The following is a 140,337-nucleotide window of genomic DNA, read 5'->3' as shown; positions in this document are numbered from 1 at the left end:
ATAAACACACAACCACTTGCAGGAACCAGTACGGTACCCTGGCACTCACTAAGTAACTTGCTTACATTGTGTCCTGCCTCCTTCGGCCACACCTGCCTCAGTCTGAGGTCTGCAGGTCCCCTCCCCCAACATACAGGTGCAAACCTTGCCAACACTGCATCTCCCAACCTCCTTAGGAGGACACCTGCACCTTGTTAAAACTGCCCCACCCACCCACCCACCCACATCCGCTTCGAGGTGCAGCCTCGGCCACCCTGGTCACTGCGGTAGCTGTGTGTCCCCTGTGGAAGAGGACTTGTTAAAAATGGATGCCCCGCCCACCACTACCACTACTATGATAGCAAGAGATGTAGCTGACTTTCCTAAGAACAGAAACAGGCACAGAGAGTTAGGTAAAATGAGAAAACACAGGTGTCTGTCCCAAATGAAAGAAGAGGACAAAAACCACAGCAAGAGGCCTAAGCAAAACAGATAAGTAATATGCCTGAAAGGGAATTTAAAGTAACGATCATAAAAATACTCCCTGCATTTGGGAAGAGAGTGAAGGACGTCAGCGAGAACCTTAACAAAGAGATTAAAAAAAAAAAAAAAGAACCAATCAGAGATGAAGAACACAATAGTTGAAATTAAAAATGCCCTTGATGGTATAAGCAGCAGGCTACAGAAAACAGAGAGACAAATCAATGACCTGGAAGACAGAGGAACGGAAAGTAATCAAGCTGAGCAAGTGAGAGGAAAAAGAATTATGCAAAACAAGGATAGACTTAGGGAATTCAGTGATCTATCAAGTGTAAGAACATTTGCATTATAGGGATCCAAGACGAAGAGAAAGAAAAGGGGGCAGAAAATTTATTTGAAGAAACAATAGCTGAAAATTTCCTTAATCTGAAGAAAGAAACAGATACCCAGGTCCAGGAGGCATAGAGAACCCCCAAGAAAATCAACCCAAGGAGGTCCACACTAAGACACATAGTAATTCAAATGACAAAAGGTAGTGCTGAAGAAAAAAATTTAGAAGCAGCAAGAGAAAAGAAAATAGTTACATACGAGGAAAATCCCATAAAGCCATCAGCAGATTTTTCAGCAGAAACTTTGCAGGCCAGAAGGAGTGGCATGCTATATTCAAAGTGCTGAAAGGGAAAAATCTGCAGCCAAGAAAATTCTAACCAGCAAGTCTATCATTCAGAGTAGAAGGAGAGATAAGGAGTTTTTCACAGAAACGAAAACTAAAGAAGTTCATGACCACTAAACCAGCCCTACAGGAAATATCAAAGGGGGGCTCTCTGAATGGAAAGAAAAACCATAAATGAGAGTACAAATGTTGGACGCACAAAAGCAGTAAAAATAAGTGTATCTGTAAAAATAAGTTAAGAGACTCACAAAATAAAAGGATGTGAAGGATACCACATACCTAAAACATAGGAGAGGAGGGGAGGGGAGGGATAAAGAATGGGTTCAAACTAAGTGATCATCAACTTAATATAGACCGTTACATGTAGAAGAGGTTATCTACAAACCTAATGGTAACCACAAATCAAAAACCAGTAACAGATATGCAAAGAATAAAGAGAAAGGTATCCAAGTTTATCACTGAAGAAAGCCAACAAACCATGAAAGACAGAAAGAGAAGAAAGGATCAGAGAAAATCCACAAAAACAACCAAAAAACAAGTAATAAAATCAATAAATACAGATCTATCAATAATTACTTTAAATGTAAACGGACTAAATGCTCCAATAAAAAGACACAGGGTGAGAGAGTGCACACAAAAAAAGACGCATCTGTGTGCTGCCTACAAGAGGCTCAATTTAGACCGAAAGACACCTGCAGATTGAAAGTGAAGCGATGGAGAAACATTTATCATGCAAAATGGATGTCAAAAGAAAGGTGGGTGAGCAATACTTATATAGAACAAAATAGACTTTAAAACAAAGACTGTAACAAGAGACAAAGAAGGACACTATATAATAATAAAGGGGACAAGTCAATAAGAGGATATAACAATTGTAAATATTTATGCACTCGACATGGAAGTACCCAAACACGTAAAGCAGTTAATAACAAACACAGAGGAACTAATCAATAGTAATACAATATGGGTAGGGGACTTTAACGTCTCACATCAATGGACAGATCATCTAAACAGAAAATCAACAAGGAGACAGTGGCTTTGAATGACACACTGGACCAGGTGTACTTAACAGATACATTCAGAAAATTCCACCCTACAACAGAAGAACACGCATCCTTTTCAAATGCACATGGAAAATTCTCCAGAATACATCTCATATTAGGCCACGAAACCAGTCTCAACAAATTCAAAATGACTGAAGTCATACCATGTATCTTTTCTGACCCACAATGCCATAAAACTAGAAACCAACCACAAAAAAAAAAAAAAATCTGTAAAGACCACAACTACATGGAGGTTAAATAACATGCTACTAAACAAGGTATCAAAGAGAAATCAGATTTACGTAGAAACAAATGAAAATGAAAATACAATCGTCCAAAATTTTGGGGATGCAGCAAAAAGGGTTCTAAGAGGCAAGTTTATAGCAACACAGGCCTACATCAAGAAACAAGAAAAATCTCAAATAGACAACCTAAACATACACCTAAGCAAGCTATAAAGAGAAGAACAAACAAAATGTAATACCAGCAAATGGAAGGAAATAATAAAGATTAGAGCAGAGGCAGAGAAATAAAAACTAGTATGATTACATCCAAGTAAAGTTTCTGCACAGTGAAGGAAACAATCAACAAAACTAAAAGACAATCTACTGAATGGGAGAAGATATTTGCAAATGACATATCTGATAAGGGGTTAGTATAAAAATATATGAAGAACTCCTACAACTCAACACCAATAGTAATAATAATAATAATCCAATTTAAAATGAGCAGAAGATATGAATAGACATTTCTGCAAAGAAGACCTATGGATGGATAACAGACACATGAAAAGATGCTCAACATGACCAATCATGAGGAAAATGCAAATCAAAACCACAGTGAGCTATCACCTCACACTTATCAGAATGGCTAAAATAAAAAATACAAGAAACAGCAAGTGTTTGTGAGGATACGGGGAAAAAGAAACCCTCATGTACTGTTGGTAGGAATGCAAACTGGTGCAGGCACTGTGGAAAACAGTATGGAAGTGCCACAAAAAATTAAAAATAAAATTACCATATAATCCAGTAATTCCACTATTGGGTATTTCCCAAAGAATATGAAAACGCTAATTCAAAAGGAGATATGCAGCCCTATGTTTGCTGAAGCATTATTTACAACAGCCAAATTATGGAAGCAGCCCAAGTGCCAATCAACAGATGAATGGATAAAGAGGTGATACACACACACACACACACACACACACACACACACACTGGAATATTATTCAGCCATAAAAATGAATGGAATCTTGCCACTTAAAAGACATGGATGGATCTAGGGGGTACAACAGTAAGTGAAATAAGTCAATCAGAGAAAGGCAAATACCGTATGTTTTAGTCATATATGGAATTTAAGAAACAAAGAACAAAGACAGACAAAAAACCAGGCCGTTAAATACAGAGAACAAACTGGTGGTTACCAGAGTGGAGGTTGGGAGGGAGGATGGGACGAAATAGATGAAGGGGATTAAGAATACAGTCATTGTGATGAACACTAGGTTGATGTACAGAATTGTTGAATCATTATATTGTACACTTGAAACTAATATAACACTGTATGTTAATTAAACTGAAATTCTGGAAAAATACATAATAAAATAAAAAGGCTGGATCATCATAAAAAACAAAATCTGGGGGGCCTGGGTCACTTAGTTGGTTGAGCTCTTGGTTTCTGCTCAGGTCATGATCTCACAGTTTATGCGTTCGAGCCCTGCGGGCTCTGTGCTGACAATGCAGAGCATGCTTGGAATTCCCTCTCTCTCCCTCTCTCGCTGCCCCTCCCACGCTCATGCACACACTCTCTCTCATTCTCTCTCTCTCTCTAAATAAATAAATAAAAACTGCTAAAAAAAGATCTGAGGGACATCTGGTTGGCTCAGTTGGTAGAGCATGCTACTCTTGATCTCGGGATTGTGAGTTCGAGCCCCACATTGGGCATACAGATTACTTAAAAATAAAATCTTTAAAAAATAATAAACAAACAAACAAATAAATAAATAATAAAAAAGAAAATCTGAGGAATGCAATGTACAGCACGATGAGTATAGTGTATTGCGTATTTGAAAGTTGCTAAAAGAGTAGATCTTGGGGTGCCTAGGTGGCTCAGTTGGTCAAGCATCCAACTCTTGATTTTGGCTCGGGTCATGGTCTCATGGTTCCTGAGATTGAGCCCCGAGTCATGGAGCCTGGTTGGGATTCTCTCTCTCTTCTGTCTCTGCCACTCCCCGCTAATATGCGTGCTCTCCCTCTCTCTCAAAATAAATAAACATTAAAAAAATCATCTTTGCAAGAAAAAAGTGTATAACCATGTATGGCGATGGATGTTACCTAGATTTATTGTGATCATTTTGCAATTATGCAAATTCTGAATCATTACGTTGTACACCTGAAACTAATATAATGTTCTATGTCAGTTACACTTCAATAAAATAAAAGAAAATCTTAACAGACCTATAAGCAGCAAAGAGCTTGAAGTAGTAATCAAAAACCTTCCAATAATGAAAAGTCCAGGACTAAATGACTTCATGGTGAACGCTACCAAATATTTAGAGAACTATTTACACAAATCCTCTTCAAATTTCTCCAACACAGTTGAAGAGGAGGGAACACTCCTCAACTTGTTTTATGAGGCCAGAGTTAAGCATATACCAAAGCCAGACAAAGACATGGGGCGCCTGGGTGGCTCAGTCAGTTAGGCGACTGACTCTTGATTTCGGCTCAGGTCACGATCTCACGGTTAGTGGGATGGGGCCCCATGTTGGGCTGTGTGCTGACAGCACGGAGCCTCCTTGGAATTCTTTCTCTCTGGCCCTCCCCACTCTCACACGAGCCCTCTCTCTCTCTCTCTCAAAATAAACAAACAAACATTTAAAAGAAAAAAAACAAAGACACTACAAGGAAAGAAAACCATGACCAACATCCTTGATAAATATTGATGCCAAAATCCTCAACAAAACATTGGCAGACCAAATTCAACTGCGCGTTAAAAAAGATTATACACCATGACCAAGTGGAATTTATTCCCAGCATGCAAAGATGGTCCAACATGCAAAGATCACACAAGTAAGTGGAGATGTCCTGTGATCATGAATCAGAAAACTGCAGATTGTTGGGGCACGTGGGTGGCTCAGTTGGTTGAGCAGCCGACTTTGGCTCGGGTCATGATCTCACGGTCTGGGAGTTGGAGCCTCGCCCCGGGCTCTGTGCTGACAGCTCAGAGCCTGGAGCCTGTTTCCGATTCTGTGCCTCCCTCTCTCTCTGCCCCTCCCCCACTCACACTCTGTTTCTCTCTCTCTCTCTCTCTCTCAAAAGTAAATAAACATTAAAAACATTCAAAAATTAATTCAAAATGGATGAAAGACCTAAACGTGAGACCCCCAAACTACAAATCCCCTTGAAGAAAACATCAGGCAAAAGCTTCGCGACGCTCAATTTTGCGATGACTTTTTGGGACACGGCACCAAAACTACAAAAACAAAAGCAAAAGCAGACAGATGAGACTGTCACCACACACCCATTTAAAACACAGAAAATCAGGGGCGCCTGGGTGGCGCAGTCGGTTAGGCGTCCGACTTCAGCCAGGTCACGATCTCGCGGTCCGTGAGTTCGAGCCCCGCGTCGGGCTCTGGGCTGATGGCTCAGAGCCTGGAGCCTGCTTCCGAATCTGTGTCTCCCTCTCTCTCTGCCCCTCCCCCGTTCATGCTCTGTCTCTCTCTGTCCCAAAAATAAATAAACGTTGAAAAAAAAAAAATTTAAAACACAGAAAATCACAAGTGCTGACGAGGACGTGGAGAAATCGGAACCCTGTGCCCTGTTGGTAGGATTGCAAAATGGCACAACAGCCAAGGAGGCAGCTCCTCAAAGAATGAAAGAGAAGCACCATTTAGATCCAACAGTCCCACCTCAGGGTAAAGACTCAAAAGAATTGAAAGCAAGGACTCACACGGATATTCGTACACTCCTGTCAACGACAGCATTATTCACAAGAGCCAGAGGATGGAAGCAACCCAAATGTCCATCAGTGGATGAATGAATCGACCAAATGCGGTTTACAAATATGTGTGTGCGTGTACGTATATACGCTATATGTTAGAACGTTGTGCAGCCTTAAAGAGAAAGGCCACCCTGTGACACGCTAACCACGGACGAACCTTGAGGACATCAGGCTAAGGGATGTCAGCCAGTCACAGAAAGACAAATATTGTACGACTCCTCTTATGCGAGGGATCTAACGTAGACAAATTCACAGAGACAAAAGTTAAAGGGTGAGCGCCAGGGGCTGGGGCAAGCGGGAAGTGGGGAGTGTTTGTTTAATGTATACGGTGCCACTGTTGCAAGTAAAAAAGCTCAAAAGATCTGTTGCACAGTAACGTAAATACTCTTAAGACTATTGCACTGCGCCGTTAGAGATGGTGGAAGTGGTAAATTTCATATTATGCGTTTCTGCCACCAAAAGAAAAAAATTTAAGCCATGCCAAAGAAAAAAAGACTTTCTCAGGTGAGTCCCAATGCCCCAGATTTGCAAACCACTGGCCCAAAGGGACTCTGCGTGGCTTCTGGAAAGAAGGGTGGCTGTAGGCCGGGCTGCAAAGGGCAGAGACGTTTGGGTTGGGCAGAGAGGAGGGGGGGGCGGATGTTAAAAATGGAAAGAATTAGTTTAGCAGCAGTATCATTATCATCAGCACGGTCGTTTATTATAAATGTCCCTTGTGTGCCAGGCATGTGGTTCACTCGTGTTCGCTAATGTAACCCATACAACAGCGACTCTGTGGCGGGGGGCGGGGGGCGGGGGCGGGGGCGGGGGGGGGGGGTGCCTGCCGGTGCCATTTTACGGACGAGAAGGCAGGTGGCAGTTTGGGAAGAATGAGTGAGGGCCCCAGTCGGCCTGAGGGAAACGGTGCACGTACATTGGAAGGGAGAAGGCAGGCCATCAAAGGCCTTGACACAAGGCAGAGACATCACATGATACCCATGGACATGGGGAGTCATTACAGGTCCTGGAGCGGAAGCGTGTGATTCGAGTGGCGTCTTTAGCAGCCGAACCTGGAAGCTGTGTGCGGAAAAGACCCGACCGTGCCCTGCACTAAGTGGAAACCCAGTCAGTGCGAAATGAGGGACAAATGAGTGACAAACGGATGTGCAAAGTTGGGGTCAACCCCCGAAGCAGGTGCCCCATTCTCTATCTCCCCCACCCCCAACACGCCCAGGCCTCTCCTTTGAATGACTCGCATCCCTGGGCAGCGGGTCTCCTGGGATCTGCCCTGCTCTGGCTGAGCCCGATCAGAAGGGACAGGGCTTGGGGGCACCTCCCATCCCTGAGCGCGCCCTCTGCTGGAGGCGCCTGGTCTGGCAAGTGTCTGCCGGCCAGTCTGGGCACTGAGCCTCCTTGGCTTTCATTTTTTATTAGAACGATGGGATGTCCTTCGGAGCCTCAGTGATATTAATTACGGCGTAAGGTTTCAGGACAGTGTTCTTTGTTCCATTGGCCTCTGGCGCCCAGACAGTCCAGCCAAAAGGATTGACTTCTCAAGGATTCTGGAATCTCTCCTTCTGCTGTTCAGCATGAGCCTTCAGCCCCGCCAGCTCATCCCCAGGAGGGCCTATCAGGCAGAATCCTGGAGCTCCTGGTAGGTTATGCTGGAGCCTGCTCCTTAGGAATGGAGAATTCGAGAAATCTATCTAAAATTGGACACAGGGTGTAGAGACCAGTTGGTGCCTGGCCTTGCAGATTTGATCTTTTCTCCTTCTGGACCTGAGGCCCCTGCCACAACCATGTTATGCCAGATCCTCAATCAGGCCAAGAAGCATCCGAATTTGACCTCCCTCCTCACATTTATTGGGGGTGGAGGTACCGGGGCAGTACCGTATGTCTTGTGCCTGGCCTCCAGACGTCAGTTAGGATCAGAAAAATAACCCAGAACTCTGAACAAATTGGGTTCCAATGATCGATACAAGTTTTATTCAGGGCATGTAGATTACACCAAACTGAAGAAGGAAGGCCCAGATTTCTAAATAACGTGTTTCACTGTAAAGCTGCTTAGAATGAAGCTCTTCCAGAAACCATCCACACGGTTTTCCACATATACAAGGAAATCCGTCCCTTCCAAATGCACAACACGGTGCTCGTATGTGTTGGGTTGTACACGGATTAATACAGAGCTGAAACTTGGGCCGCCTCGGTGGCTCAGGCGGTTAAGCATCTGGCTCGATTTCGGCTGTGGTCATGATCTCCCGGTTCCTGGGATCGAGCTCCGAGTCGGGCTCTGCGCTGACGGCATCCAGCCCGCTTGGGATTCTCTCTTTCCCTCTGTCTCTGCCCCTCCCCCGATTGTGGGTACGCACTCTCTCTTGCTGTCTGAAAATAAATAAATCAACTTTTAAATACATAAATATCTGAAACGTGAAAAAAATAAAATAAAATTAGACACGGCTGCCCATGACGGGACACTAGACTCTTGCTCCGGTAAAGCAAGGTACTGAATGAAGTCTACTCCTGCAGGATTCTTCGGAGAAGGGCCTCAGCCTCACCGGAGGAGCCCCATAATGGACTCTCGCACGGAGCCCTGGGGTTTGTAAACCTCCTTCAACAGCATAGCCTGGATCCCTGCCGACTGGGCCTTCTTGGCACTGATGCAACTCTGCAGAGCCCAGGATCCCTGAGGCCAAGGCTGCAGGCCCTGCTAACATCCCTTCCAACCGTGAGAGTCCGCACGCTGCCATTCTAAGCCAGTCAAGTAGTATTCGATGAAGGAAGACCAGCACATTTGAAAATCAGACTCGCCCTTGGAGGGTTAAGTATTCATTTCCGAATTAACCCAGGCTGGACTCGGGGGTTCCTGAGTTTCTGATTCGTTTTTCCTCCTTTGGTAACAAAGCAAAACTCAGGGAGGCTGAAAAGGCGCCAGGAACCGTGCTAAGTGTTTTACACGTTTCTCTTTCTGTCTGCACAGTAACGTTCTCATGACCACGAATGGAGGCTGGAACGCTCAGAGGTGATCTGTCCCAAATCTCCCAGAGGGAGGCCAGGATTCAGATTCAGGTCTGTCTGACCCCTAAGTGGCTAGCCTGCCTCCTTTCTCCCACTTGAGGCCCTGCCCCGTTTAACAGCCCCCACCCCCAACCACCTCCTCCAGCAGGGAGCCCAGCCCAAGCCCAATTCTGTGCTGCGGCTCTCCCCACCCTGTCCCCACCATACCCATCCTCCAGGGCACGAAACAGATGTAGAAAAAGTATGTTAAAAACGTTTGTTTAGGGGCGCCTGGGTGGCGCAGTCGGTTAAGCGTCCGACTTCAGCCAGGTCACGATCTCGCGGTCCGTGAGTTCGAGCCCCGCGTCGGGCTCTGGGCTGATGGCTCGGAGCCTGGAGCCTGTTTCCGATTCTGTGTCTCCCTCTCTCTCTGCCCCTCCCCCGTTCATGCTCTGTCTCTCTCTGTCCCAAAAATAAATTAAAAAAACGTTGAAAAAAAAATTAAAAAAAAAAAAAAGTTTGTTTAATGTGCATTGGAAAACGGCAGGACCCAAACCATAGAATATTTAGGCCATCTGGGACCATATTAGGATTCTAGGGAATTTGACAAGTGTTTCCACATTCCACATTCCAGTCCCCACATCCATCCTGTTGAAAGAGACAAGCGTCTTACCCTCATTTTCCAGATATAACACAAGGCTCAGAGAAGCTGTGACCCACGCAAGGTCACGCAGTTGAGGAAAGCATCTCAGCCAGAACTCAAGGGATGTGAGTTTCTGGAGGGGTTGCCGCAGGCTGGGACCCAGCTCCCCGACACCTGGGCCAGCGCTCCTGGCATCGGCTGGCAGAGGGTCGGCATAAAGATCTCCAGACAGCGGCGTTTCGCGTGGCTCTTCCTCCCTAGCACGTGCTGTTTTCTCATTATTCTTCCTCTTGCTTCCCTTCCTTGTCTCTCACCGTAAATTACATCCCTTGTCTAAGGAATAATTAATTCCGCTGAAATAAAGATAACAGCAGCCTCGTTCCTGCGCTCACATAATTACGGACCATCACTTGCAGAGCCAGCTATGGACACGCTCGAGGGGTACCCTACCGCGTGCCGGGCTTTGAACGAGGTGCCAGAGAGGCGCACGCATTAGCTGCCTCACACGTCTCGGAGATGGGTTTCCACTTGCCCATTTTACAGATGAGATAACTGAGTCTCAGTAACATGCGCCTGGCACACAGCTTGCGAGCAGTGAGATGAGGATCCGGACCCAGATCTGGCTGATGCCTTCCCCACCTCTCTCCCCTCCTAAAAGCCCGGTTCGCTATTCTTCCAAACACGGGCGCGCGAATTCTTCCTGCCTCCAGAGAAGGGGCGGGAGAGGCAGGTCTGGCCAGTTTGGCCAGCGGGAGGCTCAGAACACCCTGGGTTCATGTCTCCTTGCTTCTGCCCCAGGCTGGCTGCCTGTCCCTGCAGGAGAACTACTCCAGGCTTCAGGACAGGTGCCAGAGGACAGCTAGTGTCTGCTGGAGCCCTGGGAACGTATGTGACTGGCCTATTTGCAGGGGCAGAGGAGACAGGAGCTCAGACTGTTTAAAAACAGTTTCTTTTCTTTCGGCAAGTCATGTACACACTGCTCACCCTACAAGGAGAGAGAGAAGGGTAGTGCATTTCACTCAACAGCGGGGCATCGGCGAATCTGCCAGGAGGCCCGCTAATGCAGAAGAGACCAGTGGACGAGAGAGAGAGAGAGAACTAGTGAGGGCTCTTTTGGTTGCCAGGTGGCAGAAAACCCAACCCAAACTGGCTTAAGCCAAATGGGTTCATGGCTAATAGAGCAAAACCTCTAGCCCAGCCTGGATCAAAGGCTGAGTCCCATCCCAGCTCCTCGCCTCTGGTCTCCTCCATGATGGCTTCACTTTCCTATCATGGAAAGATGGCGGCCACAGCCCCAAACCTCTTACCCTCTCCGGAGGAGGGAAAAGGTAGTCCAACAAGTCAGACGACTGGTTGAGTCTCACTGGCTCTAGCTGGCCTGACTTGGCTCAACACTGACACAGGGAAACATGTGTTGGTTGGCTGGGCACATGCCACCCTTGGGGTGGGGTCAATACCCACCCAGGCATGGCCTTAGAACGGTGGAGGGGGAGCCCTCCAAGCAATATTGGGATTGCATCAAGAGAAGCAAGATGGGGGGGGGGGTCTTGGATATCAGAAAGAATGAGAAAAACACAGAGAGAGAGAGAGAGATAAAGGAAGGAAGGAAAGGAGAAGAAAGGAAAAGAATGCAAAAGTCTACTGACATCAACAACTCAGGCAACAACAGATGTTGGCGAGGATGCGGAGAAAGGATCTCTTTTGCATTGCTGGTGGGAATGCAAGCTGGTGCAGCCACTCTGGAAAACAGTATGGAGGTCCCTCAAAAAATTAAAAATAGAACTACCCTACGACCCAGCAATTGCACTACTAGGCATTTACCCAAGGGATACGGGTGTGCTGTTTCAAAGGGGTACAGACACCCCCATGTTTATAGCAGCACTATCAACAATGGCCAAAGTGTGGAAAGAGCCCAAATGTCCATCGATGGATGAATGGCTAAAGAAGATGTGGTATATTTATACAATGGAGTACTACTCAGCAATCAAAAAGAATGAAATCTTGCCATTTGCAACTACATGGATGGAACTGGAGGGTATTATGCTGAGTGAACTTAGTCAGAGAAAGACAAAAATCATAGGACTTCACTCCTATGAGGACTTTAAGAGACAAAACAGGCGAACGTAGGGAAGGGAAACAAAAATAATATAAAAACAGGGAGTGGGACAAAGCATAAGAGACTCATAAATATGGAGAACAAACTGAGGGTTACTGGAGGGGTCCTGGGAGGGGGGGATGGGCTAAATGGGGAAAGGGCATTGAGGAATCTACTCCTGAAATCACTGTTGCACTACATGCCAATTTGGATGTAAATTGTAAAAAACAAAAAATAGAAAAAATAAAAAAGAATGCAAAAGTCTCCTTGGGGTGAACAAACTCATGAACAGATCCACAATTTTGTGGCCACACAGCTATGCCAAATAGCTTCCAGACAAATTATCCTCCAGAAATTCATTTTTAAATCAGTTTTGGGGCGCCTGGGTGGCGCAGTCGGTTAAGCGTCCGACTTCAGCCAGGTCACGATCTCGCAGTCCGTGAGTTCGAGCCCCGCGTCGGGCTCTGGGCTGATGGCTCAGAGCCTGGAGCCTGTTTCCGATTCTGTGTCTCCCTCTCTCTCTGCCCCTCCCCCGTTCATGCTCTCTCTCTGTCCCAAAAAAAAAAAAAAAAAAAAAAAAAAAAAAAATCAGTTTTGAGCTCAGCACATCTCTGCCCATGTGGGGAGAAGGGAGGGGGAGTTTTTTTATTGTAAACTTCCCAAACTAGCCTAACATTTTTAAATGTAACCCATAATAGAGTGGAAATGCTTGGATATTTGTAACGAAAAAGGGAGAGCAAAACTTCCAACAGTGGATGATAAATAAAAAGGATTTTGGATCTGAAACCTTGCCTTTATTTGCTTTGAGTGCTGCTGCCTGGGAAAAAGCACACCAATGAATGAGAATGAGCTTCCAGATGGAGACCCCAGTGAGGGTCTGAAGGGGCTCCCAGCGCTCTCTGCCATGTTGAATTTCCCTCCACATGTTATGGTTTTCCTTTCTCTTGACATAGGTACATCAAGGAGAACACTTGTCTTACATCTTCTTTTTACAGATGTGCGCGGAAGTGGGTCTTGTAACTCTACTACGATTTGGGTCATTTGGGGCCCACGGGTGGAATCCAAGGGAGGAGACGGGGCCGTAATCCAGGAGGTGGTTCCATAGCACCGGGGTGGTGCATCGGGCCGGGTTGGAGGACACCTGTTCACAGTGGAGGCGAGAAGGTGGGCCTAGGGAGGAATTATCTGAGCCTGTGGGAGGGAACAGGTGGGAGAGGGGGCCAGTCTCAGCCCCAGGTGCATTCAAACCCCCGTGTCTCCAGCACTCAGCCTTTCCCTTCTCTGACCGTCTAGAAGTGTGGCGACAGCACCCCAGCTGAGCCTAGGCCAAAGCCGCCCCCCCAACATTGACCAGGGAAGGTGATTCTCTGTGCCGGTTCTGTTTCCCAAGAGCTACCGACTACACACTTCCCTCCCTCTCCTTTTCCCTGTGCTCTCCCCCCAGTGCAACCACGCCACAGAATTTCTCTGCCTAAAACACAAATCTGATTCCGTCATTTGCAACCCCCGCCCCGCCCAAGACCTTTCAGGTTTGCCTAGGGCCCACGGCAGCATCTCTTATAACCTTCCTTATGTTCCTTAGAACCCCCATTCTTGGGTCAGGCAAGTTTAAGAAACCCTTTATACCACATGCCCTCTTACAGAATCCCAACACAAAAGGACAAGTTAAGCGCTCCAAGCAGTCTTCCGGTAAAGGACCCGTTCTGACTATTTTTTACTCCGTCAATCCCTCGCCTCATTTGAAACCAAAGCCATTCTTCTGCATTGTCATTTTTTTTTTTAACGTTTTGTTTATTTTTGAGACAGAGAGAGACAGAGCATGAACGGGGGAGGGGCGGAGAGAGAGGGAGACACAGAGTCGGAAGCAGGCTCCGGGCTCCGAGCCATCAGCCCAGAGCCCGACGCGGGGCTCGAACTCACGGACCGCGAGATCGTGACCTGAGCCGAAGTCAGACGCTTAACCGACTGAGCCACCCAGGTGCCCCTTATGCATTGTCATTTAACAAACACACTTTGGGAATCGCTGGCTTAAAAGATAAAGCCCAGATAGCCTAACACAGCATCCAAGACCTTTCCGTTCTGGCCACAACCCCTTCTCCCAGCTTCGCCACCCAGAGTGCTTCCACAGATGCACCCTGGTCACCCCCATACAGACCACACACACACAAACGCTTCGTGCTTCCAATTTCTCTATATTTTTGTACGTGTTCTTCCTCCTTCCTTCCCTTTTCCCAAGTAAAACAGCCTTTCCCAGAAACTCCATTCAGATGATTATTCCATTAATATGAACGACCAGCATTTACTGAGCATTTACTATGTGCCAGGCCCTCTCTATGCAGTTTTCTGCACTCAGGCCCTCAAGCGTCAGAGCTCGAGCAAGATTCTGACCATGGATACGTTGCCTTCTGTGTTTCGATAAGCCCTTCAGCTGGCCCCCACAGTCCCTCGTACCAATGAACCCCTCTCTCCTCATGGTCATCCTAGATGGCCTCTGCCCGGCTTGGATCTCCAACCGAGTCCCCCCTCATCACCTCCTTCCCTCCGAGAAGAGCTTTGCAGCATCTAGTTGACAAGGATGATTGACCCCAGGTTCATTCAGACATTTATTCATTCATTCTAAACATTGACTGAGCACTGGGGGCTTTAAGAAAGACATGGACCCCCCCCCCAAAAAAAAAGACACGGTCCCCACCCTTACAGAGCCACAGGCTAGAAGAGACAGACAGCAAACACAGTGTTACGAACAATTCAATAATTGCTAGGGCACAAAGTATTGCCAAGAAGTGGGGGGAGGGTTCGGACCTACGGGAGGAACTTACCAGGGCCCTAATCTGGCCTGGAGGTCCGGGGAGGGCTTCCTGGAGGAGACAAAGGCCCACAGGAGACGAGACAGGACCGTGAAGGGCAGAGGTGGGAGGGTTGAGGTGTATTTAGGGGCTGCAACAGGCAAAGGTTACCAAGATGGCTTTGGAGGGGGCTGGCGAGTAACAGGCAGGGCCCCTGGGACTCTCCTTGAAAACCCAGCACAGTGATGGAGTCAGCAGGCTTGGGTGTGAATCCCGACTGGGTCAGTTAGCAACCGGGGGGTGGGTAGGTTGGGTAAGTCTCTTAACCTCTCTGTTTCTGCTTCCCTGGCTGCAAAAGGGGGCATCTTCTCGAACACCTAGCTAAATTTAACAAGCCCTTGCGACCTGCTGGGCACGCTCTAGGCACTTGACGTGATGTAACTAATTTGATCCTCACGATAACCCAGTGAGATAAAGTATTATCCCCACTTAGCAGGTGATAAAACTGAGTCACTAAATGAATTCGTTGACGGTGGCCCAGCCAGCTGGAAGTAATGGTATCTGCCTAACAGGGTTGCAAGAGCTGAAGGAGATAAAGCACAGTGCCTGGCACACAGTTGTTGCTTAATAAATGTCGCTTTTTACCTTGAGTTATCCTGAGAGCAATAGATATCCATTAAAAGGATTTAAGACAGTAAGACTTTAAAGACTGGTCAGAGGGCTCCAGGGTGGACACAGAGAGAGGGTCAGAAGGCTATTACAGGGCAGCTGGCCCAGGCCCGTGGGAGCCCGGGGGGCCCAGTCGGTTAAGCACCCAACTTTGGCTCAGGTCATGATCTCACCGTTCCTGACTTCGAGCCCCACGTTGGTGCTCTGAGCTGAAAGGGTGGAGTCTGCTTGGGATTCTCTCTCTTCCTCTCTCGCTCTCTGCCCCTCCCCCCCACACGCAAGCGCACTGTATCTCAAGAACCAAAACAAAACACTCAAAATCCCTTTGTCTTTTCAGCCTGCCCGCGTTGTCCCCTGGTTTCCTCCTAGCTCTGGGAAGCCCCAAAGCCAAGCTTTCCCCTTTCTCAGGTGGTCAGCCCTCGGCAAAGAATTCTATTTTGTCTGAGCCTGGCCATCCCACCAGATCTGCTCCCCACACGGGGCCCTGTCGCAGAAAAGGCAGGGAGGCCGTGCAGAGGCAGGACAGGGCCGCCCGCTGCACAGGAGGCCAACTCTGGCAAAATCTCCAGCTAGGAGGATTTGGGCAGGGGGCCCCCTTCTGGCACTGCCCCCTTTCCTCCCTCTGCTGCAGGCTCCCCCAACGTGCCCACGTCCCAAGATGGAGCTGGCCCTGGGGCCCAGAAGGCAAGCTGGAATCGGAACCCGCCGTGCTAGCCTTTAGTTGAAACAGCTGTGAGTATGAACGTTTTCTTCTAGTTTTGTTTTCTGGTGTTTTCTCTTGAGCGACCTGGCTCATGGTATCTTTTCATCATTTATCTATTGGGATTTTACAGTTAAAAAAAATTGGGGCGCCTGGGGGGCTCCGTCGTGGAGCCGCCGACTTTGGCTCAGGTCATGATCCCACGCTTGTGAGTTCGAGCCCCACGTCGGGCTCTGTGCGGACAGCTCAGAGCCCGGAGCCTGCTTCGGATTCTGTGTCTCCCTCTCTCTCTTGGCCTCTCCCCCGCTCCTTCTGTCTCTCTCTCTCTCTCAAAAATAAATATTTAGGGGCGCCTGGGTGGCGCAGTCGGTTAGGCTTCCGACTTCAGCCAGGTCACGATCTCGCGGTCTGTGAGTTCGAGCCCCGCGTCGGGCTCTGAGCTGATGGCTCAGAGCCTGGAGCCTGTTTCCGATTCTGTGTCTCCCTCTCTCTCTGCCCCTCCCCCGTTCATGCTCTGTCTCTCTCTGTCCCAAAAATAAATAAACGTTGAAAAAAAAAATTTAAAAAAAATAAAAAATAAATATTTAAAAAAGACTTTTTTAATTAAAAAATCATTTATACAAGCTCTTTATATAATTTTTAGAGATGGCTTTTAAAATATTTAAAAATATTTCACAGTCTACCTTTTTGTTTTTGTCCTCACTTTATCTTTTAAAATTACACAAACAGGGGTGCCTGGGTGGCTCAGTCGATTAGGCATCAATCTGACTCCTGATTTCGGCTCAGGTCATGATCTCACGGTTGGTGAGTTCAAACCCTGAGTCAGGCTCTGCGCTGTCAGAGCTCGGGATTCTCTCTCTCTCTCCTCTTTCTCTCTCTCTCTGACTCTCTGCTGCTCACGCTCTCGCTCATCTCTCAAAATAAATAAATAAACTTAAATAAATAAATAGGTAGGGGCGCCTGGGTGGCGCAGTCGGTTAAGCGTCCGACTTCAGCCAGGTCACGATCTCGCGGTCCGAGAGTTCAAGCCCCGCGTCAGGCTCTGGGCTGATGGCTCAGAGCCTGGAGCCTGTTTCCGATTCTGTGTTTCCCTCTCTCTCTGCCCCTCCCCCGTTCATGCTCTGTCTCTCTCTGTCCCAAAAATAAATAAACGTTGAAAAAAAATTTTTTTTAAATAATTGTACACCCTTTCAAGAAGAACTTGAAACAAAAAAATAATAAAATAACTACATCTTTGCCCTAATAGCACCCGATTTTAAATATTGTAATTTTCCAATACGTTTTATATAGAGATCTGTTCCCTCCATTCTTACTCGCGTTGTACAAAATTGTCTTTGAAATTCTACCTGTTTGTGTTGCTCAATGAATTTTATAATCTTTTGGTAAAAGTCTGAAAGAGAATCACGTTCAGATTTGCGCTAAGCTTGTAAATTCACTTGACCTTTCTACATGCACATTATTCAACCTTTACCTCAGGTGCAGGGTCTGTCTCTCCCTGTTCAAGTCTTCTCTTGGAAAAAAAAAAAAAAAAGGCAGTTTTCTTCACATAGAAAATGCTATATTCTGGTTTGACTTATAGAACACGGGGTTCCTCACGCCTCAAAGCTATAAAAGACACCCTCCCCCGCCCCAGTAAAACCCTCTGGACTGAGAACTCTGGGGGAGAGTGTTCTTGATATCTTTCCTAAATCCTTCCTCAATGCATTTATTCATTAAAGTAGTATTTATTTCAAATGCCTGCTGCGTGCCAGGCCCAGGTTCTGTGCAGTAGGTATACAGCAGGAAGCCACACGGTTTCTTACAATTATCTCAAAATAAAACATTTAATTAAAAAAAACACAATTATGTCAAAATAAAAAGTTTAATTAAAAAAAAAAAAATTCTCTCTTCGCAGGAAGCTCATATTCCAGTGGGGAGAGAGGAAGGGAAACAAGTAAGCAATTAGGCATATGTCATATCAGATGGTGTGAAACGCTGTGGGAAAAATGGAAACACAGGGGGGTGGGGGGCGCGGGGCTTTGGAAAGTGGGCCCGGGGACCGCTGTCTGTCCAGGGTGTTTCCGAGCAGAAACTGAAGGAGGTACTTTAGAGTTTCTACTTTTGATTCTGTCAAACCGAGGAACGTCTCCATTTTTTCTTTTCCCCATAAAATTACCTATTCCGGGTGCCTGAGTGGCTAGGTGGGTTAAGCGCCTGGTTTGGTCCGACTCTTGATCGCGGCTCAGGGCACGATCTCGTGGTTCGTGAGTTCGAGCCCCGCATCAGGCTCCGTGCTGACAGTGTGGAGCCTGCTTGGGATTCTCTCTCTCTCTCTCTGCCTGTCCCCTGTTCGTGCTCTCTCTCTTTCTTTCAAAACAAAACAAAACAAAACACCAAAAAAAAAACTTTAAAAAAAGAAAGAAAATTACCTATTTCGTTGGAGTTTTCAGATTTGTCAGCAACTTCATGTAAGATCCTTTCATATTTTTCTTTTTAAGATCTGTTTGTTATTCCCACCATTTTTCACCTTGTGTTCTTGTGTTTGTTTCTTTTTCTTCTTTGTGATGTTTATCCATTGTATTTTTCAGACCTCACTTTTACAAAAAGAACCAACTCAAGGACACATGCATCAATGGGACTGTTTTCCATTTTCCTGTTCTTTTTGGCTTTTTTCCTGATCGCTTCCTTATTTTTGTTTGGGGTTTTGTTTTTTAATGTTTCTAAATTGTGTGATGAGTGTCTTGTTTAACTTTTTCTGAGTTTAATAGTAAAATCATCTTAAAAGCTAAATAACTTTTTTTTTTTTTAATTTTTTTTCAACGTTTATTTATTTTTGGGACAGAGAAAGACAGAGCATGAATGGGGGAAGGGCAGAGAGAGAGAGGGAGACACAGAATCGGAAACAGGCTCCAGGCTCCGAGCCGTCAGCCCAGAGCCCGACGCGGGGCTCAAACTCACGGACCGCGAGATCGTGACCTGGCTGAAGTCGGCCACTTAACCGACTGCGCCACCCAGGCGCCCCGCTAAATAACTTTTTGAGTAACGCTTTGCACATACACTGTTGGTTTTGGTAGATTTGGTTCTTCCTGTTATTTTCCAAACGAACATTTTATTCTTCATTTTCTCCTTTATCTAAGAGCTATTGTGGAGAATTTTAAATTGTCAATTAACATTTATGTCTACTTTTAGCATATCGTAAACAAAGGATGTGGCCCATATGATGTCTCTATTTCAAATTTATTGAAGGGGGCACCTGGGTGGCTCGGTCAGTTGAGCGTCTGACTCTTAATTTCGGCTTAGGTCATGATCCCAGGGTCATGGGATCAAGACCCATATCAAGGCCCCACACTGAGCATGGAGCCTGCTTATGATTTCTCTCTCTCTCTCTCTCTCTCTCTCTCTCTCTCTCTCTCTCTCCCTCTGCCCCTCTCCCCCGCTGTGCTCTCTCTCTCTCTCAATTAAAAAAAGCAAATTTATTGGAATTTTCTTTAAGGTTGAAAATTCCAGTTTGTTGTGGGGGGGAGGGGTGGCCCTGGGTGGCTCAGTTAGTTGAACCTCCAACTCAAATTTGGCTCAGTCATGATCTCACTGTTCGTGAGTTCCAGCTCCATGATCAGCTATGTGCTGACATTGTGGAACCTGCTTGGGATTCTCTCTCTCTCTCTCTCTCTCTCTCTCTCTCTCTCTGCCCCTCCCCCACTTGTGCGTGCTCTCTCTCTCTCTCTGTCTCGCTTTCTCTCTCTCTCTCAGTATAAATAAACAGTTTTTAAATTTTTATTTATTTTTGAGAGAGAAAGCGAGAGAGAGAGAGAGAGAGAGAGAGAGAGAGTAAGCAGGAGAGGGGTAGAGAAAGGAGACACAGAATCCGAGGCAGGCTCCAGGCTCTGAGATGTCAGCACAGAGCCCGATGTGGACCTTGAACTCACAAACTGAGAGATCATGCCCTGAGCCAAAGTCAGGCAATGAACCTACTGAGCCACCCAGGCGCCCCTAAATAAACATTTTTGTAAAAAGCGAAAAGAATTCCTTTTTTTTTTTTAAGTTTATTTATTTATTTTGAGAGAGAGAGAGAGAGTTCGTAAGCTGGGAGAAGGGCAGAGAGGCGGAGACAGGATCCCAAGCAGGCTCTGTGCTGATAGGGCAGACCTGGGGCTCGATCCCACCAAGCGAGAGATCGTGACCTGAGCTGAAATCAAGAGTCAGACACTCAACCAACCGAGCCACCCAGGTGCCCCGAAAATTCCACTTTTAGAAGTATTTTGTGGATCCTGGAAAATAGGCTGAGTAGCTTGCAGCCCAAGCCAAGAGTCAGTACCTCCAGGAACTGGGGGGAAAGAGCAGTCTGTGAACAAGAAGTAAGCTTAAGGGGAAGTGACTTTGATGCCAAGAGGACAAAGAACGGGCTTTTTTTCAGTAGCAACGAGAGGCCAGGCTCTGGGAAAGGCCCTTTGCATGGATTGTCTCCTTCAGCAGTGAGGTAGGATGCCTCAGAGCAGGAAACTGGGGGGTAAGGAACTTCCTAAAGTCTATTCCCTGCTCAAACTCTTCCCTTGTTTTGCTGAGCGGATTCCCGCCTTTCTTTCAAGACTCCTTTTAAACGTCACCACTTCTAAGAAGTCTTCCCAAAGCCAAGAGCTGGGCTCTCCTGTTCCTGGATAAGTCATCACTAGTCTTACACGTGTCACCCTTGGTTGCCTGGGAGACTCTTGAGGGTGGCCGGCACAGGGCAGATTCTCAGTAAATGTTTGTTGATGAGGCGAAGATTAAAGGCAAAAGATGGAGACCAAGAAGAGAATTCGTGTCTGAAGATTCGACACAGCCAAGCCATCACCCTGAGGTACCCCTCCCCTGTCCCTGCCAAGCAGGTGATGCCTGGGGGTGTTACAGGTAATCATGCTAACATTAAAAGCTCCTTCCGTTTGCAGAGTGCTTTGCTGTCTACACAGCATTACCTTGCAGGCATCATCTCATCTGACCTTCTTGAGCCTAGGTTGCCCTCAGCCCATTTTCCAGGCAGTGAAGCTTTCAGAGGCAGAGTCTGGCCAAGGTCACACAGCTGGCAAGTTGCCACAGCCAAGAGCTCCTGAGACTCAAGTCGTGGCTGCATTCAAACTTGAACTCAGGTCCCTCCTGATGTGAAAGCAGACACACACACACACACACACACACACACACACACACCCCTTGCCGCCTTGGTGAAGACTATAAATTCGCCTCCTGTCTTGCTTGGCATCATGGCTTCACAATGGAGTCTTTCTTTTCCAGACAACATGTTTAATTAATGCCTTAAAGGAAATTCACGAGCGTGATCCCTGATGCCATAGGCTTATTCGTTCATCTTTTCTTAGGAGGGACAGTAGACATTTGCTGAGCTCCTGTCGATGAACACAGCGCCAAGGACTCGGCGAGTCCTGGACACCGTGACCCGCACGTAGGCCGGGAGGACGCCTCGGAAGGGCCTTCAGGGCAGCCCTGCCCACGGCCCACCCACCACCCCCAGGCCTGCCTCCTCCTCCCCGCGCCTAGCAGTTAACCACCCTGCCACCGGGCACCCTCTTGATTTCCCTTCATAAAAAGCCCCATTCTCCTTGTGCACAATACACTTTCACAATAGATAGTCTATTCAGCCCGGAGCCCAAACCAGCAGCAACCAAAACGCTGGTTCCTCTTTACCGTTAGGTCTTCGAACGTTCCCAAGGGAGGAGACCTAATTGCGTCCTGCAGAATTAACTTCCTGTTTGCTTGCCTGTCGCTTCTAGGGACTGGAAGCCCCTTGAGGGTCTGGCCTGGGTCTTTTCACTGTCACCTAAGGAGAGGAGATCTTCATTGCTTAAAATAATATAATCAGGGGTGCCTGGGTGGCTCAGTCGGTTAAACGTCGACTTCGGCTCGGGTCACGATTCCACGATCTCACAGTTTGTGAGTTCGAGCCCCCTATCAGGCTCTGCCCTGACGGCGCAGAGCCTGCTTCTGATCTTCTGTCCCCCTCTCTCTCTGCCCTCCCCCACAAAAAACATTAAAAAAAATAAGATTATTATCAGCATAGAAATTCGGCAAACAGACTGAGAAAAAGAAGAAAATAAAAATCACCTATAATTCCCACAGACAGAAATAACTCTCGAAAGTTGTTTGTGTTTCCTTCCCAGCATTTTATATGTGTTTTGGGGATAAATCTATATGTATATGCAAAATTGTACAAAAATATAATTCTGATGCCTATGCAATTTTGTATCTCGCGCAGATTACAAACATTTCCCATGTCATTAAATATTCTTCAAAAACATGGTTTTGGTTTTTTTTTAATTTTTTTTTCAACGTTTATTTCTTTTTGGGACAGAGAGAGACAGAGCATGAATGGGGGAGGGGCAGAGAGAGAGGGAGACACAGAATCGGAAACAGGCTCCAGGCTCTGAGCCATCAGCCCAGAGCCCGACGCGGGGCTCGAACTCACGGACCGCGAAATCGTGACCTGGCTGAAGCCGGACGCTTAACCGACTGCGCCACCCAGGCGCCCCAAAAACATGGTTTTTAATAGCCAAAAAGTACTACATCAAATGTGCATGCCATAGGCTCTTCAAACATTTCCTCATTGTTGAATACTTAGGTTACTTCCTTCCTTCTCCTTATTTTTTTGTCTGCAATCTTTGCCAACATAAATAATACTTTGATAAACACCCTTAACATACATTTTTGTCCACCTCGCTGATTCTTTTTTTTTTTTTTTAAGTTTACTTATTTATTTTTAAGTAATCTCTACATCCAACATGGGGCTCAAACTCAAGTCACATGACTTGAGTTTGGCTCTTCTGACTGAGCCAGTCAGGCATCCCCCACCCTGCTGATTCTCTCAGATTTCTAAACACCAGTGTGCTGTTTTGTTTTGTTTTGTTTTGTTTTGTTTTGTTTTGTTTTGTTTTGTTTTGTTTTAAGTAGGCTCCACACCCATGTGAGGGCTTGAACTCACAGCCCTGAGATTGAGACCTGAGCAGAGATCAAGAGCCGGATGCTTAACATGACTAAGACACCCATGTACCCATTTCTCTCAGATTTCTAGAATGAAAGTTACTGAATTAAAGTGGCTTTGAAACTTGTCTATTTTCCAGGCTGTGTACTGATTAGCCCTCCCATAGCCATACGTGTCGTCATTGTGGCTTTTACGTATTTGTTTTTAACTGTTTGGTGAAGCTGGCAGTTTCCTGTTTATGGTCGATGGCCTTTGTTTCTTTGGGCATATTTTTATTCTTGTATTTTTGCAAATAAGGCCAGTGAAGTTATGGATCCAAGCGATGATGGGAATTAACTCACGCAGATGTGCACCATCGGTCACAAGGAAGGGGTCAGAGGAGCTGGATTATTCGATGGCACCCTGTCATTCCTCCTGGGAAAATAATTTGCAAAGGTCAGATGTTTGCCCCCACCTGTCCACACAGGCTTTTGCTTTTCTTTGGGTTTGCCCTGCAAACCCTGGTGATTCCTAAATTATTACTATACTTCTGAGGACCGTGAGTGGGTGCCCATTTTCTGTGGGACGTCAGCCCCTAGCCTCGTTCTCAGTGACCCTCCACCCGTTCTGGGTCTCCCGGCATCCAGCCCGTCCGTCCACCTCCGCTCTCCGCAGTCCCTTTTAATTCAACCCTGGGGTCCTACGCCTTCCATTGGCGGGATTCCACTCGGGAGGTTTGATACTAAAAATCCAGATGTTGAACACTGCAAAGGCACTGATATATTTTTTAAATGTCTGTTCTGTCAACGAAAGAAACATTTTAATATTCACCTGCTAATCTCCAAGCGGTTACTCTGGCGAACACATCAATCGAGACACTGAAGAGCTGTGTTTCATCCCTTTTCTCAGCTTACAAGATTCCTCAGATTTTCAGAGATGGGCACGAACATTCTGGAAGGCCTGTGGCATGAATGCATCCTCCCTCGGGGAAATCATGAGGATTAGTAAACCTTATAATAACAAACCTTCCTTCCCATTTCAGCTCTAGGCAGGCAACCATGGCATGCCCAGGAGAGGCCTCCGTTTACTGAGTCTGCCTCACAACTGCTGATTTCTTCCTCTCTCATGGGAATCCTGCGTTCCTTCCTCGGTTGGGGAAGTAGAGGGGACTTGGCTGAACAGTCTTGGCAGCTGTCTGACTGTGTATCTAGGCCCTTGCTGGTAGCTCCTGACATTCACATAAGCTTTACAACTTATGAACTACAGCGCCACGGGTCCCGTCTCACATATTACCTGCTTTCGTGCCTCCCAACTACCCCCAGACGTGGACCCTAATGAAATTAAAAAGGTGCCAGAGAAGGAAGTGGGTCACCTGCCCAGACCGGTTCTCACCGGCAATCTGTGAGAGAAAAAGGTATCAGGGAGGTAGGTGGAGAGCACAGTTACTCTAAAGAAAGGGAGAAAACAAGGGCGCCCGGGGGGCTCAGTCGGTTAAAAGTGTCTCAGTGATTTCGGCACAGGTCATGATGTTACAGTTCGTGGGTTCGGGCCCCACGTTGGGCTCTGCTCTGGCGGTGCGTCGCCTGCTTGAGATTCTCTCTCTCTCCCTCTCTCTCTGCCCCCCCTCCCGGCCCCCGCCGTTTCAAAATAAACTTTACAAAAAGAAGAAGAAGAAAAGGAGAAAACAGACTTGCTGGAAAGAAATCCCAACTAGAAACACTGATTCAGTCGCTCCATAGCTGTGACCTTGGGAAGTTTTGTGGGTTTTTTGTAACATTTCTGTGCGTCAGTCTCCTCGTATGCAAAAGGGTGACCAGAATACGACATCTACCTGGCGTAAAGGTGACTGTAGAAATCTGTTTATCATAGTAGGTTCATAAAAGTGGAAACATCCTACAGTGCAACAATTAATTTGTTTAAACAAATTAAGATACATGCATATATGTATATATGGAATGGCATCATTCATTAGCAGTGACCCTGTGTTTCTAAACAGGGAGAGATATTTGTGGCCTATCGCTGGGTAGATATCGTTGTAGGGGCGCCCGGGGGGCTCAGTCAGTTGGGCGTCCGACTTCGGCTCAGGTCATGATCTCAAGGCTCGTGGGTTCAAGCCCCGCATTGGGCTCTGTGCTGACAGCTCAGAGCCTAGAGCCTGCTTCTGATGATTCTGTGTCCCTTGCTCGCTCTGCCCCCTCCCCCACTCGTGTTCTGTCTCTCTCTCAAGAATAAAGCATTAAAGAACACTTTTTTAAAAAGTGGTTGTGATTCAGCTGGAATAGGGCTATGCCATTTTTGTTAATTTTGTGAAAATAACATATTTACATGTGTAATCATTCATCTGTTTAACAAGATTGACTTTGGAGTTTTAGTATGATGTGCATTTACATGTGGATATGTGGGTATAAAACACCCAAGAATATACGCCAAAATATAATGTCTCTCCAGGGGGTTCTTTCTCAGTTTGGCTTAGCTGATTTTCAAATTCTTTCACAATGAACTTGTGTCACAGAGAAATAATAGAAGTATAAAATGTTTACAATGCAGGAACTGGAACGTCGGTGTCTGCCTCCAACCGGGGGGTGTTTTCCTGGTGCCAAGTTCATCTGCAGGTTGCTGGGGGAATGAGGAACCCAAGCAAAGGCCTGAGAGGTTTTAAGAGATTTAATTCGGGCTGCGGAGGAGTCGATAATCTCTTTCTCTCCCTCTCCCCCCCCTCAGTGTGAACTTCTGTGTCTACTTCTCTTCGCTGAGCAAACACAGCCAGGTGTCTGCCTGCTCAGCGGGGCCCTCCTGGATTTTATGAGGCCTCCCTCTTCTAATTCTTGTTTGTTCTTCAGGCCACAACTCCACGGACAGCCCATCGCGTTTCTGACACGGTGAGTCATTTTGGTTTCGGCCCAGAACGTAAAGTCATTCCCAGGTTGTAAGGGCACCTCCCTGGCAGTCACTCCCCGATTTATAATAATAATGAATAAAAGTCACCAGGTATCGGCACTTATGCACCACACGCTAGGCATGGGCTCAGTTAAGCCTCACAACAACCCTGGGGGTCAGGTGTTTTCATCCCCATGTTACAGATGGGAAACTTACGTCAACTTGCCCAGGATATGCAGCCAGCGAGCCCCCCGCCCTTAAGACACAAGACCCCGTCTCTGCACCGCGCAAGACTTCTTGACCCCATTGTATAAGTGAGGAAACCGAGTCTAAGTTATTCACTGAGACTGTTGTTCACCCAAGTTCTTGAAGTTAGCAAGTGGGAGAAGCTAAAATTTGAACATCTCGCTGATAGGGCCCATCTCGCTGATTGTGCCCTGACACAGTCCCCACTCGGCCCTCCCTGACTTGTGTGCCCTGACCTTCCTCACTCCCCACTCCCCCACTGCAGCAAATACTTGTGGCTATTTCCAAGAATCTGTGAGAATGTGCTCTCTTGCCCTGGGGCCTTTGGACAGGCTGTACCTTCCCATGCGTTTGCCTGGCACAGGCCTACTTTTAGATGTCACCTCCCGCAGGAAGCCATCCCTGATCACCCCGGTTCCAAGAACGCTCTGTGGTGCCTCCTTGGTTCATTCATGGCATTGCGGTTGCCGGCCTCCTGGCTTCTTCCCCTCCCCTGCGGGTCTACAAAGCCTAAGCGAGGGCCACGTGTGCTGGCGGCCAGGTCCTCAGCATCCAGCACAGGAGCGGGCACAGAGTAGGGACTCAGTAAGCATTTGTTAAATGAATGTTTGATTATCGGAGCTGCGTTTTGCTTTGTTTGGAGGACACAGCTGAGGTGCGCTGAGGGGGGAGTATATAAATAATGACAGCAATGTGGCTTCCCTTCTATCCTATTTAGATGGCTTAGTGGGCCAGTGCGCTGGGGTCATCCCGGGCTCAGTGCCCTGATGTGAAAACCATGGTGTCCCCCTGGCTGAAGCAGTCTCCGGCTACTGTCTTCTCACTCCCAGTCAGAAACAAACCACGTTCTGAGCGACTGGAGTCATTGCTCACAACACCGGGAGCCGGTTTAGGGTGGGGCGAGGGGCAGTGGCCTTGGGGCTCCAGTCTCTAAAGGCCCGGGCCTCTGGGCTGGGGGGGAGGGGTGAAGAGTGGCAGGTCCCGTCCCCGGGAGGCTGCAGTCACTGGGGGAGAGACAATGGGGCTCAGCATCTGCTCCCCGCTGGGAGAAGGGACCCTCCAGTGAAAAGCCAGGGAGAGCAGGGAAGTGTGGGAGGAATTGATGAGGAGAAGGGGTGGAGCCAAGGAGAAGCAGCCGGGAGGAAGGAAGAGAAGGGGAAGGAAGAGAAGAGGGAGGGGTGAGGATTCAGGCTTTCCTTCCTCTCGATGACCCGGTCCCGGGCTGCAGCCCGCTCCGGCATTGTTTCCTGCGGAAACCCTGGGGGCCCACGGAGACCTCACGTTTCTCCCCAGCCCCTTGGCGGCAGCCCCCGTCCGTGGGTCAGGCATCCAGCAGGTGCTCAACGCTTACTTGGGAAAATGAGAAATGTGGCCAACTTTGCTCAGGGAACTTTTCCCTTGCCTTCTCCCCACTTCTCCGGAGAAGCTGAGGGCAGAGCAGGTCTTGGGAGCACGCCCAGGCGCCCCATGAATAATTGACCCTTCCGGGCGGCTCTGCCCGGCTCAGTCCGAGGACTCCAGACCGGCCCAGCGTCGGAGTCGAGAAGCGGCTCCGAGTGGCGGGCGTTCGGGAGGTTGGAAGCCGAAGGTCCGGCCCCTGCCCGGGGAGCGGGGTCTGGGGGGGGGGGGGGGACGGGGGGAGGCCAGGCGGTGGCAAAGCCCGCGGCCCCGCGGGGAGGCGCCTGGGGCCCGACCCCCCGCGCCGCGAACGGCCACGCCTCGGCGCCCCCCAGCCTCGCTCCCGGGGTGGGGGTGGGGGGCGCGGCCCAGGCCCCGGGATCGGAGAGCCCTCGGGGGCGGAGGCGCGGCGGGGGGGGGGGGGGGGCGATCCCAGCGCCTCCTCCGAGCCCCTTCCCACCCCGGCCCCGGCGCTCGCAGCCCGCGCCGCTCCCTCGAGTCTGGCCGTCCAGGGCTCTGCAAACAGCTGTTTAAAGGCTCTTTTACAGTTCAGTGCTCTGCGGGGATGTTTGTTCCAAGCCCATCTGCCTACTTTAAAAATATATAAGTAAAGAACACACCCAGCCTTCCACCCCTGGCTGGGGAGGGGCGGACTCGGCGGCCCCCGCCCGCACTTCGGAAGGAGCCGGCACCCAGCCGCCGCCGCCGCCGCGGCCCCCGCCCCCGCCGACCCTCCTCTCGGGAGGACGCCCCGGGCTTCCCAGGGGGGAGGGGGCGCGCAGCCCCCGGGCCCCCTTTGTGCGGGGCAGGGCCGGGCCCCCCATTTCCATGCGAGGTTCAGACGCTCCCCCTCTCCCCCGCTTCAGTTAATCTTTGTTCCCCTTTTCTGCTGAGAGGAGAAAAAAAAAAGAGAGAGAGAGAGAGAGAGAGAAAAGGAGGAAAAAAGGCGTGACTTGATTTTCAAACGAAACTCCCACAGCAAACAAAACCCTTTTAGAGAAATAAGAAAGGAGGAAGAAGGAAGAAAAGAGGGAAGAAAAAAAAAGGAGAAAGAAAACCCTCCAGGGCTTTCAATTTGAGTGGGAGAGTTGAACCGAAAGAAAGAGAAAGAAAGGAAGAAAAATCCTCTCTGCGGTAGAAAGAGAAAAGAAAACTTGGGCTGACAGGAGGGGGGTGCTGGAGGGGGGGGTGGAAGGAAGTGAGAAAACAAAAGAGAGATAAAAGGGCTGCTTTTCTGTCTCTCTTCCTCTGCGAGCTGGGTTAGGAGGAGCTGTTTTGCATCCCTTCACGTCAGCCCTGCCTCATTCCCTTCTTCCAGGGAGGGAGAGCGAGCGAGCGAGCGAGAGAGCGAGCAGGAGGGAGAGAGAGCGAGAGAGGAGAGGGAGAGAGGAGGGGGGGAGAGAGAGGGAGAGAGAGAGAGAGAGAGAGAGGGAGAGAAAGAGAGGAGCCGGAGGGAGGGCGGCAGGAGCAGGCGGCGGGCGCGCGTGGAGGCGGGCGGCGGGCGCGCAGCAGCAGCCCGGGCGGTGGGCAGCCAGGAGCCCCCGGCCCGGCCCCGGCCCCGGCCCCGGCCCCGGCCCGCCGAGGGCCCCCAGCGCAGGAGCCGCGCCCGGACCAGGGTGAGTGTCCCGCGCGGCCCCCCGGCCCCCGGCCCCGCAGCCCCGGGCGGCGCGCCGGCGGGGGCGCGGGGGGCGCGGGGGTGGGTCGAGGCGGCGGCGGCCGACCCGCCCCCCGCCTCTCCCCGGGGACGGCCGCGCGCAGGCCCGCGCCGCGCTGCAAACATGTCGTCTTTTCCTTTCACTTCCACATTCCCTCATGCCGGGGAGCTGGAGGGAGAGAGGGAGAGCCGGGGAAAGAGGGAGAGATGGCGTCTGGGGGGGGGGGGAGGGGGAAGGGAGGGAGGGAGCGAGCGAAAGAGGGCGAGAGCGAGGAGAGCGCGCGAATGAGAGAGAGAGAGGGAGAGAGGGAGAGAGGGAGAGAGAGAAGCAGAAATGAAAGGAAAGCGCCGCGGTGGCGGCGGCGGCGGCGGCGGAGCGGGAGGCCGGGGAGGCGGCGGCGGCGGCGGCGGCTCCCGGGCCCGCACGTGGGTGTCCCGGCGCCCCGCGCGCTCCCCCCGCACCCGGCCCGGGACTCAAAGTTTCACCCCCTCGCCGCGCCGCCCCGCCCCTGCGGCTGCCCACAAACTTTATTCTCCGGTGCGGGGGGGGGGGGTGGGGGGACGGTTACGGCGCGTCCCCGCCGTCCCGGGAGGGGGGTGGTGGTGGCGGGGGAGGGCCGAGCGGACTGAGGGGGGGGGGGCTGGGGGTGCCCCCCGAGGGCAGCCGGCGGCCGCACGTCGTGCGTTGCGGGACCCCCGCCTGGCCGGCGTCGGGGCGCCCCGGGCCTGGGACCTGTTGAAGGTGCTCGCCGGCTGGCGGGGTCCCCACGGCCTGTCCCTAGCCTCCCTAGTCTCAGTTCCCCTTCCTCGTTGCCCACTCGCCGTCTCCTCGCGGTCATTTTCCTAATTGGACGGAGCTGTGGGGTGTGATCGCCGGCGTCAGACGGGGTGGGGGGAGGGGGGCCGAGGCTGCCGGGTGGGCGCGGGGACCCGGGTACCGACGGGGCAGCCCCTGCAGGCGCGCAGATCCCACAGACCCGGCCCTAGTGCCACCGCCCCCCTAACTGCGGACTTGCTAACTAGTGCGTATCGGGGTTTTTTTTCCAACTTGCCTTTTAAGATGACTTTTATGGTCGCAGCAACTGCTTCCCTCCAGTCTGAGCTGTACTTTGGGAAGATTTAAGAGGCCAGGGCGGTGCTTGCGTGGGTTTTAACTAACCCGAAACGGTCCTTAATGTATCTGTCTCTCAGCTCTGCGTTGGTTGGGGCGAAGGCAGAGCCGTAGCCTGGGTGCGTTTTCACTGGGACACTGCGAGGTGCCCGTCCTTCCCCGTCGGAGCGGTCCAGTGAATGGCCATCCTGGTGGCCCACCTTCGGGCTGCCGGGCGGAGCGCCTAGCTGCTAAGGGCACTCTGAACGCCTTTATTTCTGGGCAAAATGGAAACTCCTAGCCGGTGTCGACCTGGAGGGGACGGTAGCCGGGTCCCGTGGGTGCCTGGGAGAGTCACAAAAATTCCCCCACAGGTGTGCAAAGCAGGACTTTGCACCGTTGGGGGGTCACCCAGCCAACTTTGAAGCTACTCTTTGAGTCCTGCCTTTGTACACGTGTAAGCAAAACCAGTCAAAGTTCATTTCTGCCAAGTAGAGGGCCCCTGGGCCTGCATCTCTGTTGTGCTCTTATCAGGGGCCTTTAAAAGACCTGCCGGGTCTTGTGGGAGAAGGGAAGAAAACCACCCCTAATTGCCATTAGACATCAGCACATGTATTTTTAGTGTTTGCGATCAAGCCATGGGCCTGTCTGGTTTTGATTTTTGAGACCTAGCATGACGGTATGTTTCTTGTTTGTTTTAAGTGAATATTGTTTTCTAGAGCTTTCTTGGTGGTTTTGTCAACCGGCCCATGGGCCACATGTCACCCTGTGCCAAGCACCTGTTTGAGCCCTAGCTGGTCACCTATAGTTCCAGCTGCATTAGTGCTCCAGAAACCTGCAGGACCTGGCTTCCTCACATGAGGGCAGTGGGAGAGAGCAGCTCTCTTTTGAGTTGGGGGGTGTTGGACATTTGGGTCACATTTTCTTTCCTCCAGGCTCGCCTGGAGGGAGACGCAGTGAGTTGAAGTGAGAACAGATGCTCACTCTTCTCTGGGCAGATTCCTAGGTGAGTCCTTGTCCTGTGGTGTGCGGCCAGCAGGCCGTTTGTTCTGTACTTGGGTCACCTCCATCCCGACCAGGCATTTCCTACCGGGGAGACTTCTTTTAGGCTCGCTGTCTAGAGACCAGGAGACAGACAAGGTCTGGGATGGTTTCCGAGTGGACAGAGGGGAGACTAATGGGACCACCAGAGGTTTTGCACGACTTCTATTTTAGGTTTGCCTTGCGGCCCGGAGATATTTCCATCTGAGTTTGCTCAAGTTCGAAGGTAGAAGGGAGGAAGTAAACAAAGGAGGAGTCAAGTGTATCCCGGAGGATGCTCCCCACAGGCTCCTCACTGGGCTTGCTCCCCCACCAGGTCCCAGGTCCCAGGGCAGGGGCTCATGTTGCTCACCGAAGGAATCTCTGCATCTGCTGAGTCTCGTGTTAATGATGGTTGGTCTCAACCCTGAGACTTCAAAGCCGGAAGACACTGTAGAGATGGCCTAAAAGAAACTGAGGCATGAGAAAAGCTCCATGCCTGGGGCTGTGCTCTAAGTGGCAATGCCAGTACTTGAACTAGAACTTTCAGAGTCCATTTCCGGTGCTTTTAAACACAGGGCCTTGGCCTCTGTTCTCGCTGGGGATCCCGAATCAGGCTCTGTCCAGAGAGTGTGGCTCCGAGACCATGAAACCGTGGGCGTATGCTCCCTGCATGAGACGGGTAAACAGGGCACTTTATTGTCCAGCTCTGTTACACACATACTATTCCAGAGGCTTTGACGGGCCAGGGTGACTACTAGGGGGACCAGGAACAAAGTCTGCCAGTTCAGTGAGGCAAGCGGTTTAGTTCTCGGGATGTTCCCAAGTCACACTCGGCACTTTTTGATCCGGAATGCTTCCTTCGTGCCCTGTTCTTGTGTGTGATTTATTTAGGATTGGTCTGCGGCGAAGGACGGAGGTGTAAGGAAGAGCCAGAGACCTGAACCGATGTCTCTTCGTGGGTTAGCTCTCCTACTGGAATGTCAGCTCGTGAGGGTAGGAGGTCTGTGTTCGTGGCTAAGCCCCTGTGCTCAGAACAGGGCCTGGCACATGGTGGGCCCTCGATAATCCTTGGTGAATAAGTGGACGGGGCATTAGGAAAAAGACCTCCCTCCCAGTAGGAACCCACGAGTGACACACAGAGGTGGGGACAGGGAGGTGATTGATGGGACCTGCAGAGTTTTGCAGTGAGTCATGGCTTCAAACAAGCTCCAGACAGGTAAGGCAGGAGCAGCTGGGAAGAGTCGATCCTGCATGGGTGGAGCCACTGGGTGGAGATTGTGCAGAACAATAGAGACATCTTGAACTGGACTGGATCGCGGGAGAATAATAATAATCAGGGTATCTTGGGCCGGGCTTGTCTACGTGCTTTGTGTATATCGTGTCCCTTACTTAGTCCTTGCAGGTGCTGGTACTGCATCGTTATTCCCGTTTGGCAGATGGGGAAACTAGAGCCTAGAGGAGTTGAATAACTTGCCCAGGGGCACAGAGCTGATACCTGAACCCAGGCTGACTGACTTCAGATTTTGCCTCCCTACAGTGACAATTGAGGTCAGGGATCCCTGCCCACACCAAGGAGCTGAGCATTCAGAGCTTTGGGGTTCCTCGAAAGGATGGCAGAGAAACACTGAAAAAGAAATTGTTGGTCTGCAGTGGAGCGAGGCTGGTCAGGGAGCCTGCCCTCTGCTTCCCTTTGCCGGGACCCGCACCGCGCTCGAAGACCATTCACCCAACGCAGACTCGAAGGGATGCTTCTTTGGGAGGCCTCCCTGTCCCCCGAGCAGAGTGGCTAGCACCAGGTCGGGACTATTTTGCACTTGATAAAGATTTAGGAGACTTTTTCTTTTCTTAAGCATGCTTTTCGACTTCCATATTGGCTGGCATGTATTTGAAACCGGCGGGGATTTTAAAGCTAGAAGTGTCGCTGTTGGCCTTGAGGGCTCCAGAAAGTGTTTCCCACACGTGTAAACCCTCCCTTCCTGATCCAGGATGCTGGTCCAGGCTCTTCCAGACCACAACAGCTACCCTTTCATTGACGGTGTGATTTACCAGCCTCTGTGCTGGGCCCGACCTCATGGAGCTTGTAGTCTCCCTGGGAGACAGACACTGAACTAATAATTACACAAATACTCTTTAATTACAGTTGTTATAAACGCTTCAAAGGGAAAAGTACAGAGGCCATGGGAGCTGATAATCAGGGAGGATGAGGGAAGGGAGGCTTTCCCGAAGAAAGGGCATTTAAACAGCCACAGGAAAAAGGTGGGTGAAGAGGCCTTAGCCAGGGTGGGATCGTCCGTTAACCTTGATGTAAACCCCGGGCCCTGCACCCACAGCACCAGCATCGTCTGCCCGGCCCGCACAGGAGCTTGTTAGCAATGCATAATCTCCAGCCCTCAGCAGACCTGCTGAATCTGCATTCTAACACGACTCACCTGCGTGGTAAAGTCTGAGAAATGCCAAAGGAATCAAAGTTCTGAACGGGGTGGGGGGGCGGGGGGATTCTCGGCTTGGCTGTGAATGAGTTGGATGACCACGGGAGAGTCACTTCTCCGGTTAATGAGGGAATTAGATCATCTCGCAAAGTTCCTTCTGGCTTCTGTCATCTCTGGCTTTTGCTGGTGTGTGCTGTTTCCAAGCTTATTAAGAGTGAGGGCCTGGGCGTCCACAGCATCCACCTCTGCGGTGCCTCTGGTGGGCCCACCCCCCCCCACCCCCCCAGCAGGCACTAGTCCGTGTGGTGGTCTGACTTCCCATAAATGCTGCAGAGCGGCCAGACCGGCAGAGCTTTGGGGAAGGATCAGAATAATTCGCAAAGAGCGTGTGGGGCTTTGTTGCACGCAGAGAGATTGTCTTAAGGTGACCCAGGGAGGATTTGCCCTGAATCGAGAGAAAAACTGTTCAAGGGTCAGAAGGGCTTTGGGGAAGAAAGGTACACCATTTCTGCCAAAAGCGGAACCTAAAACGAGGGAGTTGCTCAACAGTTCCTTGCCTGTGAACATAATACTTTAAGAATGGCCACGGAGTGTTGTGCCTGAGATCCTCACATCAGTGTGGAGAGGACCAGAGGGCCAAGGCCCGTGGTGCTTGAGCCTTGCAGTCTGGGGAGGGTTGGGGGAGGGAGGGCTTCCCCTGTGCACGTGCAGCCGTGCAGAGTGTTGTGTGGACGTGTGCGTGCTTTGCTGGGGAGAACATCCAGAGCTTTTGCCGGCCTCAGAGGGACCTGCGACTCGCCCGAACTAGGGGCAAATGCCTTTCTTAGCTCATTGCACCCAACTCTCTTCCTACACAGCACTTACTGTGGACCAGGCACCATCCTAAACACTTTCCATATATCCGCTCATTTAGGATGAATAGCTTTCTGGAGGTCACGTGTCAGAACCAGGCCTGGCACTGGACGGTTGGGCCCCAGAGTCCCGGCTCACAAAGCCTAACTTCCTAGCAGGGCAGGTGGGACTAGGGGAGAGCACTTTTAGGAGAATGGAAATTGAGATGACAAAGGTCCCTAGGTTACAAGCAAGTGTCTCCCAGGGGCGCCGGGGTGGCTCAGTCAGTGGAGCGCCCGTGACTCTTGGTTTCAACTCAGGTCATGATCTCGCGGTTCGTGAGTTCAAGCCCCGCGTCGGGCTCTGCGCTGACAGCGCGGAGCCCGCTTGGGATTCTCTCTCTCTCCCTCGCTCTCTGCCCCTCCCCCACTTTCTCTCTGTCTCCCTCAAAATAAATTAAAAACAAAAAACCAGGTGTCTCCCAACTGCGCGTGCATAAGACAGAAAAGTTTTTCCCCAGGTTGCCAGGCTAGCCCACGAGAGTCTGTGTCACTCTTGGGCCTAAGTCATTTTGTTTGCTTAGAAAAAAGAATTAGGAAACAAGACAGCCGCAGCACTGCAAGCTAAATGACAGATTCTAGATTCGGCCAGAAGATGCTTGAAGAAGTGCACTGTCGAATAAGGGGTGGGGTGGTAGCAGGAGATTGGGACAGATTTTGAAAGGGGGATTAAAGGATATTAGAAGCCAAAGCAGGGCCAAAAATGTATGTCGAATCGGCAGCTTCCAAAGGTAAAATGGACTGGTTCTCATTACTTACTAATGAATGCGTGTAGCTCACAGACCTGACCCTTCCCCCATCCCTAATGCCTTACCCCCAAGTACAGAGGCCTTGTGTTTTCTCTTTAATTCATTTCTGTGCTATTTGAATTTTTACCAGTGTGTATGATCTTTATAATTTATATACTTATAAATGGAGGGAAGGACTGTTAGAAGTGGGTTGGCCTCTAGGGGGGTTTTAATTCTGTCTTCTATAACCGTCATCCTAAAGGCGTCTGTGATATTAAATATATATGCTCTATTGTGTGTATATTTTGGGAATACTGAGAGAGGTGTCGGAAGCGGGAGGATTTTCAGTGAAGTCAGAAGCTGAGACCAGGGAATCCCAATGTAGCCCGACCACCTTCCCTTTCTTCGTTCCATACCCTCAGTGTGTAATAAATAAGGAATCAAGGTCAGGTAGGAAGGATCGCCACAGAAAGCGGGAATGTCCACCCCCCAGATTGACAGGGGAAACTATCGCTTCTGTAATGACTCTTGGTTCAGTGTGGTTTGTCTTCTGGTCATGCCCGAATGCCATCTATGACCCCCTCCCATCCCCAGTGGGGCAGCCGTGGAAGAACGGGGTTCCAGATGGGGAGGCTATCCTGCAGGTGTTCGGTAAGAAACAATAGCCGAACTTCAGTGGTGGTTTTATGCACCACATCAGAATGTCCTCAAAAGGACCGCATCCAAGCCGGCCTCTTGAAAAGCATCAGGTTCCCTTTGGAAGCTGGTGGTGCTGGTAGGTCAGCCCCACCCTGCGATGTTTGATCGTGGGGCCCCCGAGTTTACATGCCTCCTCTCCCATCAGGGCTCCGTTCACTAGCCACAGACCACAAGTGCGCTGTGGACTTGCTATTACCGGGAAGCAGGTCACCTCTGAAATTCTGAACTCTTCCCATCTCCCCACTGCACTTCCCTCCTTGAACATCCCTGCGCCAAGCTGGGAAACCTATGCCTACCCACCGGGGCAACATGTCTACCATCAACCCCATCCCTAGATCCCCTGTGTCCTGCCCTGGCTGCCCCCGTAGGCCTGAGCACCCCACATCCTCCTGTGCCCTAATTCCCTGCCTACAGATACAGACACACCTGTCTCCCTCCTCTTTGGCGCTGCTTCTCCCCAACCCACTTCCCGTGTCACTGCACCCAAAACTTCACAGGGAAGAGTTCACCCTTTCTGTCCCTGCTTCCTCTCCCTCTCTCCTCTCCAGCTCCAAAACAGCAGAGTAGTTCAACCCCCACTCCATCCTGCTCTTGCAGAGGCCCCTGACCCACCCCCTGAGCATGCCTGGCAGTCCCTTTTGTGGCCTCTGCTTACTTGACTTCTCCATGGCAAATACTGGCTCGTCGCTCTGGGCCCTCCTCTTACGACTCACTGTTTTCTGCCATTCCCTCCTCTCCTGCCAACACTTTGGTGCCTCGGCCATGGTTCTCTGCTACTTTTTCCCCTTCTGTGCTTATGGTTTCAGTCTGCAAGGCCAGGACTCTCGTCCTGTATCTATCTCTGTCTTCATGTCTCCTATACACAGTTCAGAGCTGGATTTACATTGGTTATAGTTTTGGGTACATGTGGATTTCTTTGTACCATCGTATTTTGTGTTTTCTGTTTCTTCTTTTTCGGATTCTTTGTTCATTCTTTAATTTAAAAAAAAAAAAAAGATTTTATTTTTAAGCAATCTCTACACCCAACAGGGGGCTCAAACCCGCAGCCCCAGGATCAAGAGTCGCACGTTCCACCGACTGACTCAGCCAGCCGGGCTGTTCATTCTTTTAAGTTGATTAAAAGATTTTTTTTTTTCCCTTTCTTTCCTTCACTGTTTTTTTTTCTTTACTGCTTTGCAGCTTACACACTCTGTTTCTATTCTTTTGATGCTTGCAGACTGCAGAAGATTTAAAGTTAGTTGGTGTCTATCTCTTCTCAAATAATGCAAGGACCTTGGGAATGCTTTCTGTAAAGTCACTGTTGGGACACATGCAGTCGTCACCCAGTGGTTTAGCTGCATCGTGTTTCTCTCTTCAGTTCCACAAACCGGGCATTTATTTTGAATGTTCTATACAGTTAGCCTATGCTTTCATTTTCCGCATATTTTCCATTTTGCTTACTTAACGTTTCTCCTTGCATCTCAGACCTACTTTCTGATATCACAACATATGGTGAAGATCTTCTCATCGTAAACTTCTCGTTCCTGTTTGGCTAACGTTTTATGTCATCCTTACTGTTACTGTTCTAGTGGGTATAAAACATTAGCTTGCCAGTTATCTTCCCTAAGTGTTTAAAGATAGTTTTCCATTGTCTTCTGGCCATTGTTGATGTTGAGAAGTTGGTGGCACAATCATTGTTCCTCGTAGGTAATCTCTTCTCCCTGGTTGGTGGTGGTGGTGGTGGTGGTTTACATGTGTGTGGGTATGGGCTCATTTGTATGTTTTGCAGTTCAATATTATTTACTTAGGAGTGGATTAGATTTTATTTGGCTAAGGATTCCTTGGGTTTTCTGAAACCAAAGATTGGTGACTTTTATCAGTGCTAGAGGCTTTTCAGCCATTAGCTCTTGGAATATTGTCTCTCCATCATTATCTCTCTCTGGCCTCTCTTTTGGGAACTCCAGTTAGATGTGTTTTGATCTTATTTCTATATGTCTCTTAACTTTTTCATTTGCAATCTTTTGGGTTTTTGGTAGTGTTTTCTGGGGAATATCTTACTTGTCTTCCAGCTTCTTAATTCTCTCTTTAGTTATCTCTAATCTTCTGTTTGGTCCACCCACAGAGGTATTTTTAGTATCAGTATTAACTCACAAATTGTAATATATTTGATGTGTTTCCATTGCAGTTACTATTTTTGATGCTCATGATTTGAGTTGTTTTTTTTTTTAAGTTTATTTCTTTATTTTGAGAGAGAGAGAGAGAGAGAGAGAGAGAACAAACGCACATGTAGAAGGGACAGGGAGAGAGAGAGAATCCCAAGCAGGCTCCGCACCATCAGCATGGAGCCCGACGTGGGGCTCAGACTCATGAACCATGAGACCATGGCCTGAGCCAAAGTCAGACGTATAACCGACTGAGCCACCCAGGTGCCCCTTGGCTTTGGGTTTTTAACCTGGATGATTATATTTTTTTATTGCTGTGTTTCTATTCTATCCTTTCCTAATATGCCTGGTGATTTGTGTTTTTTAAATAATCTCTTACTCCTTAGTTGTGTTTTTAATTCTCCATTTTATTGATCACATTAAACATACTTATTTTGTACTCTGTATCCAGTAATTCCAATACCTGAAGTGTTTGCAGGTATAGTTAGTTCTGTTGTGTGCTGCTTCTGCTGGTTCCCACTCTTGAGGGCTTGCTTCTGTATGTGTCTTGTGATTTTTGATTGCAAGTTTATGTTTGTTAGAATTCTATCTGTGAGAATTCTTCAAGGTATGGGATGAAAGTGCATTCTTCCACAGAGGATATGCTGCCTTCTACAACAGACACCTTAAGGCCCTCCAGATGGATCCATTTATTTATAATCCTTAGCGTGTAGTTTTGAGGGCCTGCCAATGACCACAGATCCTCAGAGGAACTTTTTTTGAAAGTCCACCCACAGCTAACGCTAAGCCTGATTACTTCCCTCCTGACTGTATACCACCAGACACCCCACTTTGTCTCATTGTTCCCCTATTGCCAAATACTTTCACTTCACATTTGGACAAGTCCTGGTCACGCCAGGCCCAGTTAAAAACGGTGAATCTTCTGAGCCTTCCCCATGCCGTCCCTTGCAAAACTGACCTGTTCTTCCACATCCATTGGCCACTGTTCCCTTACCGCTTAGTCTGTAGGTGTGTGTGTTTAGTCCCCATGCTGGACTCTGACCCTCTTGAAAACTCAGAGCTGTTATTTATTTCTGGAGCCCCAATGCCTAGTTCCCTGTTGGTCGTGGTAGTGGCTTAGTAGATCCCTATTGATTGAGCAGAATTTACGGCAAAATCAATTCTTCTCCTCTTCTTGGGTAGTAATTAAAGAAAAAAAATCCAAGCGCTCACCCACCCTGTAATCTTGGACAAGTCTAGTTCACCCTTTTGGATCTCAGCGTCCATACCTATGAAATGAAAGGATGCTTCTAAGGTCTCTGCTTGTTCTAAGATGCCGAAATTCACCACCGCTTGTATGGTTATCAGTCACGATAATGTGGACCAGCCCTTGGCTCACAAACGGAACGAAGGCATGTGAGGACCATGGAGAGAGAGAGCATGATGTGAGGCAATTGGGCAGGATTTGGAAGAGAAAAAAGACAAGGGACTTAGAGGTCAATTAAAGGTAAATTAATATGACATAAAGATGGCATTTTAAAATTTGTGACTTGGGACAACAACTTGATGGCCTTCTAAAAAAACGAGCACATTATAACACAGTATATTTCAGATGGCTTAGAGATGGTAAATATAAAAAATGAATTCAGGAAAATACTAACTGTGACTTAAAACCCAGAAGTCATAAAGGAAAAGATTAATATACTTGTATGCAAGGAAAAAATTTCTGTGTGGCTAACATCATCATAAATGGAGTCAAAAGAGTCTGCTAGTTCCCAAAACTAGGGGACCGTTTTTGCAACGTAGGTCGTAGACATGAACTGGTTTCCTTAATATCTCAAGAACTCCTACAAATCATTAAGAAAAAGACCATCAACTCAATTTGTTAATGTTTTGCTTATTTATTTATTATATTTTCTATCTTTTTTTTAAGTAGCTCTACACCCAATGTCGGGCTCAAAATCACGACCCCAAGATCAAGCATTGCATGCTCCACCAGGTGAGCCAGCCAGGAGCCCCGCAACTCAATTTTTTAAATAAGCTAAGAACATGGGCAGTTCACAGAAAAGGAAATACAAATGGCACTTAACCATCCCACTACTAATTAGAGAAATGGAAGTCTACTATGGAGAAGTGACACTGGGAAGAGATATTCTGATAATTGTTGATAGAGCACACAGTATACAGAGAGGATTTTTATTCAAAAGTCTCTGTTGTATAGAGACGATATTTATTAAAATCAAAAGTGCATGGGGTGCACCTGGGTGGCTCGGTCGGTTATGTGTCTGACATCGGCTCAGGTCACGATCTCCTAGTTTGCGAGTTCTTTGCTGTCGGCGCATAGCCTACTTCGGATCCTCAGTCTCCCTCTCTCTCTCTCTGCCCCTCCCCTCTCACACACGCACACTCTCTCAAAAACAAACTTAAAAAAATGTATTTGGAAAGAAAGAAAGAAGTTTGGGAGGAAAGAAAGAAGGGAGGGGAGAAGAATCTCACCTTTGCTCTGCATTTTCACTTAGGCTGTTTTAGTTATTACTCCCCTCAGCAACCCCCAGTGAGGTTACCATTTTTATAGACCAAGAAACTGAAGGCTGGAAGTCCGAAATGACTTGCCCAAGTTCATGGACAGAGCCTTGGAAACTGGCCTTGAATCCAGTTCTCACTCCAGAACCATTGGGCTCCTGTCTGTAGATCAGCTTCTTGTTTGGGGTTTTTTTTTTTTCTGGTTTTCGTCCTTTACTTCGAGGTGCCATCTCATTGGTCAAAGCCCAGTGACCCGCACACCGTGGCCTGAGGCCCACCCCTCCCGAGGGAGTGGATGTGCACTTCTGTCCCACCTCCCCCAGCTGGCTCGCTGGCTGACAAATGCCTATGGGGCAAAGCTCAGGCAGTAGGTGGTGGAGCCAGCCCAGAACCCAGCCAGCCACATCAGACACAACGAGGAGGATTAGGGATGGGCTTTGCAGTCCTACCTTTGAAGTTCCCAGCTTTTATCAGAGTGTCTGAACCTTCACATTATTTCAAGGGAGCTTTTATTACTGTCTGTGGACTGGCCTCAGGTAGGTACCAGCTGCTGCCAGGTGCCGAGGGAACACTTCCTGGTGCCTTAAGCTGGTGCCTTCGCTTTGTTATATGGCAGAGAAGTTTTTCGGGCTAAAGGCACTGGGTACTTAGAAGATTCTGGAAGAAAAAAAAATTTCTGTTGCAACTTTTCTATCGAGAGGTGCGATGGGACGGCATCCCTTTAATTAAAGGGAAGGAAAAGTGCTTGCTCGCTTTATTCTCTTTTTTTTTTTTTTTTGTCTCACAGAAACACCTCCTCTGCTGTTTTCAAAGTAGAGTATTGACTGCTTCCTTTTTGTCAAGGAGAAATGCTGTAGGAGAACAAAGCTAAAGGTGTTGGCCGTATATAATACGAGGCTGTAATTTATAGGTACGGCTTCACCCGGGGGAAGAATTTGATGTCTTTAAGAGATACAAAAATCATCCAGCACCACCTGTCCTGGGGTGTGGTGTCATATTTATTTGCGGAGTTGGAGTCGTCATTTCTTAAGGAAGAAGCAGGGCTCGTGGGGGTAAGAAGTCTTCGGGATCCCGGGGTCTGAGCCGACCTTCCAACTCCCTGTCACTGTGCTACTTGGCGTCTTTACGAGGGATGCATCCTAATGACCCACCCTGTCCGTTTTTGTTTGGCTGGCTGGCGGACGTGGAAGTGCCCCGAACGTCACAGAGCTGTCCCCACGTGAAGTTCGCACCCAGCTGTTTGCTGAACGCGTGAACAGATAGGAGGCGCCCGGTTAAACGTGCCTCAAATGGACACATTTTGATATTGGAGGTAGACTTTAAAGCTTTCGATCATAAAGAGGACTCGAGAAACGGAGACGTCTGCCATTATGCTTCCGTGGATTTTCCTGACTCCTGAATAATTAAGCGTGTCCCATGGAATTTTTCCTTCCTGGCGCTGTAGGTCATCTCTCTTTAGACAAAGGCCAACTTCTGTAAATGGTACACTCTGTGCTCTTACTGACTCTCCCCAGCAATCCCGTCCATTATCTGCCTGTGTTCTAGCTCATTCTCCAGAAAAACTTCCATGTAACGTCAGCCAAGTTCTTTTGCTTTGGTTACAAAGGCTTGTGAGAATTTGTCTTCCAAACCCCTGTTTTAGAGCTTTTGTACCTGGGTGGTCAAAATTCATTCCCTAGCACCAGGTAGATTAACAAATCTGGGCTCAGGAACTGGCCTCTCTCTCTCTCTCTCTCTCTCTCTCTCTCCTTTTTGAATATACTGTCTCAAGAGATGGCCGCTGCCCTGTCCTCCATGAAGGACAAAAGTAACGTTTGTTTTGCCTTTTCGCACCTTGGCCCCTCGGCTTGCTGTCCTCTTCCTCCCCTGGTGACAGTTTTTCGAAGGAGCTAGACAGGAAAGTGGACTTCTGGCTATTCTGGGGGAGTTGGCTCTTTGCTTATGACTCACACCCTCCCTGTACTCATTCAGGCCTCCTGGAGATTTTCATTCCCCTTCACTGGAAACTACCCCTTGTTGAAAATATTCTTAGGTGGTTTTAAGATGTCTCCATTCATGGGGTGCCTGGGTGGCGCAGTCGGTTGGGCGTCCGACTTCGGCCAGGTCACGATCTCGCGGTCCGGGAGTTCGAGCCCCGCGTCGGGCTCTGGGCTGATGGCTCGGAGCCTGGAGCCTGTTTCCGATTCTGTGTCTCCCTCTCTCTCTGCCCCTCGCCCGTTCATGCTCTGTCTCTCTCTGTCCCAAAAATGAATAAACGTTGTAAAAAAAAAAATTAAAAAAAAAAAAAGATGTCTCCATTCAGGGTTTGGGGTTTTTTTATTATTATTTGTTTGTTTGTTTTTTCAATCCCACTCTGGGTTTGAATGTCCAAGGAATGAGAGGTCTCTTGACGCCTGGATCTCTTCCTTTTGTTTTTTTAAGAAAATAGATTTTATTGATTTTTTGTCTCTTGTTTACAAAGAGATTTATGATTTTTTGCAGAAAATTTAGGAAATATAAACAAGCAAAAAGGAGAGAGCAAAAACCATCTATAATTATTAATATTTTAGTATATTATATACCCTTCCAGCATATATTTTTTAATTCAAATGAGATCATACCGTATGTACCTTCATGTTGCCTTTTTTTCTTTCTTTCCTTTTTTTTTTTTTTTTTTTTTGCTTTCCCTTTTTTTTGGGGGGGGGTCCTGTTTTCTTTATTCACTCTGCCAATTTCTTTCTTTTTTTTTAATTATTAAAGCATATACATCTTTTTTTTTTTTTTTTTAATTTACATCCCAATCAGTTAGCATCTAGTGCAACAATGATTTCAGGAGTAGATTCCTTAGTGCCCCTTAACCATTTAGCCCATCCCTCCTCCCACACCCCCTCCAGTAACCCTCTGTTTGTTCTCCATATTTATGAGCCTCTTCTGTTTTGTTCCCCTCCCTGTTTTTATATTATTTTTGTTTCTCCTCCCTTATGTCCATCTGTTTTGTCCCTTAAAGTCCTCATATGAGTGAAGTCATATGATTTTTGTCTTTCTCTGACTAATTTCACTCAGCATTATTCCCTCCAGTTCCGTCCATGTAGTTGCCAATGGCAAGATTTCATTCTTTTTGATCGCCAACTAATACTCCATTGTATATATATATACCACATCTTCTTTAGCCATTCGTCCCTCGATGGACATTTGGGCTCTTTCCGTACTTTGGCTATTGTCGATAGTGCTGCTAGAAACATGGGGGGGTGCGTGTGTCCCTGCATCCCGTGGATAAACGCCTAGTAGTGCCATTGCTGGGTCGTAGGGTCGTTCCATTTGTAGTTTTTGGAGGAACCTCCATACTGTTTTCCAGAGTGGCTGCACCAGCTGGCATTCCCATTTTTTGCTTTTCCTTAACAATATGTGATTAAAATTTTCATTGAGTTAAACCTCTTCCTTCAAGTCACATTATTTTTTTATTTTAATTTTCAGTTCCGGTACAGTTAACATATGGTGTTGTGTTAGCTTCAGGTATGCAATATAGTGATTCCACGTTTGGATACGTTGCAGAGCGCCCCTCCCCTCCAGCTCACTTTAAAGGGCTATCTTCTGAGCAGACGGACCATAATACATATAAGCAGACTCCTCCATTTACATTCTCTCCCCTTTTTCTCTCTTCTAAGGAACGCTGCAGCAAACATCCTTGGGCAGTTTTGCCCACGGCCTTGATTATTCCTTGGGACTTGTTTCTAGAAGGGAATCCCTAGGCCGAGGACCCATTCTAAAGGCTCTTGATTTAGAAGGTAAAATTGCCCTCCAGAAAGACCGTATGCAGATTTTACTCCTTTGGGGTGAAGACTTAAGTCATTCTCTTTTAAAACCTGGCTGTGTGTTTTTCCGACATCCCTTTCCAAATGTTGAGCCCCTGTTTGTTAAGAGTAAGTGGCCCTCCCATCCTCGAGGGCTGAGGCCTTTCTTAAGAGTCTCTGACTGCAGGCATCTGGGCAGGTGGGAAGCCCCAAGATGCCCATCCTTAGAATGCCCGGGACAGTGCTGGCTTTGAGGGTTCCGGAGTCTCTTGGGGAAATTTCTCGAAGCCTTTCTTCTAAGAGGATGCTCATAAAACAAACATCCTACCCTAACGCCAGAGACCAAGGCTGCTCGTCCTGACCTGGGTTGGGGTTTGGGGTTGCGGGTGGGGGGGGGATTTCCTATCCAGGCCCCAGAGTCTGTCCCGGAGGGAGTGCATCTGCCCAGACCTTCAGCCCTGGCAGCCTGACTCCTCCACCGTGTAAGGGGGTGGGGGGGGGAGACACCGCAGGGAGGTTTGATGGAATTACTGAGGAAGTAGCATTTGCTTAGGCTAAATCGGGCTTTCCTGTTCCAGCTCCACACTCTTCCCCCTTTTCGGCTCTCTTCCTCCTCCGTGTCAGCATGTTCTTTATGGTAGTTTTAGTTGGTGTGGCCGCTGAGGACCTTCCCGACTTCTTAGCTTTCCTCTTCGCCGCTGGCGACACCCAGGCTGGTGCCCACCTCCTGGATCTGGCACATGCAGGCTGACCACTACTCTTTCCCTGTACCTGCTCTGCTGTGGCTCCCAGCCGCCCTCCACCCTCCAGTCCCATCCGAGGCCCGATCCCAGCCTGCCCTCCTTTCCCAGGCCTGGCAGGAAGGCCACCGGGGCTCCTGGAGGCCCAGGCTGCGCCCCCCGCCCCACCCAGAGACACAGCATGCCAGCTGCTGCCCGTCGGGTTACAAAAAAACAAAAACACGAAACTCACCCCCTTGAGAGGAGGGACGGACGTTTCCGTCTCTCTGAACCTGTTCTGGAAATGAGAGGCGTGGGTTGGGAGAGGGAGGCTGGAGGTTTCCCTGGGGTGGGCTTTGTTTAAAATTTAATATGCTCTTCCTTTCTCTCTCGACCCATCAGCGATGGCTTCTAGGTCCTTTGTCATTTTAGCCCCGTTATCTGTCTGGTGGATGAGATCTCTTATCTGCCCGGTCCTGCCTCTCTTTCCTGAATGGCCCATTGCCATCCCCCACTCTCCGACTTGTGACACGTGGTTAGATCCCATCCTGCTACCTCACATACGATGAAACTTGTCACTTTGCTTCTTAGCCGATTAAGATCCGGGGAAGACGGGGGTCTGCTTTTGATGATGTTGGATTCACCCAAGGCGCAAGGAGTGGGCAACTTTGGTGTCCTGTTGGAGGGGATGTGGAAGCCCACCCTTAGCAGGTGGAGAGTGCTGGGTCCCAGGGTGGGGGTCTCGGTTCCGGGTGGCCTCAGAGAGTCCTAGGTTTGCTCCCGTGCGTGGTCCAGCTTCTGCCCTGACACCTTCTCGGCCTAAGGGAACACAGAAACACAGAGCTGCTCTTTTCCCCACAGGCTCCCCACCAAAGTGGGCTCAGAGGCAAAGGGGAGGACGTTACTTCAACCCACAGGACTCAGGATCACAGGAAGCATGACTCACCATCTCCTAGCCCCAGTGAGGCACAGCCTCCATGACCAAGCCTTGGTTTCATGGCCTGTGAAATGGGTTTATGAGCCTACTTTTTTTTTTTTATAGCTGTGCCCTGTGCTGTGTAACACATGGTTATCATTACTATCTGGGTACCAAAGGGCTGTGAAGTCCAGGGAGAGGCCTGTGCCACCCTGGATTCTCTTTTCTCTTACAAATCTCATTCGTTTCTTTATTCCTTCATCAGATCCGCAAACATTTACCAAGCACCTACCATGTGCTAAACTCTGTGATCTAAAGGGGAACGACAGGGTTTTTGTCCCCAGCAAGCCCTCAGCCAGAAGGAATATTAGAGAAGTAGACATGAGAACAGGAAGTGAGGAACGTGGTGGGGGCGGGGGTGTGTGCAAAGACTGCCTGGTGGAGGTGGTATTTAGCAGGGTCCCAGCAGACCGGGAGCAGGAGGAAGATCATTCCACTGGGTAACTAGAACATGCAAAGGCAGAAAGAACAGGCACGTTTGAAGACTCGGGCGGGGTGGGGGGGTGGGGGGGCGGTGTTGGTGTGGCTGGAAGGTAGGATGTGCAGGTGCGATGTTGGAAGATGGGGCTGGGGGTGTAGGTCGGGGCCGATCTGGGAATGTGTCCAAAGGCTTGGACTTAATCCAGAGGCCAGGCAGAGCCCCCGGTGGGTTCTGAGCAAAAAAAGCAACATGACCGATCACTGGCATAAAACCAGGGGGACTTGGGGCTTGTGTTGTTGTTAAAACTCCATGTGGGGAAATCCCCTTGGAAATGTTGATCTGAGAGTTGAGAAACCCCTCAGAGGAATAAGTATGGCACTTTTGCCTGAATTCCTTCTCATTTCACCTAAAATTTCAGCTTTGTGCCAATTGTTTACAGATCATTTACAAAAGTACATTCTCTATGCTTCGTTGTTTCTCTTAAAACTCACCAAGAAAACAAAGAATAAAAAATTAAAAAGAAACAAACAAAAAAAAAAACCCTCATCAAGAAATAACCCCAAGTAAAATTTTTCCACCAGGGTGTGTTCCTAATACATATTTATAGTTACCAAGTTGATTTGAGAATGTAGGAAGATCTTTTGAAATGTTGCCTGAGTGCATGAGATCTTCAGGCTCGGGTTCCCAGAATCTGGCAAAAGAAAGAAAAAGAAAACCAATGTTTGTTGAGCACCTGCTCTGGGCCAGGCATGGGGCTAGACTCTTTGAATTCAATAACCCTGCAAGAAACAGCATTCCAGACCCATTTCAGAGGCAAGGAAACAGGTTCACAAAGGTGGCCACTTTCCCAAGGGCTCGCACCTGTAAGGGATTTGAACCCACGGTGTGACTGAGTCCAGAGTCCACACTCCATCCATTTGAACCACCCTGCCACCCAGCCCCTAGGGCATAACAGACCGGTAAGGCAGGAGATGTAGAGGCTGGGCCAGATCAGCCACTGGAGAGCCTTTTGACTTCTAGATAAAAATTAGACCAAGGGGCGCCTGGGTGGGTTAGTCAGTTGAGCATCCAACTCTTAAGTTTAGCTCAGGTCACAATCTCACGGTTCATGGGATCGAGCCCCGCATCGGGCTCTGTGCTGACAGTGCAGAGCCTGCTTGGGATTCTCTCTCTCTCTCTCTCTCTCTCTCTCTCTCTCTCTCTGCCCCTCCTCCACTCGTGCCCTTTCTCTGAAGATAATAAATAAAAAGCAAGCAAACAAACAGGAAACCACGAGCTCACTCCCTTTCTCTCTCTGTAAGTCCTTCTGCTGGCTGATGTGGCAAGAACACAGCTTTCCTGGAGAGCACTCTTCCAGAAGGCCGTGGCTGCACGTCCTTGGCTGCACTCTGATTTGGGTGTTTCAGCCTGCCGTGTAGATGCTGCACGGAGCAGAGGGCAGGAAGTTGGTGCCTGGAAGTGGAGTCAGTTTTGAACGTAGACCTGTTTGAAGGTCACTGCCCAGAACCTCCAGGGTGGCGGGCAGAACTGCCTGGACAGAGGAAGAAACAGAGGCGGTGACAGTGGGACGGGGTTTTGGAGAAAGGATGTTCTTGGCTCTTTTTCCCGGTGGCATCATGGGACCCTCGCCCACACCCCTTACCTGAGCCAAAGCCAGGCAGCGAGCGTTCCCCAGAGACGACGCTGCTGGGAGCAGGGCACACCCGCGTCTCTCTGCCCACGTCCGTCTTTGCTTGGCCACCTTAATCCGTTCCCGGTGGGGAAGGGCACCTCCCTCAGGATTCTCTTCCCCGGCTTTCTAAGTGTCTCCTCCCTGTGACACAGGTGACCCCAGACTACCCACCAGACTGGGCAGCAGCTCGTCGGAAGCCAGGCGAGACATCTGAAGGTCCTCCCGGTCCCCCTTCCTCCCCAGCACGCTTTTCTCCCTCCTCCCTGCCACTGTCTTCCAGGGCAGAGGGTTCAGGCCAGCGGGATTGGAGGGCAGGGAAACAGGAGAAAGACCCCAGTGTGAGGCGACTCCAGGTAATGAACGAGAGAGGGGAGTCAGCCCGGGTGGCTGGCTGGGCTGGGGTGCTTGTGCAGTGCGCTCACTGGCCCACGGCTATCGAAGGGTGGTTCTCCCAGGAACTCCTGAACTCCCTCTCCCCTCCCTGCTTCCTTGTCAGGGTGGGCAGTCACGGAGCAGGCTTCTGGATCTCTCCGGATCTTTCAGTCTCCAGAGCCGCTGGTATTGCGGTGACCCGCGGAGCTGGTGGGATAGTCGAGGGGGAGGCCGGCCACCTTTTCCAGTTCCAAGGACTCAAATAGGAGTGGGGGTGGGGGAGGGGTTTGGCCAGAGTTGCTCCGAATTCAGCTCTGAGAGTTGACGTGGGGCTGAAAACGCATTTTGGGGGGTGGGGGGGCGGGGTGGGAGTGGGCCTTTGAGATCATGTTGAGGTACTTGGATTTTGCTGTTTTTTCCTTCGAGGGATGGCTCCACCATCATAGTAATGAGGGGCGCCCATATGCGAGTGGGGACCACAAAGGATGAGGGTGGCCCTCCTGGGCGCCCCCTGGGAATGAATGTCCTCTTCCAGAGGGGACCTCCAGCACCAGAGTGACTGGGTCCCTCACAAGGGCCACCGTTTTCAGGTGTTATTGCTGTTCGGGGTCCAAATTCAGTCATTCTTCTGGTTCTTCATGGTGACCTCCTTCACTCTGGCCGGGGGGAGCTTTGCAAAATCAGTTTCAGCCACAGAGCATTTCTGTCCCCAAACCTTAGGCAAATAAGCGTTCAAAGAAATCTTATTAAAATAGTAATTCTGACACTTACATAGAAACTTTTAAAAATAGAGACAAGTGGAGGCGTCTGGATGGTTCAGTTGGTTAAGCATCTGGCTCCTGATTGCAGCTCAGGTCATGATCTCACGGTTGTGGGATCAAGCCCCGTGTCTCTTGGTTTCGGCTCAGGTCACGATCTCCCGGTTCGTGGATCGAGCCCCACGTCAGGCTCTGCGCTGACAGTGTGGAGCCTGCTTGGGATTCTCTCTCCTCTCTTTCTGCCCCTCCCTCATGCGCTCTCTCTCTCTCTCTCTCTCTCTCACTCTCTCTTCCTCTCTCTCAAAATAAATAAATAAGCTTTTAAAAGAAATACAGGAAAGTGTAAAGAGAGTAAAAATTGCCCCTAATCTCCTCAAGTAGACTTTTACCAACACTGTTGAGTACCTTTATGTATTTCCTCACAGCCTTTTTCAGTGCACATATGTAAATATACTGTATTTTAAACATGGTTACAAACACATTGAACTTCATATCCTCTTTCTTTTTCATTTGACATAACATTATGGCAAGCAAGAACTTTTAAAACGCACTTGGGCTTTGCAAGCGAGCATATGCTTTGCAGACATTTCTGTCAGCCACCAGGAACCAACTGTAAGAACTCACGTTCCACCCAAAACAGAAATTGTGCCAGTCGGGGAGTCCTTTGATCACCAGGCAGTAAACGTAGCCAAAATAATTGTGCATTTAAACGGACTAAAACTAAAAACCCAACCGCTTGAAAACAATTTAAAACCCTCTCCTCAACTGCTATTTGGTCGAGGAAGAAATAAAGAATATAGTGACAAATATTTAGAAAGCACCGAAAACCAGAATGCCACATAACCAAACCTCTGGGAGGCAGCTGCAGCTAGTCTCATAGACCTAAATGCTTTTATTATTAAGAAGGGAAACAGAAAAAGGGAATAAGCCAAGCATTAGCCTGAGATCTTAGAGGAAAAAAAAAAAAATGAATAAAAAACAGCCCCTAAGGAAAACGGGGAGAAACGGAGAATAAAGCCAGAAATAAATGAATTAGAAAACAGAAACACAGTGAAATTAGCAAATATATCCAAGAGCTGATTCTGTTTTTAAACAAACAATAAAGTAGACTAACCTCTGGCAAATCGACTTGAGAAATGAAAGAAAGAAAAGAAAAAAATAGGAGGAATAAGAAAGGGAACGTTGCAATAGAGAGTTAAAAATACGGATATGTATATATAAGCACAATTGCCTTAAGTTTGAAAATCTCAATGAAATGGAGGCTTCTCTGAAAATATATATGTTGCTAAATGAGAAAAAAATTTGTGATTGTTATCAAAGCACTGCCCCCTTTACCCAAAGAAGACACCGGTCCCAAGTGTTTTTTGCTAGGTAATTATTTTAAATTTGATGGTACTGATAACATTAAGCAGTTTCCATGGCTTAGCAAAAGATTGATGGAACGATCCAATTCATCCTACAAAGGAAAATAAGCCTGATATTAAGCATGGCAAAGAAACCATATTAAAGGATGGAAATGTTATGTCGGAAATAAAATTCAATAATGTATTAAGTCATCCACCATAACCCAGTGGGGCAAGTGTCAATATCAGGAAAGCTTAATATAGTAACCGCGTCATGCTAATGGGTTAAAGAAGCACAACCGAATTGATTCCAATATATGTGGGGGGGAAATTGATTAAAGTCGAACCACCATTTCTACCTAATCAATACACCAAAAAAGGAATAGAAGGGTGTATTCATAGCGTGATTAAGAATATCTATTTCAGGGGCACCTGGGGGGCTCAGTCGGTTGAGCGTCTGACTTTGGCTCAGGTCACGATCTCGAGGGTCCCGACTTTGAGCCCCGCATTGGGCTCACTGCTGTCAGCACAGAGCCCACTTTGGATCCTCTGTTCCCCCTTTCTCTCTGCCCCTCCCCCTCTCACACTCTCTCTGTCTCAAAAATAAATAAACAGTGGAGCGCCTGGGTGGTTCAGTACGTTAAGCATGTAACTTTGGCTCACAATGATCTCACAATTCATGAGTTCGAGCCCCAAGTCGGTCTCTGTGCTGACAGCTCAGAGCCTGGAGCCTGTTTTAGATTCTGTGTCTCCCTCTCTCTCTGCCCTCCCCTGCTCACCCTCTGTCTGTCTGTCTCTCTCTCTCTCTCTCTCTCTCTCTCTCAAAAATAAACATTAAAAAACAAATAGATAAGCATTAAAAAAAAAAAGATGTAATTCAAACTGATGGCCAATGTCGTTACTAACCGTGAAACACTAGAGGCATCCCTGTTGAAACTAGTAACAAGCTAAGGAGGCCCGCCATCATATTCACTGTTGAACCTCGCTTTTAAAATCCTAGTCAATACAATAATACTGAAACAGAAATACGTAATAAAGAAGTAAACGTTTCGTATGTACAGTTTACCCTGCACCAAGTCTTGGGCTAGAGGTTGATTTCCAAAGTTTAGAAATAAAAAAGTCATCAAAAAACCGACAGATTTGACTACATTAAACAAATGGGGGGAGGGGCCTGGGTGGCTCAGGTGGTTGAGCATGGGACTCTTGATTTCAGCTCAGGTCATGATCTCATGGTTTGTGGGATTGAGCCCCAAGTTGGGCTCTGTGCTGCCAGAGCAGAGCCTACTTGGGATTCTCTCTCTCTCTCTCTCTCTCTCTCTCTCTCTCTCTCCCCCTCTTTTGCTCTCTTTCAAAATAAATAAATAAACTTAAAAGTAATTGTAAGTACTATGTGAATTCTACAAAACAATCGACATCCCAGGGGAAAAGATTTTATCATGAGATACCTAAAGGGTTAAAATTTCTATTCTACTAAGATCATGCATATGTTTGTTTAAAAAAAAGAAAAATCGAGATTTAAGCTTGAAGAGAAAACTGAACAGCCCATAAAATTAGCAAGAAAAAACTGAACAGCCCATAAAATTAGCAAGAAAATACGCTGCCCGAAGAAATGCTGTGTGGTAAGTAAGCTCTGTGAGGTCAGGGACCAGGTCAGTTCTCTAGATAAATTAATGCAGTGCAAGGTTTCTTAAAGTATTATACGGTTTTTTACCGTTTAAATTTAAAGCAGGAGTTTTCATCAAGGTTTTATCATGAAATACTGCAAATCTATAGAAAAGTTGAAAGAATAGTACAGGAAATACACACCCAGGACTAGAGAGAACAGATACTAACATTTGCCTTATTTGCCTCATACGTACATGTGTATGTGTGTTTGGTTTTTTCTGAGCCGTTTTGAAGTGAGTTGCAGAACACAACTTGTTCTTGAAGTAACAAATTACTTCAGTTGTGAGTCCCAAATTTCCCAGAATTTAGCTAGCTGTGCAGAGGATCTGGGAGCACCATCCTCCCAGGGTGTCTCTGCAGATTGTCCTAGAAGGCATTCAGGAGCCACAGCTGTGACCTTCTGTTACTTAAGAGAAAAGAAAGTGCGTAATTAATTGTCAGGCCCCGCGCTGGGTGTTTTACTGACGGCCTCCAGTTTTCACAGTCTTCACAACTGTACGAAGGGGGCGTTACGCCCATTTTCGGGGAAACTGAAGCTCAGAGAGGTTAAGTGACTTGTCTGAGTTCACACGTGGCATTATTCAACCCAGGCCCATCTGACACCATCGAATTACATGTCTGCCTCTTCCCTTTATCTTCCCTCTGCATGAATGTAGGAAGGCATCTCGTGGGCAGTGTGGACAAACCGGAAGCAATCTGAGTGCCCTTTGGTGTGGGTGTGGACAGGCGAAGGGGGGATCTGTGTGTTCATGTGGACGTGCTGTGTCGATGAACGTCAATTTTTGTAATGAACGCGCGACATGGAAAGTTGCTCAGTGGTCCAGGTGAGGGGCCACGAGCAATACACTAGGTTGTATACACCATGATCAACGCCTTGCGAAAACCAGGTGCTTGGGGAGGACCTAGAAGAAATACACAAGAAGAAATACACAAGAAGAAATACACAAGAAGTGGTTAGGACCAGAAGGAGTATTAATTTTTTTTTTTAATTTTTTTTAATGTTTATTTCTGAGACTGAGAGAGACAGAGCATGAGTGGGGGAGGGGCAGAGAGAGAGGGAGACACAGAATCCGAAACGGGTTCCAAGCTCTGAGCTGTCAGCACAGAGCCGGACATGGAGCTCAAACTCACAAACCACGAGATCATGTCCCGAGCCAAAGTCAGAAGCTTAACCAACTGAGCCACCCAGGCGCCCCATCTTTTTTTTTTTTAATGTTTCTTTACTTTTTTTTTTTTTTTAAGTTTTATTTATTTTTGAGATAGGGAGAGACAGAGCATGAACAGGGGAGGGTCAGAGAGAGGGCGACACAGAATCTGAAACAGGCTCCAGGCTCTGAGCTGTCAGCACAGAGCCCGACGTGGGGCTCGAACTCACAGATCATCGCAAGATCATGACCCGAAGTCGGCCGCTTAACCGACTGAGCCACCCAGGCGCCCCTGTTTCTTTACTTTTGAGAGAGAGAGAGAGAGAGAGAGAGAACACAAGCAGGGGACTGGCAGAGAGCGAGGGAGACAGAGGATCCGAAGCAGGCTCTGTGCTGACAGCAGAGAGCCCAACACAAGGCTCAGACTCACAGACTGATCATGACCTTAGCCGAAGTCAGAGCTTAACTGACTGAGCCATCCACGTGACCCTTAATTTTTTTTTTTTCTCTTCCATCTTTTTCAGACTCTTTGCAACGGGCAGGTTGTTTCGTTTTTTTTTTTTTTCAATTTTATAATAGAAATTTTTCATCATCAGAAGAAATTTGTACCCACTTTCCAGTTTTGTAAGTTCATGGCAGGGGAAGGCTCTGCTCTGTGTATTGCTGTTCTTTTATTTCCCAGGGCCCAGGCCCACACCTGGCATATTACGGACATAATAAGTGTGCAGGAAGAGTGCCCACTGGGAAACCTCTCAGGGCCCGGAACACGTTTGCAATTTCCGCCAGCTGGCCTCCCCAAGAGCAGCCACAGACCAGGCATGTGTCACGGGGTGGTGTATTTGCAGGGTGGGGAGATCTCCCGGCACAACCAGAAAGGGCCCCCGTCAAGGTATAGGGGCCATTTGGGCCGTTCAGCATCACCATGGCATTCAGTGCTAATATCCATGCAGAGTAAACAAACTCCGGTCAGACAGAAACAGATTTTATGTCCTTCTCAGACTTTCAACATGGATAGTAAGGATTATATGGGCAGTTATTGTTTATTGAGTGCTAGCCACGTAAGGATTATGAACTATATTACGTCCATTCTATGGATGAAGAAACTGAGGCACGGGAACGAGGCATGAGTTCCAGGGCGAGTGTTGGTTTTGCCAGGAACTGAACTTTCAGCAAATCACAAGCCTTCTGGGCTTCAGTTCCCTTGTTTACGAACAGCACCAGCTGACATTAGTTGAGCGTTTACTCTGTTCCAGGCCCATTGAGCCGAGATTGTGAGACCGCCTTCAACCAACAAACTGGATTTATTCCACTGGTCTCTCAATGCCAGGGACGTACGCTGCCCCCGTGCAGTCAACCCAGTTGGTCCTGTTCGTTTGAGCTTGTCTTACGTTCACAAGGCCAAAACTTTTTAGCCCCTGGTGACACCCTGTAACCCCCGGTTCTTACACAACAGGGGCGTGTTCAGTGGCCACACCATTTGTTATATACTGCTCGGGAACTTGTTACGTTACAGTTCCCTGCATCCAGCCCCCAATCCACCGGATCCCGGCAGGGCCCAAGAGGCCGCATCTTTTCTTCTGTGTTTAATTAAAAAAAATTTTTTTGACGTATCTATTTTTCACACACACACACACACACACACACACACACACACGGAGTGCGAGTGGGGGAGGGGCGGAGAGAGAGGGAGACATAGAATCCGAAGCAGGTTCCAGGCTCCCAGCTCTCAGCACAGAACCGGACATGGGGCTCGAACCCACACACCATGAGATCATGACCTGAGCCGAAGCCGGACGCTCAACTGACTGAGCCCAGGCAGCCCCCCCAAGAGACCACATCTTGAAATAACGTCAGGTGGTTCCTACCTGCCAGTCTTGTTACGGCCAACGTGGGCCAACCTTGAACTGTTCAGTGGCCTTTTCCTTCTGTGAGTAAACCTGCGGATGCTTGGGCTAGTCCACACCGGAGCCCGTTTCCTTCTGGAGGAACCCAGCGGAGCGATGAACGCAGCTAAGGATTGCAAATTTCATACTCGGACTGAACGCTTGTGGATTTCCCATTGACAGACCATTCTCTTCAAACCTCGGCTCCATGGAGCTCAGCAGGCCATGTGCAGTTGAATGTAAATTCCGAGAACACTTAAGAAACTTAAACGTTTGTTATTTTTCTGTTTTGAGGAGACAGGAGGGGCCGCCCAGACGGCCTTCGAGAGGGCAGATTGGAGGCTCTCTCACCAAGCACCGTTCGCACGAGAGCCAAGATACACATCTACCTTTAATCTCTCAAGTGTATGAGCACGGTCACACATTCTCAGGCCGGGGCCACACAGAAGGACGGGCCATGGGCTGAGGGTGTGCTGTTCTGTAGGGTGTCACCTGGCCGAGAGGAATTGAGAATGGGGTTCAGCAGGGAGGAGGCCGCCCGGTAGCTTTGTTTATTTATTTTAATGTTTTATTATTATTTTTTTTTTTTTTTGAGAGAGACAGAACAGGGAGGGGGTAGGAACAGAGGGAGGGAGGCACAGAACCCGAAGCAGGCTCCAGGCTCTGAGCTGTCAGCACGGAGCCCAGCGCGGGGCTTGCACCCACAAACGATGAGATCGTGACCTGAGCCAAAGTCGGACGCTTAACCGGCCGAGCCCCCCGCCCCCCCCCCGGGCGCCCCCAGCTTTAGTTCTTCCAGGGATCTCAGCAAGCCAGTTCATGCAGAAGGCGATTGGCTGCCACACCAGCTGTCCACTCCATTGTGAGCCCTTCTACTTGCCCCAGAGGACTTGTGTACAGCCTGGTCGGGGAGCCTGCGGGAGAGACGTGTCGTCCAGGGGTAGAGCGGGGTGGTTTCGGAGATGGCCCTGGGAGTCCCTGCAGGCCTGGCTTTGCGAATAGGCACTGGCGGCTGGGACTCTGGCCCCACTGGCTTTCTCTCTCCGTGTCTCAGGGGTTCAGAAACTGGGGAGTGGCGGTCCCTCCTGGAAGGGCTTTCGTGCGAGATAAAAATGAGATAATACAAGGGACTCCGCGCTTGAGAACGGGGGATGGGCTCTTTGCGTTGTTTTGTCTGTGTTATTTGAAAAAGTAGATTGCATTGTGGGTCTCCAGGAAGTTGCCAGCTGCCCTCCCTGTTTCTGAATTCCTGTGTGTGTGTGTGTGTGTGTGTGTGTGTGTGTGTGTTGTGCCCTTGGTCCGGGGAAACAGTCATCAGTTTCCTGCTGATTAATTCAGTTCCTGGAGGGCCCTCCCTAGCAGTGAAGGGGCCCCGGCCTCCTGCCTCCACTCTCCTGGCCCCTTTTAAGAGGCCCACCTGCCCTCCTGCCACCCTGGGGCCCAGGACAACCTTTGCAGGTCTTTGGAGCCTGGCTTTGTCCCGGCCGTGGGTGGGGCTCCCAGGCCCCAGCTGCCTGGAGTTCTGTCCCAGGGTGTGTTTCCTTTGCACACCTGTCACCTGTGGGGACATAGGCTGCTTCCATGTCACCCCCACGTTGGGCCCGAGAGGGTTTGATCATCTGAACTGCAAGCCCTTGGAAATGATGCTGTCGGGGTCCTCTGCCCTTTGGGAGCAGGAGGCTGATGGCCAGGGCTCCAGAGAAGCACCAAAGTGGGAGGCGGTGAGACCCTAGGATTTCCCTCCTGGTAGAAGGGGAGTTTGGAGTGTATGCCTTTGGTCTTCAGAAGGAAAGTTCTGGCAGCAGGGAGAGGCCAGTGTGTTAGGATTTGGGGTCCCTGGTCTGCACCTTGGCCCTTGAGTGAAGGACTAGCAGAAAAGGGGAGCTTGGATGCGGGCTGGGCTCGGGTCAGGCCTGTGGTCACCATGTTGGCTGGATCTGCTTTTCTGCTTCATTTATTTTATTTTTTTAAAGTTTATTTTGAGAGAGAGAGAGCACAAGCAGGAGAGAGGCAGAGAGAGAGAGAGAGAAAATTCCAAGCAGGCTCTGTACTGTCAATGAGGAGCCCGATGCAGGGCTCGAACTCCTGAACCGCGAGATGGTGACCTGAGCCGAAGTCGGTCGGTTAACCAACTGAACCACCCAAGCGCCCCCTTGCCACTTCACTTAGAGACTCCGTGACCACACAGTGGTCCCCTGAATGGTGTGGGGGCCACACGCGTGAAGCCGTGGCCTTGTCCCCAAACACCGCAGCTCTCCGGCTCCCTGCATGGAGCCCTCAGCAACCACAGACGTGGCGTCTTCCACTGTGCGCAGAGGAGCCCAGCTGTTCCCGGATGTGGACCCTCGGCCGCTGGCCGACTGCGGACGGCAGTTCTCCAGGACCGGGCGGGCGTTCAGCCTGGCTTTTGCGCCTGAGTGCCACCCGCGCCTCTTACACCGAGGGATGGGGTCAGGACCGTATTGTGCCCAGGGTGTGGCGGACCCTGAGCGCCCCCAGCCTCTCACGCTCCCTAGGAGTCAGGCCAGGGATGGGAAGCCCTGTACTTGCTGATAGCTGCTGGCTGAGTCAACAAGGCCAGGTTGTGTATTTGGTTAGCAAACAGGGAGCTGCAGCCGGAGCCGGCCCACTGCCTTCCTGCTCCCTGCCTTTCCAGCAAAAGTGTCCTCTGGAAAGGTCAGCCAGGACCGGCCACATAATTTGCTGTTCCAAAATGAAAACGAGGGCCCCGTGTGTGAAAATCAGTAAGAGTCTCAAGATGGCTACAGCAGAGCTCAGTGGACCCAGCACCGGCCCTCCCAGGAGCCTGGTGCCCCAGGGGGGACCACACCCTGAGGTCAGCATTTCCCAGCCTCATGGAGTTCTGATGCTTCTGGGGTGACCAAACTGGGCTTCTCTTTGGAAGAAGAGGTGAGCTGTGAGCTCTGAGACACGCTCTCCCCACCCCGTCCCACGCGCGGGCCAGCTTTTCTCAAGGGTTGGAGAGACTTCCACTTCTCTTTTTCTTCTCTACCCTGTTTCCCCCTCTCTTGGTAAACTCAGAAACGTTGGACCCTCCCTCCCATTCCTCCACCTTTCCTTCTCACCCTCCCTCGGCCTCTGTTGCCCTCGTCCTCTCCCCATTGCTTTCGTCTGGGGCAAAACCCTTCCCGTGTTTGCTGTCTAGCATCTCCCAGCCATTCCTTTGGTGCTGTTTGATTTTCACCTCCCTTTGAATGAGCGTGAATGCTCCTTGGATTTCCAAAGCCCCTCCCCGACGTGGCTCAAGCAACCACCTTCCCCCACTGAGGGATGTCCCTTCGGTGGCCTCTGGCTCTGTCCAGATGGTCCCTGCCCATTGGGAGCCTGGGATGAGTTCTCATTGTTAGCATTTGTCACTCACCACGGCCTCCCCACATTCAGCTGTCAGCCCTACTGGCCATGGTGGCGAGAAAGCCTGCTCCATTCTTCCCTGTGACACCCCATGAGCCCTGGTGACAAATCTGGCCACGGCTCCAAAAGTTGGAGGCCTCCAGGCTTCCTCCAGGGGGGCCGAGAGAGAGGCGAGAGCTGTAGGGGTGGGGACTGTGAAAGATTTAAACAGATAAGCCCAGCGGGGACACGTCGTCGTGGCCTTCCGTCACACTGTAACCAGAAGGACTTTGCACACAGCCATTGGATCACAATCCTTCCTTGCCCGAAACCCTCCCCTGGCTTCCTGATGCCTGAGAATGGCATCCAGACCCTTGTGCTGCCTTCAGGGCCCTGTCCTCCTGAAGAAGCGGGCAGCCCGGAGTTGCTGAAGTGAGACTGGAGCCCCACCTTGAAGGATGCTAGAGGTTTGGGGAGGTGGGGATGGGAGGGGACGTTACAAGGAAGGGACGGCTCCTGTAGAGGACAGGCGGAAGGTGGAATCCTAGGATGGCTGGGGAGGAGGGCAGCAGGACTGGGAGAAGGTCTGTCTTCGCTCTGATCGGCTTCCTTGGGGGGCTGTACTCCACCCTCGTGCACATTCGAATCACCCAAGGGCTTTCGAAAATCACCAGAGCCTCTGGGGATGGGCTCATCCTGGGCGTTTTCATTTACTCCTCCAGGGCGGTGAGCCCGGGAACCCCCTGGGAGCACTTTAGGAAGGTGGCAGGAGCCAGCCGCCAGTCCTGGCCGCAGCAAGAATGCACTAGGACCTTTCTCCGGCGATGGGAAGGCTGCCTTGCCCCACCAGCCCCGAGCCTCCGGCCAGAATGAACTAAGAGAGCGCTAAGCAGAGCTGGGGTCCCTAGAGAGTCAGCTGGAAGGACCCATGTTCAGAAAGGGAAACGGAGGCCCGATCACCAGTGAGCATCACCCCTGGGTAGCAGAGCCTGGGGGCTTCCGGCCTTCACCACGGCCTGGCTACGGTGCAGTGAGGGCTGAGCTAGTACGTCACAGTCGAAATGATCTCCGGCAAGTACTTTGTGGTTCTGACCGTTAGAGCATCTTCAGCAGCAGGATCTGGGCCTGAAAGAATTTGTAAGAACTCAGGATCCAGGGGGGCGATGGGCCCCGGGCATAAAATATTGAAATCTGGACACACAGGAGATGGGCCTGAGGGAGAAGAGATGAGCTCCTTGGGGGCGGACCCGAGAGGAAGCTGTGCCCAGGCACTGAATTTCCTTCAGCCCTCAAGCAGCGGGGCTGGGCAGGGCCGGGGTAGCTGGGGCCAAGGCGGGTTGTGATCCGTCTTGCCTGCGGACTCCAGTGCACGGTCCGTGTGTCTTCTGTGTGTGCGTGCGGATCGGGGAGCAAGGCATGGCCCCGTCCTCGCCACGAGCACCTCACTTTCTGCATCGGGCAGATTGGGTAACCGACCAAAGATTGGCCCAGCGCCTGCAAAGAAAAAGTCACACTCCGCCTGCGGGGCGAAGTTCTGTTTCCTCATAACTTTTTATTTTGAAAATGTCGAGCCTCACAGAAAAGCTAAGAACCTTCATCTAGGTTCACCAGTTGTTAACAGTTGTTAACATTTTGCTACGTTTGCTTTATCTCGCTCTCTTTGAGATGGTTTTGCTGAATCATTTGAAAGTGAGGTACAGGCGGCCTGACGCTTCACCCCTCAGTACCTCGGCAGGTGGCTTTTAGGAGCAAGGACTTTCCCCTGTATACCCGCCACGCCATTATCATGCCTCAAAAATTACCATTAATCAATAATATAGTGTGACATATATCATAATATAATATTCCCCCGTTGACCTCCAAAAATGTCTTTTAGGTTCTTTTCCTGATCCCAAAAGGCTCGCGCATCATGTGCGGTGGTTATTTTTCTTTAAACTTCTTTTAATCTCGGACAGTCCCCCTGTGCCTTGCGTGGGCCAGTGGCTTTGAAGCGTCCAGGCAGGCCAGCCGTCTTGTAGAACGGATTCCGGCTTTGTCTTCGAACGAGCGTGTACAAGTTCAGTTTGCGTGGTTTTGAAACTGGCCTGATCATTGCTTCATTGTGTCTAAGAAAGTTCTAAGGCAGAGGGTGTACGGTCGAGGGTATCTCCTTTGTCCCCTAACCTTGTGTGAGTCATGGGATGCCACGTCCAGCCACCAATAAAAGAGGTGGCTTTAGCAACGTTACATTATATTTATAAAATGTTTCCGCTGGCTGTCGAGATTATTTCAGTTGATCCCCGCCAAGCCCGGCCGGAGCGGGCAAGCGTTCTCTATCCACAGTTGGTGGATGGGATTCTGAGAGACTGAGCTTGTGCACAGGTCCACGCGGTAAGCAGACCTGGACCAGAACCCAGCCCTTGTGACCCGCCTTGGGGCTTCCTGTGCCTCTGCACAGAGGTGGCAGCTGGGAGACTGGGCAGAGGCAGTGCTTTGCTTGCTCCAGACTGGCTAAGTGACAAGGTGGTATCCCCAAACCCCAGCCCTGGGACCCAACACGTGCATCCCTGAGTGCCAAACAGAATGTTGGATATACTCTAATAGGATCTAACCTGTCTTTTGTTTTGTTTTTTAAGTTTATTCATTTATTTTGAGAGGGAGAGAATCCCAAGCAGGCTCCACGCTGTCAGCGCGGAGCCCAACTCGGGGCTCGAACTCATGAACTGTTGAGATCACCACCTGAGCCGAAATCGAGAGTCGGGCGTTTGACCGACTGAGCCACCCAGGTGCCCCAGATCTACCCTGTCTTGACGGTCGTGAGCTTAGTGAGTGATGTGGGTGCGGAGACGCCGAACTTGCCTGTCCCACCCTGGCTGGCCCCACACTGCCTGCTGGTAGTTTTCGTCCTGCGCCCTCGCCGTCACAGCCTCCAGCAGTGGTACCCCATCCACCTCCCGCTCCTCCTTCTCATTTGCAGCTCGCATCTGCCGGCCTGGGAGGCCAGATACACAAGCTTGTTAGAACTGGGTCCAGAGGCTGCAAGCGAGGGGCGTGGTCCAGGAGGGAAGAGCACAGACTCTTCTCGGAGGCACGCTCGTCCGATCAACGTCTGCGCGTTCTGAGCTGTCTGGTCTGCTCTGCTGTTCTCTGTTTTGGGGGACAGGTGGGGTTGCCGGAGAAGGGACCTCTGGACAAGTGGGGTTTTGCTGTTACGTGTTTCGAGTTTAAAAGGCCTACCAAAGACGGTAAGGCACAGCATAGTGGCTGGTGGGAACAGCATGCACGTGTGAGGGCCAGAACAGGAGGGCACTTTGGGCACGGTGGCCTCGATGCTGAGGGACGGGGGGCGTGGTGAGGGGGTCCCAGGGCTCAGGCCAGTGTGTCCCGACTGCCACCCTCCCTGCGCATAGATCATGCTGCCCTTGCCCTAGTGGGCTGTATTAACACGCACCCCAGTTTTCCCGAGGATCTAGGCCCCTGCAGGAGAGCCATGTCTGGGTCTCTGGATCTCCTCGCCGCCCCCCCCCCCCCCCCCCCCCCCCCCCCCCCCCCCCCCCCCCCCCCCCCCCCCCCCCCCCCCCCCCCCCCCCCCCCCCCCCCCCCCCCAGGGAAGGATCCCTGGTGCTTTGGATCTTGTTTTCAAAACCACATGCCAATATTCTGCAGATTTTTCTCCCAAGGCACTTTCCCTGCATTCTGTTCTGTCTAATTATGTTACCTTGGGCAGGAGCCCGCTGAATTCTGTTCTTTCTCGGAGAAATTTCTGTTCTCATAAATGTATACGCATGGTGCCCTTTCTGGGTCTCTCTTGGCTGAGTCCTCCAGAAAGATCCCAATTTGACTTAACAACGAGTCCTCTGCCAAGCCTTTTTTGCTTGTTTGCTTGCTTTTGGTTTTGTTTTTTCTCAAACGAATGCATATGCATCTTTTTTAAAGTCAATACTGGAGGTCTGGTAAGGGTACAGCCACGGGCCCCACCCACCTCCTCGCGCACCCCAGCCCTCCAGACCCATAAACAGTCTCTCAGCTCTTTTATATGTCTCCTGTTGTTCACCTCCATATTTCGAAAGACTGTGTTTATCCTACCACTTCTCCATTTAGCAATTTGGGACATTTATCTGTTGCTTCCATGTTCTTGCCTTTCCTGCCAATATCGTTCTATCACGATTTGGGGTTAAACTCACAATGTTCATACTGTTCACGGCTAAGCCGAGCGCTGAGCTCTATTTCTTCTTTTAAAAAAGTTAATTATTGTTCTCGGCAGCTTGGTTTTCTGGGTCTATTACTCATTCTTCCCAGTACACCAAAGGATTGAGAAAACATCTATCAGGTGTTTTTATCTATAGCTCATTGATCAATTCTGGTTTTTTCCTAGGCACTGGGGTATCTCGCCGGTGAAATTCTTTAAAGCTTTCTCAAGACAACTGAAAATCTAGTTCATGGGAATGTATTACAATAACCCGATGCCCCCTCCTCTGAACAGGCTTCTCTGAACCCCCAGCTCCCCGAGGCTGTCCCTCCTCAGGGCGCCCACAGCCCCCCTCACCCTAAATTGTAATCACCTGTTTCATTGCCTGACGCGCCCCCTGTATACCATGAGCGTGAGTTCTCCAGGGCAAGCCTTGGTCGGGTTCACTGCCTCCTCCCTAGAAATGCACAAGAGCTGGCTGGCACATAGCAGGCGCTCAATAAATATTTGTTGGAATTTGCATCTGTTGGATTGAAATGCAAGAGTAATTATATGCTCCTGGCGGTTCAGTGAAATTTCCGACCCTGCGCTCCTTTGCATTTTCCCGGTGCCTGTTCTCTCGGCTTCCTGGTTGGGTTTGGAGGCCTTTCTGGGCCCGTTCCAACTGAACAGCCCTTCCCAGATGAAGCTAGCAAAGGCAGGGTTTCCTTTCCCAGCTCTGCGGTGCACCCCACCCCCACCCCCTACTAGATTGGCCTCAAGCATCTCAGGGCCTCTGATTGGTCCTTGTCACTCTCTAATCCCAGCCCACGCCACTGAGCTCGGCACAGACTGATGGCTCAGTGGAGAAGTGAGATGGAGGCTCGCTCAATCAATCAGTCAATAAACCAATCAGTCTTCCCGCGCCCAGCCTCTCTGTTCCCAGGCGTTTCTCATTATCCAGCGTCTGGATGATCAGAAGGGAAAAAAGGAACCTCTGCGTAAAGGTGACCCCATTTCGGGTTTCGTCATGACTCCATGAGTATTGAAAGACAGGAAGAGAGCGAGACGAGGAAAGACAAAGGGGGACCCGGGGCCTTCACCTGTGATCTCAGAGGGACATCTTGGGAGCCATTTGGTCACTAGACTGAGGACTGTACAAGTAGGGACAGTCCTATGCGCTGTGTTACCTGGAGCTGAGCACACAGTAGGCGCGAGTCATTACTGATGTCTGACCGCAGGGAGGAGGGAAGGACAGAAGCCCAGATCTCGGACTGTTCCCGAAAGAGGGACCCGGAGTTTTTTCTTTTTTTTAATTGATCTTTATTTTGAGAGAGAGAGAGAGAGAGAGAGTGTGTGTGTGTGTGCAAGCAGGAGAGGGGAGGAGAGAGAGGGAGACAGAGAATCCCAAGCGGGTTCCAGGCTGTCAGCGCAGAGCCCGACGTGGGGCTCTATCTCACCAACCGTGAGCCGAAACCTAGAGTCGCACGCTTAACCGACTAAGCCACCCAGGCGCCCCAGGACCTGGGCTCCTTGGGGCACCCGTATATGTTGCAGTGTTTGGGTCTTGGCTAACTCAGGAAAGTGCTGATCTGTGATGTGTCCATGGAGGCCCCTCCCTTGTAGACACAGTGATCCCACCGCCGGCAGCTAATGAAAACGAGTCACCCGCCTCTCACCCTCCCAGAACGAGGCCTGACCCGAGCAGGCCTGAGCGGCGCTTCCTTGGCGCCGTCCCTGGAGAGGGTGCCCCATGCCCGAGCCGCCAGTGTCATTCATTCCACAAGTAGCATGTGCCTCCCGCACGGCTGTGCGGCCCAGGCCGGCATCCAGCCAGAACAGCTGCCCGGCGCAGACCCTCCTCTGTCGCCCTGGGCCTGGGCCCTCAGCTCTCAGCCAGCTCTCCACCACGAGGGCCAGGCCGCCCGCGGAGACCGGGCCTCCCCGACAGTGTCACAGCCCGGGGCCCCTCTCCACCTCGGCTCACCCAGGACCCAATGGGAGGAGGCCGACCCTGGAATAAAGCCGATGGCCACCGGCCTGTGCCCCCGCTCCCCGAGAGGGAGCACTTCCCTCGCGGGTGTAGTGAGTTTCGGGGAAAGCCTTTCAAGCCACTCTTTGATGCTTCTCCAGTGGAACTGCATTTATTTTTTGTATTTTTAGGAATTAACTTGCAGTTCTCAGCCTCTCCCTGCCTCCCTTTCTCCCCAGAAAGGAGAGAAGGAGAAAAGAAGAAAGGGTCTGCATTGTCGCCGTGATTGGCACCGAGTGTGAATGAGGGGTCACTGCCTCGGCTGCTCCTTTTCAAGTGCTCCCTCTCCCCTGCACGCCGTATTCACGAGGAACACTCTTCCTTTCAAAGCTCCTGTCTTTCTCTCCTGCTTTGTCTGTGCGCTCTCCTTCCCTTCACGCTCTGCCTTTCATTCTGAGCCCTGCCGGCTCCCTCGGGGACCCTCTTCTCCCGCCCTCCTTCCCCTTCTTCCTCTTCTATTCACTTCTTTTCTTGTTGCCTCTTTCTTTCTTCTTTTTTCTTTCTCTTTTTGAATAGTGCTTCTGTTTTCAAGGGAGAGAACGAACAGAGAAGTCGGTTTATTTGAGCAGAGAGAATGTGAATGTGTTCATTTTCCTCCGTGGCTCCAAATGTGTTAAAAAAAAAAAAAAAAATCCCCATGCGGGACATGGCTTCCTCCAGGCTCCCACTCCGAGAGGGAAGGGTGTTTGGGAAAGAGGCTCCGCCAGACCAGAGGGAGCCACTCACGGGCAGATGGTTCTCACTGGGAAGTCCTGAGAGTCTGTCACCAGGGGCTGGCCTGGTCCTGCCTTGTGCAGGATTCAGACATAACCCTGGGGACCTGCTCCCTCTCTGCCTGGCCCTAGGGGCGGCCTTGACGTGAGGGTCAGGGTCCGAGGTGGATGCGGACCCCCCTCCCCACCAAACCACCCTGCTCTGTGGGAGCCTCGCTCTCCTGCAAGGGAGGGCCCGGTGGAGGCCGTGGGAACGCCGTGCGTAGGCTGAGCATCGGGAAGAGGGCCGGGTTCCACACGGAGCCACGGTTGTCCGGTGTGGCCTCGGCCCCGGGGGGCGGGGGACCCTGCCTCGGCTGGACCTGGAGTCCTGGAGAGGAGGCTGGGAAACCGGAACTGGAGAGGAGGATCCTTGGAGTTTAGAGGGATGGTTGACAGAAGGTTCGACACCCAGGAAACGCGGGGGGTGGGGGTGGGGGGCAGGGAGGAGAGGTGTAGGCCGAGTGATGTCAGCACGGAGGGGAGAGTCGGAGGAAGCCCTGGGAAGATGGGAAAGCGGAGGCCACTGAGCTGAGGGAACAGAGGTAGAAGGAAGCCGTGAGCGGCCTGGAGCCCAGGGAAGATGCAGGGCTGCTACCTGGTCAGGGAAGAGCCCCGGATCCTCTGTGTTTGGAAGTGGTCACCTATGGCGTCCAGTGGGGGGAACAGAGAGCAGGGGTCCAAGAGGGGGTGGAGGACCTGACCCCCTGTTCGGGGGTAGAGAGAAGGCAAGAAGTTGGGCACCGCCAGGGGCTGCAGCCGGCTAGGACAGCTCGGGGGACACGGGCGTCTCTGGGAAGGAGCCCTGGGGTGTGGGTGGCCTGGACGATGCAGAGCAAGGGTGCTGGCATAGCCGAGAGGCCAAAGTGGAGGCCTGGGCGAGGGGGTGACTCCCAAGGGCGAGCTCTGTGTGTGTCCTCTGCCGCGCCCCGCACAGCTGGCCCACGGACGATGCCGCATAAATGTTTGTTGAAGTGTGAACTGAATTTGTCCTCAGCGGATGTTTTAATGGTTACCGCACAGCACACAGCCGAGGGCTGTATAGAACGGAAAGTTGCATTCCCAGCGGGACCCCGTCCCCCACCCGCTGAGGGCACAGGGTATTGAGGGAAGGGGGTGGTCTCCTCCCCAAGGAAGATGGAGACAGGGTTCCAGCCACGTCTGTGGAGCAAGGGAGAGGGGACAAGTCAGCAGCGGACGGGGAGGGTGGCGTAAGCAGGAGCGGCCGGGGTCCAGGTGGAGGGGGGGGGCTCGGGGAGGTCCATCCGAACCCCTTGAAGGGTGGTTTATTCAGGAAATGTGCCTGGAGCATGGACTGTGTCCTCCCCGTGGGCCTGGAGGACGACGGGGAAAGGTAGCAGGCAATGTGGTTATCTGGGGAAGTTTGGGATTTGTACTCCGGGGAAGGACGGAGAGGCCTGGGGGGCAGGTGCTGTCCCCGCTGCAGAGAGACATGTGAGACTGGGGCCAGGCGGGGAGGCCACCACCACTGCTCTCCCTGACCCCACCTGCTTCTCAAGACACCTGCTGGCAAACCTGGAGATTGCAAGAGTTAGGTGTGCTGGCTGCCCGTCAGGTATTTCCGGTTTGGGCAAGAACATCTCCTCACACCCTGTTAAGGCCCCCACAGCCACCCTGGCCTAGAGATGAAAGGGGAGCAGATCCTGGGGGTGGGGGGCAGGGGGCAGGGGTGAGGGTCTGCCTCTGGGGAAAGGCTTTCGGAGGCAGGCGCGTTTCATGGGCCCCCAGCTACCAGGACAGCAGAGGAGCTGGTGGTCAAGAGCTACATCAAGGACCACAGCACCTCCAGTGACCCACAGTATGGCCCCCAGCAGGTTGCCAGGCGCTAATTATAGTAGCAAATAGGTGTGGCAGGTTCTTCTGTGAGCACCTTGAGTTTGTTAACTTGTAAGCAGGTGCTGTCAGAACCACCCCAGTTTAGTAAAGAGAAACAGAATATGGGGCACCTGGGTGGCCCAGTCGGTTAAGCGTCCGACTTCGGCTCAGGTCATGATCTCACCGTTCGTGAGTTCAAGCCCCACACCGGGCCCTGTGCTGACAGCTCAGAGCCTGGAGCCTGCTTCGGATTTTCTCTCTCTCTCTCTCTCTCTTTCTCTCTCTCTGCCCCTCCCCCATCCATATTCTGTCTCTCTCTGCCCCTCCCCCATTCACATTCTGTCTCTCTCACAAATAAACATTGAACATTTTTAAAAAGAGAGAGAAAAGGAATAATCACACCTCTGGGAAGGAGCAGAGGCCAGACTGAACTCAGGCCTTCGGAAACCAGTCTGGGCTCTACGTGAGTGCTTCTACTTTTAAAACTGCTAGTATTTGTGATCCTCACAGACCGACACCTTTTCAACCCTGCCTGGATGTCCTAGCAATTTCTTTCCTTTTTTTTTTTTTTTTTTTCCTTTAAGCGTTTATTTATTTTTGAGAGACAGAGACAGAGTGTGAGCAGGGGAGGGGCAGAGAGAGCGAGGGAGACGCAGAATCCGAAGCGGGCTCCAGGCTCTGAGCTGTCAGCACAGAGCCCGAGGCGGGGCTTGAACCCATGAACCGTGAGATCATGACCTGAGCCAAAGTCAGACGCTTAACCGACTGAGCCACTCAGGCGCCCCATCCTGGCAACTTCAAGTTGCTGTAAAAGCTTCTAAATGCTTCCTGCAGGCATCAATATGGAGGCAGTCACGGGGAGCACTGCTCTAAAGATGTTCTTAATCTTTCCGTGCCTCAGTTTCCTTATCCGTAGAGTGGGGGTGATGGTGCACACAGACAGTGGTCAGTACTGACTTAGGTAATGCGCGTAGAGTTGGCCCCGGCGGGCACCGACACCCGCCAGCCGGTCTGCTAACATCAGGGTCGTCATCCCCCATCTGTCCAGTGGAGGAGATGCCCATACAGATGCCAGCCAGATCGGCACCCAGCAGGGAGGATCCAATGGCATTGTGCCTGGGAGGGCTTTGTAAACTGCAGAGGGCCGTGCCTGCGTGAGCGGGCGAGTTCACTCCCCGGCCTGAGTCCCCGACGAGCTTGTGTTCCATCATGTGCTTGGCGCCCAGATCTGGGGGCGTATGGGGGAGGGACTGCGCCAGGCCTCCCGGAGGCAGTGCTTGCTCTGAGCTGGGACGCTGCCCAGCCAGGCCTTGCTGCAGCGCAGGGAGCAGGGTGACCCTTGCCCCCTGGCCTGTGCACGTGTGAGTTCGTGTGGTTCTCACACGAGAAACTTCTCGGGCATTTTCGTTTCAGGGAATCGGGCGAAGCCCAGGGGATCTCATTCTCGAATTCTCCCTTCCCCTTGTGACCCCCCCGGGGCTGTGTTTGTGGACGGTGGGTCATCCCAGCTGTTAGAGACTGAGAAGGTGCCCGGGGGCCCCAGAAGCGGGCTACACTTGTGAGGAGAGTGGAGTTTTGTGATTTGTTTCAGAATTTGGTCTTTTTTTTAAGTTTATTAATTTATTTTCAGAGAGAGAGAGAGGGAGAGAGAATCCCAGGTCGGCTCCGTGCTGCCAGCACAGAGCCCGATGTGGGGCTCGAACCCACGAACCTTGAGATCATGACCTGAGCCAAAATCAAGAGTCGGTCACTTAACTGACTGAGCCACCCTAGTGCCTCGGGAATTTGGCCTTTTGAGCCGCCTTGATGGGTTCCATAGAAGAGATGATGTGTGGCATCTATGAGGACGGCTTCCACATCCTGCCAGGAAAGACACTCTTGCCTCTCCAGGGCTCCACGCTACGTCCTGGGCCCCGAGGGACCCTCATGGCCCTACAGGCATGGGGTTGGGAACGTCCAGCCCCAAGCAAGCGGGGGCTCTTTTGTGGGCTGACAACTAAGCTAGAATCTTCCATAAGGTCGGGTTCATTTCCAGCCTCTCTCCCTGTGCACCTGATTTGGCTACTTTTTCTTCCTCAGAATCGCAGCTGCTTTTTCCAAGTGGTCATGCTCATTCATGGGAGTGGTAAGAGCATATTTTTAGTAGTAAAAAGTATATGGCAAATATTTTAGGGTCCTAGGTGATTCACCTTGTGTGTGTACATATCTTGTACATATATATTGGTGAAACCAAGAAATCACCATTTACCAAATTCCAGCCCCGTATGTCAGGTACTTTCACTCAGTTATATATATACATATATATATATATATTTTTTTTTTTTTAATGTTTGTTCATTTTTGAGAGAGAGAACGTGAGCAGAGAGGGGCAGAGAGAGCAGGGGGACAGAGGATCAGAAGCGGGCTTTGAACTCAGGATCCGTGAGATCGTGACCTGAGCCGAAGTTGGATGCACAACCGACCGAGCCTCCCAGGCGCCCCGACTCAGTGCTTTTTTAATCTTCTCCATCCATTTTACAGTTGGGCAAACTGAGGCTGTGAGAGATGAAGGAGGCGGTGGCCAGGCTGACTGCCGCCCCCGTAGGCTGACTCCCAACGGCAGGGACAGTGGTCATCCTCAACCTGGACCACAAGCACCTCTGGGGAAGGCAGATATTTCCTCGTTTTATAATTGTCGCCTCCACTAAGATCACTCTGGCCCTTGGGTCACGGCCCCACATGCATTTGAATTGCAGCACCTGGGGCCCCCCCTACGCAGATGAGGTCTCTGAAGTGATCTGGATTGAAGAGGAACCCGGGTCCCGCTTGGGCTGTGCTGGCTGCTTGGGACACCTCCTCTGAGTCTGTGGAACCGCCCCCCTCTGGGGACCTGGCCTCCAGGCCCCTCTCCTGGCTCTCCCTGTCCTCCAGGACTCCCCCCCACCTCTCCTCCAGCCCGTAGATGAGGCCCCCCGGGGCGCACCCCGTTAGCTCCCGGTACCGTACGGACCCAGCAGCACCCGGCTGGGATGCTTTCCTGCCTTCCCTGCCAGTCTCTCGCCTGACTTATCTCACAGCTGCACTGTGGGTTCCCTCCACCCGCCCTGTGCGTGTCCCCCCCGCCCGGGCCAGTCCGCGGGGTCCTCAAGTATGCACATGGGCTCCCACTCCTCACGTGGGTCCTGTCCCCCAACTCGCTGCGTGAAGGTGACTAAGGAGAGAACAGAGTTGCAAGTTGCTCCGGCTTGCCGCTGATTCCAGCCTGTGTGGACGGCGTGTGTGCCTGATGTCTGCACGCACACTGTCAGCCTAAGTGTTGCACCAGCTGTCCCTCCCCCCAGGAGATACAGGGAGGCATTACGTGAATGAGAGAGGCATTTTTTTTTTTCCCTCCTCTCCTGGCATAAATCTGTTCTCGAGTCGGGCGTGTGGGTGACTGCAAAATAAATGTTGATTACGGCATGGGCATCAGCAGCCAGGCGTGCCAGGGGCTCTGCCGGGATGGAGTCCCTGGGGCGACTCACACGGGTTGCTGTGAGAAAGAAGAGGAGGGCTCTGGGCCCAGGCCCCGCTCCTCCCCCATCCTCACCCCTCCGCACCTTCTCTGCCCGCTGCTCTTCTCCCCTCCTCCATCCTGGGCCTCCAGCTGGCCGGGCCCTCTTCGGCTCTCCTGCATTTCAGCCTTCCCCGGCTCTGGGCCTCCCCAGCCCTCCCCCGGCCACCGCCGACCTTTGTGTACTGAGCACCAGGGATCAAGCTCACTGCGCTGGTGGGCTCAGTTAAACCTGCCGGGGAGATGGTTGTCGCAGATGAGGGGATGGGCACGCACGCAAACCAACGTGTTGGGATGCGGCCGGCTCTGTGGTCCACTCCCTGCGCGTCTGTGGCCGCCTTCTGAAGGGCCAGCTTACAAGGAAAAATGTTCCTGACCCCTTAGGTGGAAATGGAGAAAAAAAGCAAAGTAGCTCCGTCCCTTTTGTGGTGCCCCGCACATTACTGCTTATTTCCTGTCTGCTGCTTTGCTCTACTGTTTCGTAGTTCTTCGTCTTGTCTTTCTCACCAAACCGGGAGGTCCCTGAGAGTGGGGATCTTTGGGTCCCCCCAGCACCCGGCACTGGCCTGGCCCCAACAGAGTGGATGGGGATAGAAAGAATAAGAATGAGAGCTCCTAGAAACTGAGTCCTTCCTGTGCCCCGGCCGTGTTGTCAAATTCGATCTCCCTGGTCTCCTTGACCTTAAAAGCACCAGCATTCGAGTGAGACCCAAGAGCGGAAACCCGAACTCCAGCTTTCTTGGGCGTATCTGGGGACTTTGCACAGGTGGCTCAACTTCTCTGTGCCCGGGTTTCCTCCTCTGTAAAGCGGGTTCTGTTATCAGGATTCCATGCTTTCTATACACGATCTCATCCGGGACAAGCCTGACCTGAAGGAAGAACCTCGGTACGTGCTAGATCCTGTCCATACGCCTACTCCGGCTCACAAGGAAATTGCCCCAGGCCATGCAGCTCATAAGTGGCAGAGACAGGGGTGCAAGCCAGACCTGCCGGACTGAGAGCCAGGTTCCTCACCTCTGGTCCTCTGCAGAGCCGAAACCTGTCCTTCCCTTCCTATGTCTTCCTCCTTAAGGCCTTGCTCGTGGGGTTCCTGAGGTGCTAAGCCAGCCTCTGGGCGGAGAAGCTGAGTTGTGTCACTGACACCTCTGTGACCAGGCCCTGCCAGCTGCAGCCGATAGGGTAGGCCGCCGCCGGGACCTGCTCCCGCAGCTTGGTCCCAGGGCTTAGGGGACCGATACCAGGACTAATGCCCTGGCCCAGGGACTGGTCACAGCTCCCATAGATGCTCACAAGCCTGCGGGGCTCCCAAAGACCCAGGACCCCTTTTTCTCCATGTGACTCTTGTCTCACAGGGGAGTAATACCATTTTCCACCAGCCCGTCTATTCTGTCTGTCGCTTTGAGACGCTGGGGCCACAGTGATAATCGGCTTGCTTGTAATTTCTGTGGTAAATCTCTTTGTTTCTCCTGTCATTTCTGATCACTCCAGATTAAACACAGAAATGTAGAAAGAAGGTCAGGGGGGCTGGGCCAGGGGGCGGCCTGACCTGCCCCTCCTGGGAACATGGGAAGAAGGGACGTTCAAAGGGGGAAAACATGATTATAATCCATTCAAAGCCCCCCTTTACCTCTTCCTGGCTGTGTGATGTGGACAAGTAACAGCCCTCCCGAGCGTCGGTTTGCCCATCTGTAAAGTGCAAATTAAAATGCCCATCTCCCTGGGCAGGCCTGGTTACAAGAGTGGACACTTCCTTATCTCAGAGGCAATTTAAGATTATGGTGAAGAGTGAATCTTGACGAATGAATGAATCCAGCATCCTGTTTGGAGGGGGAGGGCCTGGTACGTTGGGCATCCCCCCTGCCGTGTGCCGAGGGGGGCGGGGTGGTCCCTGGGCTGCTGGGATTCTGGACCTGGCTTATCCCGCACTCTAGGTCCTGCCCTTGCTTCATCCTGGGGGGGGGGGGGGGGCGGGGGGGAGGCCTCTGGCGTCTCCCCCAGCCCCCTGGAGTGCCTGCCCCCAGTGAGCCCTCACCTGGGCCCCTCACAGCTGTCCCCCCTGACTTGTGCCTTTGCCTCCTCCCTTCCACGGGTGAGGCCAGAAAGGAGCCTGCGTGGTGGCAGGCAGGGGGCCCATTCTAGGATGTGTCCGCAGACGTCGGTGTCTGCGTCTGGGGGCTACCTAAGAAAGAGAATGGTGGCTGGGACTGAATGGAGAGGCCAGGGCTGCTGGCGAAACGGGGTTTCTTTTCCCTCCTTTCTTCCTTCCTTTTTCTTTTTTCCTTTTTCGTAAGCAAGAGGTAAATAAACGTTGCCCTGAGATGACAAGAGAGCATTGAAGGAGGTAAAACCACAGCAAAAAGGGGGTGAGAGACCAGAGGCAAAGGACAGAGGGGCATTTGGACCTTACCCCGCGCTCAGGGGAGAGATGAAAGGAAAGAACGAGATGGGAGCGCGGGACCAAGTGGCAGAGCGGAGGATGAGGTTGCCAGGGAAACAGGAGGAGGGGAGGGATGGAGGGAGAGGAAGACGGGATGGAGAAAGCTGAGGTCTCAGTGAGGGCGGGGCCTGGTGAGGAGGAAGGAAAGCCACGAGGGGCTCCCAGGGCTGAATTAGGCCCTGGAGGAGAAACTGAGGCTGGCAGGGGAAAAACACATGCCCCAGAAAGCTCATCCCTGCCCAGGGCTGGCCTGGGCCCTGGGGAGACCCAGCTGGAGTCGGCTGCACCCACCCTGCAGGGGCCTGCCTCTCTCCAAGTCTCAGTTTCCACAACTGTAAAACAGAAACGGTCCTCCCAACCCCAGAGGGCCACCTGGAAGCCTAGAAATTGTGCGTGACGAAGTTCAGGCCCAGTAAATGCCCGTTCCTTCAGCTGTGATTCTTCTCTTTGTTCGTTTGTTTTCCCCTGTTACGTGAAGCTGGTGATCTTTGGGTCCAGCGTAGTATAGTTGTTTGGAGGGCAACATGTGCTTTTTGCTTCAGGGCTCGGAGGAAAGACATGGAGTCTTCCGGAAACAGGAGGCCAGCTGTCCCTTCCCCTGGGAACAGACGGTGGTCCTGAAGCTCAAGGAAGGAAGTCAAGGCTCAGGGGAGGAGGGTGGTTCCACCTGGGGCTCAGCAAGGGACCTCTATTTTTCTTTGCATTTGAATATGGGTGTTCTCAAAAGGACAACCTTTATTCTATATGTACACATACAGCAGATAATGGGAGTGCAGAGCGGGGGAGGGGGTTGGGGGGGGGTTACAGAGACAAGCTCCCTGCCCCACCTTTGTAGTCTGTCATCTAACTGGAGTTCCAGAGAGTAAGCCAACTGCTGTATAAATCAGTATATCATTAAAAATTGTAATAAGGTCCAGGAAGAGAAAGGGAGAGTATTCAACATGTAACTTCTTAGAAGTTGGGGCTGCAGACCTGATTGGGGACACGGAGGGAGTCAGGGAAGGCTTCCCGAGGAAGGTCTGCGAGCTGAAAGGTGAAAAATCGGGAAGGGCATTCCAGGCACGGGGAACCGCATGCGAAAAGGCGTGTTCAGGCAAGTCTGTTAAAGAAGATGGAAAAAAGGCCGCGTGTCTGGAGGGTGATAAGTAAGGGGACTTGCCGCTCGCTGTAAAGTTGCCACAGGGGCAGAGACCAATCATGCAAGTTCTTCTAAGCCCTTGGGCGAGGTGTTTGCTCTTGATGGTGGGAGCAGTGGAAATGCCTGGGGTTCTCGGCAAGGTGAGAAGCCAGGATTGTTTTAGCTGTTGAAGGTCAAGAGGCAGCTGTGAGGCCAAACTCTTGAGAGCTCAGGACGCTTCCTGCAGGCTGGTTGAATGGTGGGAATCCCTTGCTGCCCAGTCCCACCGTGCCCACCCTCACCGCCACCAGACAATGGAAGGCAGACGCCCTGGCGGGGGAGCCTGAGCACGAGTGGCCACCATGTTTGATGTGGTGGGACAGAAATGTATCAGGAATCAGGGTCCGTCGTGGGGTGGGGGCTTGGGGCCCCAGTTCCCACATCTCTAAACGATGGCATTGGACAAGAGGGTCCACAAAGTTCCTTCCAGCCTTGCCAATGATGATTCCAAAGCCAGCATTGAGGGTACACAGCCCAAGTGGCCGAGGCCAAGGGCCATCAGCAGAACCACTGTTCTGCTGTGGGAGAACCCATCTTTCCTGCTTTGTGGTAAAGAAACAGACGCATCTGGCCAGGGAGCCGGTGGGGTGTCAGCCAGGAGGACGCAAGGCCCACGGCTTCTGGGGGCCTGGTGACTTCAGATCAAAGACACCATATCAATCCCATACTGGCATCAAGGGGAAGCTTCCCTGTGTCCTGTGGACAGCTCTGCAGGCGGCCTGGCATTTGCCCCCATAATTTGTGCATCGGATGCCCGGTTAGTATTTAGGCTCATTTCTATAAGGATCAGAGACCCACCTGCCTTCCCTCAAGACAAAGGGGGTTGACTGTCGGCAGGGATTCCCCAGGCTAGAAGCAGGGGCTGGCCCCATCCAGCGACCAGGGCTCCCCGGGCCCTCCCGAAGGTGCCTCAGTCCATCTCTGACCAGGGCCTCGCTCCTCTGGAGGGGAGCCTCCTTTTCCTCCCCAGCCCCCACTCACCGTACCCCAGTCTTGCTCAGGATCTCTGCCCGCTCGTGTCCTGGTCTGACTCCATCTAATGGCATGTCTTCGTGAGTTCCTTGTACGTCTGCTCCTGTGGGTGAGGCTGTGAGGCTTGGTGCCTAGCCCTGTTTCCAGAAGAGGAACCCGTTTCGCCTAAGTCCATCTGGGGCACGGGAGGAGCGGGCCAAGGTGTGGGTCCAGCTCCTGTGTGAACTGCCTGTGTGGGGTGGCCCAGGCTGGGAGTGAGGCAGCTGCCCACAGGGGAGGGGGAGGAAGGAGCCCACGTGGGATGGTTTGCCACAGCTTCAGGAAGGTAGAGTGCTCTTTGTTTTAATTGCAGTACAGTTAACATACAGTGTTACGTTAGTTTCAGGTGCACGATACAGTGAGTCAACGCCTCCATACATCACCCGTGCCCATCACAAGTGCCCCCCTTAGTCCCCATCCCCTGTTTCCCCATCCCTCCCATCCCCCTCCCCTCTGGTGGCCCACAGTGTGTTCTCTAGCGTGAAGTCTGTTTCTTGGTTTCTGTCTCTCTCTCTTTTTGTTTCTCCTTTGCCCCCTTTGTTGTGTTTCTTAAATTCTACATATAAGTAAGGTAGGGTGGGCGCTTGGCTGGCTCAGTCAGAAGAGCCCGTGACATCTCTGGGTCATGAGTTCGAGCCCCACGTTGGGTGTAGCAATTATTAAAAATAAATAAATAGGGGCGCCTGGATGGCTCAGTCGGTTAAGCATCCGACTTCGGCCCAGGTCGTGATCTCGTGGTTTGTGGGTTCGAGCCCCGCGTCGGGCTCTGTGCTGACAGCTTGGAACCTGGAGCCTGCTTCTGATTCTGTGTCTCCCTCTCTCTCTGCCCCTCCCCAGCTCACACTGTATCTCTCTCTCTCTAAAAAAAAAAGTAACAATAATAAATACATAAATAAATAAACAAACAAACTTAAAAAAAAAAAATAGCTCCCCGGGCCCCATTCCCAGATACCCAAGGCCCGGGCACCGGCACTCTTAATCAAACGATGCCTTTGGACCCTGTGAAAGCAGGATGTTTGCCCTTGGGAGAGTGTGAGGCAGAGAGGTCACACAGATACAGTGGGCCCAAGGTTGTCCCTCTTGCCACAGGGGCTCCATCCCTTGTTTTCTTGAATTTAGGGGTCCCCGTGGCCTCCCTGGAGGAGGGGGCCTCACACAGTGGCCACTCTAGGGCAGCCAGGCCCTCCTCAGCCCTCAGCTTGTAAAGCAGAGGTGTGGCTCCCAAGGTGGGTGCGTCTGGGTGCCCCCAGGCGTGGGAGGCCAAACAGGGAAGGGCTTTCAGACCAGGCCTTGCTGCCACAGGTCTGCGGGAGGAACTGTCCTGCCTGCGAGGGTGTCCCAGGTAAGAATAACTCAGAGCTCCTGGGCCTGAACCCCTGGGGACTCCGAGCAAGGCCTCGTCTGTGCAGCCTGGAGGCCCCCCCTGTGGAAGAGGCAGGATCGTCCTGAGGTTGAGAAAGGTAAAGGAGCAGAGAAGAGCAAAGCATCTGTGGAACTCTGGCAAGGATTTCCCCCAGGTCCCACTCATTCCTTCATTCGTTCATTCCAGAGCCCTCAGTGACCGTGGGCTCTTTCCTCCCGGCCTGCCTACCCCGGTGTCTTTCTGTCAGCACTCTCCCCCACTGGGCCCACCGTGTTCCCCCACCGTCACTGTCCTCTGGGTGGGCTGTCTGGTAGGGGAGATGATCATAAACATACAGTTATGAATCAGCGTGATCGTATAGACTTTTCCAGAGAAACAGAACCAGTAGGATGGAGATATATATATATATATACACACGCACAAAGAGAGAGAGGCATTTATTTTAAGGAATTGGCTCACCCAATTGTGGGGGCTGGCAAGTCCGAAATCTGCAGGGCAGACTGGCAAGCTGGAAACTTGGGCAGGATTTCCAGGATTCCGTCTTGAGGCAGAATTCCTTCTTCTCTGGGAAACCTCCGATGTTCTCGTAAGGCTTCAGCTGACCGGATGAGACCTGCCCCCATTAGGGAGGGCAGTCCGCTTGGCTTAAAGTAAACTGGTCGTAAGATGTTAATCATACCCACAGGATAGTTCCCTGCAACATCTAGATGGGTGTTTGACCAAACAGCGGGGCACCGCGGCCTGGCCAAATGTACAGTAAAATTAACCTGAGGGTCTCAGGCTGTGGAAGAGGCCCTCACCCTGCCCCACAGGCTGAGGAATGCTTCCCCGGAGGCGGTGCCTGCGATGAACCTTAAAGGATGAGGGGGTTTTCACTCAGTGCAGGGGAAGGGCAGGCCTGGCAGAGGGGTCAGCCTGTGCAAAAGCCCTGAGGTAGGAAACAGGTGTTTGTGCATACGCACACTGCAGAGGTACAGGAAGATTTAGTGGAGGGTCAGGCAGAGCCTAGCTGGGGACAGCACCGAGCACTCAGCTAAGGCACGAGGACTTTATCCCATAGGCCACATGGCTGAGGGTGGGCTTGGGGCCACAACCTGTCTTTGCCTTGCCCTCTCACTGTGTGACCTTGGACCCGTCCCTTCCCCGGGCCTCCCTTTCCTCATCTGTAAAAAGAAGTGGTCGGGCACGGTGTACGTGTGGTTTGTGGGTCGGTGGCACTGTGTTGGTGGCCCAGCCACTCTGACTCCTGGAGGCGGGCTCAGCAAATCTGTCCACGGAGAAAAGGGGAAGCTGAGACAAAGGGAGACTCACACACTTCCCCCTTGGCCGCCGCCCCCCCCCCCCCCCCCCCCCCCCGCACCCCCGTCTGCTCCCTCGTTGCGGGCCTCACGCTGCTGAGTCCAGTGAGGCCCGGGGCTGGCAGAAGTGAGACTGTGGCAAGGAGCCCCGAGGTTTGCACAAGACTCCAGCTCTGGCTTCTGCTTCCTCTTCCTTTCTGGGGACGTGAGCGGATTTACCTTTAAGTCTTCAGTGAGGGAGAGGGCCGGGGAAATGGAGGGCGGTTTTGCCACAAGTTGAAGTCCATGAGTGCTTACACCTGGGACCGCCCTCTCTCCTCCCTGGAGAAGCCACCTGTCGCGCACACGCCAGGCTCAGCCTCTCTGGACCCAGGGGCCCAGGCGCACATAGAGCCCCAGCTCTAGAGCCCTCCCCTTTCCCCCCACTTCCTCGTCCCTCCCCCCTCCCCCTCTCTCCCTTCCCCTCCTTCCCTCTCTCCATCTCTCCCTCCCCCTCTTCCCCTCTCCCCCTCTAAGTCTCCCTCTCTCACTCTTCCCTCCCCCTTTCTCTCCCCTCTCACCTCCTCGGCCTCCCCACTTCTGCTGTGGCCTCGCTTCCCCCCACTCCCAGCTCCAGGGTTTAAGCTATTCCCTCCCCTTGGTTTCCCTGCCGGAGCCATGTCCTTTCTCTGCACCCTGGGGAACCAAGGGTACCCTGGCAGGAGGCTGAACTCCATCCTGCCCGGATGGATGCCCCTCTCCTCCTAGCAGGCTGTGGAGAGCCCGCGAAGGTCCCAGTTCCCCTCTCTCTTGGACACTGGTGAGCCCCGGCACGAGTGGTGGGGCAAAGGCCTTGCCCTGAGAGCGGAGCGCCACCAGGGGGCTCCAGGCCGATGACACAAGGGGCCTGGGTTGGGGGAGGTGCCTGGCTCCCCGGTGGTGCGCACCTGGCCGGGCTCTGCTCCCGCCCTGGGTAGCCTCAAGCTGGGGCCTAAACACCAGGGCCGGAGCCAGTGTGTGCGGAGGGGAGACCTAAAAGGTGGCCCAGGAGGAGGAGAAGTAGTGACACTGGGTTGCAGAGCCCCCGCCTGCCCAACGACCCGTTTCTCTGGGTGGCGGACGGAACACGCACGTGAAATGCAGGGGGATCAGATTCCGTCTGTCTCCTTTCTCGGGGCCTCTGTCTCCGCACACGGGGCCCCTGCGCAACCCGCACGCGCATGCGCAGGGTGGTGTGTGTTCTGCTCAGGCAAGTGTCTGTCCCGTGTACGTGGAAGGCAGGGTTTGGCCTGGCCAGGCGGGCACGGGGCTCGTGCGGACTCCAGGAGGAAGTGCGGTCGGGGTGCAGACCCGTAGGGGCCCCTGGCCGCCCTAGAGGGGACCCCGGAGCAGCCAGACAGGAATAGCCCCGAGGCTTCCCAGTCGCATTTTGCCCAGGGCCCAGGAGCACCTGCTGTCTCCCCGGGACCTGAGGACCCCCGGGCAGCACCTGGGAGCTGCGGCCGGGCCCACGCCCCTGACGCCACCTGCCAGGGTGCACAGGCAAAGGAACCGAGCTGGGCGCGCCGGGCCCGGATGGGGCCGGGCTGGAGGGCCCACAGGCCTGCCCGCAGACCCAGCTGTGCCCCGACAGGACGCTAAGCATGTGACTTAGGCGCAGGGTTCCTGGGCGGTGAAACGGAGTGCACGCGACCCCCACCCCCACTCCCCGTAGGGTGGCTTTTCGCATTAAATGACTCACCTGGGACCTTCTGAGCGCTCAGCAAAGCCAGACCTGTAGCCCTTTTGCCCACATTTGTGGCTCGTTGGCCCCTCTGCGTCCCGCCCCGCGTGGGCACAGACCCCTGAGCAGGTCCCTTTTTACACCCAGGCATGGGCTCCTGTCACAGAAACCTGGAGTGCAGCCCCAAAGTCAAAACCGCCTGCCTGCTCCCCCGGGAAGGGGACGCCTGCCTGGTCAGGGGCTGGGGTGATCCTTAGGAGTGGCCCCTTTCAGTCTTAAAGGTCACTCCTAACAGGATGGTCACCTGTACGGTGACCCGCCCCTCGGGGGGGACCACACCAGACCTGAGCTCCGGCTCCCCACTGGCTCCTCTGCCGCCAGAGTGAGGATTTCTTTGCTCCCGCTCCCCAGGTCCCTTGAGGTTGCCAGGAAGGGAGGGTGCCAGCTTTGGGGTTGAGGAGAGGAAGACAAAGAGAAAACTAACATTTTTTTTAAATTATGTTTTAAGTTTATTTATTCTGAGAGAGAGCATGTGAGCAAGTGCAGGCAGGGGAGGGGCAGAGAGAGCAGGAGAGAGAATCCCAAGCAGGCTCTATGCCATCAGCACGGAGCCCAACACAGGGCTCGAGCCCATGACTCTGGGTTCGCGACCTGAGCCGAAATCAAGAGTCAGACCCTCAAGCGACTGAGCCGCCCGGGGCGCCCCGAGGGAACGAACATTTGCACTGACGTCCTTACCTGTCCTTACCACCCCACGGCCAGGCACTGCGTCCCCTCCACAGAAATGAATCTGAGGCTCGGGACACTGTGGGATCTGCCCCAGCGAGAAAAGGGCAAAATGCGAATTTGAACTCCAAACCTAGCACAGGCTCCGTTGCTGGGGATGGGTTCCTCCCTCTGCTGGCCCTGACTTCAGGGCAGTCTAGAAAAAGTGCTGCGTTTGTGGTTCGCTCAAACCCACAACGGGGCGTGAAGGCTGTCACTTGAGCTGTGTCACACTGGCCACTGAGAGCAAAGGCAAGGATACTGCCCCACCGGGTGGCCCTAGGGGGCACAGTGGTCGCCTCTGAGGACTCCTTGAGGGCAGGACCCTGCCTCACCTCCCTCGAATGTCTGAGCACCAGGCCCAACCCATAGCAGGGATTTAGCAAAGTTTTTGTCGCGCTAGAAAATGAATGAGTTCTTAGTTCCTAGAATGAATGAGTTCTTGTCCCAGAAACACCCCAACCTTGGCAGAATTTGGGGCCCTGGAATGGAGAAATCTCTAGGCTCTGTGGCCTTACCAGCAGGACAATCTTCTTCCAGAGGTCTGGGCAAATAACGAAGTTAATTGTTTACATTTGGTGAGGGCTTTATAATTAACTAATCCCCCTTCACCGAGTTATGACCTGGGCCCTTGCAATGCTTCCTCGCAGGGGGTAGGTGTTTCCATTCCCATTTTTTAGATGGGGAAACTGAGGTGCAGAGGTGACTCTGAAGTGACTCTCCTCAGAGTGACTCTTGTCACTTGTAAGTGACAGAGCTAGGACTTGGGGCCCGAGCTGCCTGACCTCCATTTCCGTGTTCTTTCCAGCAGGGGAAGTGGGGGTGGGCTGAATCAGGTGTAGCCCCTCCAGCCTGTTCCAGGTGGACCCTGAACCCCGTGTCAGGTTCTGTTCCTCTGACCCCTTCCACGAGAGCCTTCCTTGAAGATTAATAGTTTAATCTGTAGTGTCTGTTTCAAGGAAGCTAAATTCCTGTCTGGGGTATTTTATTTTTAGCCCGCTTCAGGAAGGGGAAGCTGCACCGGCCTGTGGGGGGAGGGAGACACCAGGCTCGGAGCCGGCTTCCTGAGGAAAGGCCGCAGCCCGCGCCATGCGCCTGACCGTGACCCTGAGACCAGACCAGGCAAGGCAGGCGGGAGCCACCCCAGGAATGTCTTTCCCCTTCGCCTGGAGCAGGCGCTGAGCGGGGTGGGCGTTCTAACCGTGCCCTCCCACATCCGGGGCACACATCCTGGTCCCGGGGAGGCCCGGAGAGGGCGCCAGGGTGGGCGGGGAGGGCCGGGAAGTCCCAGGAACAGGTGGAATTTGAGGAAAGCCTGGGAGGCCGGCGGCAGGGGCTGGGTGCTCAGCACGGGTGCGGGTGCGAGAACCCTGTGCAAGGCCGGCTACTCCGCCCCTAGGAAGGCCAGTGCACCCGGGGTCTGGACCGGGCAGGTGGGTGCCTTGGCTTCTGTGAAAGAACCTGGTAGGTCAGAGAGCGTGCCTGGGAACCTGGGAGCTGGCTCCTCAGACATGTTAGCCATCACGAGGCCCTTCCTTCAAATCAGATCTCACATGAGGTTCCAGTTGTACAAATCAGATAAAAGCTGTATTTAAAAAAAAAATTTTTTTTTAAATGTCTATTTATTTTTGAGACAGAGGGCGAGTGGGGGGAGGAGCAGAGAGGGAGGGAGACACAGCATCTGAAACTGGCTCCAGGCTCTGGGCTGTCAGCACAGAACCCCATTTGGGGCTCAAACCCCTGAACCGCGAGATCATGGCCTGACCCCAAGTCCAACGCTTAAGCGACGGAGCCACCCAGGCACCCCAAGAGCTGTATTTTTAATTGGCATACATTTGGATATCTGAATGTATTATACTTAGCTAATCCAGAACAGTAACCTGTTGTGACAGACACAGTCTTAGAGCATCAGGCTTGAAAGACAGATCGACCTCGGCTCCTTATTTATTTTTTCTTTCTTTATTTTTAACCAAAGCACCTCACTCGTATGGTCAAGCCATTACAAATGGTGACAGCTGTTTAACACCTCACCGTACAGTCTGAGGGTCTGTGCGAAATTAATTGCCTTGGCAACAAAGCCAGCGGAGCTACAGAATGTGTTGGAATGAGGTGTATATTACATGTAGGGAGATGGGTTTTCCAAAATTGATTTGTAAAATAGAGGGGGGCCCCTGGGTGGCTCGGTGAAGCGTCAGAATCTTGATAACCCTCAGGTCATGATCTCACCGTAGGTGGGATCCAGGCCCTCGCCGGCTTGGGATTCTCTCTCTCTTCTCTCTGCCCCTCCCCTTCTCCTGCTCTCTCCCAAGATAAATAAACTTTAAAGTAGAACTTTACTTTCTGCGATTTTGAATCCGATTTTTGAGCGGCTCTTGGAAAGACATTATGGGGAACCTACTTTAAGAACCGCCGAGGCAATTCGACCCTCCTGTGGCAGGTGGGAAGACCGAGGCCAACAAGGGGGCGGGGCTTACCCAGGATCCCACAGGGAGATGGAGAAGATGGTCAGATATGCGGAGGGTGTCATTGCTCCCGGTAATTCCAAGTGTGTCCTGTTCCCAGGGCAGGAGGAGAAAGACGTCAGGGACGGACACACCCCGGATCGGCCAAGCGCTCGCCGAATGCGTGTCTGCGTGTTGTTGTGTGTGCGGCATTAACGTTCCCTTCTCTTCCCGCAGCGATGCCCTCCTAGCCAGCCGCCACGGGATGGAGGGCTTCATGGACTCAGGGACACAGACGGATGCCGTGGTGGTGCTGTCCTTGGCTCAGGCCGCCGTGCTGGGCCTGGTCTCGGAAAATGAGCTCTTTGGAGCCACCATAAGCGCCGAAGCCTTCTACCCGGACCTGGGGCCTGAGCTGTCCGGGACGGCCATCGGGGAGCCCGGGCCCCCGGGCCCCGACATCTACCAGCTGGCCTGCAACGGGCGGGCCCTGGAGGAGCCGGCGGAAGAGGAGGTGCTGGAGGTGGAGGCGGCCTTCGAGAAGCACACCCGGCGGAAGACGCGGCCGCCCGTGCGGCTGGTGCCCAAGGTCAAGTTCGAGAAGGTGGAGGAGGAGGAGGAGCAGGAGGTCTACGAGGTGTCTGTGCCTGGTGACGACAAGGACGCAGGCCCAGGGGAGGCCCCCGCCGAGGCGGCCAGTGGCGGCTGCGAGCCCCTGGTGCAGAGCAGCGCCGTCAAGATGATCGACCTCAGCGCCTTCAGCCGCAAGCCCCGGACGCTGCGGCACCTGCCCCGAGCCCCGAGGCCGGAGCTGGACGCGGCCCCCTTCGACCCCCACTTCCCAGACCCGGCCCGGGACGGCTTCTCCGAAGCCGGCATGGCGCTGCCGGGGCCGGAGGCCCTGCCCGCGGAGTGTGGCTTCGAGCCGCCCCACCTGGCCCCCCTGAGCGACCCCGAGGCCCCCACCATGGAATCCCCGGAGCCCGTGAAGCCGGAGCAGGGCTTCGTGTGGCAGGAGGCGGGCGAGTTCGAGGCCGACTCGGCGGGCGCGACGGCGGAGCGCCACAAGAAGGCCCAGCTGGACCGGCTGGACATCAACGTGCAGATCGACGACTCCTACCTGGTGGAGGCGGGTGACCGCCAGAAGCGCTGGCAGTGCCGCATGTGCGAGAAGTCCTACACGTCCAAGTACAACCTGGTGACGCACATCCTGGGTCACAACGGCATCAAGCCGCACTCGTGCCCGCACTGCAGCAAGCTCTTCAAGCAGCCCAGCCACCTGCAGACGCACCTGCTGACGCACCAGGGCACCCGGCCCCACAAGTGCCAGGTGTGCCAGAAGGCCTTCACGCAGACCAGCCACCTCAAGCGCCACATGCTGCTGCACTCCGAGGTCAAGCCGTACAGCTGCCACTTCTGCGGCCGCGGCTTCGCCTACCCCAGCGAGCTCAAGGCCCACGAAGTGAAGCACGAGAGCGGCCGCTGCCACGTCTGCGTCGAGTGCGGCCTGGACTTCTCCACCCTGACCCAGCTCAAGCGCCACCTGGCCTCCCACCAGGGCCCCACCCTCTACCAGTGCCTCGAGTGCGACAAGTCCTTCCACTACCGCAGCCAGCTGCAGAACCACATGCTCAAGCACCAGAACGTGCGGCCCTTCGTGTGCACGGAGTGCGGCATGGAGTTCAGCCAGATCCACCACCTCAAGCAGCACTCCCTCACCCACAAGGTAGGGCCGGCCCGGCTGGCGCCTCCCCCCCCCCCGGGGCCCCGCCCCTTCGCCGCCCGGGGCCCCGCCCCTCTCCCCCACCCTCCAGGGCCCCGCCCCTCTCCCCCGCGGGGCGCCGCCCCCCTTACCCTCCACGACCCCTCCCCCACCCTCCAGGGCCCCGCCCCTCTCCCCTGCGGGGCGCCTCCCCCCTTACCCTCCACGACCCCTCCCCCACCCTCCAGGGCCCCGCCCCTCTCCCCTGCGGGGCGCCTCCCCCCTTACCCTCCAGGACGCATCCCTCACCCTCCCAGGGCCCCGCCCCTCTCCCCCAGGGCACCTCCCCCCTTTCCCCCTAGGGTCCCTCCTCCACCCTCCCAGGGCCCCGCCCCTCTCATCCCCAGGGCGCCTCCCCCCTTACCCTCCAGGACCCCTCCCCCACCCTCCCAGGGCCCCGCCCCTCTCACCCCCAGGGCGCCTCCCCCCTTACCCTCCAGGACCCCTCCCCCACCCTCCCAGGGCCCCGCCCCTCTCCCCCAGGGCGCCTCCCCCCTTTCCCCCTAGGGTCCCTCCTCCACCCTCCCAGGGCCCCGCCCCTCTCACCCCCAGGGCGCCTACCCCCTTACTCTCCAGGACCCATCCCCTCCCTCGGAGAGCCCCTCCCCTCTCCTTCCCAGGACCCCTCACCCCCCCCAGGGCCCCTCCCAAGGGCCCTGCCCCAGATCTGAGGTCCCTCCTGTAGGTCTTCCACCCGGTGCTTACAAAATAGTGCTTGAGATCATCTAGGCGCTAATATAGATGGTACGCAGATGAACTTTTCTTATGTTTCTAGTTACGTGTTTATTGGGATGAGTATTAGAAAAAATACAATTGAAATTAGGGGGTTTTTTAATAGCAAAACTTACTTTGTAAAGTTTTGAGTGAGGGGCACCTGGGTGGCTCAGTCCGCTGAGCAGCCAGCTTTGGCTCGGGCCATGGTCTCATGGTTCACGGGTTGGAGCCCAGAATTGGGCTCTCTGCTGTCAGCGTGGAGCCCGCTTCAGATCCTCTGTCCCTCTCTCTCTGCCCCTCCCCTGCTAATGCTCGCTTGCTCTCTCTCTCTCTCTCTCTCTCTCAAAAATAAACATTTTGGGGAGCGCCTGAGTGACTCAGTCGGTTAAGCATCCAGCTCTTGATTTTAGCTCAGGTCATGATCCCTGGGTTTGTGGGAAACCCCCCCGGGGGTACTCTGTGCCCACAGCCTGGAGCCTGCTTCAGAGCCTCTGCCTCCCTCTCTCCGCCCCTCCCCCACTCTCACCTGCTCCCTCTCTCAAAAATAAATAAACGTTAAAAAAATTAAGATAAATAAACGTTTTTAAAAAATAAATAAAATAAAAAATTTTGAATGCAATATTTGAGGAACCCCTGCAGGCCCCGGGGAACACAGTTGGAGAATCACTGAAGCAGCCTGCCCTTCCTTCCTATTTTAGACTGGAGGGTCGAGGCCAGGAGGCCCCAAGGCAACAGACATGACAGAAATACAGAGGGTTTCCTTTCTTCTTGTAACTGCAAAAGTGTATCAAAACCTGTGCCTTCCCTTTAGGAAAAGTTTAATTATCTTTTCTTTCTTTCTTTCTTTCTTTCTTTCTTTCTTAGTTTATTTATTTTGAGAGCAACAGAGACAGCATGAGTGGGGGAGGGGCAGAGAGCAAGTGACACAGAATCCCAAGCAGGCTCCACTCTCAGCCAGAGCTGAGACCACCCCCACCCCTTCCCAGACCTGGCCCCAGAACCTAGCATCATGCTTCCTGAGCCGGAGGCTTGGCCCCCAGAGTGTGGCTTTGAGCCACCCTACGTGGCCCCCCTGAGCGGGACTCAAACCCGTGAAACCGTGAGATCATAACCTGAGCTGAAACCAAGAGTCAGACGCTTAACCGACGGAGCCACCCAGGTGCCCCAAAATACATTTCGTTTGAAAAGAGAGCAGATGCAAGGGGAAATACTTGTTACGGAGAAGGCCAGTGTGGCCAAACGAGGCAGAGCGGTTTGTGGGGCTAGAAGATGAAACACACCGTCCTGCTCCACTATGTCCCTTAGACGTAACTTTGACCCATTGTCCCCTGCCGCCCTTCCCGTCCCTTCAGCCACTGCCCCCCCTCCCAGAGGTCCTTCTGTCCAGGCAGACGGAACGAGGCCTCTCGGGTCCCCCAGCCCCTCTCTGGCGCTTAGGCTGCCCCATCGTTTCTACCCCAGATCCGACCAGCTTCACGCTTTGACGCTGAGTGTGTGCACAGCTCCCACCTTCCCTCGTGGCAGCCTTAGGGACACTCCAGGGCCAGCCTGTGTCCTCGCCTCTCCTGTGCACACGGCAGTGAGTGCGGGAGTGAGGGCCTGTCAGGCCTTCCCTGCCCCGGGAACGTTTTCTACCGGCGCAGAGATGATTTGTAGGTTTTTGTTTTTGTTTTTGTTTTTTTTAATTTTTTTTTCAACGTTTATTTATTTTTGGGAGAGAGACAGAGCATGAACGGGGGAGGGGCAGAGAGAGAGGGAGACCCAGAATCGGAAACAGGCTCCAGGCTCCGAGCCATCAGCCCAGAGCCCGACGCGGGGCTCGAACTCCCGGACCGCGAGATCGTGACCTGAGCTGAAGTCGGACGCTTAACCGACTGCGCCACCCAGGCGCCCCTGATTTGTAGGTTTTATGGCAGCTGTTCCCCCCCAGTCAGCTGGTAGAGCTGCGGAAGTGTGTTAAGAAGGACTCTGAAGCTGAGTCTGAGCTCAGCCTTAAAAGCAGAGCAGGGGTGAGGGTGAGAGTGATACGCACTCGTGCCCCGTTCGTACCGTCTTTCTCCTCTACCGAAAACCCCCACAAGTCTGCAGAGCGTCCAAAGAGAAATAATACTGTGAAGCAAAACTGAAAACAAGAATCAAAGGCTAAGAAAATCGCACATAGCTCTGTCATGGGCGTGAATTTGCACTACGTGTGCAACATGCCCTTGGGCGGGAGGCGGCCCCGGGGCAGGGCCCCCTGGTGGTCAGACACCTCTTCAGCGTGTCCAGCAAGCATACCCACGAAATGACGTGTCCCCATCTGCTAAAAGAAAGAGACACAGGCACCGTTACATTATGACACGAAACTTTGTCTCAAATAAGCACTTGGGACAGCAGCTGTGACCACAGACATGTGTCTGTCCTACTGGGGATCTTCTAAGTTACTGACTCAGCAAAGAGATGAGCCCCCAACTTTTGTCCTTTCCTCCCCGGACAATACATCAGACCCCCTGTGCCCACAGCACCCTGCCCCGCACTGGGGGTCACCTGCAGACCACGAAAGACCATGTTGACAGTCAAACCAGAGGGTTTTCCCCTGGAATTTTTGTCTCCTGGGGCCGAGCGTCCCAAACTCCTTCAGTGATGGGAGTCACTTGGGGGACCTGCTGAGACTAAAAATTCCTGGGCCCACTGGATCGGGATCTCCAGGGAGGAATCTCCTGAGAGGCTGTATGGGTAACGAGAACTTCAGGTGGTTCTTATCACCAGGGAAGCTTGCAGAACTCTCGTGGGGTCAAGTGGATGGGCTCCAGAGGTTTGGGAACTCTTGTACTCAGATTCGAGTGTCATTTTTCCTGGAGCGTCCATGCTTTTAATCATATTCTCAAAGGGGTCCGTGAACCAGAAAGACCACTGAAGGATGGGACTGAGGGGGAAGACGCATACACAGGCTCTTGACCTGAGGACAGTCCACCAGGCTACGGCTGCCTTCTTGGCCACAGGTCCCTGGCGCCTGGCGTGTGTGATGCTGGCTTGTAGCAGGTGCCCAGGGAATAGTTGCTGGATGAATGAATGAATGAATGAATGAAATGAACGAATGAATGAATGAACACATTCGCCTTGGTGTGCTGGTGCAAACCTACAGGTACACCTGCCAAGGTGAGCGGGAGACAGCGGGTGTGTGGGCAGGAACCATGAGGCCCAGCCAGTCTCTGCCTATGACTGGAGGACTTCCTGGAGTAAGTGGCCCTGCCCCAACATTCCCCCACTTTAAACACATGGTCCCTGTTCAGAACACCCCCAGGAAGTCATTTCACTCAGACACTATGGTACACACACACACACACACACACACTTCCAGAGGCTGTGCCCGTCGTGTGGCCCTGACCATCACCCCTTCCTCCCCACCCCCCGCCAGGGCGTGAAGGAGTTCAAGTGCGAGGTGTGCGGCCGGGAGTTCACCCTGCAGGCAAACATGAAGCGACACATGCTGATCCATACCAGCGTCCGGCCCTACCAGTGCCACATCTGCTTCAAGACCTTCGTGCAGAAGCAGACCCTCAAGACGCACATGATTGTACACTCGCCTGTGAAGCCATTCAAATGCAAGGTACCGGGCTGTCGGGGCCCCAAGGCGGGATGTCCCCACGGGCCGCCCAGAGTCAGCACGACGGCCGCAGCTGAGACCCACTCAGAGCTGGCCTGGCCAGCACGAGCAGGGGAGCCCAGCTTGGGGTGAAAATGCCAGGGTTCAGAGCCTACAAGCTGCTGCGGTTGTATTTTTTTCAAAGCTGGGGAGAGGGTGACGGTCCCCGCACAGCCCCAGGGAAAGAGCCCAGGCGTGGGACTCTGTGTGGTCGGAGAGCCGGGCCCTGGGCTTCTGGTAACCCCAGCTCAGGGAGGGGGGTACAGTGACCAGCAAGGAGCGGCTTCCACTCTGTCTCACAGGCCCTTGGGGTCACAGGGGAAAAGGACAGAGTGAGTGCCGTGCATAGCGATGGGGACTCCGGCTGCGCCGGGGAGGCGGGAGCGGGCAGGGGGTTCGGGGACGGCGGGCTCCCCGAGGGCTCAGGAGTCGGTGTGTTCCAGGTGTGTGGGAAGTCCTTCAACCGCATGTACAACCTGCTGGGCCACATGCACCTGCACGCGGGCAGCAAGCCCTTCAAGTGCCCCTACTGCTCCAGCAAGTTTAACCTCAAGGGCAACCTGAGCCGGCACATGAAGGTCAAGCATGGTGTCATGGACATCGGCCTGGACAGCCAAGGTGGGTGGGCCATGCGCAGCGGATGGAGCGGGAGCAGCGCTGTCACGGCACACTCAGGAGCCTCCTGGCCGGTTAGGGGCGTGGGGAGGCCGGCCAGGCCAGAGACCTCACTGGGATGCGCTCAGGTCTGGGGAGGAGGCACCCTGGAAGGTCGTCACGGTGATAATGATGAGATATTTATGTATTCTTCAGAGGACTTAAGTGGGCCCACATAAACAATAATAAATACAAATAAATAACCTTTTTTTTTTTTTTATGTTTAATTTATTTTTGAGAGAGAGAAAGAGAAAGCACGGGAGGGACAGAGAGAGAGAGAGAGAGGGAGACACAGAATCCAAAGACAGCCTCCAGGCTCTGAGCTAGCTGTCAGCACAGAGCCCGACGCGGGGCTCGAACCCACGAACCGTGAGATCGTGACCTGAGCCGAAGTCGGACGCTTAACCGACTGAGCCACCCAGGCGCCCCAAAAATAATAAGTAATATTGATCGAGTGCTAACTGTGTGCCAGGCCTTTATTAACTCACATGGTCCTCACGGTGAGGTTGGCTCTGTTATTATCCCCATTTTTGAGATGCAGGGACTGGAGGACAGAGCAGTTAGGTAACTCATGCAAGATCGCAACACACAGGAGGTGACAGACACTTTTATGTTGACGACTAGGAGATGACATTTAAAATAAATGGAGGGGGAAGAAATTAACAAAAGGGAAAATAGCCGCTGGAAAGATGAGGGAAGCCAGGTGAGGTCACAATTCCAGATGTACCACGGGAGGGTCAGTGGACATCCCTGGGGAGCTCCGAGCATCCCAGCAGCCAAGGCAAAGAGTGTAATGCGATCCATCACACTCCTGTAGTGCTTGCCAAAGAGAACGTAGCCCACGTACTCAGGTAAGGGGCCTCACCCCTGTGCTGGGTGGAGGTTTCATAGGCTCTTTGTTGTCACATCCGTAAGGTTAGTGATGGCCTCTCCCCTCAACACTTGTCAGTAGTGGAAAACATTAGTCTCTCGGGCCTTACTGAGGGGAGGAGGCACTTTAGACATTCTGCCGGAAGCAAGAGATGATGGCGCTTCAGGGAGGTTCCTTGTACAGTCAGGAGCTATCTGACTCTCTGGTGCACCTTCTGAGACAAGGTAGCCGGGAACATGCCTGGACGAGAAGGGGTGAGTTGACTTGCCCGGACTTAACTCACGAGCAGTCCGTCAGATGCTGGGGGGTGCCTACGATAATCCCGAATCGGTTTTGCAGCAGCTAACCAGGGAGTGGCCTGGGTTTTCTGGCAGAAACAGGCGTCCTCAGTTTTCTGTTCTTGGGGGCAAGGATGAAACCCTGTTGGCTGCAGACCGGTGCCCTCTGTAGCCCCTTCTTCCTATGCAAAGTGTGGCACAAGAACCAACAATACGGGTGGGCATCACCTGGGATCTCGCTAGAACTGCAGACTCAGCCCTACCCCAGCTCTGCTGAGTCAGAATCTGCATTTCCAAAAAGATCTCAGGGCGGTTTGTTTGCACGGTGGGGTTTCAGAAGCAAGGAGCTAGGGTGGTGGTTTCAGACATTAGTATTCACTGGAAACGCTTGGAAGCTTGTTAAAACACCTGGCTGGGCTCCACCCCCAGCGTGTCTGCATCTGTACGTCTGGGTCATGCTGCAGAATTTGCATTTCCAGCAAGTTCTCAGGGGATACCGAGGCTGCTGATCAGGGACCTCCCTTGGAGAACCTTCGATCTAGACTCTAAAAGGACTGGCACTCAAACTTGGCTGCACGTTGGAAGCACCCGGGGAATTTTTTAAATGCTGATGCCGGAGTCGCAACCCCAGAGATTCAGATGTAATTGATCTGGCATACGGCCTAGGATCGGCACTTTAAGGCACTTTATAGGCTGTTTTTTTTTTAATGTTTGTTTATTTATGAGAGAGAGAGAGAGAGCACAAGCAGGGGAGAGGCAGAGAGACAGAGGGAGACACAGAATCTGAAGGAGGCTCCGGGCTCCGAGATGTCCGCACAGAGCCCAATGCGGGGCTCGAACTGACCAGCTGTGAGATCATGACCTGAGCCAAAGTCAGACGCTCAATCGACTGAGCCACCCAGGTGTGCCAGCACTTTAAAGCACTTGAGATAATTCTCTGTGCGGTAGAGTTTGAGAGCCCCTGCGCCCCGCAGACCTGCCATGCATCTAACCTACCGGGAGGGAGCGGAGAAGAACTCTTCCCGTTGGAAACAGGTCTCTGCACACCTTGACCCCAGGGGGTGGTGAAGGCACAGGCTCTGTCCCGTGAGGTCAGTCACCAGGAATGTGCAGGACGGCTTTCTTGCTGGCTGCACCAGGGAGTAAGGTGATTGACACTGGAATGGCTGGGACCCAAGCCAGCCTGCCTCTCGCGTATAACCTTGATCTGAGAAGCTCAGGCTTGACAGGAAGACTCACAGTGTGTCAGATGCTCTGGGTGCACGTACACACACGCACACTCAGGCTGGCCTTCTTCAGAGCTGGCTGATTCGGCCCCATAATAATGACACGGGGCGGGGAGGCTCCCTCCGTCTGTTTGAGGCATTAGCTGTGATTTTCCTCATGGTCACAAGATGGCTGCCAACAGTCGTCAGGGCAGTGTGCTTCCTTGTGCACAACCAGTGGGGAGAGTAAGAGCCTCTTCCCTTTTGCTCTAGGAAACCAGTGAGAATTGGGTGACTTCAGAGATTTCACACACAGGCCTTTCCTCGTGATTCACTGGCCTGAATTCATTCCTGAACCGCTCGTCGGTAAGGGGTGAGGTTACCCTCACACCATTGGTTCTCCACTGGGGGTGAGTCTGCCGACGTTTGGCTGAGTCTGGAGACATTTTTGATTGTTGTACCTGGGGTACCCAGGCGCCCCTCCCTCCTGCCATTTGAGGCAGAGCAGAACAGTGGATCAAAACAACAGTGCTTTCGGGGCACCTGGATGGCTCAGTCGGTTAAGCGTCTGACTCCGGCTCAGGTCATGATCTCACGGTTTGTGAGTTCGAGCCCCTCGTCGGGCTCTGTGCCGACAGCTCGGAGCCTGGAGCCTGCTTCAGATTCTGCGTCTCCCTCTGTCTCTGCCCCTCCCCCGCTCGCACTCTGTCTCTCTCGCTCACTCAAAAATAAACAAACAAAATTAAAACAACAGTGCTTTTGCTGGGTGCTCTTTGGCAAGTTGGTTAACCTCTCTGAACTTCCTTTTGACCTCCTACACGGGGTTGCTGGGAGTATTTGTGAGAAGTACCACGCGTGCAGTTCGTGCTAAGCGAGTGGTGTTGCAGAAACACGACAGAGAGCAGCAGGCTTGCATGTGGCCAAGAGATCCTGCAGAGGACCCCTAGGAGAGGCAAGAGAGGCATGACAAAGAAAAGTTCAAGGCCAGCCCTGCACCCACCCACACAACTTTAGGGCTCAGGTCTGGTGACCCAGGCGAGAAGCCACAGGGAGCCTGGGGGCCTCTCCGTGCAGGAAGGGAGGCAGCTGAGAATCCTCTGGAAGCGAGGACTAGGAAATCCCGCAGGAAGGTCCTCTGCCTCCGTGTAGAAGGGCCTGGCTCTTCCCACGAGGCGGCATCCGGGCCTCACGCGCGCCTCTCTTGCAGACCCCATGATGGAGCTGACGGGCACGGACCCCTCGGAGCTTGACAGCCAGCAGGAGACGGAAGACTTCGAGAACGCCTATACGTACGCTGGCGTGCACAGCAGCACCGAGGCCAGCGTCCTCACCGAGCAGGCCATGAAGGAGATGGCCTACTACAACGTGCTATAGCACAAGCCGGGCGCCCACAGGGCGAGGAGGGCTTGGGACGCGGGGGGAGACCCACGTGCCGCGGGCGCACCTCCCGCGGCTGAGAAAGCTACTGCCCCGCTGGCCCGAGCCCTCCCCTCCCACGGAGTCGTTTGCACCACCTCGGGACCCGTAGACCAAATGGAGACTGTACTACTGGCCTCAGCTGTGAACCAGGCCCAGGCCCCAGGCATCTGGGGGAGGAAGGAGAGCACAGGAGGCCCAGCTCTGGGTCTCCTTGGCCTGCTGCTGTGGGAGGGTGGGAGGAATGCTGATCGGGGCCGCTGGGGGATAGGTCACGGGGGCACGGGTCCGTGGGTCTCTCCGGGGGCCCAGCCGAGCTGGGGCAGCCAGTGGGGAGGGGTCTGATGCGCTTCCTGTCGGCTCCTCCTGGGGTCCCGGCACCGGAGGAAGAGAGAACGTGAGTCTTGCCTTGTTTCTCCTCTGGACCAACTCCTGCCTCTAGGGATGTTTGAGCTCCTGTGCTGGTCAGCACTGCCCCCCCCCCCCCCCCCCGATCCCTCACCAGCCCCTGGGCCGCCAAAAGCCCAGGCCCCAGAGCCCCCCTTCCCCACCTTGTCCACAAACAGCCAGGCGGGGCCCTCTGCCTTCTACCTCCTGGTGCCTCCCGCGCTCTCCTCCAGCCAGGCATGCATGCCCCCCGGGTCCTGGCGTTAGGAAAGCAGGGTGTAGCCCAGCCCCCGGCGAATGCCCGCTCCAGCCAACCCCCAGAAGGCCCCCCTCCAGCCATTGAAACGTGGGTGTCCCTAAAGTGGATTTCAACAAATGTCATCCGGTTCTGTGCTGAACTGGTCCCCGCACCAGGGTCCCCCGATGTGAACAAAGCTGGGATGTGCCTTTCGCTGGGCACACACTGAGACAGATGGGGGCCCCCTCGAGTGAGGGGCAGGGCACAGCAAAGGGATCACGGGGACTGAGAGGGGCTGTCCCCAGAGAAGGCCAAGGACCACCTGGGGGGTGGCTGGAGTATTTTATTATTAACAAGTATCCATTTTGAGGATGGGGACAGCCAAGACTCAACAGGTTCCCAGAAAGAACAACATAGTTAAAAAGAAAATGAAGACCATAGAGAAAAAAAAAATTTTGAGCAAAAGGGGTATTTTGAAGGTAATTTATTATTTTTTTTTCCTTTCCAACTCTGTCACCTATTCTTTCTGCTGGAGATCATTTTCTTTTTCCTAATGGAAGCTCCCTTGTGTGCCGTGAGCGCTTCACGCCTCCCCAAGCTCCGGTGGCCCTCCAGGCAGGACTCCGGCGCGGAGGGGGGCTGGCAGGGAGCCTCGGGCCCTGGCGAGAGGCAGGACGCAGAGCTGGGCAGGCCCTCCGCCCCTGCCCGGCCTCTCCAGCCAGTGACTCGCTCTGCACCACCCACCTCAGCGGCCAAGGCTGCTCGATTCTGCTCAGCCGACAGCTCCCTCCCTTGCTTGCCTACTCTCATCGCCTCTGTCCCCGCGCCAGCTCCTGCCCTGGGAACCGAAGACAGGCCCAGGGCATGAAATAGTACATTCAGGAATGCTAGGGCACCCGGACTCCTGCCCACTCGCCTCCTGAGGCCTCAGTGGAGAGGGGCAGGCAGGGCTGTCCCCAAAGGCACGAAGGAGGTGAAGCCACCAACTTCAGCCCAGAAACCAGGAAAGGAGGGGGAACAGCCAGGGTGGGGTGGGGGGGGGGACCAGTTTGAAATGCAGCTGACTACCCCCAAAGCTGTACCCTTAGTGAAGGACCAAGCCAGGCTTCAGGGTGGCTGTGATCAGGACTGAGGGGAGGACAAGGTGGCCTCGGGATCAGGCAGCCAGGTGCCCCTTCCTTCTCTGCTTAAGCTCATGCTAAGGGGCAACAAACGAGAGGACTGGGGGCTCAAAGGAGCCTTTTCCCCTCCAGAACCCCGAGGCCCCCCCCAGCCCCCCAGGTGCCCGCCATGATGACCCTCAGGTGGCAGTGACCCCCGTCACTGTAGAAGACATTTTCTCCTGCTGAGCAGAAGCATCACCCCCTGCAAACTACCTCTTCCCACAATGTCTTTCTCCCCTGGTACCAAAAAGAACCCTGTACCTCCTCCTTCTCCTCCTCCTCCTCCTCTTTCCTGCCAGCGCAGTGGCCTTGGTCTTGGAAACCCAAGGGAGACGGTCTGGCCCCCAGGGCGGGGCTCTCCTTTCCTCCCCCAGCCCTGCCATCAGCTCGGCCCTCTGCGAGGTTCAATACTTGAACGCCCCCTGCCCTGTGCCTTGGACCCAGGCAAAGCTAAGAGAAGGAAACAGCACAACTTAAACAATTTGAGCTGGGGGGTGGTCTCGGCAAGGCTCCTGTCCTCACCCCTCCCCAACCTCTCAAGAGAGGCGTGCGGCCTCTTGGGTGACTTGGAAACTCCTGGACGAATTCCATTCTAACTTATTTTGACGTGTATACGAACCAACTGTTTAGAAATTCCACTTGTGCAAAGCCCTACTGTGTTTTTATGTTCCCGTTTAAGAGAGAAGTTTACTTAGCAATAATTATAAATAAATGAATATTCTTTAGCGAGGTGACTGTGAGTGCTTCTTCCCGTGGTTCTTGGGGACTTGCTCCTCACCCCTCCCCCAGAAGGAACTCCCAACAAAGCTGCCCTGCCCCACACAGCAGGGCATCCGTCGCTTGCTCTCCAAGGAGGGGGAAGAAACGCAGACCGCCCTTCAGACCATCCTTGGCATTGGAATGGCCACCTGCAGGGCCAGGCGCCTACGGGGAGCTGCTCCAAGCCCAAGAGCGGAGGGCTGCGGCCAAGGCCCCAGAATTCCCACCACTTGCAGAGAAAAGCCACTTCTCTTGACCCACCGACAGGGTACCAGGACAGAAGCCAGCTCACGACGCCAGACTGCGCCTCCGAGGCTGCCGGCCCTTCCTACTGACGGGCAAGAAGGGGCCGGAAACCTTGAGCTTTGCCCCAGGAGTTGGGCCCTTAAGCAGAGCCAGCACACCAGCTTTTAGACGCGGTCCTTCAAATACACGGAGGCCACCGGGGTGAGGGGCGGTTAGAACCCATCTCCGAGCTACCGAGGTCCCAGCTGCCCAGTTTCAAGAGCCATGAGAGTCTCCCCCGCCCCCAACCCTGGAAACTGGGGAAATGGACTTTGGGTCGCCAAGTATCTGTTAGATCAGGTGAAAATGGCACAACTCTTCCCCCCCGCCCCGGCCCCCGCCCCGGGCATTGAGACCCCAAAAGTAGAATATATTCCCTGCATGAAAAGACAGCCCTTCAAGTTGGATCTGTTTTGCTTTACTGCAACTTTCCATCTTACTTTTCTGGTTTTGCCAAAGAATGGCGAGGAGGAACCCAAGTTAGGGACCCGATGGGCCCTAGACCTCCATTCACAGTCCCAGCCCCGAGCCCCAGGCAGCCGTGCAGAGGGCCGTGAAGCCACGGCTGTGTGGAACCCATTCTGAGGACCAAGCAAAGGGTAAATAAAGAGGTCTCAAGATTTTTAGGAGGTTAAAACAAAGCAAAAAAATCAATCAATCAATGGCAATGCAACCAGAATCTACCAGAAGTGGTAACAACCCCCAAGTGGAGATCAGCATATAGGAACCGGATCGTGTTTGGTAATTTCAGGCCTGCACACCACAGGCCCAGCGGCTGGCCGGGCGGCTCCTGTAGAATTCAGGACACTCACACTGCTGCCCGGTCCCCTCGCCTCACGGTGGCCCCTGTGAATGGAGGCCTGGGACGTGGGTGGAATCCACCGGCCCTTTGAGGGCCTCTTTCTCTGGGGCCCCGGGCCGGGCTGCCTCCTCCCTCGGGCACAAACACAGCAGACGGTTTTGTGAAGAGCTTTTTAGTAGCTAAATATGGCACCATGTGTTCCAAGGGCAATATAAATTACAGTATGCAAAACTCACTGACTGGCTGAGGTAAAACACGCTGTTCCTGCCTCACATCACCATGAGGGGAAACACACAGATATTCTTAAAAACATCTTGCTTATAAAAAACGTCCCCTAGAAAGGCCTCCTGAGAGGGGCCGGGAGGCTCAGCCGCGGCCCGCTGCCCCCCCCACCCCGGCCCGCCCGCTGCGGGCTGCGCCCCGCGCCCACTACTGGCCCAGGGCCTTGTCCAGGTTGTTCTTGATGGTGTCCAGGAAGTCCGAGGTGTTCAGGAAGTGCTCGTTCAGCTTCACGCTGCCGAGAGAACACCGTTCACGTGAGGCGCGGCTCCAGCCTGGGTCCGGGCAGAGCCTGAACTTGGGCACCCGAGGAGCTGCCCTCCCGTGCCCGTGGGGCGTGGCACGCCCAGGCTGCGCGTCAAAGGTTGCCTAGGGCCCGTTGCCAAAGGGCCACACAACTTCAGACATTTGTCCAGACGGGACGGCAAGGCTCTGAGCCCCTAGCCTCGGGGATGGGGGGCAAACTCACAGGGTCTCAGGGCTGTGGACCTGGCCCCCCCAGGCCCTTGGCAGCTAAGCTGACCTGAGGATGAGGAGGGGGGGAGGTGCCTCTAAGAGGGTCCTCTGGCTTCTTCCCACCCAGGGAAGAAGGTCCCAGAAGGCCAGCCCCTCCCTCTGTCACCAGCCACGCACTTGCTGAGGCCATGGATGCAGCCCGCCAGGTCCTTGGTCATGGCTCCGCTCTCCACCGTCTGGACACACACCTTCTCCAGGGTCTGTGCAAACCTGCAGGGGACGGGCCAGAGTGAGGCCCCGATACAGAGCTCGCCTAGAAGCTGCCCTGGGCCAGCTCAGGCCCCTCCCTCTCCGCTCACCTGATGAGGTCCTGGTTCCCATCCAGCTTCCCCCGGTGCTCCAGGCCACGCGTCCAGGCAAAGATGCTGGCGATGGGGTTGGTGCTGGTAGGCCGGCCCTGGGGGCGGGGGTCGTAGGGGGATCGGGAGCCGAACCGGCCGACAAGGGGGCCACCCGGACGCGACCGCCCACCCGTAGGCTGACGGGTCAGCCCCATCCCCCCAGCCCTCAGAGCCAGTGGGTTCTGAGCCCCCGGGACAGATGGGCATGCGACCACGGTCCCTACACTCACCTTCTGGTGCTCCCTATAATGGCGGGTGACCGTCCCATGAGCGGCCTCAGCCTCGATGGTCTTCCCATCTGGGCAGACCAGCACAGACGTCATCAGGCCGAGGGAGCCAAAGCCTGAAGAGTGGAAAGACCCTCCATTCGGTGCCGGCACCCACCCTCCTCAGACCACCGGGGTTGAGTCCCCCTGCCCTTCTGCTGGGAGGAGACCCCCTCAGCTCGTGACCCCCGACGGCACCCAGGAGGACAGCCACTGTTTCGGGCTTGCCCACCCTTGTCGTGGGTCTCTAGAGCCCAGCACGGGGCAGGGGGGCGTTCAAAGGTGGCGATCATCAGCCTATTAACATACATCTGGGTTCCCAGAGCCTGGGGCCCCCAGAGCCCAAGACCCCAGGACTTCTGCCCACCCAGCCTGGCTCGCAACCGCACGGTTCGCTCACGCAGAAAGCAGAAAGCCTGCCACGAGCTACCTCCCAACGATCCCTCTGTCTGCCTCTCTTTCAGGCTACTTTAAAGCTTTGTGACTTATCTCCAAATTCTCCCAAATCCAGATGTCAACCTTTTTCTATTGTCAAGGTCTCCTGGGCTTCAAAAGCACCCCATGGCACCAAAATAAGAACTGTGTTAAGTCCCAAGAAAGAAAAAGCGAAAAACTTCTCCAGGAAAATTCGTTGTCTGGGAAGTTCTGCTGCTGAGACTCGGGAAGGGGTCCCTTCTCCATGTTTCCTGGACCTTCGCACTCACCCATTCCTTGTTTGCTTAAGGGCAACTTTCATGCCTCTCTCTTGTCTGCTATGGCTTCTCATCCTTCCATCCGAGCTAGGGATTGTTCTAGTAGGAGGACCACTACCACACTTAATGAAATAAAGGCCAAGGTTTTATGAAACATCAGGAATTCTTACGCATTCTCCTCGCAACCCCGGGGTGGGCGTCACCTTCCTTCTCGGGAGCTAGACCTCAAACCATCTCACGTACCCTTTTCTCTTCCGCTCTCTGCTCTACACGTTGTCTACTCCCTACTCTTGTGGGGCGCTGCTCTTGTGCCCAACACCACTGGGCTATTTCTTCTTTTCTTTTTTTAAGATTTTACTTTAGAATTCTATTCTATTCTATTCTATTTTTTGGGAGAGAGAGTGCACGCAAGTAGGGAGAGGGGCAGAGAGAGAGAATCTCCAGCAGGCTCCAGGCCCAGCGTGGAGCCAGACGCAGGGCTCGATCCCACGACTGTGAGATCATAACCTGAGATGAAATCAAGAGTCGGGCACTTAACCAACTGAGCCACCCAGGCGCCCTGAGATTTTATTTCTTACGTGATCTCTACACCCAACTTGAGGCAGGAAACCACAATCCCTGAGATCAAGAGTTGCCTGCTCTTCCGACGGAGCCAGCCGGGCACAATCGGGCTATTTCTTACGGCTACTTCTTACTTCTCTAAGGGTCTCGTCCATGCTTTCTGTTGCAATCTGAATTATCTCTTAGAGGACGCTCTAGGGCTTGGGGCTCTGCCATCTTCCCCAGTGTTCTCCTACAGCCAACAGGTTGACTGTGCAAAACGAATTCTCTGTAATTCGAAAAGTACCCGGTTGTGCTCAAAACCATTTTTCTACTGGAGCCAACCCTGGCCCAAACCTGGAGGCACAGTCGCTTGGCTTCGTGGACAGGAACAACCTCACAGCTGACGCACCTGGCCCCTTAGAACTTGAATTCCTAGGTTCTCCTTTTTCTGTAACAGCAGCCTTAGTGATACACCAGTCCAAACCTAATTTGTGACCCTTCCTCCCTCAGATGCCGGAGAGCTCCTGCCCCTGCTGTCCACGGGGCACCCTGCAATGAGGCGGCCGGCCCCAGTCCTGCTGCCACGCCGGACACATTTTCTACGAAGGGGGTCTGCAAATCCCCCCAGCCGGAGAAGACCGACGAGCCACCCCTTGGGGAACAGGTGCTCCCGGCATACCCTGGGCCAGGATGTCCGACTGCACGTCTCCATCATAGTTCTTGCAGGCCCACACGAAGCCGCCTGAAGACTTGAGGACCTGAGCCACCATGTCATCAATGAGCCGGTGCTCGTACCAGATCTTATGCTTGTCGAAGTCGGTCTTATAGTGCCTGGGAGCAAAAGGGCCTGTTGTGGGGAGAGGGCGGGAGGCTGGCAGGGTGAGGATCTCTCCTCGAGCCGAGCCAAAAGCACTGGGACGGCGGCCACCCCGTAGGACAGGGGCCCGGGGGACAGGAGAGAAGGGCTGTGGGATCCCTGGGAAGGAATAAAGGGAGAGGCTGTTACTTGTCAAAGATTTCCTGGAAGATGTCCTTGAAGCGCCCGTCGTAGGCCTTCAGGATGGTGTTCTTGGTGCTCATGTACAGCGGCCACTTCTTCTGGATGGCGTACTGGAAGCAGCTGTGCGCAAAACCCGAGATGGACTGCGGGGGGAGAGAGGTCCCTGGCGTGGGGCCCGGCCGGCCTGCGGGCTACCAGCCCTCCCTGGGCTCCCCAGGTCTTAGGCCGTATGGCTGGGGTAAAGCTAACTCCCCCGGCCCACCTGCCTGTCTCTAGAGTTGACGGTGTGTCCCAGCCTATCCCCTCTGAGCCCTCCGTGACTGGCTCAGAGAGGGTCATGTGACCCAGGCCTGGAACTTTCCCTGGAACCAGGAGCAAAAGAGGCTCTTTTCTGACAGGGTAACCAAGTCGGCGGGGGTAAGCCTGGAGCTGCCGGTGGTCACTTGTCACAGCCTGAGAATGAGGCCAACCGCAGAAGGAACGAAAGCCAAGAGACGGGGAAGGGGAAAAGACTGCTTCTCCAGCTTGCTTAAGCCAAGAGTCCAGACAACCAACACGCCCCCAGAGGTGTGTCGGGGAGTGAGTGCGGGGGCATCTGGCTAAGCGGGGGTCTGTCTTCCAGCCTCACTCCACACCAGGTCCACAGCAGGTCCCCCCGAAACATAGCCAAGATGCACTGGTCCCCCCGAAACACAGCCAAGATGCATTGGGTCACGGGCCTCGGACCTTCCTCAAGCCACTGACGCGGGAGTAGTGAGCATCACCAACCCGAAGCGGCCCCAGAGGGAGGAGGGAACGCAGGAGCCACCCGCCAGGGCCTCACCTCATCCGTGTTGTACATGCCCATCCCCACGCCGCCGGCAGGGAAATTGAACACTTCCCACTCCTTAGCGCCACTGCCATCCTTCGGGGAGAAGACGATCTTGAACGTGCCGGCCCGGTCGACCACAAAGTCCGTGGCCTTGTACTGCGGAGACAAGAGCACGGCTCGGGCCAGGGGTTCCGAGCGAGGGGCCCCGGCCAGGAAGAGCCGAGTCCCGCCTCCTGCCGTGGCCAACCTGGTCGCCATGGGCGTGCCTGCCAATGGTGATGGGCTTGGTCCAGCCGGGGACGAGGCGTGGGATGTTTTTGCAGATGATGGGTTCCCGGAAGACGGTCCCCCCAAGGATGTTTCGGATGGTTCCATTGGGACTCTTCCACATCTTCTTCAGCTTGAATTCTAGGAGGACAGAGGTGAAGGGACCCCACTGCAGCCCCCACCTTCCAACCAAAATCTGAACCCTGAGCAAGAACGCAGCCAGATGGGAGCCCTAAAAATCACCCTGGGGAAGGTCTAAAATATAAGTATGTGGGCTCTGGGACCATACTTCTTTCTTTTTTCTTTTTTTCTTAATGTTTACTTCTTTTTGAGAGAGAGACAGACAGAGTGAGAGCAGGGGAGGGGCAGAGAGAGAGGGAGACACGGAATCCGAAGCAGGCTCCAGGCTCTGAGCTGTTAGCACAGAGCCCGACGCAGGGCTCGAACCCATAACTGTGAGATCGTGACCTGAGCCAAAGGCGGACACTCAACTGACTGAGCCACCCAGGCGCCCCTCTGGGATCAGATTTCTTGGGTTCAAGGTCCAGCTCCACCACCTGTAACTGTGAGTTTTATGCAGTGAGTTAACCTGAGCTGGCAAAATGAAATTACTGATAAAAATACCTCGCATCTTGGGTTGCTGTCAGGATTAAATAAACCTCTATGGAAAGTGCCTAGAACAGTGCCTGGCACATCGGGGCTCCTTCAGCTAGTGTATTATTCCCGCGTCATGCGTGGACGTAGCTCGGTCTGACGAACTCTGGCAGTATGGCGTCTCGCTGGACAGAGGCCAGAAGACCAGAGGGCAGGCCTCAGTACTGCCACGAACCGTGGAGTCCAGCCCACGTTACCGGGACTGTTGGCTCTCTACTTCCTTCTCCATAAAACAGGGGTACAGAAATCCCAGGGTTCAGGAGAAATGAAAAGAAACCCCACAAAGAAGAGCTTAGCACTTAAATGATCCCAATGTCCCAGGGTCAGGTACAAACCCGAAAGACGGAAGAAGGTCTGGAGTGTTTGGAAATGTGCTTCGAATGCTTCCTTCCAGCTCCCTCGTGCCGTAGGACGCAGGCAGAGAGAAAGAGTTCTGCACACCCCTGAACGACCCTTTCTCGAATTTTCCAAACGTGGCCCCTTTATCCCTGTACTGGTGCCATTGTTTCGGGAAACCCTCAAAAGTGCTCCCCAGAAGCAGGGACCGGCAGCCGGTCCAAGCCTGGTGAGCGCACCTCTCTGAGACCCCTCCGCGGCCGCAGGGGGCAGGGGACAGACCCGCAAGGCCAAGACAGCGGCAAGACACTAGCGACGCTCCCTAGAGCCCGCTGCAGCTCTGAAAGATACAAGCTGACACGCGGCACTCGGCTGGCCAGAGGTGGCCCTGAGGTGTCTCTGTAAACCTGCCTGCAGGACAGTCCAGGAGGCGAGAGGGGCGCCCGAGGAGGCCGCCCTTCCTCTGACGGCTTCAGCAACGTGTCCGTGGCCCACGACACCTACCGGTGCTGGCCAGAGCCGCGCGGCACAGCAGCAACGCCACGGGCCTGGATTCCGCCCTGCCACACCCCACGTGGGTGCCAGCCCCTCACCGGCCCTCCCAGCCTCCTCTGCAGGAAACCCCACGGCCCCAACGCCTCCCGCGAAGTCGCAGGGAGACGGGGTTCGTGTCGCGGCCCCCACGCCCCCAGCCCACCCGCCTCCGCACCCTCACACCTTCCACACGGGCCTCATCGGGGGTGATGGTGGCGCACTTCACAGCCACACTGTACTTCTGGGTGGCCAGTGCGGAGTCTATGGTGACCTGGTCGTTGGTCTGGTCACGGTTTGGGAGCCCCAGGTCGAAATACTTGAGCTGGACATCCACGTGCGGCAGGATGAGCTAGAAACAGATGACCAGGGCAAGGCATCAGCCCAGATGACTGTGACTCAGGGGCACGAGGGGGCCTGCGCGGGGGCTGAACGCCCACTTTGGGAGGGAACTACCTTCTCCTTGATGAACTGCCAGATGATCCGGGTCATCTCATCGCCGTCCATCTCCACCACCGGCTTCGCCACCTTGATCCTCTTGTCGGCATCTAGGACCGGGCAACACGGCGCATCATACCTCTGGGGGAGGGGGGTCGTTCTGGGCGAGCTCCTCTCCTCCCCCGCGGGACCTGCCCTTCACCCAGGAGGACAGTGTCAGCCAGGGCTCGGTTACCCACACTCACTCCCCCTCGGCAGGACCAGCTCCCGGGCCGGGCCGCCTGGGGGGGCGGGGGGGACCCGGACCCCCCACTGAGGATGGCCAGCTAGGACTGAAAGATGGTGGCCTGAATCTGAAGGCAGAGGAGCCCAAGAGCCAGAGGTCCAGAGCCAAGCAGGGCCACCTGTCCGGGAGCAGGCAGGGGAGGGAATGCCTACAGGCTGTCGCCACCCAGTTCCGAGGGCAGGCGCTGTGGCCCAACCCCAGCGATTCTGTGAGTTTCCTCGTAACCTTGTTACAAGAGCCCGACTAAATCTAAGTGGGCACGGAAACTGCACTCACACCTCCTCTGTGCCTGACGTGGTCCCCTACCCGCTTTGCGTGATTCCTTTTCATCCTCAAACCACTCCCAAAGGGAATATGGCTATCTCCACTTTGGGTGCGCCTGGGTGGCTCAGTCGGTTCAGCGTCTGACTTCGGCTCAGATCACGATCTCACGGCTCGTGGGCTGGAGCCCCGTGCCGGGCTCTGCACCGACAGTTCAGAGCCTGCAGCCTGCTTCGGATTCTGTGTCTCCCTCTCCCTCTCTGCCCCTCCCCTGCTTGTGCTCTGGTCTCTGTCTCTCAAAAATAAATAAACATCAAAAAAATTTTTTTTAATGTGGTGCAACTGAGGCTCGGAGAGTTTGCCAGCTTCCTGCCAGAGGTGACACAGCTTGAGGACAACAGAGCTACCAGGATTCACACTTTCTCAGCGGCAAGCGGAGGCTTAGGGCGCCCAGAATGAGACTCCGAACCCTTGATCCAAGCTGGCAGGCTGGCCAGTCCTGCCGGAGAAGCATCAAAGGTCCAAAGCGACAGTGGAGGAGGACAGGAGCCGGGCGGGGGAGGCTCTTCAAGGAAAGTCTGACTCATGAGCAAAACCAACAGTCTGGGAAGTGAATTCCCGAGAAAACTCAAGAAAATGACCCATCCAATTAAATCAGTGCAGGCTACCTTGAGCGAGACTTGTTGAACCTTAGCCTGTAGCACGGAGGTACCCACGGCCTGGGAAGAAACAGCCCCTGCAGAGTAGGGAGGGGCAACAAGACAGGTGCAAAACCTACAGCCGGGCCTCGACCATCAGAAGGCTCGCTCACCGCTGACACCCGGGCCGGAGTGAGACAGCTGAGAACTGACTGGGCTCTGTCCCCAGCAGAGGCCCCTCCGCCCTCGCTTAGGGCCCATTTACTCTTAGGTTACGCACAATCCTTACAAGATGTCGTCGTGGATCTTCCGCCTCACCAGACACGAGACGGCGAATCAGAAGAAAGGATTAGGATGTTCACTTAAAAACACCAACGGTCAGAAGAAGCGACATCTGCGAGGTGGACAGCAAGGGACGGACGTCTACGAAAAGCAGGCCCTGACACTGAAAAAGCATGACCACCTAAGCACGTTTACAACAGCAGTGACTGGGGTGCCTGGGTGGCTCAGTCGGTTGAGCGTCTGACTTCAGCTCAGGTCGCGATTTCTCAGTTCATGCGTTCGAGCTCCGCATCGGGCTCGGTGCTGACAGCTTGGAGCCTGGAGCCGGCTTGCGATTCTGTCTCCCTCTCTCTCTAACCTCCCCCCCACCCCCACGCTCACGCACACGCGCGCACATGTTCTTTCCCCCCCCCTCTCTCTCTCTCTCAAAAGTAAATAAACATTAAAAAATTTTAAAATAGAAGTGACCAAAACCCAACAGATCCCCCACATATCACTGCCCTACAACACACACCACAGCCATGACTCGTGCTGACATCCCCAACCCACTAAGAAAAAGGTGAATTATGTGCAGCGAAATGATTCACTATCCAAACATGTGCGCAGATTTTTTTTTAATCTAAAAATAATCTCCCAAAGATGTGCAAACAGGTTTTTTTGTTTTTTCTTTTCTTAATCTAAAAGGAATCTTGAAGGTTATTTAGGAAGACAAATGAGACCCAGGAAGCGTGGCTTGTGTCAATGTCAGGACTGATCCCAGGTCTCTGGCCCCAGTGTGGCCTCTGGACACCCTCGGGGGTCACGTATGGAGAAGCAGAAGGCAAACACAGACTCCAAACATTCCATTCCCTGGAGGACAAGGTGAGCTCAGCCGGCACCTCTCCGCCCCCCTTTCCAGGAGGCACAGGGGCCTTTGGACCCAAGCCGCAGAATTCCTTCACCCTTCCGGGCTGGAAGCTTGAGTGGAAAGGGCTTTAGGACTCGCAGAAAGTCTACCGGGCCACTGAAGAGCTAGCTTCGTTTTGTTTTAATTTTTTTTTTCAATGTTTATCTTTGAGAGAGACAGAGCATGAGCAGGGGAGGGGCAGAGAGAGAGGGAGACAGAGAATCCAAAGCAGGTTCCACGCCAAGGAGATTCGGTGCCAAGCCCGATGCGGGGCTCAAACTCAGGAAACCGTGAGACCATGACCTGAGTTGAAATCAAGAGGAGGACGCTTAACCAACTGAGCCACCCGGGTGCCCCAAGCTAGCTTAGTTTTTAAGAGCATCTCCTATGAGTTAATGTCATGAGAGCTAATCAAGGTTGTTTTAATGTACTGAAGCTACCATAATCATAACCCCTAAGGAGAATTCATTTGTGGCCAGTCTTAAAGGTTTCTGCCTCGCTGGGCTCCACTCAAGTTTTGGGCTTCAGACCCAGCAGCCTGTGGGCTGTGGGCTCCACACCTGCTCCATCTGGGAGTTCAATGTCACGATCATAGCAGGCAGCCCTCCCTCCCTGTGGTGCCTGCAGGTGTCAAACCCTCAGAGACCACAGGGCCCACTTATTTACAACCCGGTGCTAAGCACCTCTTCCTGAAACACCAAAAAATATAATAGTTCCTGGCCTAAAGGAGTGAGTATGAAAGGGAAAACCTACAGATAAGGGAGAGAGAGCAAGCAGCCCAGTTATCAAAGTCAGGAGCACAGCCTCCTTGAAAGGGCCCTTCCCAGAACCGGGGGCGTGGGGGGCACGGAAGCCAAAGCAGCAGAGACTCCTGATTGGCTCACGCAGCGATTTTAAAAAAGCATATTCAGGGGCGCGTGGGTGGCTCAGTCGGTGGAGCGCCTGACTTCAGTTCAGGTCATGATCTCACGGTCCGTGGGTTCGAGCCCCACGTCGGGCTCTGCGCTGACAGCTCAGAGCCTGGAGCCTGCTTCCGATTCTGTGTCTCCTTCCCTCTCTGCAACCCCCCCCCCGCCCCCGCCCCGCTCATGCCCTGTCTTCTCTCTGTCTCAAAAATAAATAAAAACATTAAAAAAAATAAAAAATTAAAAAAAAAAAGCATATGCACTGGTGACCAAGGTTTTAAAATCAGGCGATTTCGACAACACAACAACCACAAAAACCAATTAATAAATGGGCAAAGGACTTGAATCGACATCTCTCCAAAAAAACGATATATGAAGCATATGAAAAGTTGTCCCACAGCACTCCTCGTTAGGGAAACGCAAATCAAAAATCACAATGAGATACCACCTCACACCCACAAGGACGGCTGCCCACAAAACCAAAACCAAACCCCAAACCCCAAAGCCGAAAACAACGTGTTGGTGAGCACGTGGAGAAGCTGGAACCCTTGTGCATAGCTGGTGAGCATGGACAGTGCGGCAGCTGCTACGGAAGACGGTGTGGTGCTTCCTCAAAAAAAATCAAAGATGGAACCGCCATATTGTTCGGCCATCCCACTTCTGGATGTCTATCCAAAATAAGTAAAAGCAGGGTCTCAAAGAAACATCTGTACACCCTCGTCCACAGCAGAATTGCTCACAATGGGCAAGAGGTGGAAACAACTCCAGTGTCCCTCAAGGAACGAAGGGAAAAACAGAACGTGGTATGAGCCTTCGAGAGAACAGGACTCTGGAAACGGATCCAGGACGGCTAAGAAAAACGTCCCTCCAAAAGGTTAAACGATGGCCACAATTTCGAGCTTCTCCCAGACTGGGCTCCCCGCCACTTAAATGTGGATGTGCTTGCTCAGAAATTGAAAAAGGAAGTGCCGCCATTGTGAGCAAGAGCGAGGGATCTGGACCTTCCTCAATAGCGTTTGCTGCTCATTCTTTCGTCTCAAGTTCCACAAAACCAGTTGCCCTTGGGATGGCCAGCAGACCTATACTGTGGCATACTTATATAAGCAACACGGCCACATTTCCCGCACACTTTCAATCCAGCGACGATGGACGTTTCTGAACTCTTAAAATAAGTGAGAAGCAGTGATAAATAGGCAAGGAATTCATAACCATATCGCCCAAGCTTTGCACAATTCCCGTACCTTACCCAGAGAGTCGATACATTTTAAGTGGCATATTTTTTACGTGGGTATATACATAGAATGGAATATTCAGCCTTAAAAATTAGCAAGATGCGGACACAAGCCACAGCTCCAGCAGGGATAAACCTTGAGGACAGTATGTGAAGAGCAAGCCAGTCGCAAAAAGAAAAATACGTCTGATTCTCCTTACATGCGGTACCTAAAAGCAGTCAAATTCACAGAAACAGAAAGTATAATGGTAGTTGCCAGCGGCTGGGGGAGGAGGGAATGGGGAGCTGTTTTTAACGGGTACATACAGAGTTTCAGTTTTGCAAGATGCTGAAGCTCTGGGGGTTGGTTGTCCAACAGTGAGAAAGTATTTAACACTACTGAATGGCACACTTCAAAATGGCTAGGACAGGAAATTTGTGTTATGCACTATTTTTACCACAATAAAAATAAGAAATAACGGTTTCTAAGTTTTTAAAAATCTAAATCAGTCAAGGGGTGCACCTGGGTGGCTGAGTCAGCCAAGCGACCCGCTTCGGCTCAGGTCGTGATCTCGCGGTCCGTGAGTTCGAGCCCCGCGTCGGGCTCTGTGCTGACAGCTCAGAGCCTGGAGGCTGCTTCAGATTCTGTCTCCGGCTCTCCTCTGCCCCTCCCCTGCTCGCACTCTGTCTGTCTCTCTCTCTCTCTCTCAAATATAAAATAAATGCTTAAAAATTTTTAATCTAAACCACTCAAAACAAAAGCAACCCAGGAGATTTTACACAAAGATTCCAGGCCTATCGCGTACCCTCCAGAGGACACAGGCCCCAAGGCATCAGAGTGGGAGACCTTGTGTGTGGTTCGGCCAATACGGCAGAGCCACCCCCATCGTCCACCGCTCTCTGGGTGACAAGAGATGACGAACAATCTGAAACCCAAGGAACAGCACGGGGGTCTCCCTGAAAGCTTCCAAGGGACAGCCACCGTGACATTTTCAGATGACATGTTGCACACTGGCCTCTTGGCCAGAGTGTGGGATGGAGTTACACCAGTCCACAGGGAGTCCGGGAGGCCAACTCTCCTCCCGGGTCTGGGATTCCGAGCACCCAACACCAAGTAAGGATTTCAAAACCCGGCGCCTGTTTCAGGATTGGCCTGCTGCTCCAAACTCAAGGCTAAAGGTCCCTCCCAAGATGGCCACCCCCAAGAATAAGTGGGTAACCACACGCCTGCCCTGGCTGTCGGCCAAGAAGCTGCCAAGCCGGCGTGGCCCAGCAGCATGTGGGGAGAAGCCCCCAGTTCCTGGGAGCTCAAGAAGGCAGGGCAGCAAATCTGGAAGAGATTTCCTTGGGGTCATCCTTCACTCCTCCCCATTCCTTCACACGCACGTGCCAACCACTGAAACATCCTATTGGCTCTTCCTTCAAAATGCATCCAGAATCCAACCACTTCTTACCACCCCCAGGGCCAATAACCTTGCCAGAGTATGACTACACCCTCCCACCAGGACCCTGAAGCCAGAATGCGCCTGTTAAAATGTAAATGGGGGAGGGGGGCGGCGGGGAGGCTCCTGGGTGGCTCAGTTAGTTGAGCATGGACTTCGGCTCAGATCTCTGTTTGTGGGTTCAAGCCCCATGTGGGGCTCCGTGCTGACAGCTCAGAGCCTGGAGCCTGCTTCGCATTCTGTGTCTCCCTCTCTCTCTGCCCCTCCCTACTCACCCTCTGTCTCTGTCTCTCTCAAAAATAAACATTAAAAAAATAATTTAAAGATTAAAAAAGCTTTAAAAAAATGTAAATCAGGCCACAATACCCTTCTCAAAACCTTGCAAAACTTCCCTTTTCAGTCAGAGTAAAGGCCAAAGTCCTCAAAAATGTGTGGTCCCCACAACGCTTGACCTCATCTGTCACTGACCCCCTTCCCCTGACCTCTGCCTGGCTCAGGACTCTTCCCTCTCTGCTTCTCCCACAAGCAAAGGTGTACTCCTCCATCAGACACTCCTCCATCAGACGCTCCTCCATCAGGCTCTCCTCCATCACTCACTCCTTCATCAGACACTCCCCCATCACGCATTCTGCCATCACACTCCTCCATCAGACACTCCTCCATCACACATTCCTCCATCAGGCACTCCTCCATCAGACACTCCTCCATCAGACGCTCCTCCATCACTCACTCCTTCATCAGACACTCCCCCATCACACATTCTGCCATCACACTCCTCCATCAGACACTCCTCCATCACACATTCCTCCATCAGGCACTCCTCCATCAGACACTCCTCCATCACGCATTCCTCCATCAGGCACTCCTCCATCAGACACTCCTCCATCAGACGCTCCTCCATCACTCACTCCTTCATCAGACACTCCCCCATCACACATTCTGCCATCACACTCCTCCATCAGACACTCCTCCATCACACACTCCTCTCCTCCCTCAGAGGCTCCTCCATCAGAGGCTCCTCCATCAGACGCTCCTCCATCAGACGCTCCTCCATCAGACGCTCCTCCATCAGGCACTCCTCCATCAGACACTCCTCCATCACACATTCCTCCATCAGGCACTCCTCCATCAGACACTCCTCTCCTCCATCAGACACTCCTCCATCAGACACTCCTCCATCAGGCACTCCTCCATCAGGCGCTCCTCCATCAGACACTCCTCCATCACGCATTCCTCCATCAGGCACTCCTCCATCAGACACTCCTCTCCTCCATCAGACGCTCCTCCATCAGACGCTCCTCCATCAGACGCTCCTCCATCAGACGCTCCTCCATCAGATGCTCCTCCATCAGGCACTCCTCCATCAGACACTCCTCTCCTCCATCAGACGCTCCTCCATCAGACGCTCCTCCATCAGACGCTCCTCCATCAGACGCTCCTCCATCAGACACTCCTCCATCAGGCACTCCTCCATCAGACACTCCTCCATCACGCATTCCTCCATCAGGCACTCCTCCATCAGACACTCCTCTCCTCCATCAGACACTCCTCCATCAGACACTCCTCCATCAGGCACTCCTCCATCAGGCGCTCCTCCATCAGGCGCTCCTCCATCAGACACTCCTCCATCACGCATTCCTCCATCAGGCACTCCTCCATCAGACACTACTCTCCTCCATCAGACACTCCTCCATCAGGCACTCCTCCATCAGGCACTCCTCCATCAGGCGCTCCTCCATCAGACACTCCTCCATCACGCATTCCTCCATCAGGCACTCCTCCATCAGACACTACTCTCCTCCATCAGACACTCCTCCATCAGGCACTCCTCCATCACGCATTCCTCCATCACGCACTCCTTCATCAGACACTCCTTCATCAGACACTCCTCCATCAGGCTCTCCTCCATCATGCACTCCTCCATCAGACACTCCTCTCCTCCATCAGACGCTCCTCCATCAGACACTCCTCCATCAGGCACTCCTCCATCAGACACTCCTCCATCACACATTCCTCCATCAGGCACTCCTCCATCAGACACTCCTCTCCTCCATCAGACACTCCTCCATCAGACACTCCTCCATCAGGCACTCCTCCATCAGGCTCTCCTCCATCACGCACTCCTTCATCAGACACTCCTCCATCAGGCTCTCCTCCATCGTGCACTCCTCCATCAGACACTCCTCTCCTCCATCAGACACTCCTCCATCAGGCACTCTTCCATCAGACACTCCTCTCCTCCATCAGACACTCATCCATCAGGCACTCCTCCATCAGGCTCTCCTCTATCACGCACTCCTTCATCAGACATTCCTCCATCACATACTCCTCTCCTCCATCAGACGCTCCTCCATCACACATTCCTCCATCAGACACTCCTCCATCAGATACTCCTCCATCAGGCACTCCTCCATCAGACACTCCTCCATCAGGCTCTCCTCCAACATGCACTCCTCCATCAGACACTCCTCTCCTCCATCAGACACTCCTCCATTAGACACTCCTCCATCAGACACTCCTCCATCAGGCACTCCTCCACCAGACACTCCTCCATCAGGCTCTCCTCTATCACGCTCTCCTCTATCACGCACTCCTCCATCAGGCACTCCTCCATCAGGCACTCCTCCATCACACTCCTCCATCAGACACTCCTCTCCTCCATCAGACACTCCTCCATCAGACACTCCTCCATCAGATACTCCTCCATCACGCATTCCTCCATCAGACACTCCTCCATCACACACTCCTCCATCAGACGCTCCTCCATCACGCACTCCTCCATCACACATTCCTCTCCTCCATCAGACACTCCTTCATCACGGCCTTGGCACCTGTTGGCCATAACCAAATGGCCTGTTTCCTTTGTTCCTTCGGTGACTCTTCAAGGAGGTCTTTTCTGCGCTTCCTGCCCACCCCCCCAAGTCCAAACCTCCACGCACACCTTCCTGGCCTCTTTGTTCTCCAAACGCCATGCTAGCCAACTTCTACCTTTTTACTAACAGTCCCCACATTAGCATTTAAGCTCCACACGGGCAGAAATCTTTGCCTCTTACTCCTGGCTCTGTCCCCAGCACCTTCACGTACCTGGCACACAGCAGAAGCACGATAGTTGTTGAAGTCACAGATGAACGTCAAGTTACAGTCTATTTGGTCTATAGTAAGGGCTGCCCTGCCCCCACCTCCTGTTGGGATGAAATGTGCTCCTGGGATGCACTGCCACATAGAGACCACTGAGTTCTTACCATCAGATTGCACCAGACCAGCACAGATGTATGTATGGGACAGGGGGTCTCTGCCAGGCAATGGGCAACTTGCCCTGAGAAGCTCACAATTTATACTGGTTTTTTTTTAATGTTTATTTTTGAGAGTGAGCGAGGGGCGGGGGGCGGGGAGCTGAGAGAGAGGGAGACAACAGAATCCGAAGCAGGCTCCAGGCTCCGAGTTGTCAATGCAGAGCCTGATACGGGGCTCGATCCCACGAACCGTGAGATCATGACCTGAGCCACGATCAAGAGTCAGATGCTTAACCGACTGAGCCACACAGGCACCCCTCCACTGGCATTTTAAACGTGTACACAAGTGTCAACTCCAGGGCAGGTCACAGAGCCCGGCTTCCAATAACCAGAAGGCAGTTTCCAGCACCTCATGCCCTGAACGGAACCAGTGCCAGAGGCTCCCAGCTCAACTGGAGCACCTGGGGGCGGGTCCCAGGCTTTCCAGAGACTTCTCCAAACGTTCCAGGCCTAAACATGACCACCCAAAACACCTCTGATGGGGCAGCCCTGTTCTTATCTGATGCAGTTGAAACAAGCCTCGGGGAGGAACGCATAATAACTCTCCAGGCGGGCCTCCAGAACTTTCAACAATCATTAAATAATAATCTGCCCTTGAATCTGAGAGTGCAGGCAAGTCACCAAGATCTGTGAAGTGAAGAGGCAGCGTGAGAAAAGTAAGAAGTTGCCAGGCAAGGAGTGAAGGTAGGGAAGGCCAGATAAGTCGTTCTCACAGTGAGGGCTTGGGCATAGCCCACCCTCCCCTCCACGACATCTGGCTCATCAGAACCGCCACCAGCCGTCGCTGGAGGCCTAGGAAATGCAAAACTAGGAGCCGTGGAGTTACCAAGCAGCAAAGACACCAGAGTGTTTTAGCCAAAAGAAACGTTCCTTGTCATCAAGGGGAATGCCAAATATTCTGTCTCCGGTGGTGTTGCTGGGTGACAAGCTCGAAGAGGCCACGGCTGTAAGTCTCATGTCCAACTCAAACACTAAGCCTTCTCCCCATTAATAACCCAACCAGCTTGGGAACTTCTGGAAGGACCTACAGCTAAAAGAACTTTCTTTTTTTTTTTTTTTTTTACCATCAATGCAGGGGGCAAGAAGGGAGAAAATATCTTTACTCTCACGCTGTTTTGATAGAGGTGGTTTGGGGCCTGGGGGCACTTAGAACCCTGGAATTGCAGGGCTAACCACTTACAAGACAAATCCCAGAAGTACAAAAGCAGAAATGTCCCTTTCTCCTTGGCAGGAGAAGTGGGGGCTGGGGCCCAAGCTCTGCCCCCACCTTCCCCTCCCCAATTCTGGTCAGCTGCTCCCACACTAGTTAAAGATTACCTACCGGAACAGTAAGGCCAGGCTGCCTGGGCCCCACTCCCTCTTCCTCACTGTCCTGGCTCACTCCAAGGGGTTCCAGGCCAGGTCAGGAAAGGGGTTTCCGTGGCAACAGGCAAGAGACAGGGCCAAGGGACCTACATTCTCCCTGCCTTCTGTCGCTGGCAATGGAGAGCCACGGTGCAGGCCACATGCCACAGAGGGCAGCCTGTGAGGGTAATGGGGGTTCAGGTTAATCCTGCTTATTATGACCCGACTACTGTCTTCTTTCCTAAGCAGGGTGCTAAGGGCACCACAGAGGCAGTGAGTCACTAGTGGGGAAAGTGACATTTTGGAGCAGCTGCCCAATCACCCAGTCTGGCAGTCGGGTGAGTGGGGCCGGCGGAGCAGCGTAGGAGCCGGCTGGCGAGAAAACGCAGGTCAGGCCAAGGAGAGGCTCCAGGATGGAGACTTCAGTGCGACGGGAGGGGTGGGGGGTGTCCAAACAAAAGGGAAAATCAAAAGCACGCTCCTCCAGCTGTCGCGTAAAAGGCTCCAAAAATAGCTGACGCGGGCCTGACAGCGAGGAGGGATTACAGCGCGCCCGGCTGAAAAGGAAAGGGAAGTGGAGGCCGTCTCCCCGCCTTTGTCTGAGCAGGGACCGCGCCGAGACCCTCCCTCTCACGGGGAGACCGGGCCTGGCGCTCCAGCCCCCTACTCGCTGGCCTGGCCCCTCCCGGGGCGCAGGGCGCGCAGGACACCCTCCGGGCCCGGGACACCCCCAGCACCCGCCACGGGAATAGCTGGGGGGGGAGGCGCGGAGCAGCCCGGAACCCCCGCTCGCGCAGGGCCGCAGGACCAGCAGCTCCCGGGCCACCAGCTGCCACCGTCCTTCAAGTCCCCGCCCCCCCCCCGGGCTCTTTGTGTGCCAACCCCGCCGTCCCCGGCCCGCGATCGCCCCGAGTCGCGCTCCCCGGTCCCGGCCCGGGAGGCCGCCACGTCGCGGTGCCGGGAGCGCGCCTCGCCCGGACCCTCCTCGTGGCACTCACAGTGGCGCCGCGGCTGCTCCTGCAAGTTGGGGCCTGTCGGGGCTGCCGGCGCCCAGGCCGGCCCGGAGCCGGAGGCCCTGCAGAGCGAGCGTACGACCCGCAGGTACCCAGCCATCCCGCCGAGCAGGCGAGCGAACCGACCGCGGCGGGCGAGATCCGAGCGCCGGTGCTGCTCCCGGCTGCCTGGCGGCGGGCTGCCAAGGCCCTCCAGGCGCCCGGGCGCGGGCAGGGGCGGGGCGGGGCTGCCGGGGGCCGCCACCCGATTGGGCCTCGCCGGGGAGGAGGAGGGGCCGGGGCCGAGCCGGACCCCTCGGGAGGCCCCCGCGCAGGCCCGACCCCGCCCCAGCGCGCAGCCCGCGCTGCCATTGGCGCCGCGCGCAGCCCCGCCGAACTGCCGGGGAGAGGCGGGGGAGACGCGCGCCGGCCCGCGAGCGGGGGCCGGAGCTGGGGGCTCAGGGCAGCAGGTAGCGAGGCCGAGCCCCTCTCTCCAGGACGCCCTATTTAAGCCAGGGTGTCAGTTGCTGACGAATCATCTTAAACCACCCCAAAGTGAGCAAACTCCCGCGCCCTTGGCGTTTGCTGGGCGGAAACTCCTTCGCCTTAACCAAGCGCGGGTTCCTTGTTCCTGAACTGAGACCACGGGCACGTCGGCTCTTTTCAGGTGCGCTCTCAGAGACTCCTGTCCCCTCCACGGGTTGCGTAGACTGTCCGGAGTCAAGAGCCGAACTCTCTCCTCTGCTTCTCCCCAGAAGGTCAAGCGGCTAATCCTCGAAGTCATCCGGCATAGCCAGAGTCTGTTTTTTTCCCCCCCGTCCGAAATGGCAATTGTAACAGCCACAGGGATCCCAGGAGACGTGGGTGCAATAATGTAAGTAAAAAGTCTCCGAGCACACCCTGTGCTCAGCGGTTGTAGTTGATGGCTAATCACGATCCAGATGAGTCCTCGTGCAGCCTGGACTGAATGAGCGAGCTCAGCCCCCACCCTGGCAAACAGGTCCATGTTTGTCTGTTTACACGCACAAGACCATACTGATTGGTTCTGTCATCAGCGACTAAACTCTCCTCACCCATGTTCTTGAAATGGGACACCAGCCCGGCCTGGGTTTTATTTAGAAAAATCTGATCCCAGCCCCCACTGTCCCGGTCACACCATCTCACTCCGAACGTTAGCAACCAACGTTCTGCCCTGTGTCCCCAGCTCTCCCCTAACATAGCCTCAACAGTCAACATTGCCAGATGGGGCTGGGCCAGGAAAGCGACCTTGAATTACCGACTTTAGTGCTTCTTCTCCCTGTCCCAGCCAGACAGAGCTACTGCTTTGGCCCTGAGATCCAGCAGACTGGGTCCAAGGGGAGGTCGCTTTTGGACCCCCTCAAAGTCTGAGGTCTCAGTCAGAGGCCTGATCTCGGGCCAGCGTGTCCCAGAATGACTCCTAATCCCTTTCACTCCGTTCCCAATTCTCTTGCTCAAAACACCATCAAAGACCTTGGAGGCCTCTGGTATTTGGATTTATGCCATCCTGGCCTTATCAGGCACCTGGGCCTCAGTGTCCATACCTGTCAACGGGGAGAATGGACCCCCTGAGAATCCTTCTGGCCCAAACAATGAGATTCAGTTAATGTATGTCAACTACCCAGACTACCACTTCTGAAAAGGTCAGGAAGAATTTGCTGCCTGTCCCCAGGGGCTCATCTGTTCCTTTACATGGTAGACCAGGGTGTCAGAGGCCCCAGTGAGAGGCAGCACGGAAGCCTCGGTGTGTTCCAGAGTCCAGCCCTCACCTGCACAGGGATCAGGGTGGGGGCACATGTGTTTTTCACAAATACAGTAGCAGCCCAGGGCAGTTGAGGCAAAGTCTTGAGATTAAACTGCTTCTTTCTCCCTGCCTCCCAGGGCTCCAGCTCCATGCCAGCCTTCCCCATACAGTGCCTGTTTGGCGAGGGAGCTGGTGTCAACTTTGGCTCAGAGAGGTTAGGACACTTACTCAAAGTCACAGAGCCAGGAAGTAGCAGAACTCTAGTTCCTACCCATGTATGTGGCTCATAGTCTATCGCTCTTTTAAGAAAAAAGGAGAAAACAATCCCTATTAACTACACTTGCTTGGAATTCTTTTTTTTTTTTAACCTTTATTTATTTTTGAGACAGAGAGAGACAGAGCATGAATGGGGGAGGGTCAGAGAGAGAGGGAGACACAGAACCTGAAACAGGCTCCAGGCTCTGAGCCATCAGCACAGAGCCTGACGCGGGGCTTGAACTCACGAACCGCGAGATCATGACCTGAGCCGAAGTCGGACGCTTAACCGACTGAGCCACCCAGGTGCCCCTACACTTGCTTGGAATTCTTGGTGGTCATAACTACTGGCCCTGACAGCCACTTCATAGAAAAATAGTGTTTAAAGGAAAAATGCTCAGATCCTCCAGTTTGGGGTCAGCAGAAGTGAAACTCCACCCTTCCATGTTTTTTGAAAATTTTTTTTAAATTGTATTTTAGAGAGGGGTGGGCAGAGGGAGAAAGAGAATCCCAAGAAGGCTCCACGTTTAGCATGGAGCCCAACTTGAGACTCGATCCCAAGACCCTGGGATCATGATCCGAGCGGAAATCAGGAGTTAGATGCTCAACTGACTGAGCCACCCAGGCACCCCATACCCTTCCATATTTTTAATCAAACTGCAATTAGTTATTGAGACTAGGTCATACGCAAGTTTCCTGTGGGGGGCACAAAAATGCTCATCACTCAATCCCTTTGGGAGCCAGACACACATGTGTGCAATCGCCACAAACCAGGCACAAGAAGCAAGTGTCCCAAGAAGAGCTTAGATGACAGTGAGGCATCTCTCAAAGCCAACACTATTTCTGATGAGGGAGAGCCTGGTGAGCGTAGGGTCAGAGCATCCAGCAAGCTGGCCCTTAAGGATATTTAAGATCGGGGAACACCTGGGTGGCTCAGTCGGTTAAGCGTCTGACTTCCGCTCAGGTCACGATCTCACAGTCGTGAGTTCGAGCCCCGCATCGGGCTCTGTGCTGACAGCTCAGAGCCTGGAGCCTGCTTCGGATTCTGTGTCTCCCTCTCTCTGCCTGTCCCCTCCTCTGTCTCTCTCTCTCTCTCTCTCTCTCTCTCTCTCTCTCTCTCTCTCTCTCTGTCAAAAATAAATAAAACATTAAAAAAAAATTTTTTTAATAAAAAAAGATTTAAGATATGGGAGAAGGCTGGACAAGAAGGCTGGGAGAGGTGAGGGGCTTGTACTTCACCCAGGTGGACACCCCAGGGCATTAGTTTCCTGGTATGTTTGCAGGCAGGGTGTAAAGTCTGACAATAGCTGTGAGAGGGTGTTGGGGGATAGAGGATCAGGACTGGGCAAGGGAGGCCAAGAGTCCCTGAACCGGGCGCAGGCCTGACATAACGTCCTGGCAGGACCCTTAAGACTCCAGAGACCGATTAGAGATAGAATCAGCAGAAATTGCAGCTGGCAGGACTTGGGCAGGGAGAGGAGTCAGAGTGACTCAGACTTCCATCCCTGGGTCCCTGGGACTAGAAGAATAGGAATGCCATTATTAGAAATCAGAAAAGAGGAGAAGGCAGGGTAAGTGTATGTGTGTGGGGGGAGGGGAGGGTGTTGATAGCAGAGCTATTTATGGTCATTTCTAAACTGATTTCCCTGCCTGCAGTCTGTTCCCGCCCCTTCCCAGTCACCTGACCACTGCTCCCACCACGCCACCCTAAAGCACAGCCCCGAGAGCTTTACCCCACAGCCAGATACCTGCACTAGCTCCCCGTGCCTGATACAGTCGAGTCTGAATTAGCTTATAACATTTCCTGGCCTTTACTTTCCTCACCGTCTTTCTCTTCTGTTTCCTCTCCCCAAGAACCCTAAATTTAGCCATTCCCTTTGGGTCATCCCCTTTTTCCCATCAGGTAGACTCTTTGCACTCCCAGGTGGCCAAGCCCACCTTTTCAAGCCTGCACCGGGGGCAGGGGGCACACAGCATTCGTCTCCACCTAAGTCATCATGCAGGGTAGACAACTCCCCAGACCCCCTCCCGATGAAAGAGCACACACTATGCTACTCTGGTTTTAACTTTGTAAAACAAATCTGTGGATAATAACAGGCAGGGTCCAGACACAAATTTGGAAGATGTCAGAATACTATTTAATACTTTTTTAAGTTTATTTCTTTATTTATTTTGAGAAGTGGGGGGCAGAGAGGAGAGAGAAAGAGAGAGAGAGAGAGAGAGAGAATCCCAAACAGACTCCACACCCTCAGCGCAGAGCCCGACATGGGGCTCGAACTCACAAACGGTGAGATCATGACCTGAGCTGAAGTCAGGAGTCAGGTGCTTAGCCAATGGAGCCACCCACGCACCCCAGAATACTACTTACCTTTATGAAATATTCTCTCAGGTTGCTTCAGTTAATCCCTAAGAAAACTGGAGATCCAAAAGATGGGGCAAGGAGAAATGATTAAAAAGGCATTAAAAAGGAACCGGAGGCATCATTCCTGGAGGGTAATCATTCCTGGAGGGTAAAGGTTTCTGCCTGTTTGCGGAAGTCGACTGGCTCATTGCCTGGGCAAGCCATTCAAGTTCCCAGCCTCAGTTTCTTCATCTGCCAATGGGGATAATAACAGCACCCACTCCTAGTAGTTATGAGGATTAAAGAAATTTGTGCAGATTGAATGCTTAAAATGGTGCCTGACGCACAGGCAAGAAACCTGTTGGCGGTCTTGACATTCACCTGAGTAAAATTTAAAGGTTGTATTGGCTTTATTCAGCATTTCATGAACTGGGCAGCATCCTGTCTAGCAGGTAGAAAGGAGCTCCAAAGACCTGTACAAAATGAAAGGTTTTTGGAGCGCCCGGATGGCTCAGTCAGTTGGTCATCCAACTCTCAGTTTCAGCTCAGGTCACGATCCCAGGGTTGTGGGATTGAGCCCAGTGCCAGGCTCTCTCTCTCCCTCTCTTTCTGCCTCTCTCCCCCACTTCCTCTCTCCAAAATATAGTAATAATATCATATCATATCATATCATATCATATCATATCATATCATAATGGCTTTTATAGGGGACGCCTGGGGGGCTCAGTCATTTAAGCACCGACTTTGGCTCAGGTCATGAACTCACGGGTCATGAGTTTGAACCCCGTGTCAGGCTCTGTGCTGACAACTCAGAGCCTGGAGCCTGCTTTAGATTCTGTGTTTCCCTTTCTCTCTGTTCCTCCCCTGCTCACACGCTGGCTCGCGCTCTCTCTCTCTCTCTCCCTCTCTCTCTCTCTCTCAAAAATAAAGATTAAAAAAAAAAGTAAAAAGCAAATAAATAAAATGGCTTTAATAGGCAGAAGGGAGCAGGACAAGGAAGTTGCTAGCAAAGAGTGGATTATTTCCAGACAAGGTTACCTTCCTATGGAGGACACAAGGGGTCTATCAGGTGGATTACCTTACTAGGGCTGAACAGGTAATTCCAGATTGACTGGTTAAAGTTCACATCCCTGGGAGACGCTGAAACAGCCATTAAGTTAGGTATTAAGTCTTGGTTTACTGACACCGGACTTAGCACAAGTAACTCCATTTTTGGCATTTGGGGGGCCTGTTGTCTTTTTTCTTTTCTTTCCTTTTTTTTTTTTTTTTTTGAGAGAGAGAGAGCACAAGTGGGGGAGAAGGAGAGAGAGAGAGAGAGAGAGAGAGAGAGAGAGAGAGAATCTTAAGCAGGCTGCACACTCAGCCTGGAGCCACACACAGCTCCATCCCAGGATCCTGGGATTATGACCTGAACCAAAATCAAGAGGCAGACATTCAACCAACTGAGCCACATGGGTGCCCCTGTTGTCTCTCTCTCTCTCTCTCTCTCTCTTTTTTTTTTAACAGTGGTGTTGTTCATATTGTCCATTCATTCATCCACATCCGTTCATTCCCATGGATGAGCTCCTGTGACATGACAGTTGTGACCCAGGGATAGAAAAGAGGGCACATTCCAATTCCTGAAGGGACCTCAGCTCACTGGGGGTGTCAGGGAAATGGATGTATAAAGAGGTCATTTCAAAATACAGTGGATGTGGTTGGGGGGAGTGTTAGCTAGTATAATCTCTTTGGAGGGCAGTTGGGTGGCACACATCCTTTCATAAAACGGGCATACCCTTTCATCCAGAAATTTCACTTTGAGTGACTGGATACCATAGAAATACTCACCGCAAGATGCTCGGGGGTATAAGAGGAAGGTTTTCACTGCAGCACTGTTTATAGTCTCTTGGGGCACCAAGGTGGCTCGGTTAAGTGTCCAACTCTTGATTTGGGCTCGGGTCATGATCCCACGTGGGATCGAACCCTGCATAGGGCACCTCACTGAGCACAGAACCTGCTTAGGATTCTCTCTCCCTCTCTCTCTCTGCTCCCCCCCCCCAAGATTAAGTAAAATAAACTTAAAAAAAATGAAGTAGATCTTTAATTTGCTGATTTTTTATTTATTATTATTTATTTTTTATTGCTGTATTACAATACATTAAGTGAAAATAGAAAGTTGCAGAGAAATATCCCATTGTCATATACATACATATGTATGAAAAATACATACATGTGAAAATTTGAAGGTTCCTAAACCAGAGAGAGCATGGGGGGAGGGGGATTAGGGGAGACTCTCAATTTCTACTGTATACAATTCTGGGTGGTTTGAATATTACGCAACAAGCATCTATTTTATAACCAGAAAAAGAACAATCAAGATATATACTTTTTTTTTTAATTTTTTTTTTTAACGTTTATTCATTTTTGAGACAGAGAGAGGGACAGACCATGAATGGGGGAAGGTCAGAGAGAGAGGGAGACACAGAATCTGAAACAGGCTCCAGGCTCTGAGCTCTGAGCTGTCAGCACAGAGCCCGACGCGGGGCTCGAACTCACGGACTGCGAGATCATGACCTGAGCCGAAGTTGGACGCCCAACCGACTGAGCCACCCAGGCGCCCCTACTTTTTTCATTTCTTTTTTTTTTTAATTTTTTTTTTAATTTTTTTTTTCAACGTTTATTTATTTTTGGGACAGAGAGAGACAGAGCATGAACGGGGGAGGGGCAGAGAGACAGGGAGACACAGAATCGGAAGCGGGCTCCAGGCTCTGAGCCATCAGCCCAGAACCTGACGCGGGGCTCGAACTCACGGACCGCGAGATCGTGACCTGGCTGAAGTCGGACGCTTAACCGACTGCGCCACCCAGGCGCCCCTACTTTTTTCATTTCTAAAACAAATTGCCACAGTAACGTGGGTGCTCTACAGTGTCCCAAGTCCTGGCCTGACTCACTCTGGCTGTGTCCTTCAATATTGACGCTTTTCCTCTGGCTTCCTTTCCACCCTTGGGGGGAAGTGAAGGGTTAATGAGCCTGGGGGAGGGGAAGAGGGAGTGAGGTCAGGAAAGAAGGGTGAGGGGCTCTCAGGCAATCCCCACCAAGGGCAGCTGGCCACTCCCCAGTGCTGAAAGCAGCCACCTGCTGGAGCAGAGCGAGTGAGCAGGGAAGGGAAGAGTGGGGGGGGGGGGGGGGAGGGAAGTGGCAAGGGTGGGGGGTGGAGCTGCCCTGTTCCTGGGAGCAAGGAACACGAAAGATAAGAACTTAATGTAAAGTCCGGTGGAGAGGAGAGGAGGATGTGGTTCGGTTTTCAAAGTGCGGCCCTCAGACCCAGAAGGGGGAAGGATGGGGTTATCCTGGAGGGCAAAACTGTTATCATAACAATACTGAGAAGTTACTTTCTCAGTGTTAATGTTTGCGCACCTGGGGAAAACTGCTGGCAATTTACCAGGAATCTTGACACAGGCACCAAACTCTGGTAGCAGTGATTTGATTGCACACCGCATGCATTCTTTGGGTTTAAGGGACAGTATGAAGGTATCCTTAATAAAGCAGTAAAAATTAATAACTATATTAAATATTTACTCATGGGTATACCTCTTTCAAATAGCCTAGATAATAAAAGTGGGAAGTGCGTAGAAAGGGCTGCTGGTGGAGACCCAGGTAAGATGGTTGTCTTCTGGAAAGGCATTTAAAGGCTTATTTGAGTTGCTTTTTTCATAGAACACCATTTTTTAAAAATATTTATTTATTTTTGAAAGGAGGAAGGGGCAAAGAGAGAGGGAGAGAGAGAATGCCAAGCAAGCTCCACAGTGTCAGCACAGAGCCCCATATGGGGCTCAATCTCACGAAGCATGAGATTATGACCTGAGCCAAAATCGGAAATCGGAAGCTTAACTGACTGAGGCACCCAGGCGCCCCCATAGATCACTACTTTATTTTATTTTATTTTATTTTATTTTTTTTTTTAATGTTGATTTATTTTTGAAACAGAGAGACAGAGCATGAAGAGAGGAGGGTCAGAGAGAGGGAGACACAGAATCTGAAACAGGCTCCAGGCTCTGAGCCGTCAGCACAGAGCCCGACGCGGGGCTCGAACTCACGGACCGCGAGATCGTGACCTGAGCCGAAGTCAGATGCTTAACCAACTAAGCCACCCAGGCGCCCCTAGATCACTATTTTAACTGAAAAGAACAACTGATAGAGAAACTGTAGTTTTTCAGACTTGAATATCTGGCAGATGTTATCTCAAAAATGAATGAAATTAGTCATTTCAAGGAAGTAATGGACAGTATTTGTTGTCAATGATAACATATGAGCTTTTTTTTTTTTTTTTGTAATGTTTATTTTTGAGAGAGAGACAGAGCATTAGCAGGGGAGGAGCAGAGAGAGAGGGAGACACAGAATCCGAAGCAGGCTCCAGGCTCCGAGCTGTCAGCACAGAGCCCAATGTGGGGCTCGAACCCACAACCAGCGAGATCATGACCTGAGCTGAAGTGGGGTGCTCAACTAACTGAGCCACCCAGGGGCCCAGCATTTAAGCTTTCAAGGGAAACTAAAATTTTGTGAAACTTGTACATATCCCCTGAACTTGAGAGCTTCCCAGTTCTTAAGGATGTTGCTAATGAGATTGGTGGCATTTCCAAATGTGATTTTTTTTCATATTGTATAGTGAAATGTATCAGTTTTTAGAAGATTTGTATAACTCAGCAATCCAGTATTTTCCAGGTGACCAGTAGTGATGTTAAAATGTTATGCATGGGTTAAAAAATCTGTCCAAGAATAAATTTGAGGGGCACCTAGGTGGTTCAGTCAGTTAAGCGCCCAACTCTTGGTTTCTGCTCAGGTCATGATCTCACGGTTCGTGAGTTCCAGCCCCGCATCGGGCTCCACTCTGATAGCGCAGAGCGTGCTTGGGATTGTCTCTCTCCCTGTCTCTCTGCCCCTCCCCTGCTTGCTCTTTTTCTCTCTCTCAAAATAAATAAATAAGCTTCCAAATCTTTTTTAAATGAATGCATTTGAATGTAACAGATACAAATGTAACAGTAGGAGAGGCACATTGACTTGTTCTGGAGTCCACGTTACAGTTAACTTTTTTTTTTTTTCAACGTTTATTATTTTTGGGACAGAGAGAGACAGAGCATGAACGGGGGAGGGGCAGAGAGAGAGGGAGACCCAGAATCGGAAACAGGCTCCAGGCTCTGAGCCATCAGCCCAGAGCCCGACGCGGGGCTCGAACTCACGGACCGCGAGATTGTGACCTGGCCGAAGTCAGACGCCCAACCGACTGCGCCACCCAGGCGCCCCAACAGTTAACTTTTAAGAAACTACCCCTTGTATGTTTTGTTATAATAAAAGAATCCCCAGGTGGGGTCTCACCCAGTCTCAGGAACCAGGAAACACAGGAAACCAAGGCTGGGCAGTGGAGCGCCCAGATACGCAAAGCAAAAAGGCCACCTGGGCCTTTCTGGATCAAGGAGCCGGGTGGGCCGTGCAAGTTGGGGTGGCCCTGATGCTTGCCATACCCACCCCCGGGGAAGGGCCGTGGTGCAGGCCTAGCACAGAGGTGAGTCCCAGGATGACCCAGGGTGGCCTCACCGCCCAAGAGCCGGGCTGCTGGGTCAGTCTGGAGCCGCCACGCCAACTCCGCGTCCTTTACTGGAAAGCTGACAAATGTTGTGCGTGACCCAGAACGAGAAGGGATCCAATAAGGGAAACTACTCTTGGATGCACGTGATAACCATATGCAAAGATAAACTGGAAGAAACAAAGAAAAGATGAAGGCACGTGGTAAGGAGCCGTTGGGCTTGGATGTAAGAGTCACCGCCCCTCTGCTGTCAGTGGATACTTTGACGTAAGAGGTAAAGAAGACGAGGGGATCCAGGCTTTCGTAGAAAATGATGACATTCCAATAACTCCTCCTGCAGGAATCTATCACTGCCTCACACAGGATGAAAACAAGCATGTGACAGTCACGAGGCTCTTGGTGGGAGGACCGGTGCGGACTCTATACAACCGGCCAGTTGGCTGTTTTTCACGCTCAAGGACAGTACATAAAATTTTTGGCACAGACAACATAGCGGTGCTTCTGGGAACACTTCTTAAAAAGATCCTAAACCTGATAACTGGGCAGAAAATCTATCCTTTTCTCTCTCTGCTTTCACGTCACAGCCTTGAAGCTAGGTTATCTTTCCTCTGCAAGATTATTTGATCAGAATGTGTTCTGGGGCACCTGGATGGCTCAGGCCACTTCGACTCAGGTCGTGATCTCACAGTTCATGAGTTCGAGCCCGACATCTGCCTCTATGCTGATGGCTCAGAGCCTGGAGCCTGCTTCAAATTCTGTGTCTCCCTCTCTCTCTGCCCCTCCCCTGCTTTTGTTCTCTCTCTCTCTCTCTCAAGAATAAATAAACATTTTTAAAAAACATGTTTTAGGGGCGCCTGGGTGGCGCAGTCGGTTAAGCGTCCGACTTCAGCCAGGTCACGATCTCGCGGTCCGTGAGTTCGAGCCCCGCGTTGGGCTCTGGGCTGATGGCTCAGAGCCTGGAGCCTGTTTCCGATTCTGTGTCTCCCTCTCTCTCTGCCCCTCCCCCGTTCATGCTCTGTCTCTCTCTGTCCCAAAAATAAACAAACATTGAAAAAAAATTAAAAAAAAAATTTAATAGTTGGGGGCACCCGGGTGGCTCAGTCGGTTGAGCGTCCGACTTCGGCTCAGGTCATGATCTCTCAGCTCCATGAGTTCGAGCCCCGCCTCAGACTCTGTGCTGACAGCTGAGAGCCTGGAGCCTGCTTCAGATTCTGTGTCTCCCTCTCTCTCTGCCCCAACCCACTCACATTCTGTCTCTGCCTCTCTCAAAAATAAATAAACATTAAAAAAAAAAAATTAGGGGCGCCTGGGTGGCGCAGTCTGTTAAGCGTCCGACTTCAGCCAGGTCACGATCTCGCGGTCCGTGAGTTCGAGCCCCGCGTCAGGCTCTGGGCTGATGGCTCAGAGCCTGGAGCCTGTTTCCGATTCTGTGTCTCCCTCTCTCTCTGCCCCTCCCCCGTTCATGCTCTGTCTCTCTCTGTCCCAAAAATAAATAAATGTTGGAAAAAAAAAATTAAAAAAAAAAAAATTAAGTGGTTGGGGGATAAGTCACTGGAATCTATTCCTGAAATCATTGTTGCACTATATGCTAACTAACTTGGATGTAAATTTAAAAATAAATAAAATTAATTTTTAAAAAATTAAAAATTAAATTAAAAATTAAACATTTGGGGTGCCTGGCTGGCTCAGTCGGAAGAGCATGTGATTCTTGATCTCTCGGTCATGAGTTCAAGCCCCATGTTGGGTGCAGTTTACTTAAAAAAATAAAATGATTTTTTAAAAATAAAGTAAGTTTAAAAAATAAAAATTAAGTGGTCTTTGATAATCGGAGGGGAGAGATTATCTGCAATATTCGAAAAGCTGTTAAAATCCTCCTTCGTGGCGTGCCTGGGTGGCTCAGTCGGTTAAGCAGGCAACTTCGGCTCAGGATATAATCTCAGGTTCATTATAATCTCAGGGCCCTGCATAGGGCTCTGTGCTGACAGCTCAGAGCCTGGAGCCTCCTTTGGATTCTGTGTCTCCCTCTCTCTCTGCCCCTCCCCTGCTGGTGCTCTTTCTCTCCAAAATAAGTAAACATTAAAAAAAAATTTTTTTTTAATCCTCCTTCATTTTCCTTTTTCCAAATATAAATCTGTGTGTGGCCGGATCTCCTTCATATTCCTCAGGCAAAACAACATGCACAACAGACTGAATGCAGAAGCAGAGATGAGAATCCAGCTATTTCCATCAACTCAGCCAGGAAGAGATTTGCAAAAATGAAAACAAACAACGCTCCCCACTAAGTTTTTTTTTTTTTGGGGGGGGGGTGAGAAATGTACGGTTTTGGTTTCGGTTTTGTTTTTGTTTAGGGAGAGAGCATGAGCAGGGGAGAGGGGGAGAGGAAGAGAGAGAGAGAATCTCAGACAGACTCTATGCCCAGTGTGCAGAGTCCGACACAGGGCTCAATCCCACGACCCTGAGATTATGACCTGAGCTGAAATCCAGAGTCAGACACCCAACCGGCAGCCACCCAGGTGCCCCTGAATAAATAAACCTAAAAAAAAAAAAAAAAAAAAATCTGCTATAACTTTTAACTCAGTAAATGTAGTTTTGTATAACTCCTATAAACAAAGCTTTTTGGAGTCCTCAACAGCTCCCAAGAGTGTACAGGGGTCCTAAGATCCCCAAAGTTTGAGAATTATGCTACAGGAAAGCACTAGTGAGTCAACAAAAACGGGCACCACATCATCATACACAAAAAATTTAACATTGATGCAATAATGCTATGTAACAGGTAGTCCATATTCCTTGTTCCAAGTTGTCTCAATTTCGTGAAATTTAGGGAGCAACTCAGGGATCCAGAATCCAATAAAGATCATGCCTTGCTGTGGTTGTCATGCCTCATTAGTTTTCTCTAACCCAAAGCACTACCCTGTCCTTTTGTGTGTGGATGGGTGGGAGGTGTTTATAACCTTGCTATTTTTGAAAAAGCCATGTCAGCTGTTTGGTAGAATATCCTAACAGTTACATTGTTTCTTTTGCCTGATGGTTTCCTTATGGCTGGATTCAAGTTAAACACCTTTAACAGGAATTTTATAAATTGTGTCACTCCCAATGCATCCCATCAGGAAGCCCGATGTCCATACGTCCTATTTTAGTTATGACTAACTCTATGTTTGAGAATTTTTTGATTGTGATTTTATATATGTACTTTAATATTTAATTTTTTGAAGTTTATTTATTTTGAGAGGACGATCATTGGGGGAGGGGCAGAGAGAGAGCCCCAAGCAGGTTCCACACCGTCAGCGCAGAGCCCAATGTGGGGCTCGAACTCACAAACCGTGAGATCATGACCCTAGCTGAAGTTGGACGCTTAACTAACTGAGCCACCCAGGTGCCCCTTCAGATTTTATTTTTGAGAGAGAGAGTGAGAACGGGAGAGGCAGAGAGAGAATCCCAAGCAGGCTCCACACTCAGGGCAAAGCCAGACATGGGGCTCGAACTGATGAACCATGAGATCATGACCTAAGCTGAAATCAAGAGTTGGACGCTTAACCGACTGAGTCACCCAGGTGCCCCTAAAAATTAAATTCTTTTTTTTTTTAAGTTTATTATTTATTTTTGAGAGAGAGATAGAGCATGAGCATGAGCATGAGCAGGGGAGGGGCAGAGAGAGAGGGAGACACACAGAATCCAAAGCAAGCTCCAGGCTCTGAGCTGTCAGCACAGAGCCCGATGTGGGGCTTGAACTCATGAACTGTGAGATCATGACCTGAGCCAGAGTCAGACGCTCAACCGACTGAGCCACCCAGGCGCCCCTAGAAATTAAATTCTTAACTTGACTTTACAAAGTTTAAAACTGATAATTTTCTTTCTGGGTCTTAGAAATACGAGAAACTTCTATGATTTCTCTCCAATTTCTTCTCTGCTATATTCCATGTTGTTATTCCATAGTATTTTAGTTCCAGTGAGTTTTCTAAGTTCCCTCATGTTTTTCCAGTAGATTCATCAGCACGTTTTGCCAGTTTCTTAGCTCGGGGTAGTGTCTTGTATTCCATCATTGGACAGGCATCATTGAACGGGTCTTTCTTTTTTAAATTTTTTTTTTTCAACATTTATTTATTTTTGGGACAGAGAGAGACAGAGCATGAACAGGGGAGGGGCAGAGAGAGAGGGAGACACAGAATCGGAAGCAGGCTCCAGGCTCCGAGCCATCAGCCCAGAGCCCGACGCGGGGCTCGAACTCACGGACCGCGAGATCGCGACCTGGCTGAAGTCGGACGCTTAACCGACTGCGCCACCCAGGCGCCCCTGAACGGGTCTTTCAACAAAGGTCTGTGAGTAATTAATATCCTCTGTCCAACTCTCTCTCTATCCTCCCTCCTTTTTTTTTTTTTTTTAACTTTTTACCGGAGCATAATATATGTATTCACATATGCAGAAAAGTACACAAACTACTGATGTATAACTTATGAATGTTCCCCCAGTCACTGCCCAGCTCAGGAAACATAACATCACCAGCACCCCAAAAACCCTCCTCATGCACCTCCTGGCACTGTTTTTCCCAACTTCTCCCAAAGTAACTGCCGTCCTAAATCCTACTAAAATGGACTGGTTTTTGCCTATTTTTGTTTTGATGGAAATGGAATCAGACGCATGTATTCTGCTGTGTCTTACTTCTCAACATTGCGTCTGTGAAATTCATCCATGCTTTTGCATAAAATAGTTATAATTTATTCTGTTGCTGTCTGACACTCCATTTTATGAATCTGCCACAATTTATGGATCTATTCTACTGGTTTTTTTTTTTTTTTAATGTTTATTTATTTTTCACAGAGAGAGAGAGAGAGAGACAGAGCTTGAGCAGGGGAGGGGCAGAGAGAGAGGGAGACACAGAATCCGAAGCAGGCTCCAGGCTCTGAGCTATCTGCACAGAGCCCGACATGGGGCTCGAACTCACAAACCGTGAGATCATGACCTGAGCTGAAGTCGGTTGCTCAACCAACTGAGCCACCCAGGCGCCCCGCATCTGTTCTACTGTTGATGGACATTAGGGGTTTTTCTGGTTTGGGGCTATTTTAATGAGGCATGGTGAATGTTCTAGCCCTTGTCTTTTGCTCCATGTATGTATGAAGTTCCGTTGGACGACACTTAGGAGTGAATTAATGGCTCACAAGTTACTGTGTAAGTGTTCATCTTTCACCAACACTGCCAAATGGTCTTCTAAGGGATTGGTTAATTTCTTTTCCCCCAGCAGCCTATGGGACCTTCAGTCTCTCATGTCAGTCTCATCACATTTTCGCTAACCCTCAGCACTGTCATTCTTTGCGATTTTGGTCATTCTTCTGGGTGTGCAGTGGTAACTCATGGAAGTTTTACCTTATTATTTTTTTAATGTTTGTTTATTTATTTATTTTTGAGAGAGAGAGAGAGAGAGAGAGAGAGAGCATGAGCAGGGGAGGGACACAGAGAGACAGAATCTCCAGCAGGCCCCACACTGTCAGCACAGAGCCCCATGCAGGACTCGAACCCACAAACCGTGAGATCATGACCTGAGTCAAAATCAGGAGTTGACATTTAACAGCCTGAGTCACCCAGGCGCCCCTTGTGGTGGTTGTACATTTCATTTCCCTGGAAACTGAGGGGACTGCGCTACTTATCATATGCTTAATATTCATTTGATTATTCTCTTTTATGAAGTGCCTGTCTCAAGTCTTGTGCATTGTTTTTTCCCATTGGATCCTGCCCGTTTGTGACTTGTAGGAGTTTGATATATATTCTGGTATGAGTTCCCTTTTTTGGATACATACGCTGTAAAAGTTTTCTCCTATTCAGTGGCTTTACTTTAATATTTATTTACTTACTTATTTGTTTATTTACTTACTTACTTATTTATTTATTAATAGGCTCATGCCCAGTGTGGAGTCCAGTTCGAGGCTTGAACTCTGGAACCTGAGATCAAAACCTGAGCTGAGATCAAGATACGGATGCTTAACTGAGTGAGCCACCCGCATGCCCCAGGGGCTTACCTTCTTATCTTCTTAATACGTCTTTTGATGCACAAAAATTCCTTAATTTTAATGTAGCCCAACTTACTGGCCTTTTATGGGTATGCTTTGTTTCCTGTTTCATTAGTCTTTTCTTGCCCCAAGACTATGAAGATACTCTCCTATAGTATCTTCTAGAAGCTTTATTGTTTCACCTTTCACATGAATATCTATAATTCACCTGGAATTGGTTTTTTGATGCACCCTGTTTCAGATGTTAAGAGGTGAAAAGCAACACGTATCCAAAACTGATAAAATACAGCAATGTGTTCACCTCCATTTTTTAACCAAATCCTTTATGGGCGTTTTTCTCTGTGATTAAGTATTCTTCTATAAGAGGATTGTTTTTAAGTTTATTTATTTCTTTTGAGGGGCAGGGAGAGAAGGAGAGATTGAATCCCAATCAGGCTGTGCACCATCAGCACAGAGACCAATGTGGGGCTCAGTCCCATAAACCGTGAGATCATGACCTAAGTCAAAATCAAGAATCAGACACTAAACTGACCGGCCACCCAGGAGCCCCTATAAGAGTTTGCTGTGTGTGTGTGTGTGTGTGTGTGTGTGTGTGTGTGTGTTGGTTTGTGGGGTTTTTTGCCCTTTATTTATTTCTTTTTAAATTTTTTTAAAAATTTATATCCAAGTTAGTTATAGTTGTTGCATATAGTGCAGCAATGATTTCAGGAATAGATTTCTTTTTTTTTTTTTTTTTTTTAATTTTTTTTTCAACGTTTATTTTGGGGACAGAGAGAGACAGAGCATGAACGGGGGAGGGGCAGAGAGAGAGGGAGACACAGAATCGGAAACAGGCTCCAGGCTCTGAGCCGTCAGCCCAGAGCCCGACGCGGGGCTCGAACTCACGGACCGCGAGATTGTGACCTGGCTGAAGTCGTACGCTCAACCGACTGCGCCACCCAGGCGCCCCAGGAATAGATTTCTTGATGCCCCTTACCCATTTAGCCCATCGCCCCTCCCACAACCCCTCCAGCAACCCTCTGTTTGTTCTCCATATTTATGAGTCTATGTTTGTCCCCCTCCCTGTTTTTATGTTATTTTTGCTTCCCTTCCCTTATGTTCATCTGTTTTGTATCTTAAAGTCCTCCTATGAGTAAAGTCCTATGATATTTGTCTTTCTCTGACTAATTTCGCTTAGCATAATACCCTCCAGTTCCATCCACGTAGTTGCAGATGGCAAGATTTCATTCTTTTTGATTGCCAAGTAATACTCCATTGTATGTATACACCACATTTTCTTTATCCATTCATCCATCGATGGACATTTGGGCTCTTTCCATACTTTGGCTATTGTGGATAGTGCTGCTATAAACATTGGGGTGCGTGTGCTCCTTCGAAACAACATGCCTATATCCCGTGGATAAATGCCTAGTAGTGCAATTGCTGGGTCGTAGGGTAGTTCCATTTTTAGTTTTTTGAGGAACCTCCATCCTGTTTTCCAGAGGGGCTGCGCCAGCCTGAATTCCCACCAACACTGCAAAAGAGATCTTTCTCCGCATCCTCGACAACACCTGTTGTTGCCTGACTTGTTAATGTTATGTGTTTTTTTGATGTTTATTTATTTATTTTTGGGGAGAGAGATAGAGCGTGAGTGGAGGAGGGGCAGAGAGAGAGACGGAGAGAATCCCAAGCAGGCCCCGAGCCATCAGCTCAGAGCCCGACGTGGGGCTCCAACTCATGAACCATGAAGTCATGACCTGAGCTGAAATCAAGGCTGCTTAACCCACTGAGCCACCCAGGCGCCCCAAGAGGTGTTTTTAAATAGCTGCTGAATACTCATCACATGGCTCTCCCTGGCACAGGAGCTCTGGAATCAGACAAGCGTGGTGAATATCCTGTCCTAATCTCTTCCAAAGTGTGTAACTTTCAACAAGCTATTTACACGCTCCCGGCTTTAGCTCTCATGGGAAGCGTCCAGATCTTGAACTGAGTTGGGTATGTAGTCAGATCTCAATTCCTAATTAATAATTGATTGACTTAGAAGCACGCCATCAACTGAAACAATGGATCATTAACTCTAGAACAGTCTTATTTACTCATAAAAGTCTCCTAAAGACCTGGGATGGGCCGAATTTTGTTAAGTCCACTGTTTTATTGGATGTGACTAAGGACAGTACAAGTACATCAGAATCAATGCCCCGTGGTAGCTGGAAACTAAAGCCAGCATTGGCAGCTGTGAAGGAATGGTAACTGAGCCACTTAATCGCATCCCCTTATCGGCTCATCGGATTATTGTTCTTTATCTGTAGAGCTAGTGGTTATGAGAGGGTTCCAACTTTTCTTGGCAGACGGCCTCAGGAGAGAGTTGCTTAACTTCTCTGCGGCTCACTTTGTCATCTATAAAATGGGTCAAGTCAAAGTTCAATACCAGCCCATCACTGTTGTCAGAGTCAAGTGAGCGCTTAGCTGAGGGAGGACGCAGCGAGGGCCAGGGTCCAGAGTAGCCACCAATGGTCACACCCGTGGTGGGGGACGGGTGAGACGCGGCCCTCTGGAGTGGCTGCCTCCAAACCTGGAGTCCGGAAACCCAAAAGGTTGGACTGTGTTTATCTGGCGCAGATCGAGAATGTTGGAACTGATGAGAAGACAGAATTCCTGACCCCGGTTTGTCCGGCGAGGTGCTGGCAGATGTTACTGACGACCAGCGCTATGGCGGGGGCAGTGTGTGTACGTGCCCTGATTTCCTGACGTAAATACTTCAGCCCCGGCCAATTTCAAATTCTAGATATGACAGCACTGATCAGAGTCAAATAGTGTTTCTATGACATGGTGTTTCTATCGTATAGATGCAACAGGTGTGAATGTCCTCAAGGGAATGGATACTAGTAAAATATAGGAAATTAAATAAGAAGCTATGAGGGGCGCCTGGGTGGCGCAGTCGGTTAAGTGTCCAACTTCAGCCAGGTCACGATCTCGCGGTCCGTGAGTTCGAGCCCCGCGTCAGGCTCTGGGCTGATGGCTCGGAGCCTGGAGCCTGTTTCCGATTCTGTGTCTCCCTCTCTCTCTGCCCCTCCCCCGTTCATGCTCTGTCTCTCTCTGTCCCAAAAATAAATAAACGTTGAAAAAAAAAATTAAAAAAAAATAAGAAGCTATGAGTTTTGGTTTTTTTAACATAATTTTTTAAATCTTTTGTGTTTATTTTTTGAGAGAGAGAGAGAGTGAGAGAGAGAGAGAGAGAGAGCTAGGGAGGGGCAGAGAGAGGGAGAGAGAAATCCCAAGCAGGCTTCGTGCTGTCAGCGCAGAGCCCTGATGCGGGGCTCAAACACACAAACTGTGAGATCGTGACCGAAGCCGCAACCAAGCGTCCGACGTTTAACTGACTAAGCCACCCACGTGCTTCCTAAATACAATTTATTTAATTATAAGTTTATATAACTTCTTTTTTTTAACGAAGTCTTTTTTTTGAGAGAGAGAGAGAAAGCACGAGTGAGCACGAGGCAGAGAGAGAGAGAGAGAATCTCACGAAGGGCAAAGAGAGAGAGAAGGAAAGAGAGAGAATCCCACTCTGAAAGCATGGAGCCTGAATCGGGGCTCGAGCTCACCCGATGTGGGCTCGAACTCATGAACCTTGAAATTGTCACCTGAGCTGAAGTTGGTTGCTTAACTAACTGAACCACCCAGGCACACCTATAACTTAATTTTATTTAAGTTTACTTGAGGAATCTCTACACCCAACACGGGACTCGAACCCATGACCCTGAGATCAAGAGTCTCTCACTCCTCCAACTGAACCAGCCAGGCGCCCCTGTGTAACTTCGTTTTTAACAATGGCTGTGTTTAACAACTGGCTTGCAAAATTCCTGCACATTTAATAATTGACTCTCATGGGTCCGTGTAAACTGGGTCCAGCCACCACTGAACTAGTCCCCAGGGCTGGAGCCTATAATTATGGACAAAAAACATTCATGTTTAGTTCAGAACCTGGCCCTGGACACGTGTTAAGAACAGGCTCAGTGTACTTCTTAAATACCAGTGCTTGTTCCCCTGGGAACTGTGTTCCCTCCCCCACGACACAGCCCAGTAGGTGACCTTTTCCTTCCCTGGCTCTAAGCTGTTTATCATCCCAAACCACCAGCAGCCCCCACACACACTTCAGGACAGACCATCTCAGGAATGCCTGGGACGTGCACACAGGGCGCGATGGCCGGCCATTCACTGAACCCAGGTCAGGTGCTCACAAGGTCATCCGGACGGCCGGAAGGAAAACAAGAGCCTGCTCCTCGGCTCTCAGCCCATGACGTGGGTTAGGAATGCCCTCGACAAATAGACCTCACCAGTCCACTGCCCTTGTACGTTCCAAAACCTGGATCTAAACTACCGTTTCTCATTTGACTCCTCTTCTCCCCATGGTGCCTCTACCCCTGCAAGTCACAGAGACCGTTGCAATGTTGACCAGTATGTGCTCTGGGAGCGTGCCGTTGAATTATCCCACGTAAGCCTCATAGCAACGCTGTGAAGTAGGTACTATTCTTGTCCCAAGTCCTGTGGATGAGAAGTCAGAGCTTGGGGTGGTGTGCTAACTTGCCCACGGTAGTCTGGAGAGGACCCGGTATTTTTCCTTTCTCCCTCAAATGTCTTCCTTCACATGGTATTCTCCTCAGTTCATGCACAATTATTTTACCTTCTTTCACATACTGCTTACCACTAAGGATTCTCAGGCGTAGAGACAGTAGTAGGAGCCATGGGTCTGAAAAGATTGCTCAGGAGAGAGTGAGCCGCGGAATGGGGTGGGGGTGGGACCGTGATGAGACCCTGGGGGCCACCAACACTTAAGGGCCTCTGAGGAAGAGAGGACCCAGAAGGGCTGTCACAGATGTCCAGGCGATGGTCCGCGGTGGGGACCTACAAAGTGGAGGAGTAAATAGGCACCAAAATTCTGGATTTAGCGATCCAGAAACCATCGCTGATCTTGGCAGGGGACTTTTCTTTATTTCCATACCAGACGGTGAAGAGGCGGGACCGGGACAAGCAAGAACCCAATCACAGTGGGTTGAAGAAAGGCTGGGAGGTAGCAGTGAGGTCAGCCAGTATAGACCTCTCTTCCAGCAAGAACACACGAGAGAGATGCTAGATGGAAGGAGGGCTTTTGGGGTGTGGCTTTTAGTTTGTTGTTTTTTAATGTTTATTTATTTTTGAGAGCAAGAGAGAGCAGGGGAGGGGCAGAGAATCCCAAGCAGGTTCTGCACTGTCAGCGCAGAACCCGACACGGGGCTCACACCCACGAACTGCGAGATCATGACCTGAGCCCAAGTCAGACGCTTAACCGACTGAGCTACCCAGGCGCCCCTGTTGTTGTTGTTGTTGTTGTTGTTGTTGTTGTTGTTCTAAACTGGGAATATCCTTAGCAAATTTATATGCTGAAGAAAAGGAGCTGGCAGAGGCGAGGCCGAAGATGCCAGCGAGAGAAGAGGGTGATGGCGGGAGATAGCTGAGGCCTGGCGCTGCGGGGTCCAGGCTGCAGATGGGGGAACATCCACCCCGGCGCCTGGGGAGGAGCAAGCTGCAGTGGGTGCTGCCTGGTGGCCTCTAGTCCTTCTGATAAGTGAGGGGGATGAATAGTTGGGGGCATCGAGGGGAGTGTTGGGGAGCACGGCGCAGGGAGGCTGCCGGGAGAGGCAGCTGAAGTAGGAAGTAATGCACATATGCAGCAGGACGATCCCCCTAAGTGTCATCACCCAGCAGCCCTATACCTGGACTTCCTTCTGGATGCTGTGTATGTCTATGGTCTGTAAGCTCATCAAACTCATTCTTCGCCTCCTTTCTGGCTGTTTTTGCCCCCAGGAGGTGACATTTTCTCCAGGTTCTAAGGACAGCTCACCACGGCCCCTCTGCAAGAATTCTTGGGGCGCCTGGTTGGCTCAGTCAGTTGAGCGTCCAACTTCCAACTTCTGCTCACGTCATGATCTCCGGATTCATGAGTTCGAGCCCCGCGTGGGGCTCTGGGCTGTCAGCGCAAAGCCTGCTTCAGATCCTCTGTCTCCCTCTCTCTCTCTGCCTCTCGCCACTTGTGCTCTCTCTCTCTCAAAAGTAAATAAACATTGGGGCTCCTGGGTGGCGCAGTCGGTTAAGCGTCCGACTTCAGCCAGGTCACGATCTCGCGGTCCTTGAGTTCGAGCCCCGCGTCGGGCTCTGGGCTGATGGCTCAGAGCCTGGAGCCTGTTTCCGATTCTGTGTCTCCCTCTCTCTCTGCCCCTCCCCCGTTCATGCTCTGTCTCTCTCTGTCCCAAAAATAAATAAACGTTGAAAAAAAAATTAAAAGTAAATAAACATTAAAAAAGTTAAAGAAGTGAGGATTTCTTTCCACCATGTGAGGTTACAAGAAGTTGGTGGGAGCTTCCAGTCTGCAGCCTGGAAAAGGGCTCTCACTAGACACAGGATCCGTCTGTGGACCTCCCTGCCTTCAGAACTGTGAGAAATCAATGTCTGTTGTTGCCGTCACCCAGTCTACGGTAACCCGCTGCAGCAGCCTGACCTGTAGCCCCGTGTGCACAATGAGGAAGTTAGTCGTTTTGCCCAGAACAGGGCAGGACTTCCAGCTCAAGGTCAGTGATTTTTCCACTGTGTCACGGGACGTGCCACAAGGTGGTACTTGATCAAACAGAAAACACGTCCTTGGAACTGGCCTCCTGGTCTCAACCTAGATTCGGGACTTCACTTCATTGCGAGCACCGGCCCTTTTTCCTCTGGAACAGATTTACCGCTTCGATAATTTAGACCTGACTTTCAGGAAGAGGCCAAATAGGTTTCCCCCCTGATCTGTGGGGAGTGGCTACACAGGAGCCCATCTGGAAAGCGTTCTGGGATCAATTAGCCAGGTCTGCCAAGGGCAAGGCAGGGGGAGAGTTAATCCTGTATGCTAAATATTTGCCCAAACTAGTAAAGAGGTGGGGTGGGTGACAAACTGTAAAGATTAGCTTTGCAGAAAAGCTTGGGAGGGGAAGAGATTCCAGAGAAGTCTGGTTTCTGTCTCCTGGCTGAGCAGTCTGGAGGAGTATGGCTGCCGATTGAGAATAGTTATGCCTATTCAGGGAGTCAAGGCGGGGGTGGGGGTGGGGGGGGTCCAGAAGGGAGAAGGACATTGGGCAGCAGCTCCTGGGGTTTTATATCCCCCACCCTGTTGAGCCCAGGGCCCAGTGAGCAGGGCAGTTACCAAGATTTCTGGGCAAGGCTTACTCTTGGCACCCAGGCCTGAGGAGATGGGGGCCGGGGGGGGCGGGGAAGGGCCTGTCAAAATAGCTTGGCAGGAGGAATGCTGAGTTTGTCTTCCAGCCAGAGGTAGGCACAGGGCGTCCCCAGTGCAGCCTAGTCCTTCGCTCTGGCTACAAAACGGACTTAGATTCCGTGAGACCTGAAGCTCGCACAGTTGGGTCAGCCAGGCAGAGGGCTCCTTTTAAGAAAAGAATACAAAATTAGGTACTGACCCTTGGAGGGGGCCCTGAAGCTTAAGCTTCAAAAAGGGGTGTGCGTGGAAGAGAGAATAAAATGGGATGTGGCGGGGCAGCGGGGGTGGGGGTCGGATCCCTGGGCGGCTCAGTCGGCTGAATGTCCAGTTCTTGATTTCAGGCTCAGGGCATGATCTCACGGTTCGTGCGTTCGAGCCCCACATCTGGCTCTGTGCTGACAGCTCAGAGCCTGGAGCCTGCTTCGGATTCTGTGTCTCCCTCTTTCTCTGCCTCTCCCCCGCTCGTGCTCTGTCTCTCTCTCTCTCTCAAAAATAAATAAACATTTTAAAATTTTAATAAATCAATAAACTTGAAACAAAAACTCAGGATGAGGGGATAGGAGAGTGCTCCGGACGGGGGTTGTCAGGGAAAGTGGACAAGCGACCAGCCACGGGGAGATCCGTGTGAAGAGCATTCTGAGCTGAAGGAACAGCAGTGCACAGGCCTCAGAGGCTGAGGCAGGCTTGGGATGCACCCGGCCCGGGAGGATCAGTGCACCTGGAGTGCAGTGAAGCCAGAGGAAAGGGAGACGTGGTGCCTCCAGTGGAATGGGCAGGGTTCACGCTGGGCCTCGAAGACCAGGTAAGGACACCATTTCTCCGGGATCTGTAGGAAGTCCTCAAGGGCTTTTCCGTGAGGCTAACTATGAAAAGAGCAGTGTGGTGGTATCTGGAGAATGGCTTGCACAAACTTCCAGAAAGAGAGCGGCAGGCGGGGGTGGGGGTGTGTCGGCAGAACGTGGTCCTTGATGAAGGACAGTCATCAGGGAAGGGCCGTGTCCTCCCATGTCCTACAGAGCCTCCTTCGGATAAGCCTCCCGGCGTCACCCACGCTCACCCCCCAGGGCACTTTGGGAACTAAAGGGCCAGTCCCTACTTGCGTCGCTGGGCTCCACGCGTCTGGACAGCTCCAGGAGCCCCAGGTCACTGGGGCGCCTGCGTGGCTCAGTTGGTTATCAGCTAAGTGTCCAATTTCGGTTCAGGTCATGATCTCATGGTTCGTGAGTTCGAGCCCCACATCGGGCTCTCTGCTGTCAGCGCAGAGTCCCCTTTGGGTCCTAGGTCCCCCTCTCTCTGCCCCTCCCCCACCCTTGTGCACGCCTGCTCTCTTTCTCTCTCGCTCTCAAAAATAAACATTAAAAGAAGGAGGAGGAGTCTTCCCAGATCAAACCAACTAGAGGATGTGGGGAACAAAGGCAGAAGGAAACGTAGATAAAATTAAATTTCTTTACAACCTGCAGCCCATTGACAAATACTTGAGGCAGGCAGAGTAGGATTTTCCTCCAGGAACTGCCAGCTGTCTTAATGTTAATGCTTGGCCGGAGGGAAAAACCGCCTCAGCTGGACCAGAGCTAGGCCTGGAG

General features: G+C 52.1%; 2 protein-coding genes and 3 long non-coding RNA genes across 10 annotated transcripts; 2 read left to right on the top strand and 3 right to left on the bottom strand.

Annotated features, from left to right (window-relative positions):
* Positions 1-21,577: 21,577 nt before the first annotated feature.
* LOC122467557 lies at positions 21,578-24,506 on the bottom strand. The gene is made up of 3 exons (XR_006293013.1): positions 23,791-24,506; positions 23,322-23,394; positions 21,578-21,822 (listed from the first exon to the last, which is right to left on the bottom strand). It is a non-coding gene; the product is annotated as an uncharacterized LOC122467557 (long non-coding RNA).
* Positions 24,507-28,999: 4,493 nt separating this feature from the next.
* Positions 29,000-96,246, top strand: ZNF710 (zinc finger protein 710). 2 transcript variants are annotated; one of them, XM_043553936.1, is made up of 5 exons: positions 29,000-29,096; positions 83,442-84,930; positions 89,078-89,269; positions 89,749-89,923; positions 93,521-96,246. In XM_043553936.1, exons 2-5 carry the CDS (start codon positions 83,470-83,472, stop codon positions 93,685-93,687), a joined length of 1,995 nt encoding a protein of 664 aa, XP_043409871.1. In that variant the 5' UTR covers positions 29,000-29,096; positions 83,442-83,469; the 3' UTR covers positions 93,688-96,246. The 2 variants fall into 2 exon arrangements, with proteins under 2 accessions (XP_043409871.1, XP_043409870.1); XM_043553935.1 differs by lacking the exon at positions 29,000-29,096 and having other exon boundaries at positions 83,033-84,930.
* LOC122467556 lies at positions 74,327-75,718 on the bottom strand. 2 transcript variants are annotated; one of them, XR_006293012.1, is made up of 2 exons: positions 75,611-75,718; positions 74,327-74,546 (listed from the first exon to the last, which is right to left on the bottom strand). It is a non-coding gene; the product is annotated as an uncharacterized LOC122467556 (long non-coding RNA). The 2 variants fall into 2 exon arrangements; XR_006293011.1 differs by having other exon boundaries at positions 75,606-75,714.
* Positions 96,247-97,523: 1,277 nt separating the features above from the next.
* On the bottom strand, positions 97,524-115,815 carry IDH2 (isocitrate dehydrogenase (NADP(+)) 2). Of its 2 annotated transcripts, XM_043553937.1 has the most exons (11): positions 115,583-115,815; positions 104,056-104,147; positions 103,786-103,951; positions 102,059-102,219; positions 101,824-101,967; positions 101,007-101,143; positions 100,680-100,831; positions 98,730-98,842; positions 98,458-98,555; positions 98,276-98,368; positions 97,524-97,877 (listed from the first exon to the last, which is right to left on the bottom strand). In XM_043553937.1, exons 1-11 carry the CDS (start codon positions 115,695-115,697, stop codon positions 97,793-97,795), a joined length of 1,356 nt encoding a protein of 451 aa, XP_043409872.1. In that variant the 5' UTR covers positions 115,698-115,815; the 3' UTR covers positions 97,524-97,792. The 2 variants fall into 2 exon arrangements, with proteins under 2 accessions (XP_043409872.1, XP_043409873.1); XM_043553938.1 differs by lacking the exons at positions 103,786-103,951; positions 104,056-104,147; positions 115,583-115,815 and adding an exon at positions 103,068-103,617.
* A 104-nt stretch (positions 115,816-115,919) lies between these two features.
* LOC122467555 lies at positions 115,920-133,022 on the top strand. 3 transcript variants are annotated; one of them, XR_006293009.1, is made up of 4 exons: positions 115,920-116,243; positions 116,332-116,450; positions 131,380-131,472; positions 132,975-133,022. It is a non-coding gene; the product is annotated as an uncharacterized LOC122467555 (long non-coding RNA). The 3 variants fall into 3 exon arrangements; XR_006293010.1 differs by lacking the exon at positions 132,975-133,022 and adding an exon at positions 132,265-132,309; XR_006293008.1 differs by lacking the exon at positions 132,975-133,022 and having other exon boundaries at positions 131,380-131,602.
* Positions 133,023-140,337: the final 7,315 nt, after the last annotated feature.

Source organism: Prionailurus bengalensis, chromosome B3 (assembly GCF_016509475.1).
Source record: "Prionailurus bengalensis isolate Pbe53 chromosome B3, Fcat_Pben_1.1_paternal_pri, whole genome shotgun sequence".
NCBI classification, from domain to species: domain Eukaryota; kingdom Metazoa; phylum Chordata; class Mammalia; order Carnivora; family Felidae; genus Prionailurus; species Prionailurus bengalensis.
The sequence above is the reverse complement of the archived record's forward strand: the minus strand, read 5'-3'. Positions and strand labels throughout refer to the sequence as shown.

What these genes read in the sequence shown, in the direction of transcription:
- ZNF710 (XM_043553935.1), top strand. Translation starts at nt 83,275, where the DNA reads ATGCGGAGGGTGTCATTGCTCCCGGTAATTCCAAGTGTGTCCTGTTCC. An exon ending in AGCACTCCCTCACCCACAAG is followed by an intron (nt 84,931 to 89,077) that starts GTAGGGCCGGCC and finishes ACCCCCCGCCAG; the next exon opens with GGCGTGAAGGAGTTCAAGTG. An exon ending in TGAAGCCATTCAAATGCAAG is followed by an intron (nt 89,270 to 89,748) that starts GTACCGGGCTGT and finishes GGTGTGTTCCAG; the next exon opens with GTGTGTGGGAAGTCCTTCAA.
- IDH2 (XM_043553937.1), bottom strand. Translation starts at nt 115,697, where the DNA reads ATGGCTGGGTACCTGCGGGTCGTACGCTCGCTCTGCAGGGCCTCCGGC. An exon ending in GGCACGCCCATGGCGACCAG is followed by an intron (nt 101,968 to 102,058) that starts GTTGGCCACGGC and finishes TTGTCTCCGCAG; the next exon opens with TACAAGGCCACGGACTTTGT. An exon ending in GCATGTACAACACGGATGAG is followed by an intron (nt 101,144 to 101,823) that starts GTGAGGCCCTGG and finishes CTCCCCCCGCAG; the next exon opens with TCCATCTCGGGTTTTGCGCA.